Raw genomic sequence first — 144,179 nt, 5'->3', positions numbered from 1 at the left:
GATTTAACATACGCTGCTCAGACTTCTTCCTCACACTGGGTGCTGTGAGGGTGACTCAGGAGCTGCAGCTGTGCCTGAGCCCATGGGTCAAAATGGCCCAGGCTTGGGGGTAAGGTGGGGACAGAGGGGAATGATGCTCAGAGACCTTGTGGCAAAGGACCCATTTTTACTTTCTCCATCTCCATCGCTGGCACTGCTGCATCGACCATATCCCTCTGCAGGAGATGCAAGGGATGGAGAGGGGGTGGTGGCTTTAGCTCTCACAGTCTCTGGCAGCTTGAGATCTGCATCACCATCACCTTGAAAAGTAAAAGAGAGGGATCTTGGAGCTCGGTGACCAGGTGGACCTACTGACTAGTAAACGTGGGTTTGGCTTAATTGAGCATTTTGGTGTTTCTTCCATCTTTCAGAGTAAAACAGGAGCACTTGAAGGCCCAGAAGTGGATGGGTTTGTCAAAGACATGATGGAACTGGTCAAGGTAGCCCTTTCTGTTAATTAATACCCTATATTTCTGAGAGGAAGGTGCTTGTTTTGGTAAAGTTATGTAAATAGAGAAGTTAGTGAGAACACAGAATCAGATTTCACTTTGATCGGTGACAGAAATGAATGTCACAGTCTCAGCATTTCACCGTAGAGCATTTCATCATATCACAGAAATCCTGCCTGACGAATTAATAGAGCTTCACTCAGCAACGGTATTTAAGAAAGGTCTATTCTAGCTCATACTATGAATTAGGCAGATGTTACAGCATCACAAACTGCGTCAACAAGGAACCGTCATCAGAGGTTCTTTCTTCTGTTTTCACTGACAATATGCTCCTCACCAGCGTGACCTTGTGGTTCATTAGCTCATCACAGGGCTACACCTGAAAATGACTTGAGCTCTACCTCTAGTAAATAAATAACATCATGCCCAGTGTGTTACCAGCTTCTTACAGACAGCAGAGTCCATCTGCATTGGGTTACCTTGAGTTTCCAGATGCAGTCCGAGACCGAGCTTTTGATGCAAATATGGCCTTGTCTTTGGCTCGCTCTGAGCCTGAGCTGTTGTGTTTCCACACGATGTGACCTGACACAGGAATGCCTGTGCTCCCATGTCCATTTGACAGAGCAGAGACTGAAGCTGCGTGCTGGTGGCTGCGTGCGTGTGTTATGGTCATACGGTGTGCAGGGAAGGGTGTGAGGACAGGCAGGAGGTTGGCTCTGTGCTCTGTGCATGTGGGCATGCGAAGGAATGAAGGTTGTACTTTCCCTAAGGCCTTCATCAGCGTTGTCCTTGGGCACCACAAGGTATGTGTGTGAATTCGATCTCCTGGGCAACCGGGAAGCAGAGGAAGCAGTACAGCATTAAGAGCATACTGAGACAATGTAGCCTGTAAATAAGCCTTTAGCATTCATTCATCCACTAAAGGTATTTTTAAGTTGCTGAATAGCCTGTAAAACAGTAGCTTGCCAACAGCAATGCTACGTTTCTCCTCGTGTAGCAGGTTTGAGAGAGGAAGCCAGATGAAAGCGCAGGTCCAGTAGTGCAGTGATCTGTATTTCACACCTTTCTGCAGAGTTTTGTTTCATACGGATCAGGTACTGGTGGCCTTGATGATGCACAAAAACCATGTTACATTTCCTTACAGTTACTCGCAGTCTCATACACCTAACCATACCCCTTCTGGTTTTGCAGGACGCCCTTTCCCCGTTCTCTGTTTGCTTCCCCACTGTGTATGAACTGACGTGGAGTCAGCCCATTTGGGTCACTTCTGCTTGGGTGGATTTCCCTGCCACTGCATTGCCTGCTGCTTTACAGGGCTGGGGGAATCCAGACCCATTTTCTCTCTCAACACTGTTTTTCTCCTCTGCCTGCAGCCCAGCATTAGCGGGGTGGACCTGGACAAGTTCCGCCAGATCCTGCTCAACCACTGCGACGTGAACAAGGATGGGAAAATTCAGAAATCCGAACTGGCTTTGTGTCTCGGGCTTAAAATGAATCCGTAGCTGGGAGAGTGCTCGTGGTTGTGTTTCCCTTGTGAGATTCGCCTGCTGCTCCTCGTAGAAGTGTGTCCGTGCTGCTGGGCAAGCGGTGGGGAGCAGGGCCACCGCACTGCCGGGCTGGACCGCGGCTGCGTGAAGATGTGGCACAACTGGATTTGCACATGAGGGTCCCCCTGCTCCCTTTGCGGTTTTTGCTCCCTGCCACCACTTGTGGGTCCCCTTAGCAATGTCTCCGCCCATGAGCAGACCAGCTGCTCAGAAAAGGGCTTGCTGCTCTTCTCCTGCCCCCGTGAAATGCTGCCCTGCCCATTCCCTAGGATAGGGACAAGCATCTCCTTAAAAACGTCCCGCCAGTGCTCTCAGAAAGCAGCTACTAGGTGTTTTTGATGGTTGCCCTATGCGTGAAGTCATTACTTTGGTGAGCATTGTGCTTTGTTCGTGCATTTAAAATATTGGATGGCCAACAGTGTATTTGTGCAGAAATAAAAAAAAATGGCAGTTACGGAAACTCAGTAAGATTGGAGTTTATGTGTTATGTACGGAAAGCCATCAGCCACAGGCTGGCAGGCCATACGTAATAGCCAATTTATGTAAAATGCATAAAATGGCAAGAGTTTTTGTGGTATCTATCAGCTGTGGGGTTTATATCTGCCAGGAAATGAAACATGGTAGTTCTTTCTCATGAGGAAAACACACACCCCAGGAAATAATCTCACCTCCAGGATGAAGCCATGGACTAACATTACTGCTGGAAGAAACCTTTCTTCCAACCCAAACTGAGATAATATACAAATACAATGTTTACATAATTTGAAAAACTGGAAGGACAGAAGCCTAATAAGAGCAAAGCTCTTACACATGCTTATTTTTTTAAATGCATAAGACTTAGTAAATACTTGTAACCTTTATTGAACTTAAAGCTTCTCATCAGTCCCAGGCCATGATGTAATCCTGCAGTGTAATGGCAGCAGCGTCATTTGTGCCACATATTTCCCTATTCCAAAGGCTTTGACTGAACATTCAGAAAGTGCCACACCTATGCTATCATGCCCAAATAATCCTTTCTTCATTTCCAAAGAGAAAACTACAGAGGAAGGGTTGTTGGCAAAACTGCCACACATTTCAGCATTTCTGCCTCTACAGATGAGAAACCCAGATTTGACACTACAAGTGTCTTTCTGGTTATGTTCTTTGCACAAGGCAGTACAATGAAACAGTCTATACTTGGTTATATAAAAATTAATCAGAAATTAACTTCAGTTAACACGAATAGAGATGGAGATGTTATTCAATAAAATACTTAAGACCATATACAACTTTAGGGATATGCTCATTTTCTTTTTTCATTGATGACAGGCTCACAGACTGAACAAGTGCTAAGTGCGTGTTTAACCCCAGTACGGAACTGGGGCTTTAAACTCCAAAACGGTTTTTTATCACCCTGGCAGTGACACAAATCACAACCACAATAACAGAGCTTTGTAATGGTTCAGAAAAAAAGATAAGCAAGGAATCAAGCCTTAGCAGCAGCTGCCCAAGCCATCAGGGGTGCAGTTTTTCTCATGGATGCTCGCGTCTCTCTGAGGGAAGAGCTGTAGTCAGGAGTGCAGGACAACAGAAACCCCACACACCACTGTTTATCAGACATGCTTCATCATCATCCTGAACAACTTGTAACAAATTCAGCAGGGCATATCACCGACCATCATTTCATCATACCTCAAATGGGATGTGACTTACCAGCCTAGATAATTATACCATGAAGTGTATTCTTCTGTTTCTCTCTCCTCTTTCAGTCTTTGTATCATTCTCATTGTTATTATTATTTTCTTAAACTACAGTTTCTATCACTTTGGACATGGGAACAATTTCTGTACCATCCACTACAATACATTTGCACTCATAGATGTATGATCTTCATGCTATTTGCGTTTTTCAGTGATGGCAAGACCATTCTGTTTCACCTTTGCTTAATCATATTGATACGAGCAGAACTTTTTCTCATTTATTAAAGTATAAATTCAATAATATCTTGCCCTTCCTCTCCAAAAATACAGCAACTTTTAACCTAAAATGAAAATGATTTTTTAAAGACTCTACATAACCAGAACTCTCATTTCAAGAATTGTACACCACTTCCTCTTTATTGAAACCTTATGCTTTTTACATTCTCCACAGCCAATAGTTTTTATTCAACAGACACTGAGCAGTAATGAATTTGATACGTCGGTGTCACGGTGTATTTTGCTTCTTTTGTACAAATCTGGGAATTTTTTTTTAATACTGATTTTGCTGAAGCCTTCCTCTCTGCAAGTTCATGCAGCTAGTTTTATTAACTTTAAATAAGTGAGTGAATAGCCTTCAGTAACTGAGTGTACAAGAACATTTTACAAAGTATTAGCAAAAAGTAATTTGGGATGAGGGATTAAAAGGTTATATAGAGAACTGATTTTTTAAAAAAATTTATTTACTTTTGCATTCCCATGAGGATATTTTTCATGTCTAGAGCAGAGACTAGAGAGCAGGAAAACAGGGATATATGCTGCCTTGTTTAAAGGGACTGTAGGAGAGAGTCATACATACCCCAGCGGGACTACAACCTCAGTGAGCTGCAGATCCCCAATAAGCAAAACCAAATGTCAGGAGATGCAGTAGGATTTGAGCCCATGTTACAAAGTCAGCAAGGCAATTTTTAGTGAGCCATGGTCTTATAAACCTCTAGCCTCTAAAAGTCAATGTCATGGCAGGAGGCAGGCATATTGAGACTTCCCGTAGAGCAAACGTGTTCCTTGCTTGCAGAAATATTATTATTATTATTATTATTATTATTATTATTATTATTATTATTATTATTATTATTATTATTATTATTATTATCATTATTAGGGTTTGGGGTTTGGGGGTTTGGGTTTTGGGTTTTGGGTTTGTTTGTGTGGTGGTTTTTTTTTTTTCACTTCAATAGTGAATGATCTATAAGGCCTTTTGGTCGCAGGCTCTGGTGATTTCATCTCTTTAGTCTGCTAGAGGTATATAGCTAGATAATACATTTTGATAAAACATAGTAATTTGCCATTTTGCAAATTTGAAAGGTACTTTAACATGCAGTGTGGATTCTCTTACATACTAAAACATGAGATACTGTTTCACATTTGAATGGTTACATGAAAATAACTGTTTCACATTAATTATACAAAATCATCTTGCCTACAAAACCAAAAACATTTACATACTGTGATGCCTTCTGTGCTGTAAACATATTGATGATATGAAAGGAAGGTTTTGGGCTGTTTAATCAGTACATTTTCTGCCAACAAAATTCTGTAGATGTCACATTATTTAGGAGTCTGCATTTTGGTAACAAGAATTTGAAAACAGAAAGTGAATGAAAACATTTTTGAGATTATTTTCCCTTGGCTTTTTCATGTTTTTCTTTAGAAAACTGTGACTAAGGTATTCACAGTTTTCTGTTTCTTCATAGTTTACAAATTTACTGAAATCAATTTAACTGACTTACCATACTTAAGAGGTATATTTCCAAAAGGCAGTTATTTACCACAAACATAGTGGTCAATATGCACAGTGCTCCCAAATGCACCATTTTGTGATTGGTTTTCTTTCTTTGCTTGTTTAATTGACAAACTGCTGGATCTAGAAATCAATGTGTGAGTTTCCCCAGAGAAAAACTGTTCCTTTGCCTCCCTTTTTGCTGTGAGTTATACGAGGTCATGCCCTGCTGTCCCATCACGCTCCCTGCTCGTCTCAGCCCTTCTCATTTTTGGCACTTGACACAGTATTTTTCTGGATGACTTTCCATGACAACCTTGTTCAGGAGAAGCTGCCTCTGACAGCTTCTTCAGTTGACTGTGTAGAACTGATACCCATGAAAAATTCACGTTTATAGGGCTTTTAAACTCAAATCCATCCCTCGCTTAACATCATTGTTTTCACTGGAAAAACCATCAACACGAATATGTGCCACTGGAGAGCCCCAATTTCCTGAGCCAGCCTTACAATCCCAACTTGCCTACGTGTGAGTTGTCCTTGGTCTGTGCAATTTTTTCCCACAGAATAATGAACACACATACACGTGATCACATCATTCCCCAGTATGAACACACTCCAGCAATCTCACATCACTGACACCCAAATGGAACCAGATAAGATGTTTAGAAATCATAACATTTAAGTTTCTCTGGTGCTTTGTTTTTGAATTTTCAGTAAAATAATTCCTTCCCTTTATTCTGACAACATTGCTTTAAATATCAAGTGAAATTGCCTGCACAGCTTACAAAATCTGCTTTTTATTCCTATTGAAAACTAAGAATGAGCATCAACTCAAAAGAAGGGCTCAGAGCATAGGAAACCAGCACAATATTTTGATTAGTCTCCTTTTCTGTTTGTGTGGCAAAAGAATAGTGTCAATATTAATGAAAACAATTGTGACTAACACCGCCAACAAGACTATCAGAGAATCATCTGCCACACTATAATAGGAACCTATCATGAGAAACACCTTAATTACAGCTATTATCTCTTAAAATGGCTGGGTAACTCTTACATTAATCTGATTTCAAACAGAAAGTTGCTGTTACATAGTGAGATGCTAAATGGGGCTTTGCTGTGTAATTACATGGGGTAAAGTAACTATGAAAGTCATTTTTGTATGAGGTCTACACAGACTGCTAATGAAAAGCTCTCATTTGCGGGCACCTGTATTTTCAGTAATTCCATGGAGAATTGTGTCTCATTTTAAGGAACATTTGCACAAGGGAAGAGGGGGAGAAAAGAGTGCCTGCTATGACCATCATGAGAGAAAACAGGGGAATCATTTGCCTAATGCCAAGAGACATCTACAGCAAGCTCCCACTGGGTCCCAGAGGTAAAACCACTTCCCTACTCTCTCTCACTTAGCTGGGGACCACCAATTTACTATCCCTGGAGGTAGATAAACATGAGGTTCTTAGGGACACGGTTTAGTGCCAGAGTTAGGTTAATGGTTGGACTTGATGGCCTCGAGGGTTTCTTCCAACCAAAATGATTCTGATTTTCACAAACTCATCCCACGGCGACATGTCCTGCTGCCCACCTGCCATATGCTCAGCCTTTATGCTGGCTTCAGACGTTGCCCTTCCTCTTGGGTTTGTTCCTTCACGTTTGCTGTTGGCCATAAAAAATGTCCTGCTGCTGTGCTGGAAAATTTGCATGAGTGGTGGGGAAACCAGAGAGAATGTCTCTGCCCAGGAAAAATGGCTGGTGTGATGGCACGCATGGTGCAGGCAAATGCTCACGCTGCACCTCCAGCGTCATCTGGCATCTATTTAGATGAGCTGTTCCAGGAAAAAAAAATGAATTTGATTGGATTTAATGGAGACACTGCAGTCCACAAGAGCTATTACTTTTAGGCAATGTGGCTGGAGAACAGGCATCTGCCCCAGACTTGGAGATATTTGGTTTGGGGTCCCTGCCCTGCTCAGCATCACAGCTGTGAAGCTCAAATGATTTCAACCTGCTCAGTCTAACCAGGAGAAGGTTTCTGCTGTGGATGATGAGAGCACATAACCGCACATTGAAAGTTAGCCATCTTGGTTTGGAAATGTACTTTCAAGGGATATATTAGCAATAATGGCCATCATGTTCCCAAGTAAAGGAGAGATAAAGGTGCTGGTGCCCACATGCAGTGTGAGGAATAGCATGGGATGGTAAATCTGGTCATCCTCTTGAGGTTCTCCTGCACCAGACCCTGGTAACAAAGCTCAGGGAAAGATCTCTAGGTGTTATGGGGAAATACATGGAATTTAAGCTGTGAATTAATTTTAAATCCAGCTACAGCCCTCATCCCTATACAGTAAAGTTTGTACCAACTCTCTAAGGTTCTGCTCTGTAAAATAATGAACACCAGACCCTGTAAATGGGTCACCACTGATGGGGTCTGAAGAAATCATCCTTCCTGCATTTCTCTGTGAAGTGGGAGATGGATTTTAATGCTACTGCACAGACAGAAGCTGCACGAGGTTGAGTCCTCTGTGCCCAAGCTGCTGCCAGACAGCAGAGCCCTCTTGGCTCCAGTGGATCTGGGACAGCACAGAACAGCAGGACATGTGGCCATGGTTCCATTACCAGATATATTTTAAAGGTTTTGAAGCTGGGGGTTTCTAAATTAAGTAGTGCCAGTGATAGAAAGTGGCAGCATCAAGGCTTGCTGAAGTTGACACCACAGTCGAATACCTCTAGCTCTGAGAGATCCTGTTATTAGGACTGTGTCTGCTTTATATGAATAAAGAGCTATAACGTAGTTGTCAAGGGGTTTCTTGCAGCTGGTAGAGCTAAGGAGACCATGTTCTCATTTTTTGATTCTCTGCAAAGTCTCATGTAAGATATCACTCCCAGTGCCTCATAGAGAGGAGATGGAGAGATGCACTCAGAAATCCCTTTTGGGTGGCTGTTTGATCAGATTGCTGTCATCTGTCACTTTGCCTAACATGTCTCTGACTTTGATGCTGCAGGCAAACACAGTTTTTATTTACTATTGTTAATCCTTAGGAGACAGGTCCATTTCTTCAGTGGATAAAAACTGGGAGCCAGCAGACTGCCAGGGTTTTCGCTGCCAACAGAGGTGAGGATGTGTCTGGAGAAATCTTGTTTTCAGACGAGGATCTAGGCAAGGGCTGGGCAGCAGAGCCTGGAGGAACGCAGCACCTGTGTTTTAGGTGAGCTGTGCTCCAGCTGGCAGTCAGACTGACGGCAGCTGGTTGCTGCGGCTTTGAGAAAGAGCAGCAACTTCTTCAGACACGCTAACCGGATCATTGGGAAACCCACGGATGCACATGAAGTTCAGGCCAATCCATTTTTTTTTTATGTCTTCCTGCGAGCGGAGAGTATGCACGTGACGGTACAGATGACACGCAGTGCTTGCCAAGGCGCCACAATAACTTGATTGTTTGCCTAAGACCTAATTAATGAGATCGTCAAAGGCAACCGTTTCCTCCTTCCTGATGAGTAAATGTGCACATGAGCATGGACGTAAGTCCGGGACATTTCCTGGTCATCAAGCTGAGAGTGATCTGCTTGTGTTTGGGATATGTAGGAGATCATAAACAAACCAATAGATGCTTCTATTTTTATAAGGCATAAAATGCTAATAAGCATGGCATATTACAAGGACTTTAGGTGACTGATACAATGACAGGATGGCATTTAGAGACGCATTCTAGAATTTCTTTAACCATCTCTGTACAATGTAGAGATGGTACATTTTCAGCAAGGATTCCTTTTTACATCTAAAGAATGGAGGATCCTATGGGCTTACCATTAATGGCATTCACATAGTTATGTTTTAATTTTTAAGAGCTAGAAATTGCCTCATTTTAAAAGTGTCTTGTGTTATTTTTAGGTTCAAACAAATTGTAGTGCATTTCTGCTTCCTCCCTGCTTGCTGACCATGAAATTTAGCATGTGCTTTCCCTGGACATCTCTTCCACTCTCCTGCTGGTGGGATCCAGAGGTCCTACTGCCAACACCTGGCATGCAGTGGTTATGAATCAGGCCACACAAGATCAAGCAGCTGGCTTTAAAACCTACGAAATCTCAGTTTTTTCCCTCTCCTCTCCTCTCCCTATCTCCCACCATCTTTGCCTTGATTTCCTTTTTAAACAAACCTGTGGCATTCTTTATTTCATGCCTTCTGAGTCCAAAACCTCTAGGCTGCCACGTCTACAAGATTTGCTCTTCAATGCAAAGCACTACATCTGCTTGTTACTGTCATTATTTTTCCGAAAAGCTGAAACCCTCATTCAGTGTCCCTGTTACAGGCTGCAGGGCAATTCCCCACATTGTGAGCCTGATGAGAAATTGGGAAGAAGTAACAACAGAAGCCGTACTCGCCAGCTTGCTATCAGATGGCAGCGGTATATGCCACACCATCACCAAACACAGAATCACAGAATGGCTGGGGTTGGAAGGGACCTCTGGAGATCACCTAGTCCAACCCACCTGCTAAAGCAGGTTCACCCAGAGCAGATCACACAGGAATGTGTCCAGGCGGGTTTTGAATGCCTCCAGAGAAGGAGACTGCACAACCACTCTGGGCAGCCTGTTCCAGCGCTCTGGCACCCTCAAAGTAACGAAGTTTCTCCTCATATTCAGATGGAACCTTCTGTGCTTCAGTCTGTGCCCATCCTTGGGGAAAAACACATCCTTGACTAAATTCACACCTTTAGACACCTCTGTTGACTCTGCTGAAGGTGTAGCTCTCCTTCTCCTGCACTTGGGGGTTGCCTCTGGGGTGCTGGTTAAAATCTCACCAGGCTTCCATGAGAGCTCGAGCTCATCGAAGAGGAGAGTTGTACGGCTTTTCAGTTCACATGGAGAGAACCATGAGGGATGGCAAAGGGCACAGCCCTGAGGGATGCCTGAGGCTTTCCCCTCAACTTCTTATTTCCACTGCCTCTGAGGTTTCTGGTACTGGAGGTATCCTCTGCCATAACCTCAAATATAGATTTTGTTGGTCACACTCCTGGTTTTTAAGAGTCCTTGTGATCCTGCTGGGTTTTTGGAGACAGGAGGAGCCACTGCTTGGGCTTTAGCAGGGGAAATCATATAGTTGGCCACATGAAACCCCCAAAAGCTGTGTGTGAGGGGCTGCAGCAGACAAGCTGAGGAAATTCCTTGTACCTATGTCATTTCGAAGCAACCCAGGGAACGTGCCCCGAGAGTGGTAAGGACATTGGTTCTCAGCTGGAGGGAGTTTGGAAATGAAGCTGCAAAATGCCTTTTCTCCAAGGACAGAGCCCTCCAGGTCTGCCTGGAGAGATGCTGTGGCCATAGGAGGACCAGGTAGCTTAGGAGCCAAAAGTCCCTGGCATCCTCCACACGGCTTCACCCTAACCCATTTTCTGTCGAGTACCTCACAGAGGAGCACCAGCAGTGCACGACTGATGGCTCAGCACTGCACCCCTCCCAAGGGAGGTGGTGGCTCACACCAGTGGGGTAATTTTTACACTGTCTTGAACTTGAAGCTTTTTCCTGCAATTCATTTTTTTCCATTAAAAATGCAAGAAAAATTCATTCACAATGATGCTGATTTTTGCCACTTCATTAGCTTTTCACCAGAATAAAAGCAAAACCAAAAAATCTCCACAACCAACCAACTAACCAAATCCCCCACAAAATATTAAAATTCAGCTCTAATGCTGTAATAAACACACAGAAATGTATATCACTTCATAGGACACCTATCAATCTTCCTGAAGTGATAAATTTGGGAAGCAGGAAGCAAGAGATACAAAGTCCCATAATCTTATAGAGAAGTTTTAGTAGACTACAGGCAGCAGTGAGGCAGCACTGTGATAACATAGTCCTCCTCCCCAGATCATCCCACTGTGTTGGTGGGACATCTTGTGGTCAGGGCACCTGGTAGGGCTCACACCTTTGTGTCCAAGAGGCCACAAGCTCCAAAGTGTTTGCAGGTTCAGAGCTCCTTGTTCTTGGGGCTCGTTATCACTCCACTAGTTCTGTGCCTGTGTCTGGCAATGTCTCCAGTTACCTCTCAGCTGTTGCTCTTCCCATCCCAGCTATACAATGCCCTTCTTTAGCTTTGCAAATAGACTTTCCTCTGTTTTTCTGATCTCTTGCAGCTCTGCTTAAGGATTCTTAAATCACTAAGTGGCAACTACCATCTCCAGAGGATTTGGGGTTCAGCCATGGGTTATATGTGCTAACCGCTGCTCGTGCCCACCACACCTGGCCAGAAGAAACATCACAGAAAATACAATTTGTTTCAGGAAACAGCTTGGGAAGAGAACATCATGCCATTTTCAGAGATGCCAGGTCTGTAGAGGCTGTTTCACAAGGTGGGATATGCTGCGAATATCTGCTCCATACAAAATGCTGTGGACGATCCCTGCCAGGAACAGCAGCTGTCAAGCAGGGGCTGTTCCCAGATGTCACAGAAATATCTCAGGCTCATCTACGGCCAACAGTGTGAGCAAGCTGGCTGATTTACCCATACCTGCATTCACCCTTTCAAACTGCACAGTGGGATGTTTCCCGGGTCAAATTCTGTCCTCATGTCAACCCACGCAAGACCATTCATTAATGTTAACTGAGAAGAAATTCAATCTCAAATCTCTAAGGGGTACCACAAATGCAATAGCCTGGGCTATAAACTCCCCTGCTGAGCTGTTTAAAGACAGCCAGCGGCACAGGTGTTAGACCTGGCTTCGAGGAACCCAAAACCCAAGGTGAGACAGATGGGGCGTCTCCACTGGGTGGAGAAGCACCAAGGAGGGACGAGCTCCCTTCCCCTTAACCAGGTGGGCACTGCTTTTCCTCAGCAGTGATGAACAGTTCGACAAAAACACAGGAAAACAGAAGTCCCTCAAACCATGTCATGTGCGGGTAGAAATGGATGTGAAAAGAGTGATGGATTAGTCAGTGAAAAAGACATTTTGTACGCTGCTGGAAGAATAACAAAAAGAAATTGCTTGTGTTAGCACCCCCTGTGTGTGTTATCCTCTGCTGGATAATAACACAATAATATGTTAACGTACAGTACACAGTTTTCTTCTTCAGAAGATTGTCTGTTTTCCTTTTTTTTTTTTAAGGCCAGCTCAGTACAAAGTGGTTTCCTACCACATTGTTAATTTATTTTTAGTAGGAAGGGATCCACACAGTAGCCATTGGCTCCAAAATTCAGCAAGCTCCCCATCTCTGTATTTGAACCATCACCATAGCTAACTCGGTGTCCATAGAAATATAATAGGAAACTCAGCTTATTTGAACAGACACAGGTAGGCCTCTCAATCTCCTGGACATAAAAGACTTCTTTACAAATAATTGGTGGTGAATAATTGATGCAATTAAAATATCCACTTTTCCTATCCTTGGGAGCAGATTATTCATTCTGATTGCTTCAGCACTTTCTGGGGGATCTTTGATCAGCTTTGTAAAGCACACTGTACATTTCCATTTTCTGCTTCAGATAAGTCTTATCATTGGGCAAAGGGATTAAGGAATTAATTTAGCCCATCACTCTGTCAGGCTTAGATTTCAATCTAGGAAGAAATGGAATTTTTTTAAATGTCAAAACCTTCCCTTTAAGGGCTGCGTAAGCCTGCCATAGGAACCCTGCTTCGAAAAGCGAGTGTGCTATAAAGCGTAGTGCTCGGTTGCAGAGCTGACAAAGCCCATTTGGGTGCAACTGTACCATTTGTCTGTTCTTGGTCCTGTTTAATGGTCATGTTTGAGACTTTTAGGCCCAGCCACTAAATAAACAGGCATGTGTACACATGTTTTTAGGAAGTATTAGAACAGTAAAGGGAGTTCTTTAAAAGAGAGGGAAATCAGTGATTGGTTAGCTTAAATTGCTGCGCATTTCATCTGAGAGTTGTGTTAAGGGTACTTAGAGCATCCAGATCTCAATTCTGCTAACGTTCCCATAAGCTGCAATACTACATTCATATAAAACCATCACTATGCATAACATCAGCTTTGAAAAATCTAATCTGGCTATGAAAAATCATCTTCCTCTGGCTTATTTGAGCACCCAGTGCAATTTTCCAGTGTGGACTATTTCATAGTCTTAAAATTCACTTACTGCAAGCAAATGTGAAAAGCAGACTTCAGTCAGTCATAAGTATACAAGAAAAGAAAGAACAGAGACCAGTGGCCTAAGCTCTTTTAAATTTCAGCCAGTACTTGTGGAAGTATTTTCACATCTTCATTTCTACAGAAAATTGGGCATGAACCAATATTAAGATGAATTATAGCTCTGAGTAGGCTCTGTCTCATGTTGTGAGAGATGTTTCCTTCTTGTCAGTACAGAATCTATAGCTCTTACATTAAGCAATGCAACCAGTGTCCATCCTGCTTAGCCCATCTTCTCCCTGCTCCTTTCCCAAGGGAGCAATTAGATGTGTAGCATTACAGTGTGGTGGGATTTTGTAATTGATATAAAGGACTGCCAGGAAAAGCAGCCAAAGTTCACGGGTTAAATTGGTCCTGTGTACCTCTGCAACAGATGTGAGCTAATTAAAATTAACACTAAATGAAATTAACTTTAAATGAACTACATAATATTTGAGAATCAACTCAAATTAAATGATGCCCTGTTTCCTTCCCTTCATGTTTTCTATTGGTAATCCTTCCCCTTAAAGGTCATGCTATTTTTTGAAGCCTTTTCATGAGGTTTTTTATTTTGCTGATGCTCTTTAAATCCTGCAGCCCAGGTGTGTAACAGTCTCTGCTTGCACAGTTGAGCCCCCTTGCCCACAGACACGGCTCCTCATGAAACAAGCGTTTGAAACTACAAATTAGAAAAATCAGATGTGATTGCCTCATGGCACTCAAAGAAACAGTCATTTTGTGCACAAATTGGAGGCTTTGCAAAGGTGAACACATGGAGCAACATGGAGGGAGATGTGCTGAAAATGCCACCTGTAGAACACACACCTGCAGCTCTGCAGTGGGGACAGATTTTGGACATTTGCTCCTGGCTGGAGTATATTGCTGTGCCTGCAGTGGGCTGCACAGCCTTCTCTTTATGATCTGTAATTGTGGTTAAACGCAGTATATTTAAATCACTGTGTGCCAGAGTCAGTGTTCTACACTGGCCTGTGGGCCTGATGAAGCTTTTCATAATTTTGCAAGGACTTTTTCTGGGTTTCCCTCTGAATACTGAAAAGCAGCGTTATCGTGCTGCGTTCGGCCAGATAGAGCTACATTGATCAGCGTGCAGCTTTTTCCAAAGAAGATATGGCTAATAACACTTTAAAAGCACCAGCTTGAGTTTGTCTTAGCCTTTATTTCACAAGCTATGCACTTGTTTGCTTATAGCAGCCTATGAAGATTTCTATCCAACACAGCAGAGCCAGGGGTGATGTTCATGTGGTTTTGACAACACCACAAACTGCCTCTTGCACCTCCACCCCATGGCACGTAGCTGAGCATCTCCTGGCTGGACTCAGTGGTAGGACAAGGGTGGCATCTCACAGGGCCTTGCCTGTGCCAAGCTGGGCTCTTCCCTCATGTCAGCCCAACATGCCAGTCTCCCACTAGTGTGGGAATCCTCAGCTTCATTTTCCAGGAGGCAATCGGTCCCTTCACATCCTGCTCCTTTTTATTCTGTGCTTTGCTCCTTTAAGAACAGACAATTGGGTTCCTCTGTTTCCTATTTATAAATCATGCTGAAGGATAATAAAGCTGTATTTAGGGTAGCTATGCTGAGCAGCCATAATGAAGAGCTGCTTTTCTCATAACTGGAGACGAAGGAGCAGTAAAAGCCAGGAGACTAGTTCAGGTAATTACAATGGGCGAGGAACTGATTCTTAATCACAAGGCTTTCATTGCTCTCATCCCACCTTGTGTGAACACTGGGAGCTGGCATTAAACCAACAGAAGAGCTTGTGAAGAATTAGCAAGTTTTACTGTTTTCACCCAGCATTAGTGCTGCAGCCACAGCCCGGGTGCTGCTCAGATGCTGTTTGGCACAACAGAAGTAAAAAACTTTTTTATCTTGCTGGCCGCAGATCACAAGTTGGCATGACAAGCTTTAGGCTCTTTTCTGGACTGGGGCTGGACTGTTTAGTTAATGCTACAAATGCCATGTTAATTAATATTAATACCTTCCAGTTGCTCACAACTGATTGAACTTGTAGTAAATATTTTACAGAAGACATTTGAGCATCACTGTAAGCGAGCTCCTAATTTGTTATCTAGGAGCATATGTGGAAAAGTTTGGACAGAAATTTTTGAATGCTGATGGTTAGCAGTAATGAGATATGCCTTACTCCTACCCTGACGCCGAAATAAATCATGCATTCCAGAGTTTTTCCTTGTCTATCTTATTTAGCCTGTTTTGCTAAAACAGATTAATACTTCTGCTCAAATCTGTATGAGGACAGAGCCACAACCTGCACATTTGCCAGACTTTCCTGGCTCAGGAATACTTTCCACAGTGGGTGCAGTTTGGGCTGAGAGCGCCCGCCTCTGACTTTTGAAGCCTCATGTATCAAGCAAGCACTAGTGCCAGTAACGCCTGGGGTGTGTGACAGGGTTTCATGGGCAGAATTCCAAAATTCATTTGTAACTTGAACTAGACAACCCCAAATTTCTATGAGCAACTTATAACACATTGGTCACACCTTGCCACATATAGCAGCTGTGTATACACAAATATATTAACACATGTGCACGGATTAAATGCCAGAATTTCTGTATAGTATCTAAGCATGTGCGTATTTATTTTATTTTGAGATTGCATGTACTCTTCAATCAAACAAAACCCAGCAGAGATGTCTTATTGGGAGAACAATGATGGAAGCATGCACAGGATGCCAGAGACACAGTAAAATTACCCTCTAAGCAATTCAAGTCTCCTGGAGGTTTACTTTACACTGTAATTTGGCATTTCTGGGGCAAGCAACTCAGTCAGACCGACATTTAATTTTGATGGTTTGGAACTGCGGAGCCACAGTGGAGCTGGGAATAGCTGGCTGCCAGCGAGTCTGGCCCAGCCCGCTCCGGCAGCCAATTTCTGCTGTTGGCAGGGGATAGAATCATAGAATGTCCTGAGCTGGAAAGGAACCACAAGGACCATCAAGTCCAACTCCTGTCCCTGCATGTGACAACCCCACAGGTCACACCATGTGTCTGAGGGCCTTGTCCAGTCTCTTCTTGAACACTGTCAGGCTTGGGGCCGTGACACCTCCCTGGGGAGCCTGTTCCAGTGCTCCACCACCCTCTGGGGGAAGAACCTTTTCCTAATGCCAATGACGAAGGCTCTGACTTCCCTTCTCCCCAGCTGCAGGACTAGGCCGCACGCACCCACCGGCCACATGTCCAGGGAGCTCCGCAGCCCTAGCGGGTAGAGTCCTTGAATAAACAGGGTGCCCAGCATTAACTACACCTTTTGGACCAACCAATAGTTACAGCTATCCTACATGATTATGAGGGCACAGATGGTAATTATTAGTAGCAAGTAATTGTTAAATTAGGCTTGAAAACCTTGTTGTGCCAGCTCCTGAATCAATACACCCAAGGAAAGATGTCCCTGCCCCAAGTTCTTACAGCTTTGTTCAGTGACTGCTCCCAGAGTGTGGCCTCAAAACCACAAAATATGTTTCAAGCTTTATAGCTCAGGGGAAATTCTGTAATAAGCACCTGCAAATCACAGGTGCCCCTCAGCCACTGGGTAACATGGCTCACAAAGGTGAAGTGGTGGAGGGGGAGTTTGCAAAAAGCCTTGCAAACAAATTTTGGTAAAGCATCCCACCTTATAACAGACTTAAACAACCTTTCCAAAAGCAACCTGACACAAACAATTTCATCTCAGGTCTAGGCTCCTGCTTGCTCCCTGCAATCAGCAGATTGCTGAGCCAACCTCTATTGCTATCCCTGGATAGCGCATCCAGTGTTTTGAAAGAAAGTGTTTAAAGCATTAAATAACTGCAAAATATAGCAAGACTAGGTGATGACATATAGACAAAAAGCGTCCTTTCACTGCCTTCAGCCTGACTGGAATTTCTGTGCAGTCACAGGGTGGATTACATAGCATCATGGTCCCAGGGGACTACTTGTTAAAAGTTATCTTCATATAATCATTGCAGTGTACAGTGTAGAACAAGAAAAACATTTCAATGAATTTCTGTCTGGTTATATTTTCTCATCACAGAAACCACTACAAAAATTTTTAATTAAAAAAAAAAACCAAACAAAACACTGGGATAGCAGCTTTTTCTTGGGCTATCATTAAAGACTATTGACAGGCTAAGAGGGGCTAAACCATCTTGCATAACCGCTTAACATGGCGCATGTAAGGGCTCAGAAGGTCAGCCTGAGGAGGGTAACCCCAGCTAGGATTCATTTGGGGGGGCTGAAGTGGTCTGCATTCTACTTAGGCTCCTGCACTGCTGGCCCTTTGCAGAGCAGGTCAGGATCTCGTTCTTTTCTGAGTCCTTCATTTCATGTGAAGATGATAAAAAGGCAGATCATCCTGAGGTGCATATTGGTTTGCCAGTTGTGAAAATCCACCTGAGAAGAAGCAAATCAGACACATAGGTTCCCAGTATGAACCCTGGAAAGATGTTGCTGCCAGGTCATTTTGCAGGCCCGCTCAGTCAGAAAATCCATTTACCCTCTGCTCTAAGGAAACAGTCATGTCCAGCTTGTTCCCTTAAAACTTTACCTTGGTTTATGAAATCTACTATGCCATTTTGTCTGGGATCATTTGTCCATTAAACATCAACATCATTATTGTTGAAGTAATGGCATTTAAAAGGTATTGCCCCAAGGATGTCAAATTAGATCAGGGCCACTGCCATGCCAGGCACGGTATGTGTGCGGAGATAGCTGCTGGGATGGGAGGATTTCAGACTCTTTTTCTCCTACCCTCTTCCTACACGACCTTCCAACATTTGTTGAAGACTGATGATGGCTGTGGTAGGAACTGTCAGCATCTGGCTGACCACAGGGTGGGGAAAATCGCATGCAGCTGTGAGGAGGTAGAAACCCCCCTTGCAGCCATGCATGGCTCATCGCACACTGCTTTAAATATTCAACCTCAGCTGGACCAGAGCTACAGCCAGGAAGATCAACTAAACATGCTTCAAGGGCACAACTAAAGAGCATGTCTAGAGCACCACCGAGATCAGATTCCTGTCTGCTGGGATGAGAATACGGTCCCAGAGTGAAGTTCTCAAGCTGTGACAGCACCATGCAACAGCTTCAGCCACAGTGCCTGCAATTCCATCCGTTACAATGCAAGTGCTCTGTATAAAATGTAAATGGGAAATTTGCTTAGCTAGTGGAAGCATCCTCTGTCGCACTAACCACAGAGCACTTTTCTCCTCTGAGCAAATGCCTTTTTCTACTCTTATGCTGCTCTCCTTCATGCTAGCAAACGCATTAATGCACCAAGCCCCTTTTTCACAGTGTTACGAAAGTCTGTTATTCCTGAATTGGCACTGAGGATGTAGGCAGACATAACTTCTACAGCATCCATGGACTGATCTACTATCTGTTCCTGGTGACAGGGCTGGTGGAAACAAGTTGACCTGCTTCCTTCACTTTGCACTGTGATGATCTTTCTTTCATATAAAGGCGTACCCAACAGATGAAATCTCTCCCACTTCATCTGTGCCCTTAAGAGGTTTCCCAAGGCCACAGATTCACCACTGACTTTGAATGTCGTTTGGCTGCTGTTAATCCCTATAGGGTAACGGTGCAGGAGCTGCTTGCTGATCACACACACCTGTGAGGTTAATTCCCTGCAAAGAGGTGCCTGGAGAAGCAGCCACAACACACTATCTCCTGTAGAGACTGTATATGGGAAGGAGGGAGCTGGGCAGAAAGAACCGTTGTTCCTCAAAATGGCCCCCAAAAGGATGCCCCAAGTCAAAGTATTTTGTGGCAAGTGACTAAGTGGCCCTGAAGGGCCAAAATTTAATTGGCAAAATTTCTCAATCCCTTCAAAAAACTGCACTGAGCAGAAAGCTCAGAGGAGGAACATGTCAAGTGTTAATAAAAATTACTATTTTTCCAGTTAACAGTGCTCACCGGTCCTAAGCCAGTCTTTTAGATAGTATGAGCTAGTCTTTTTAAATATTTGATAATATTAGTACGCTATCTTAAATCCCAGGTTGTGGTGGTGGTGTGAAAGAATTTTATTCATTTCCATTCTTCAATTTGGGAATTCACAAATGTACCTTTTCCACTTTCTTAGAGAAGCTGGGGTGCTCTCGCTGCTGTGTGGTGCTAGCTGAGCAGCTAGGATCATCTCAGCTTTCAGTTACTCACATCTCCAAGTTAATTTACGCTGTAAAACTGCCCTGCCACCAGTAACTTCCTTAGATGTGCAAAAGTAGGAATGAAAGCATATGGGGAAATTCAGGCTTCTTAAAATCCTTGGCCATTGCTCTTCACAGGTATGGCTATATCCAGGACTTCTGCAAGAAGTGCCTCACACCAATGTCCCAGCTCTGGCACCTAAAGCTCAGCTGCTCAGACCATCTGCTCTCAAACTGCCAGACCAAAGCTACCTGCAGTGTTTGTAGCAAAGAGTTGGTGTCCCAATAAGAAGAAAACCTGTAATACAAAGTCTCCTTACTTCTCCATAGCTTCGCTCCCAGAGTGCATAGTTGCATGTGGACTTCGGTAGGGCAGGGCATTAATTCCCTGGGCCTTGTACATTCCTCTAGCTATGAATTCACAGAAAAGGCTACCCAAGCCAGCACTGCTTTTCTAACTATAAACTCCACTGCAGTTACCAGCTGTTCAGGATAAACATCGCTTAGCTGCAGTATCACAGACTTAACATCCCAGTTCAGTTACCTGAGTCCTCTCAAGGCAGAGCAACAAGAATGGCATTTAAAGGACAAAATTTGCCTTCAGAGCTATTTAGGTGCTTCTCTGCCAGGGAGCCATCAAGAACAGCATCCATATGGCAGAACTTACTTATCAAACCAGGAAAGCTCGTTGCAGCAAATGAGGCAGATGCATGTGAGGCCTTTGCTTTCCCAGGGCCGTTTGCCCTGGCACCTGAGCAGAAGCAAATGCACTCTTGCTGATAAGCGTGGGCTTGCTGTGTAACCCAGTTACGCAGGCTCGGTGTGGCTGCTAGACAACTCCTGTCTCTGGTCCATGTGAGCCCTTTCTGGCAGCATTTACACACCTTGTATGTAGGTGACTCCAATACATTCTTGAAAGCAATTATTTGCTCACTTTTAATGAGGCATACTGATAAATAAGCAGATGCTAATGTTGCTGTTAACATAACACTGATGTGAATGTTTAACTAACTCACTTCAGTGTAATTAACTGGTGACAACTGGGTGAAGAACCTTCCAGCATTCCTTTTAAAGACAAAGATTTTAAACCAGATATAAGCAGTAAAGGCAGTAACAACCTAGGCTTGTTTAACTGACTACTCACACTCATGGCCAGCACAGCTGCTTGGAAAGACAGCCTGGTCCCACGGTGTTCTTGGGAAAGACAGCAACCTGGAGCATCCCACTTCCCAAGGAGCCCCTTGCAAGGCTGCAACACCCTGTGGCGAGATCGATTGGACATTGCTGGCCTAGAATTCACTAAACCTATCCATTTGGTTTCTTGTCTGTAACCTAGAGATAAGGTTCCTGCTCTGAAAAATGCATAGGAGGCACATAATTTGGCTTCCAGTGGCACATGGAAAGTTTTGCTTAGTAAATGAGATTGAGGCTGACTGAACTCAGTCTTTGCCAACCAATATTTTAGCCTAGGGGTATCCCTTAATCATGCCTTGATTGCTGTAGTCTAACTGCTGACGATGTTATATTTGTGCTATTTGATTCTCACGTCCTGTACACTGAAAACAAGGCATTTGAAACCACAAAGCACACCTGATATAAACAAGAAAATATTTTTGCTACTAGGAAACAGCTGCACAATGTGCAGTGCAACAGGAGCATTTGGAGAGCAAAATAAACCCAGACTAGAATAAAGGCCTAGCAGGAACCATGCACAGGGGCCCCTGTGCTTGAGGGACAGGAAAATGATCCATAGAGAGAAAGAACAGTTACAGATAAGAGCTTTTTCTACAAAAGCAGGGCTTCTACTGGCCTACAAGGGAAGAAGTTCAAAATGGATTAACTGAAAAACATGAATTTCTCAAGGATTTAAGAGACTAGCCATCAGAACAGGTCTAGATGCTGACAATTAAAAGCTGATGGCCTCGAAGTAGCAGGAGGCCACCAGGTGTCCTCGGCTATATCACACAAAAAATTTGGGCAGTGATGGTGGTCATCATTGCTTGAAGGGCTGATTAGATGGCAAAGCTTGCAGGAATGCCCCCTCTGATTATTCTTTTCTACTCTTGATTTATAATTATCAGGAGAGCAACTATTCTCCTAGGTTAAAGCAAAAGTGACCCTGTTCTGCTGTCGTGTGAAAAAAACTTTTCTGTCTTTACGACTTTCTCAAGGTTTGGTGAAGTCACTGAACAGCTGGAACTCATGTTGTCTGCCTCCATGGGGGTTTTTTTGCAGAACTACTCTTTACTATCTGGTATCATCTCCTTAGTGTTACATGTGTTCATTGCAGAGCTGAGAAAAAGCATTTTTGCAGATCATTTCCCTTTCCTTGACTATATGTCTTCTTTGATAACTTATCTCTCTATCAGAAAACTAACTGTGACCATCTGATTGACTAAACAGTATTTGAAATAAAGGAGGTTTATATCACACATTGCATGCTTCTACATTTTCTTGTATTTACACTACACCATGTAATAAGGTGTTACATGGAAGCATTAGGCCACAGTTCTAGAGCAGAAAAGTCCCTGGGAAAAAAATCTTCTCAAAGGAGAAGGGTTATGGTAGTTTATAGCACTAGTTGCAGAAACTATGTTTTCACCAGAGTCTCTGCCAATCTGACAAACTCCAAAAAGTAGAAATATCCCTATGGGAAGTGAATATTTTTTTCCCCCATAAGTTTCCCCATGATACTTCTTTTAGGTTGTTTGTATTGGAAAAGCATTTTGATCAACCAGTGCTGGTGGGAATTCTTTCTACCCTCATATGCTGTATGTCCTATGGAGACTGGGAGAGAAGCAGGCAGTGGAAGAGGAGAATCTGGAGGGCAAAATAAACCCAGATTACAACAAAAGGACTAACAGGACCTATGCACAAGGCCTTCTGCACCTGAGAGAGAAAAAAGATCCAAAAGGGAAAGAGTGAATTCCCTTCCACTTCTTGGACGGCGAATGTCTTTGTTTTATCTATATTCTCTTGTTTGTGCAGATATCTTCATGGTAACTAACCTGTCAAAAGGCTTGCTGTGCAAAGTCATAGAAATGTAGTCAATCCTGAGTCTCGGAAATCACTGTGATCTTTATCACTCTCCCAGTTAATTCCGTGCTGATAATGGCTTGTGTCTCACTGCACAAAAATTTCATCTTGTATTGAACGATTGCTCAATTCTGCCTGCCTTCCCTGAAGTCTAACACAAATAATTCCTTCTAGGTGGAACAACCCATTGTTTTCTTAGGGTCTAAATCCTGCAAACATCTAAGCTTGTATTTAACTGTGCTCTAGCTCTCCATCCCATTAACGTCAGGAAAGCTGTCCAGACAGGGAAAACGAAGAATTTATGTGCACTGTAGTAATTCTAAGTTCTGCCCTTGCTTTTGCTATCAGTTCTGGCTTTCCAGAGTGCCTGTGAAGGCAGGAAACTGTCCAAGCATTGATGATCCATGAAATAAGCTCTAAACAATTAAAGGGAATTCCAGCTGTGCATCCACGGCCTCTGCTTTCAAATGCTGTTTTTAACAGCATAGCTAGAGCTGTTTGAAAAAAGAAAAAGAAAAAAAAAAAAGGGCAAAAGTTTTCTTTGCAAGAGGGAGGATTTGTGTCAGGAAGATTAAATCACTAAGCAAAGAGGCACAAGCAAGCTTGGTTATGGGAGGTTTTCATTCCTCCTTTCCTCCTAGTGTACGACTGCTGCAGAGACACAAATGCTTTAATGCCGGCTGCTGATGGGAGAAGGTCAAAGCCTTTGGCTCCGGAGGGAAGGCTCCCAGCCTCACCACCTGCAGCATAACTGGAGGCAAAGGCCACTAAAGTGGTTATTTCTGGCATGGTTTCTTTGATATAACAGAAACTTAGTTGGAAAACACTTGACACAGTCGCAGGCTGTGTTAATAGAAGAGAGGGGAAATAGAAAGACACAGAGGCTGTCAGCCTTCAAGGTGTCCCTGTGCGTGTCTGACAGTGGATCATGATGGAGCTGACTTTGCTTTGGTTAGTCTCAGGCATATTGACAGAAGGAAGGTGATGCTTAGGGACAGATCTGCAATTAGCCTTAATTCCTTTAGGGAGGCCTGTGTCACTTAATCTTTGGGGACCTCTTGTTTCTGTTTTATGTTGGCTGTTCTGCTAAATCAAGTAATGCAGTGGTCTCTGCTCACCTGGAGGTTTTACTCATTTGGTCAGCATAAGCCTCCCTGGAGCAGAAGTCTTTCTTCTTGGGACAAGGGGACTGAGTCGCTGCCCTTGTCCTCACAGCAAGTGGCCACAAAAGCTCAGGCCAAGTGAGCACATGCAATGCTTTGTGCCAGGGTGGGGAGGGGGCGTATAGGGTTGGGTGAGGAGCTGAGAGCCACCTGCGAATACACTCTGATGAGCATGTCTTGAATGTACCTTTACATGGCAGCTATAATGATCCTTTACAAAGTGATACAGATCTCAGCAACAAATTTAGTCCCCAACAAAACTTACCTTAATATTTCTGTAATCATTAAAAAAAGAAGCTGGTCCATGGTCTTAGCTTTTATTATAAACAAGTTATAGTAGCTTTGTCATAAAGACATTTACCAAAAAAAAATATTTTGCTTAAAATAATCTATAGAAATACAACTTACTTAAACACAGCTCACAACCACAAACAGTTTAGGAAGCTCTTTTTCTCCCTTCAGAGCAAAGGCTGAATTGGCAGGTTTGAGCAACAAGTTATTTTCTGAGTTTTTGGGACAATATTGCCTGACAGAACCAGGCTCTACTTTTAATTTCATCATTTATAATAGCTGGTCATTTGTGTCATTGCAAGAGAAGCAGCGTGCTACAAAACCAGACCTGGAATATCTTGTACTTAACCTGCATCAGTGGAAATGACCCTAAAGTGGGCAAAATGGTAGAGAGCTGGACCTGTGAGCACAAGAAAGAAGTGCTTGGTGCAGCCTCTCTATTCTGTTCATCCCTCTCCGCAGATCTGCTGTGCTGCTTCTTCCAGAGGTCCGGCTGCAACACGCCAACACATAAGTGCAGGACCAGGAAACAGCCCCATCCCAACCTCGGCATGACGCTGAAGGGGAAGAGTTCAGTGAAGATGAAGAACGTGGCCTTGGAGACATCGAGCACTGCCCATGCTCCCCTTCCCCTCGCTGGTGCATGAAGCACAGGCACACGTGCTCAGGGAGCTCCCACCACTATGGAAGGACCTGCTGCTGAGCTTCAAGGTGGGCGAGCGCCTGGTCCATCCTCAGAAACAATTACTCCTGCAGTTCAGCTCAGTTTAATCTCTTAAATCTTTTCCTCAGCTGCCTGTTGGAACCACAGAGAGCAAAGCACCTTTTATTTTTGCTAGGAGCTGATGAAGAATGGTGTCTTAATTCAAGCATCTGCCCTGCAGGGAGACAGATTGCCTCTCCAGCCCCACTTTGGCATGGAAGCACTAGCTGTGCTCCAACCACATTGATCCCCATAGAGGAACCACATTCAGCTGTGTTGCCTTTTGTTTTCTGCTTGTCTTTTAAGCTGATGAATACACAGATACAGATGTTCATTTAAAAACAAATTAAAACAAAACAAAACCACCACAATGCAAAACAGCAAAACTGATTGTGTAAATATTATTGAAAATCTATATTTGATGTTTTTCCCGTGACCATATCTTTTCTCTTTTCCTTCAGTACTCCATTCAATTATTTACATACTGCATGTAAGTCTATCAATCAGTATGGTACCTGCTGATATGGATACGGATTATGTTTTAAACTACTCATTCATAGTGGGTGCAGCTTGCTTGAAAAACAACCCTGTTAAATTGTTTTTGGACAGTGGACCTTAAGACAGTACTCTCCGGTACTCAGTTCAAGCTCAAATACGCCACAAGCAGAGGCATTGTCCCTCAAAAATAATATTTAGGAAGTTGAAAGCCTTCTAGGGTTTTTTATACATGTTGTTGGGCAATTCAGTTCTTTACACTGACTGTGTGACTCAAGGTATGGTGTAGCCCTGTGGAACGTGAACCTGGGATCTGCCCTGAAGGACAGGAGGTGGAGGAGGGCTCGCAGGTATCAGACCCAGGTCCCTGCAGTGATCTGTCTATAACATTTGGAAGTGCAATACAGATGTATTTTTTCGAGTTGTTTGGGTTTTTGTTTTTCTTTTTTTTAAATGCAGACCGATCTAATAAGAAAATCCTAATTTTGAAATAAAGTTAAATGAGCCCACATACTCCACATACTAAATCAGAAGAAAGAGAAATAAGGCTCTAAGTTTACCTTTCTGTTTATTAAAAGACCACATGCAAAGATGAGTGACAGGCAGCAGCCCCATGCTGTCAGGTCAATAAACCAAGGCTTTGTGCATCTTATCGCGTTTAATTAAGGTCTGAAAAACTTGTGGCCCACAACACTTGTCATGGCTGCGTTCATTTGTAATCAGCATGTCAATCCTTTCTGCTTAACCAGCTGCCAGTCTGAACGTCTATAACAAGCCACCATCCAAAACACAGATTTTTGGATACTGTTGGCTGTTAAGTCTTTTATGTCCCTGCTGAAAGAAGAGGTGCCGTTCCCGGCATTCTTCATAAATATTCCTCACTCTTCTTGGCTCTGCTATTGTGTCTTGCTCATTCAGAATTTGTTTATTCATTTCTGAAAGCAATTTTAAAACATCTGGAAGCAATTACCTTGCTTTCAGGGTTTTTCATACCTGACTTTTTTTTTTTGTACTTCAATCAATTTCACTCAGGCACTGGGGACTCTGAAGAACCCCTTGCTGCATATACCCCAGCACGCGTGAAATAAAACAACAGGATTTGCTTACAGTCATAGGACAAGTTTTATTTCAACTTAAACCTTGACCGATGTTCTCAAGCATAATCCTGCCCCACCTGTGGGCTCCTGTATGAGGAGAATTGGCCAGGGCAGGCTGTGAAAGCCTCGTGGGCCTCCATGCACTCATCCAACAAGACCCATGAGTCCTGAACCAAAACCGATTGTATTAATTCACTGTTTTCTTCAGACCTCCTCCCAAGGAGATGGCTCTGGGTCTTCTATGGGGACCTCTCCCACAGGTCTGCCAGGAACATCTCCATTATACAGCCTCCTGTCCCAGCATGAGATCTCACATTGAATCAATAAGAGGGTCTTTTCAGCCACATCTGTGCAGATTCATCCATAGCTTCTCTCCTGGTATGCATACATTTCAATACACTTCTAGATGCAAAACCACAGGGAAAATCCTCTCATCCCCTTGTCAGCTCTTTGTGTCTTTGACATATGTTTCTAATAACGCAGAGCTATGCAAAGGGTTAAATGCCAGTCCTGTTGGAGTCAGCGTAGCTTCTGCCATTAAGTTATTGTAAGGCCAGAACTGTACTCATATCTCTGCCCAGACCGAATTAACAGAAATATTAATGTCACAGACTTTGCACGTGGATTTGGATTCAGTGCTGACACCAAAAAATTCATGACCACCTCCACATCCCTTTCTGAACACTGTTAGCAGCTTGAAAGGATCATCTCTAGTGTTATGAGAAAAGGAGAAAACATTTGAGCTATTATAATAATGGAATTTGTCATTGCTCATGACTTTGTCTTGTATTTTCTTTTATTGCAATATATAAAAAAAGATATATTTCCTTATTTGCATTTTATGTCAGTTGAACACTTTTATGCAATGCAATAAATAGGACTCTCTAGCTTTATCTCTAGGAGACAGAGCAAGTATTCCCAGCTGAGGGTAACAGGACATTTTGCAAAGTGTCTGAATCCAGTAGTAATTTGGAAAAGCGCTGCTGTGTATCTGAGAGAGTAATTCCCTCTCTGCCTGCTTTTTGCTCCTCTCTTTCAATGGGGAAAGTTTAGGGGGTTTATTAGAGACTTTTCTGCTACTCATGCTAGTTTCTGATATGATTCTGTGTTAAATCTAAAGGGAGACAGGAGACGTTCCACTCCTCGTTTTTTTCAGAGCAGTCTCGGCATCGGTTTTGTCTGTGGAATGCAGGGGTACATCTGCTCCACATCAAAGCTCATTCCACATTTCTCTGCCCTCTGTCATCCCATATTTGCAGTACATTCCCCCGTCTTTCCTTAATTTTCCTTTCCTTTTTCCCATTCTTGGCAGGCTTCAAGGACACTGGAAACTTCACCATCGTGTATGTTACAAAAACAAAGAAGTATAAGTCTTTGTTATCTGAGGATCATCAGAACAATTTCTGATGAATTCTCAGCACCCTTGCATGTGACCTGGTTTACTAATGCTGTTATTGATATAATTTCCAATATAAACTCTCTCCATCCACTGTTTATTTCATTAGGTTTTGGTGAGCTTTGCTGCAGATCTCCAGATGGATTGTAGTTTATATTACAAAGGTACCTTTAACCTTGCAACAGCAAACTTTGCCCTGCAAAACACAAGTTTTTCTTTTGTTTACAGTGCAGAAGGTGCCAAAATCCACAAAAAAGTGTGACGAACCTCGATTAAGGTTGGCTCATCAGCATCGCATGCATTTACTCGAATGATATGCTGCTGACCTCTCTGCTAGCATAGTGTATTCCTCATAGAAGAAGTATATGGGCAGATCTCTGCAGTATTTTTCTTGCAAGGATGGAGCTAAAGGGTTATTTGACTCTAGCCTAACTGACCTATGAAGCAGCAAGTGGTCAGAGTACATTTAAAATGCCAGATAAATTTGTTGCCTGGGTTGCTCCTGGGTTTTAGTCCTCTGACCATCCTCACTGCATGGGAGATATTAAGGTTCCAGGGTCCCTTCTGGAACAAGCTCTCTGATTTCCCCTAGGACAATGTACTCATCTGCTAAAGGACTGACCCCCACGGGGAACAACACTGGGAGTGCACTAGGTTCCAATCCCACTCTCCACCACAGCACTTTGTGTGCTCAGGCTGCTCCTCATGTCACGTATTAGAGCGTGCAACACACAACTTCAGCATTCTGCTATTAAAACCACCACTCTGGCTGTAATACATCCGTTTCAGGTGTGCTGAACCAAAAAATCAAGGTATTTTTGGGCTGCAATGTTGGGCACAACAGAGCCAGCCATGTACTTTGCAGGGCAGGTGTCACCAGGCTGCACTGCAAGTGGCTACCATGAGTGACATGGATAAGCCCTTCTCTGTGCCACTTGGCCTGGGCACTGGGGATCACATCCTACTGTAGATGCTGTTGTAGCTGCAGAGATGTATCCAAAGACATGGAAAACTGCCCCACCTGTGACGCCAGGCAGCATTATTCCTTCCTGTTGCACAGTGAAATACGTAACAGCCCTGAGCATCAATTTTGCTGAGCTAGGAGTGAACTTGGCTTCTGTGGCAGGCACATAAGTAGTCAGAAAAGCTCTGAACTTCCTCCCTAACAGGCTACACCTGCTGAAGGCTGCAGTGTGGTGGGTTGATTTGTTCCCTGTGTTTCTATGTGAGCCTTTCAGTACCGGAACACAGCATTGATGGTCACAAGCAGGCCAATAATTAGGACTGCTAGTAAAATGCTTTGAGAACATAAGGTGTTTTTCTTCCCTTCACTCAAACCAGCTTGCTCATCCATAACTAATTCCCAAACGACTTCACTAGTTGTCCCCAGCTCCATTACCTTTTATACACATTTTGCATGCATAATTTGCATGAATTTGAGATGGGAGAGGAAGACACAATTTTAGTTTTACACAAGCTCTTAGATTAGCCTTTGGCACAGGAAGCTCAGGACCAAAGGCCCAGGAGGTTCAGCTGGGTCCTACTTCATCTTGCCCATCTTTTACCCTCTTCCAGCTTTTTAACAGCTCCCTCTCACAGAGAACAGACTTGAGCCCTGGTCCTTTTTCTTTCCATTCTGTTGCCTTTCTTGTCCAGGAAGACCACTGTCTGGTGTAACACTTGATCAACCTTCAACAGCTTAGCCGGTGTGACAAGAACCATTGCAGCGCTGAAGCCATGCAAAAGAGTCTGTGGTTCTTCCAAGATTCATTGGGGGTGTGCTTTTTTGTAATTCCCATCTGCATTACATTTTGTGCAACTTTTTCCAGTCTGCTTTTGTTTTCAAGAAAACATAAACACTTGATGCCATCACATTGCTTTTCTTGTCTATCATTAGACAAGGAGTAACTGGTGAGAATCCATTGTGGGCATTCACTGAGTCTCCTCTGAGTTCCTCACTTTTCTGCCTTTGAATTTTGGGAAATAAACCATCCCACTTCTTTGTGCCTATGAAGAAACATTTCCATTTTAATCTTGCCTTTTAGGTTATTTTGCTCTCCATCCCACTGCTGGTTTCACAGAACACAAATAGTGGGAATATGCCATCTATGGGCCTGAAGAAGGCTTGCAACCTTAAATAATTGGTCATAAAGGGCCGTTCTGCTATTTAAAGAGGGAGGCAAGCTGTATATCTCATTAAAGAAGTAATGGCAATGTTTGGAGGCAACTCCCAGCCCTCATCTTAAACCACTCCCATTCTAAATATAAACCTGCCCGACCACAAAAGTGCTTCCTGTTAAGAAGCAAATATTGATTGTGTCCTATTCGATAGCACTCTACACTGGGGATAGAAAGGAGGAAGAGAGGAAACAAAACTCCCCTGATGGTTTGAGGGGGTTTTTTTTGCTGAAGTATCAGTGTGTTATTCATATGGATTAACCGCTGACTTCACGCAGCTCCTACCAAAGTCCTACTGCTAAGCCAGCCTAAACTTGCCTGAGACTCAAGCTGGACTTTCTGTTACTCCTCTCAAAGTCAGGTTCAGGGATAAATAAGGCTCATTTGGCTGGCAGCACCTCTATAAGTGAAACAGCATTTTCTCCAATAAAAGGCTGCAAGGTGAAGACCTGAGATACAGCTACAAGGGGCCTGTGCCAAGAAAGCTTTTCCTGAAAGTGCGCAGCACGACAAAGAGTGAGAAATCTCAGTAACTGCATGTAACCAAACCTCAGTGGCAGTGAGAGGTATTTAGGAGGGTACAGACTAAGATTCTCATTCATGAGGCCGGATTCACTGCCTTTCACACCAAAGCTGCCCTAGGATCAGCAAAGCCAGAAGCCAGCCTCCATCCATGGTGTGCGCTTTGGCAACAGATGGAGGGGGACAGAGGATTTCAGGCACACAAAGTAGTCGGTGCTCCATGTGATTCATGGTAATTACCTGTGTGCATAGTTTTAGCACAAGGTAATTTGAGTTAGCCCTAAATGAGAGATTGTTAGCTGATCACCTTGAATCACTTGAAATTTGTCTTGAGCTTAGAGCATGAATAGGGACACTCATTATGTACAGGCATGATCTGTTGTGGTCAGCTTTTAATATCTCTGGGCCTGCACCTCCCCACACCACTCTGTGGCCCAAATTCTGCTCTTAGTTACACATGCCTATGAAAACAGGTGCAACATGGACTGAGATCAGCAGAAAGTGGTCCATGTACCAGCTTATGTCATGGCCACCAGGAACTGACCCATTGAGACAGCAACCATATCAGCCAGTGCTTTCACATTTGGAGTCCTCAGTGCAGGTCCTGAGATCTATACTTAACATCTTTTGACAAATGAAGGGACATTATCTGTGCAGCACCTCCCAAGAAAAAGCACCTTACTTTTTAAATATTCTAGGCATTCAAGTCAAGGAATACAGCTGTTACTGTCTCCTCAGCTGTTGCCTATCAACAGTATGTCAAACAAAGCCTTTCCCAGAATGAGCCTGCTGCTTTGCATTAGAGTTTGCCCTAAGCCTGTGCGGTTTGTTCACCGATGCCAGGAAGGTTGTTCCCAGAACAAAAACAAACATAAAAGTCACTAAATCCTCATGGGGAACAATAATGCTCGTAATCTATTTTCTAAAGAATTTTTTAAAAGGCGCACAGGAGAAAATGCAACCTAGTCAAGAGTTAGCCACTAGCAGACACTTTACAGTGGACACAAGCCACCAAGAATACGCAAAGGAAGGTGCCCCAGGCCAGAGACACTCAACCTGTTCATGCCACAGGCATCAGCAACCTCTGAATTAAATCTGCTACCACCTTCTTGACTAAGACTTACGTACACAGATGTGCTGGTGTGGCTCACTGGATGCTCCCTCAGAGCAGAGGTGGTACAAAGCCCAGATGTCCTCCTCAGCCAGCCTCCGTGTGGTTCTTGGTTATCCACCTCAGTGAGATGCTGTCTTGGGGTTAGCAGCCTTGAGAAATACTGACCAAGTCCGTTATACTCACCAAAGAGAAGAATAAGGCTGAAAGGAGAAGGTTTTAAAACTGTGTGAGAGATTTCTATAAATAGCAAGCTAATCTACAGGGACTAGCTTCTTTGCACTGTCATTTAATTGTTTCTGAATAAACATGTTCCTCAGCAGTGTGTGATATTGAATCTCCCAAAATCACCCTTGGTACCTGCTCCGTTGCTTGCCACAGTCACCATTGCCATTAGGCTCCTCTCATACACCTACAGTTTATCTATAATCTTTTACCTGCTCTCCCTCCATATCCTCAGATGCTGCCAGCATCTAAATCGTGCTGACTTTCTGCACAGCTTCTTACTCAGCTCTTATGAACATCCAAATATTCAGCTTTCTCTAATGTCAAAGACAGCTGAAACCTGTCCTCCCAGCTCATATTACTTTCTTTGCAGTACTACCATGGCTCCCACTTCTCAAGAGCATCAAACACACGCATTTTCAAAGCCCTTTCATAAGTGAATTAAGAGTCTGGTCTGCCTTTCTGGATACAGATAGGACTCCTGAAGATTATCAGTGATGGGCAGAGCCACTGGGAGGACTGTGGGTGTCCACTGCTTGTAAATTAAAAACCTAAAAGAATAAAATGATAGTTACTAGCTGTACTAAAATGAGTGCCAGCCCTTCTCCTCATCACACAGCTCCACAAGGAGCTCCAGGGATGACCACAGGGAGACTCCTCTGAGCAGTGCAAGCTGCATGTCTTCCCTCCCTCGTGTCTTTCCCCAATGAGTGTAACTCATAAAAGAAGAAAAGCGAGTGCAGGGGGGATGTCAGAATCCATCACAGCAGTTGCTAGTGACCATTTGGTGTCTCAGGAGCTGTACATTTGGCTTGAATCAACATGGACATACTACCACGGGCACAGCTGTGAGGGACGGATGTTGTGCCGTCGTGACATTGTGAGATTTGTGCTCCAGTGAAGCACCAGCCTGTGCTTCTGCAGAAGCCCAAAGTTAAGTGGGGAAAAGGGTTCCTCATGCATCAGGTCCAGTTTCCCCTTTGTTATTCACGATTTGTTAGATGGTAGTATACTGTGGAGCTCTGCTTTTCAAATCTGTGTAGCTGTTGGAAGCGATGGTTACATTATTATGCCAGCTGCAGAGGGGTAAATAGGAATACTTGGCTTTTTATCCACAAACAAACATTTTTCTGGCACGTGTCTTTGGAGTAGCCACCCCAGCATTCAGATTTCCTCATGCTTAATTCCACTGTTTTTCCTGTGGGTTGGCTTAGGAACACTGGGGAGAGAAGGTATGTAATTTTTTAGTTACAGTAACTTTTCCAGGGACAGAAATGAGGTATGATTGTATATGTGTGCCTTTAGGTTGGAGACTGGAAGACAAAAAAATGGAATGGAATGGAATATAGAATAGAATAGAATAGAATAGGATAGAATAGGATAGAATAGGATAGAATAGAGTAGAATAGAATAGAATAGAATAGAATAGAATAGAATAGAATAGAATAGAATAGAATAGAATAGAATAGAATAGAATAGAATAGAATAGAATAGAATAGAATAGAATAGAATAGAATAGAATAGGAGTAGAATAGAATGGAATGGAATAGAATAGGAGTAGAATAGAATGGAATGGAATGGAATGGAATGGAATAGAATAGAATGGAACAGAATAGAATAGAATAGAATAGAATAGAATAGAACAGAACAGAACAGAACAGAATCGAATCAAAGTGAAGTGAGGTGAAGCGAGGTGAAGTGAAGTGCACTGAAGTGAAGCTCAGGTTTGAGACACTGAAGATTTTTCCGTAATGGCCTACCTTTATCCACTGTAAATGCATTCTTCCAGATGCATGTCCTAAGTCTGATATGCGTAAAACATAAATCTAAACCATATGCTGTGAACTGCTGGGCCTGACAGTCTAAAATATCCAAGAGACCACAGGACAGAAATCTCATTACGGTTTGATGGCTGTTGTGCAAATGCTTTAAATTCATATTTCATTCTTACCCTAACGATTGTGGACGTAAGATGGAGAGCAGAATGCTAATGTTTCATTCACTTGGCAGAAGACAGCTGTATACCCCAGACTATTCAGCGCTTATGTGTTTTGCTGCTTGATTCGTGGCTGGCTCTCTTCTCCCACTGCATTGGTGCAAACACCAGTGAAACCTCGCGTTTCCAGCTGGAAGAGTGGATGAAGTAGCAGCTTATTAAAAGAGCAGCCCTTGGGTTTGCGAAGCAATTAACACCTTTGTGAGGGTGATAAAAGAAATAAGGGCAGTGGGGACACAAAGGCTTCCCAAGGTCACAGCAGGGTTGGGGTGATGCCGGCAGTGGCTCAGCCCCAGGCACCCCTGCCCAGCTCAGCGCTGCACCCACCGACCGGAGCATGGGGCAGGTGCTGCTCTCGGGTGACACAGCCCACCCCAGTTCAGAAACAAGCACTTTGGGGTTTAATTCTGTTTTCTTTGATGGGTTCAGGTTCATGGAGTGGTACCAACCCACCAATACTGTAAATAAAAGGAGTCTTTAGGGCACTACCGCAAATTATTATTTATTTTCCTTTATTTTGTGGTCTCACTGGCACACTGCGTGTCTCATTTTACAGTTAAGGAATGTGGACCTCCATCATATGGTGCTTGTCACCTAACTCCAGAGTAGCTCTGGCACCTCCTTTTGTTATTCCTAGAGCAATAAAACAGAAGAAACGGACAGTGTATATGGAAGAATTACACATATCTTGTGGTTTCAAAAGAACTACATCTTCATCTGGTCTTCATGGAGGAGAAGTTTTGCTGCTCCAGGAGTCCTTGGACATCTTCCATTTGAGGTTCATTGAACGCAGGCAATCCTAGTGTCTCCCTGCACCTCTGTGCTGGGCTCTCTGTCTGCTCAATAAGTTTTACCAGTGCCAGAAACTCAGATATTGTAATTTATACTTATTCATGAGAACGAGCAGCACCTGCAACAAAAGCACCCCCTCCTGAGTAAGAAACTTCCCACTTTGCAAGGTAATCAGTCTTGCCCATCCTTCCTTCCTACACCATAGTCCCTGATTTGGAGTTGCCCCAGAAAGCCTGGTTTAAAAGCCTGCACCACTCTTGGTGATGGGCCTCTCTGCTCCCTTCAATACATGGCTACAAGCCCAGCCACAGGGAAAGGATCAAGGCTTATGATTAAGGTGTGCAGTAACGCTCTGCTCAGCAGAGACTGTAAGTCCCAACAAAGTCAAGGAGAGATGTGATATAATTTAGTTAGGTGCTTCCATATGTTATGGAGAGAAACACCAGTCTTCACTGTTGTATAACAAAGTGCAGCAAGTGCTTCACAGACATAACTTGGGGGTTGGTGAGAATGTGGATTCAAAGTACTGGATTAGGAAAACCAGGGTAATATCAGTCTTGGAGAACAAGTCCTAAGGAAGAGGGAGTAGAATAACACTAGGTTGTTTTTAAATTGTTTTTTACCAGATAGGCCACATGTCTATTTGAAATGAACAGTAACATTGGTCAAAAAATCTCCTTAAATCTGCTGGACTCAACAGAAATGAGGTTCTGGCATTGAATATCTGAATAGGAAGGTTGATTTAGGATTTAAAAGGACAGTCCATATCAAAACAGGGTAGCCCAAAATGCCACGTTAAAATACAGAATTTTTTTTCCTCCCTGTTCCCACTTTCACAAAAAATTGGTAGGTGGGGTACATGGTGTATGACTCTTTCCTCCCTCGGATGCCTCAGCTGCTGGCTGGAGACAGCACAGCCATCCTCAGAGCTGGCAAAGGCAGGAGGAATTCCTTTCATAACATCTGTCTATGTGAAGGTCCTGGAATTTGCATCTTCCCCGAGCCTGCTTTAGCTCACCTCCCTGCCTTCTTGGCATTCCCCTCTTGTCCAGCAGATAAGAGCACATTTCCAGAACCAGTTTTGCAATTACCCATCTTCTCAGTTTTCTTTCCTGACCTTTAAAGGGGATGCACTGAATAAATGCCTTTGTAAAAGAGACAGACTTTCTGCTGGGTGGCTATTTCAAAGGAGCAAATATGATCTTTTCATAAATACCGTGTCAGGCCCATGTAATTCGCAACTTATTTATAACAGTCCTAATGCACACCGTGGAAGCCGGGGATAGTGTTGCACAAGAACATTCATCTAAAGCATTTCAAAACTGCAAAGCAAGGTAGAGAGATAAATTTTTGAGCAAGTTGCTTGGCATTTGTAGAGTTCAGCTTTTGCTTCAGTTTCATAAACCTTTTAAAACCATTCAGAGCTTAGAAGCGAATGATAAAATATCGTAGCCTGTGAATTATTTGTTAAGCATCTGGTCTTGGCATTCAAAACCCAAACTGGTCACCTAGGTACAAGGACAGAATACTTTTCTGTGACATCGAGTGTATCAGTTTGTCCCCGTTGACTAAATATTTTAAGGCTCCTTCAAAGCCTTTTGGTGTTCACAGGACTCATCTGAACTGGACAGAAAACAGCTTTAAAGAAAAGCTTACTCAGCTTTCCCATACTTTGCTGGCTGTCATGATATCCTCAAGAGTAAAAAAACGTCCCCTTTCCTTTCTTTGATGTGTATTGGCTTCAAGCCTGTGTCACCAAACCTGGGCAATCGGAGGCCAAAAGAAACCCCTTGTTTCACTGAGCAGCTCCGCAAGGATCTGGAATGCCCTTACCTAGGTGGCAGTCAAAAAGTAGTGTTTGTTGGGAAGCATGGCAGAGTCACAAGCATCGTCGCTTTGATTAACCCCTTCCTTCCACAAATATGGCAGCACATGGGAGAATTTCACACAGCGTGAAAGACCCCTGCACGCAGAGCATCACACCCTCTAGCTGGCTTCCCTGCTAAACACCCGTAGCAAAAATAGCTAAATCTTCCCCCACTTGTCTGTCTCCCTCTGGTGTACACACATGTGGTAGATTGTGAATCTTGAGGAGGTGGTGGGCTCCTGTGCTTCAGTGCAGTTCTATTCAATGGCTTTGCTCACAGTTTCTTCAATGAGAACTTAGCATGTAGCTCTAACAGATTAGGCCCAAATATTTTATACATATTACAAGCAAAGAACCCAGCTCAGCTTTTTTTTGCAGTCCCATTGAATGTCCATTGGCATTTTTATAGGGCTCGATTCTTCTCAAAAATGTGGTCCTAAGACCTTTGGTGGAAGCAACAGAGGTTCCTGCTATTTATCCTTAAGATACAAAAATTACCAAGGTCCTTTCTGTCTGCTGTCATCCAAAACTGATAGTGTTTGCTACAGCCTGGGACAAAGGCTGGCATGCTGATACCAAATGCATGAGGAAAAAATAGTTAATGAGCAAACTGCATAGCACTGTCTTTGCGCTTTATGGATAAACACGCATAGACAGATCTTAGTCTAAAAAGCTCTGATGTAACACGTACTGCATCTGATGGTGAAAATGCTTGTATACTCTTCATCTCACATGACCTGATTTTGTTTATTGAGACACAGTAGGTGCTGGTACTTGATGCTCAATTTTGACCTTTAAATCTGATCTTCATATCTAGCGGACAGACTCCCTCTGTAAAGGACACCAGTCCTTTTGGTGGTGGAAGTGTTTTAAAAGCAATGACTCCTCCAAGAGGTTTCAGGGGGCTGGAGAGCCAGCTTGCTTGAGAGCAAGTATAATAAATTGTGAATAATCGCTTTTTTTATGCAATTTTCAGAAGAGCAGAATAAATCAGAACCACAAAAGGGATGTTACAGAGTCAGCAGAGCCAAAGTAATTTAGACTTTAGCCTGCATTGAGCTATTCCTTCTTTTGTCTGGAAAGATAAAGTATTGTGTGGCTCTACATCGACCCTCTCATGAATAATCCAGAAAGCTGTACTATCTGCTGAGTCTGGAGGTAACTTCATTAGTACTCACCACATCTGATTTGAATTAGACATACAGTTGGGTGTTTAAATTACAGGAAGACTTTGTGTTTAAGAGTTTCCGCATCATGCTGAGGCTTGGAAAAAAAAGTGAGGTTTGACACATAATAGGGATTGATGTGCTACTTCAAATGCTGGTGTTACTGGAAAGGAAGGAACTTCCACAGGAAGAGCAAGGGAAATTATACAGGAATCAATAAAGGATGCTAAAAATAGTGTCTGACTTATCTTCCGCGTGGGTCAAAACACTCTACTCCAGGGATGCACATGCTATGTCTTGGCTGGCATATTCACACTCTTACTAGTGTACAAGCTGTCAGGATTTCCTCATAAGTCAATGGAGAGAGGCAAACATCTCCAGAGGACAGTTCATTCCACCTACTTAAGGAATTGCCAGCAAAAATAGAGAGTGCTCTAAAGCCTGCCCTTTTCCTAATTGCCATCAGCTTCACATGCTTTAAGTCAAACATGTGCCTAATTACTTTCCCGGAGAGTGCTTGGAGAGCTGAGTGCCTAGCAGGTCTGAACTGCTAGCTTGAAGGAAAACAAAGAAATTAGCAAATATTCTGGATGAACCTGACGAACCAAACTGGAAAATGGGGAGAGCTTGCCTGCAAGGATGACTAAGTTGCAGGCTTGGAAGTATCGTAGGTCCCAAGAGAGAGAATATGATTAGTCAGGTAATTTGCAGGTAATATGCTTTCATCATTTTCTACTTAGCATTAATTTTCTAAAATGCCAGGCGGGAGCCTGCTCAGAGGGGAGGAGGGAGGCAGCGGCAGGGGATGAGGCTGCGGTGGCGTGGCCCTGGGACTGCCATGCTGTGCGGGGCAGGGAACAGAGCCACAGTCCCTGAGCCCCACCACCTTGTGCTTGGCAGTGCTTTTGCTTAGAAAGAAGATGTCCCCCTCTTTTAATCTACGAGGCCCCTCTGTCTGCATCAGCACAGGGCAGTTGCACTTGTGACATTTGTGATTAGGGAAAGGGGAACCACCACAGGCGCAGCCATCTGCCCACAGGTTGGAAAAGACTTAATCCTTTGGGATCTGAAGCAGGACCTTCAGCTCAGAAGTTCATGGGCATTTTGGCTGAGCAAAGCAGAAGTGAAACTGAGTAACGTGAGCTTGGAGGTGCTGCTGTTAACCGAGGCACTGTCAAACAGTGGAGCATGTGGCAGGGAAAGTGGTGGGTGTATGGCTAATTTGCTGGGGCGGAGGGAAGGGTGTCACTCAGCTTTCTTCACATTCGGGAGTTTCTTAACATTTCTCCGCTACATCTGACTAGTCAACTGATCAGATCTATTAATTAGATTTTTTTCTAAGCCCATATTTACATGAGCACTCTCAAAGAACAACAGATTATATGATTGCAAAATACATTAGTACCAAAAGTCCTTCTGCAAAATGTGAGAAAAGACAGTTTGGGCACAATTAAGAAGGAAATTTTTGTTTCTTAGATGCGATTAAAGCCTATTATACAAACTCCTCAGGGCTTTCTGCGCTCCTTAATGGGGATTGTGTGACTAGATTGAGAGCAGTACAAGGCCCTAAATTTGAAGATTATAGCCTGTAATGTGTCACAGAAAGTTTTTAACATCGTCCCCGTTAATCAGCAGCAGGCAAACGTGCAAGAAATAATACCCTCCCTGCATGCCCCCAGCCTCCCCATCTTGCAAACAAAAAACTGCAAGAGCCAACAGATCTGTTCTGGCTTGTTTTATTTCACTTTGTGTTTATTAAAATGCTGTGTTTGCAGTTTATATTTCTTGCACACTGTTATTTCAACGACATTTAAACAAGAACAGCATAAGCAAAAGTCAGACTGAGAAAGCAGCTCATTTCATTTCATGTTTTGGAATAATCCTACATAGTCTTGTAATCATCAATTACATTATCTCTGCTGTTTATTTGCTTTTGATTTACTTACTTCGGAGGGTGAACACAAGCTCAGCTGTTTCCCTTTGTTTTTTACTTGCTTCCACTTTCATTTTCTCGAGTATCAGCACGACAAATAAAGCAACAACCTAGTTAATCTACCAGAAGCAAATGTTTACAACCCAAAAGAATTGTCTGTGTGGATGTTTTAACTCAACGGCAAAAAAATCTTTATTAAAAACAGAGTTTGTAATGTGTGATTTCACTTCCTTCTCCTCCAAGAAGAGCTGCTTGCTTATTCATGTGAGTTTTTGACAGGGCAGCAGTAGACTGCCTGCAGCCCTTCACGGTTTGGTACCATCCACAGCATTGCTGCAGGCATTTGTTTTTTGCTTGACAAAGCCCCTTTTTAAAACCATTGCTGGTTCTCAAATAGGTTGTTCAGGAGCTCTCAAACCAAGCTCTCTTTGTACAAGCTGTAGCTATGTCTGTACGAGTAAATTCACTGTGCCCAGACCCACTCCCTGGCACTAGGTGTGTTCCATGACTGTATACTTAACCTCTCCTACCCACCAAAGAGTGGTCCTATACCCAGGTTGCCTTCTGGAAATGGTCTCTGGGCCAGGAGCTCTTTGGAAGATACTCTTTGGCAGGAGCTATGCTAACAATCTAACGATACTTTGCAATTGTTCAACAATTTGAATAAAATTGTTTAAGAACAGAATTAGCAAGTTTTGTCTCCTGGGAACGGTCCCTGGCATTGTTAGTGGTGGGTGATGTGCCTGGGCTGGGAAACCAACATCTACATGTGACTCCTGCTGCTTGCTGAAGCTTGGCTTGTGAGTCCTACCACAAGTCCCAGCCTCATGCTCTTCACTCCCAGAGCTGGATGTTCATAGCCAGGCAGCACAAACTTGGTGTCGTCCGCAAACTGCATAAACTTCACCCTTTTGTTCTGTCTTTTGATCAACCAGCTCATCATGGGACTCTACTTTGAACGTCCTTAATAAATGAGCCCTTTTTATGAAGGACCGAGCATACACAATTCCCAGGCAATCCATAAAACTTTTTCCCGAACTCAGGAACCAAAGTTCAATTGGCTTCAACACATCTCACAGCCACAGCTCACACCGCAGCTCTGTGGATGCTCTCCTTCCCTGGATATGCAGCTGCCTTCATATGGTCAGGATTTGGCCTCCAGTTGGAAAACATCAGTTCTAAGATAAGCAAATTCATCTTCAGTGAGCTGTGCAAGGCAGCTTTAGCTCTGCCTATCTGCTGAAACCAAGCTGAGATGAGAAGGCAAAATGCTTCCTTGCCCATAGCCCAGCAATTATAACATTTTTAGTATCAGGTTCTTTTAGGAAAACTATACTAGGCCTGCATATTTTATTTGGGTGGGAAACAAGTTTTTCTGACTACTTCATCTCCATAATTTCTTCCCTGTCTCACCACCTTCTTTTTTTCCATAAGCTGTGAGAAATGAGGAGTTCTTCCCTCTTCATCACTGGAAATAAACAGCTGTTCCACGTGAGCTTGCGCTTCAGGAAGCAAAGCTGAATCTACTATTCCCCTACACACTGAATATTGAATGTTGCATCTCTTGGGTGTAAGGGTACTTTTTCTGTCCTGTCAAGGATGGAACCAATAATGAAACACCTGACAAAGATCAGTAAAAATTTTAATCTTGTTATATATGAAATCCAGCATAATTCCAGGGCAGGCTTCACTGTCTCTCCTGTTCTCCACTGGGCAATACAGACTAGCCATCTTCTAACATTTAGGGAAGCTGGAGTGACAGTTCATCACCTCATGGTGGACCAAATGTAGGTTAATGTAAAAGTGCTAAAACAAGGCAACACATTAACCACGGAAGAGCTTTGCCTTCCTCTTAAAAACAGAACTGGGAACGCTTTATACCGGGCTGCCCATAATAGGTAGGGAAATGGGAAAAACAGTCAGAAATTATGAGGACTTGGTGAAATGAACAGAAGGCATTTGGAGAGTAAGTGGTCTGTGGCCTGAAGGAAGGAAAATCTTGTATCAGGCAATGACAAGATGATATATAAATGTAGATGGAGAAGGGATGATGAAGTTCGGGGTGGTGTGTTCTTAAAGGCCAGAGGAAAATCTTATCATGGTGTGGGGCCTGGTATCAAAAGCTCAGTCTGAAATCTGAGTCCAGTCTGATGTCCTACCACTGATGCTGAGGAAGACATGAAAGAGCTGAACGACAGGTTGCAGTCAGTCGTGAATAAAATGCCAACACAGACATGCTACTAGTAACAGAAAAGCTCAGTCCTAAACCGGAAGGTGCTGTGAATCTATATTGTCAGTGAAAAGGGAAAAAAAATCCGTATGACTTTCTTTTCTAGGAGCAAGCATACTTGTATCACAAAGTCCCCAGCTGGGGAAACAAGGAAGTGGATTGAAATTGCCCAGGCCGCCATGCAGAGAACGGCTGCGGGGAACACTGAGGTAAAAGCGAGGAGCTGTGCCCAGCCGTGGGGATCACTTCAGTGTCATCGCAACCTCACAATGAAGCAGTGGTGGGCAGCAGAGGAGGCAGAACATGGGGGATCTGAAAAACGCAGTTGTCTAAAGCTACCCATTTCCATCGGCAACAAATTTGAGCTCCTTTATTTGAAGGTGGCATGGTGCTGGATGAAACCTGAAGGCCTCAGACAGCAGTGTGCTGAGCGGCTTCCAATTCCTACAGGAAGAAATAAACAAATGAGGAGGACTCTTGGCCTGAATTTGATGTTCTTTCATTCATACAGGTTCATTAGTAGCCAAAATTGTCCTGCAGGCACCACAAGCTCTTCTTCCTCGCACCGCTTTTCCAGCTTCTCTGTCAGGAGATAATGACTTGCCAATTGTCTCAGGTTCATTAGTGGCATAATTTCACATGTTTTAACTTTCCTGCTACTATGTCTGAGGCCCAAGTCCTGGCTTTCCAGTCCCTGTGAACTAACTCTTCCTGTTGGCAGTGTATTAAAAGGAAAAAGATACCTTTGGAGATTTTTTTTCTCTCTTTTATTTTCCAGGAACATTCTTAACTCATCCACCTTGAAGCTGATTTAAACTGGGAGACCTGCTCCTGCAATCTGGCAGCTGGCTTAAAAACTAATAGATCGCAAGCTCAGTGAAATAGAGTTCCCAACTCTTGTTTTATATTTATTCCTGTCACCTACCCCTTCACTTAATCTTTTTCCAAAACACTTAAAACTGGTAGCACATTTTCTGAAAATAATTTGAAATAGCAAACTAGACATTTCCCACGAGAATCCCCAGGAAGAAAAATGTGGACTTTATCAGTATTAATTCTTAGCTGGCACTTTTCCCAAAGAATTATTGTTTGTCTAAAAAGTGGTTTTGAGGCAACTTTATAACATAACTTTAAACATGCTGCATATTACTCCAAATTTCATACTTTTTATGAAAAGAGAAGACTAGCATCCAGCAAAAGCACACTTTGTACTTGTCATTCTTATGGCTATTTTATAGACTGTAACCTTTCTAAGAAAGCACAATCCACCAAACCTAGCTGGAAAGGACTAGTGTTCCAAGCGGTTATTTGCTGTTGAAAATGAACAGTAAAAATTGATCCCTGATGTAGCTCTGTTGGTGCTGTGTTCATGAACTTCCAGCCCAAAGAACCTCATCTTGGCCACATTGCTTTCCCAGTTGCCTCAAATGATAGATGGTGCATTTCCACAGTTGCTGCACTGTTAGTAGAAGAACAACCACATATGTAATGTCACTCAGCCTTTAGTCTCTGAGAAAGGTTAGGAGTTAACAGAAAAGCAACAAACAAACAGAAAAAAATCAAAGACTAGACCGAACATATGGTATTGTTTCTCCTGGTGTGCTCTTCTGGCTTCTAGCAGCTGGTAGCACAGAGGTTTCTAGTCAAAGAATGTATCTGCAGCTCTGTGTTTATTAGCCTTGATAGCCTTTCTTCCATGAGTTTAGTTGCTTTTGAACTAATTCAATCTTTTAGCCTTCACAGCATCCTACGGCATCCCACTGTTTAATGATATGCTATGGGAGAAGAATACTTTCTCTTCTGGGCTTTAAACCTGCTATCTGATAACTCTACCTGAAGCTTTCTAATCCTTGTGTTATGATAAAGTGTTATTAATTACTCCTTATTTACCTTTTTCATTCACTTAACAATTTTATAACCTCTCCAGTTTCTCCTCTCAGTCCTCTTTTCTTCCAGACCGTGGAGCTTTAGCTCATCTTCTGCAGTAGAGAAGCTGTATCACACCTCCAGCCAGATTTGTTGCCCTTTCTGCACCTTTTCAAATTCTGCTATGCCATCTTTGAGAGATGGGACTAGAACCACACACCACATATTCAAGAGAGATGCTCACCGTGGGTTTCTATAATAGCATTGCTGAAGCTTTAGCCTTCGTTTCCTAATAAACCCGAGAGTCAATTTATCTTTTCAACTAGCAGTGAATCAATGTCCCAGGAGACTGTTGTTTTAGAAAGCGGGTACTACGTCTCTGCACAATGATTACCCAAGCGGCCTCACGTAGTCCTTTCTGCTTCACATACTTCATACTGCTTTGCATTAAAAAAGAAGTTGCTGGAGCTGCTTTTCAGGTGCGAGCTTGCCAGCAGGAATTCCTAAGAGAGACTACCTGCCCCACGCAGCCAACGCAGCCGAGATGGGGTGCTGAGTGTCCAGGCCAGCCGCAGCAGGCAAGACGGGCAGCCGGCCTTGCGTTCAAGTTGCTTGGTGTTTCCTGGCACAAGATCCTGCCTTCTCTTTCTTACGGCACTGCCAAAAGTGAGTGAGCTGAAATCTTCCCTGAGTGCCTACTTCAGGCTAGTTTAGTCTTGTCAGGAGTTGATTTTGGTTCGGGATTTTTGTGGTTTGGAGGGGGTTGTCTGGGATTATTTTGTATTGTTTGTCTCAGGCAAAACAGCTCCACCACTGCCAAGGAACAGGCTAGGGAATGTACCTCTTATCCGTACTTAAAAGAAGTAAATTGTGTGATCTTTCATTTGGAAATTACTAATGTTAGCAGGATTTGAGAAAAAGATTGTATTCGCATAGATGATATTTGCACAGTGTTTTGTTGAGTAGGAGACTTCTGGCATCACCACTGACATGCATCTAATTTTTTCCAAACCCTTAGCCTGTGAAAACCCTCCCCAAGTTAGGCACACTTACCTCCTGCAGGTCATGCTGGGTCCAGACACCCAAATGGGGTAAGAGGCCCATCGCTCCTGTGAACAGCAGGAACCTCAGGCTTGATGGGAAACAGCTCCAAGTTGCACCAGAAGAAACGAGTGTCAGGCTGAGAGGGAAGAATGAGATGAAACAAAGGAACCTGAGGAACTTTAGGGAAGCAGCAGGGGAAGAGCAGGAGAACCAAGATTCGCCTTAATGCAAAGAACTGACCTGCTTTGGAGAGGAAAGAGATTGATGAGGGAAGTCATTATTTATAGGATCCTGCTTTATTTCCATCTTTTAGCGTGTCCTGAGCTCATCAGTACCTGACTCCAGTCCAGTGAGCTTCCAACCCTTGCCTGGAGTACCCGAGTCTGGCTTCCTCCTGTCCGTGTGTCTCGACCTCCAGCACCTCCAATAGCAACAAGCTGGATCCCTGCTCTGTAGGTAGGCATTTTCCTAACAAATTACAAGTTTGAAATACAGAGCAGGACAAAACCAAATGCCATCACTCCCCATAACACACAAAAAAACTAACCAGGGCCTGTCAGCGTTTTGCTGACTCCTCTTGATCGCCCACTCCTCAGAGACTGCTTTCTCCTGGCACCCAGCATCACCAGTAACGTCAGATCCCAGGCAGTCGTGTGGCGCCAGCGCAACGGGAACAGAAGCCAAGGCAGTTGTGGGAAAAAGGCCATTGTTCAAAAAAATTCAAATGATGTCACTCTGCTCCTTAACAGCATCAATAAAACACCCTTTCCAATGGCAAGTGCCTCTCTCTGCAGTTGCCTGCAGTGAGGGTAGAAGGCATGGAATGGATTAGGCTGCTTTTAGAGGCTAGATGCTTATTACAAAAACCACATTTCAGTATAGACTCCCTTTCCCCCTGGACATGGAGCCAAGCGGCACCAAGGTGCAGGGTCAGGTCCCTCAAAGGGACCTCACCTAACATGAAGGTGTGCAGACAGCAGCGATGACTTGAGTGTGCATGTTCTCAGAGGGAGGAGTGACGCTTGTGCTCCTCGTTACTGTACTCCCACTTACTAGTCGTCACCATTTGCATTGTGACATCTGCTAGAAATCTTAATCGCAGGTTGTGGCCCTACCGGAGTAGGCCTGAACAGATGTAAGAATGAACTTTCTAATTATCTTAACACCTTTCTGGCAGGGTGTCATAAACACAAGTTAATTAAGCCTCATGCTCACCCTGTGATGCAGAGATACATCTATTTTTTTTTTCATTCTGATTTACAAATGAAGAAGCTGAGGGACCAGTTTATACGTGCTACTTGGTCCTGAAGCCCAAGCCCTCCCCTGGCCTCTCCTCTTCAGCTGCTATGTACCTTTCCACCTGCCAGAAGATCAACACATTTTGACCTGTTGCTGATAAAATTAATGAGTCGCGTACCATGCCCCTGCAAAACCCTAAGTTTTCTTACAGTGAAGAAAATCATGAAAAGCTTCAACGTTCTTTACTTCTCCCTACCTTGGTGCTCTGGAAGCACCTCCAGCCTGGGCTGCCCTCTTTCAAAAACCAGAGAGCCAGCCATGGCCTTGCCATAGATGGACTCCCAAAGGCACCCATACGCGTACGAGTCATTAATCAGGCGAGGGATGACTCTTAATTGCCCAGGAGTTGTATCTCTCTGTCATTGCCCATCACTTGCCCCTCGTGATGCTTGCAGCTATGGATGAACCCAAGGAAAGTCAGACCCGTCTCCCTTGTGCCCTACAGGCCACCCATTGTGGTAGATCCCAGACATCCTGGGACATCAGGGAAGCTGCTGACAACATTCAGTGAGACATCCTAGAGCTATGTGTATAGAAGAACTGCAGGAAAGAGCTGGCATGGCTGCAGAGCTGTGCTGGGACACCTGAGGTGCCCAGGTGGACTTTGGGCAGGAAAGGGTAGAATGAGGCTCTCTAGATAACCTGCCCTGCCTCTGAACCTTCATAGGAAAGGAGAAAACAACTTCAGGCCCTGTCTCAGGAGACATCTCCCTTCCAGCCCTCTTGCCACTACCCAGAAGCTGGGTCCTTGGAGAGCCACACAAATATTCCCTTGCTCCTCTAGCCACAGGGAAAGGGCTGGACACAAGGCAGCTGGGGCAAATCCGGCTTGGTGGGCAGGCAAACCATGTGCACTGGCAAGACTGACTTCCCAGTCAGACAGTGATATCTTTCCACAGGCAAGCAACCCCTGAATTGGTGTTTTATTTTTTCAGATCAGTTTTTGAAAGGAAGAGCACAAGAATGAAACTCTAGGCTTTCCAGAGCTGTTAGGGGAGTCTCAAACAGTCAAATGGAGAGATCATTAAAAGAATTTTAAGGTGACTCAAAGCAGACCCTTAGAAATTGAGATCTGCAGAATTAAGCAACTGTAAAACCTTTGCCTAGAGTTTCCAGAAGGCCTTCATTGTACTTGCCAAGCAAAACTTGCTGATGTTCATGGTGATGATAAAAATCCCAGGCACTAGCCCATAGTTAGACAACTCTCATAAGTTAAATTATCTCTCTTTTATTTAATAATCATTTTATCGCAGAATCACTGTGATAAACTGGCCTAAACCTAGAATGCTGCATTCAAGCCCTCTTTGTACAAAACTCTTCAAGCTGTCAGAGGAAAAAATAAGGAAGTCTATTTCAGCCCAATTTTAATCCATCAGTTAATGTTTTTATTATTTATTCATTATTGCAGATTTAGAGGAACTGGCAAAACTGATCTCAGAGAAGGCTTAATTTAGGACTGCTGTAGCACTATACTACTCTGCAGCGGCCTTACCACTGAAGAGAGTATTTAAGAAAATACACCTTGACAAATGTGCAAATTATTATGAAGCCCTTTTTCCTGGTGTCTTGTATTTTGAAGACAACCTTGTCATTGAAAACTGAGGCTCCTTTGTTAAACTGCTTATGCTGGTGAGCTACAGGCAGAATCACACTTAGCAGCAATGCTGTTGAACAGATGGATCCCTGTTTTACACATGATCCTGGAATGCAATAAAATTGTTTGGTTCTGGGAAACAGTTTTTCCTCCCATGACACTATCAAAATGGCCAAAAGGCCTGATTCTGAAATCCATACTCCCACGAGTAATCCTCGTTCATGCTTCAGGAAGGCGCAAGTTATGAAGGAACGAAAAAAAGCACAGGAACGTCATCCTTGCACAGAAATATTCTCATTTCCTGAACTTAAGAGGGTGCAAAAGGGAACTTGCTTTGGAAAGAAACAGAGATAAAGAACCTACGTGCATTGCTAGCAGCAGAAACACGGGCAGGAAAATATGTAAATGCACCACAACTAAAAACCTGTGATCACTTCAGCAAACTGGCTTGGAGAGGGAGTGCCGGGAATCTTCTGAGAGATTCCCCTTTTCAGCACCTTGAGCCAGCAATCCTGAACACTTCTCATCCCTTCACACCTCATGGAGGATGTCAGTGTGGGATGGAGATTAGACCAGAGATCACAAAACTGGGCCCTTCAGCCGCAGAGGTCAGGAGAAGTCACTCGGCTGTAACTCTTAAGGTCTGATTCTTGGCTGATATAAACCACCATGGCCCCAAAAAAAAGTCACACTGAGGCTCTGCTGCTTTACACCCACTGAACATCTGGCCCTCAGCCTGTGGGAAGAGGATATAATGTGCCTCATGCTTCACGCATTTCTGAACAGCTGCTTTGAAGGACTCCTTCGAGCCTCACATGAGACTGTTTGCCCTCACTGGAAGGTCTGGAAAGGGCTGATTGTGCACAAATGATTTAAAACTTTGGTGTCTGCAGGGCACAAACGCATGCTGAAAGACATCCCTAATGTAGTAAGCCGCTTCTTGGCAAATCTCTCTGCAAATCAGGTGGGCAAGGAAGAGATTATTTCCAGTCTCAGACAATTAAGAGCTTCACAGTGTCTTTCCATACAGGAGTTTTCTTCAGTAATCCTGACAGGATCAGGTGATTTCAGCCTGGCACAACTATGTGCAGGGGTTTGGCAAACATTGGATGGATTTTGCTATGTGAATATATGTGACCTTTCCCTTTAATCTTTTTAAAAATTATTACTATTAATCGGGAATTACATCTTTGAATCTATCTTTATCTTAACACTGCTACTGGTCCAGCAGGTCTGCCAAAAAAAACCCCAGCCTTGCAAAGAGCAGACTTAGAAAGTCATCTGACATTTTTTTTTCCAACTAAGAAGCTTTCAGCTGCAGTGTGTTACATTTTTTAGGGATTCAAGTCAGTAAGCGAACAGTCAAAATCGTATGTCATACAACTCACATAGCTAGGACAGTTTCTTATTATTTTCCCTTATTAGCAGGTGACACCACTAACCACTACTTCTGAGAGGGCTTGACGTAATAGCTAGACACAATACCTTACAAATTGATTAAAGCTGAAATTCAGGAATATTTAGTTAATTTATTTAAAGTGACCTTTAGTCACCTCCAAAATGGAAGTTCTTAACAAATTGTACTTTCATTAAGATTCTAGTTGCTTCTTCCAGTTAATTGCATTCCATGCCAGCCTAAAAACCTCTCTGTGCTTTTGGCAAGGGACTGAGGCTAGGCAAAAGTCATATTCTACTCTGTTACTGAACCCCATGCTTCAGTTGCCAGGGCTAACAAAGGTGGTCAATGGCATTCATATGAGTTAAATGGTTACCCGAAAGAGATTAAACCCACTTTGTGATTGAGAAGAATTGCAGAGGGGTGCCACAGGAAGGTTTCTCTGTTCACTAAGCTAGTTGGATAAGCAGTTGGGCCATAAGCAGAAGGAAGGCACGATTGTATCTTCATGATAGCAGCTTTCTTGTATAGACATTAACTCTGAAAATTAACAGTACTACTTTTCTTTTAATTTATTAATTTAAGGAAGATGTGGTCAGCTTAATTCCAGTAGAAAATTTGGTAACTACTGCACAAGAATTACTGCAGTGTCATAGTGTGTGTTTCAATAGTTTAACACACAAAAGGGAAGATAAAGATGATGCCAACTGCATAAATTATTTGATAGTACTGGACTATTTAGAACATGTATCCTGCACTTGCCAAATTACAATTACACTTCAATTTATTGCAGAAGTAGGACCAACAATTAAAGGGACAAAGTGAAGCACAGCTTTCTCTCCAGGCAAGAGAACTGGACAGACATTCCCAGGCCTGTGATCAGCACTGCTGCCTTTAAATCAATTATATTCTAAAAGTATTTCCATTCATCATTCTAACATCATAAGTAGCTGCTATCTGCACAGCAGCTTTCATCTAGAGACTTAAAGAGCTTTCTAAAAATTAACTCAGTGCCTCTTGAACAGCCATTGAATGTCCCAAACCCATACTACCAACCAGTGAAATCACCTTCTTTGCCAAAACCTCTGCTTTCTCTCTTTCTCTTCTATTTTTTTTTTTTAATTAGTTTTTGTTACACCTACTATCAAGCTATAAAAGCACGCAGCGGATGCTGAAACCTTGCTGAGCTATGTGATTTTTATGAGCTACCACACATAAAATTTGTGTTGATTCCAATGTTCCATGGCAAGAAATCACATTGTAAACAACAATTTTACCCCACATGGAAGGAGAAGGGTTTGATTCTGGACAACTTGTGGAGGATAAGATCTATTCTTCTGCCGAAATTAATGACATCTGGGAGTCAGTATTGCTTTTTCATACTTTTTTCCTTAGTTAAGAAAGAAAAACCAAGAATCAAAGCAATTGAAAGGGAGAAAAAAATCATAAAATTCAGCAAATACATGGGCAGAACAAATATAGTTTGAATATAACTTATATAACTTATCCTGGCGATTGATACTGCCAGAGTATACTTCGAAGGCAGAACAAGGACCACAATCCTCTCTCCTCGCTCCTCCCACCCCCAAACTCACCTCTGCCAAGTGAACTCACCTTTGCCATCCTTGTAAAGCACTGTCGCTTTTAACTCCAATTCAGGTGTAATTTGGAAAGAGTTATCAGTCTGATAACCCACTTGCTGGTGACGCTCAGAGTTTGGCTGCTGGGATTGTGGCATCCCAGCAGCTTTGGTTCCCAAATTATTTGCACACTGACATGTGTCAATATGTCACCGGATATACAATATCCACCAGGTAAGCCAAAGGGGCAACTTTTCAGCAAGAAAACAAGAGCACGTTGATTTGATCTGCTGAAGCCAGAGCACCTGTCTGCGGACAGTCTGGGGAGCTCCACCTGCTCCCCGCAGCACATCAGCAGCACTCACGCTGCTCCCTTCCCGGTGTTGTTTCAAAACAGAAGAAAATTGAGCTCTAAAGGGTGCTCCTGGCACCCTTTTGAGGCCAAGTTCCCGGCCCCAGTGCTACATCTGGCCTTTTTGAGCATATATGCCTGTTTGAAGTGGGAAGGCGAGCGCGACTTTTCCACCCGCTTTTGGGCAGAGCGGTCACAAACACCATCCTGAGACCTCTCGGGGCACGGCCAGCCACCAAGCAGTGGTGGCAAAGCCCAGCGATGGGGTGTGGAGTAGAATTCTGGAGAAACAAAAAAGAGAAAGGGTGTCAGTAGCACGGAGTAGTTCTCTGGAGAAATTCTGGGAGCCGCAAGAGCAAACGCCTGTATCCTTGCTTGCTCGTGAGCTCTGCAGTGCAGCTCAGCAGGTCCTGTTGCCTCAGCTACAGCTTTGGTCTCTCCTCTTGGAGTATTTTGTAGTAAAGTCATGCAAGAGGTTTCCTCGATACTTCACCATCTGGTAGAAAAGAAGCATCAGATTTCCCCACCCCTTGAGAAAAAACACCCGTCCCTCTTCGCTCTTTTTGCTATTAAATGCACATGCATCTGTTGAAGGCCTGAAGGCAAAAGCTCTTAAAAGGAAAGAAAAAGAAGTCATTTCACCACCACGAGGGATGGGACAATGGAAAACCACTGAAGCAGCTGGTCTCCTGTCCTGGAGCATCCATTACTGCTGTGGCTGGTGGCATTATTCTTCCAGCTGCCCTCTAGGTAGGCTCCTGCACTGGGGCAGCCAATGTTCCCTGGCATTGCCCTCCACAGCTGATGAAGTAGAAACCATCCTCACTGTGGCAGGAACGCTGCTCGCTACACGCAAAACAATAGTTTTCGTCCCCCCTCTTCTCTCCCTTGTGCTATGCTTCACTTTGGTTTACATTTCGAGAAATCAAAACCAGCCTGCCATTGCAGCAGCTCCCCTAAGCCCTTAGGACTTGCTATTTGTAACTCTTGCAAATTCAGCACGGGGGGGGAAGGGAGAAAAATAAATCCTTGGATATGAATCTGGGGTATTTTTTCACCTCTCAGAGTACGCCGACGACTTGTTAATACTAATGAGGCATGCAGCCAGTCGGAGGGAAGCCCCCTGCATGCTGAAAAACAGCATTGCAGGAGTGTGAGTCAGTCACACATTGCAGCACTTTTCAGTGATCTGGTAAATGAAAGGTTTTGAAAGCAGGAGTATCTGAATGTTTTTTTTAATGGCCTGTCAGGATCCCAGGGCTGTGGCATCCCTGCCCGGTTTAGGGCAAGAAATGAGGGTATTTGGTGCAGTGCTGCATGCAGGAAGGGGCTACATGGCTGGGTGAGAGCAAATGCGCCCCTGTGCTCTGGATGCTTCTGGGGACAAGGCTGCAAGCAAGGGCTGAGATATGGGCACACGGGAAGAAGCGGTGATTTAAAAGCTCTGCAGGTCAGAAACAGGGTAAACTAACTACGGATTACTAAAACAGATGAAGATTTATAGAAATTGTCAACGGAATGCGGTGCCCTTGGCAAGCAATGAGAAAAAAAAAAATCCTTGAAAGGTGCCTGAGCAAAAGCAGCTAAATTAAAACCATCTTTGCGACTGAGTTTGAGGAGGAAAACAGCTGGTAGGAGCTGCAGTGCCTGGTGCAGCCTGGGGCCGGGACAGCCTGGGAGCACACACGGTGTTTTGGTTCCTGCTGGTACGTGGAGCTGAAGCCGCTGCTCATTATAGCACAGCACAGGCATGGGGAGGGGAGGCAAGAGAAGAAGGAGTTTTCTCGGGTTGTCTTAATTGTGCCTCAGCTCTTCTCTGGAGGAAAAGGGTTAAACCTGCAAGTAATTTGGAAATGGGAAAAAAAAACCCCAAACCCTGTGAATTTAAAAAACGGACTGAACTGGATTGCAGTAAAGCTTGACTGCGAACCATTCGCTTTTAATAAATTATTAAACAATATTATTAAATAATATTAATAAGTAATATAATATATTATTTCATAAATACTTATATAATATTATTGTATTTACCTGAAAGGAGGTTGTAGCATGGAGGGTGCTGGTCTCTTCTCCCAAGTAGCAAGTGATAGGACGAGAGGAAATGGCCTCAAGTTGTACCAGGGAAGGTTCACATTGGATATGAGGAAAAAATTCTTCATGGAAAGCGTTGTCAGGCATTGGAACAGGCTGCCCAGGGAAGTGGTGGAGTCACCATCCCTGGAGGTGTTTAAAAGGCATTTAAACGAGGTTCTTAGGGACATGGTTTAGTGCTAGTTAGGTTAGGTTATGGTTGGACTCGATGATCCTGAGGGTCTCTTCCAACTGAAATGATTCTATGATTCTATGATTCTATTTCTACTAATTTAAGCATACAGCTAGTTTTGCATACTGTGACCCTCTATCCATGCAAGCACCGGTTTTAGCCTAATCAATGATGTCCAGAAACTGGTCATTCCCCAGATCAGGGTGGGTAAAAATTGTTTATATTAATTTACAAAAGAATGTATATTTAACTCGAATTGGATTTAAGTAAAACACTTTTATTTTAAAAGTGTGTTCATCATTATGTTTGAAATCATGGCAACATATATTAAAACCTGAACAAAAATAATTGAAATTCAAACATCTTTTTCAGGTTTACCAATGGAATTTTTTAAAGAGGCAAACAGATCAACTGAGAAAAGGCAGCAGAAACCAAATTTTGGTAACGTTGTTTGAAAAGAACATTTGATAGCAATAGCCTCTTCAGAGGCATAAAGAGCATATTTATTCATATTACTGCATTCACCTTGTTTACTGCAATAAGTGTTTAATGCAAGGTTGAAAAAGTGGCCAGGAATGGAACACCAGAAAAGCAGTTCTTATGACAAATAAAAAAAAAATAAATAAAGGAGAGGAAGTGATCTACCACTTCTAAATTCTTGTAGGACAGAAGAAATGGAAACAAAATTAGCTCCATTCCCCAAATACAGTAATTTGTGTCCTCAGTGCACCTGTTAGCTTCAAAGACAGGGTAGATGAGAAGAAGAGGATTGTGTATTCATGTGGTGGCAGAAATATGAACAGGATCTTCAATGGCTGCTGCCGATAGGGAAGGGAGCATGGAAGTCCCCTTAACCCTGCTGGCAAATAAACTCCTGTCTTATGCTTTGAAAAATGTACATTTATTCTTAATAATCCAGCATGGTTTACCAGCATTTATCTCACCCAAAAATACATATTTTTCGTTCATTTTCATTGAATTCCCATTCCAGTTACGCATAGCTTGGTAGGCATTATTAGTTTGAAGAGTCTTTATTAATATAAAAGAGTCTTTATTAATATAAAAGAGATGGTCACAAAGTATATGCACTCCCTGAAGGAAGCATAACATTAAAAAAAAAGACAAATGAGTTCAATCTGTACTTCTCAAATGAACATCACAAATACAAGGAGTACCAAATTTAAAGTTAAGGCTAAAATTAAATTGCTTATTAGTTGCAAACTGTTGAGAACCTACTTCTTCTTAGAAAAAAAATAAAGTAAAAATTTTAAACAAAAATCAGTACAGACCTTTCCTTCTCTGTGGCTGTGATTCTGAATTCAACCATGTCACCACGCGCCTGCAATGTGTAAGAGCACTCCTGTGGCTCTTTCATGACCCAGGAGGTAAAGCAAACAGCAGGGTCCCTTTCCAAGGGTCAGCTGGAGGACAGGTGGGCTGGAATAACATCCCACCTGAAGTCCCTGCCAATGCTCCCAGTGACACAAGTAATACCAGTATTTCCCCCGTTGGGGATTACATGACCAGACCGGTCCTTTAGCTACTGATTAACTTCAATCCAGTGAACTGGCCTTGTTGCTCCAGACATTGAACCACTAAACCGTATGGATCCAGCTGTTGGACTTCAAGGTCTATCTTTAAATGGAAACATCCCAAAAGAGGTGTTCAGCCCCTGAGCACCCCAGGGATGCTCTATCTCCACAGCTCAGCCTTGGCCCATCACAGCAGGGAAGCGAAGCTGCTGCGTCGCTCATGCTAAGACGAAAAGAGGGAAAGATCAAGTTCATACAAGCATTTCCTTTCTCAGCTCTCTATACTTTATTTTTCCAGTTTAACTTACAGCAAGCCTCCCAAATGCAGTGCAAGCCCTGAACATGACGCCAAGGTTCATTTCAGGTCCATTTTCCAATAAGCTGGAGTTGGTTTGTAGCTGGGGCATATGCTTTGATCCTCCCACTTGGAGTCACATAAAAAGTCAACTCAGATCTTTTTTTGCCCCTAAATTCATGTGTATTCCCCGTCACTGCCATCGACACCTGCTCAGCGGGTCTGGAGAAGGGGAAATGGGTGATCTGTCATGTCTGCCAGGACTTTATGCTCCTTCCTTAGACAGGCAGACAATTCTAGGAGATGTCGGGCAGTAGAAAACTGGTTTCACAGGTCTACGCTTTGTCCTCAGCTTCTTCACTCACGACTGATGTTTTGGGAAGGACCATGTAAGAAAAAATACCACTGTCAAAGACTCTCGCTGACTAAAAGAAACTGACTGAAGGGAAAAAGTCTGTTAGAACTATAAAGGTCCTTGGTAGAAGATGGAAAGAAATGGGTTCCTTCGAGATTTTCAAATTAATAACCTACCTAATTATTAAGAGCTGCTAGCAGAGGGAAGCAGCCCATTGATTTATTCCAGGGAGGGAGTGGTGCAAATTCTCCTCCCAAAGCTGATGGTCTGTGGTCTCAAATTAGTGACTTGCAGCACTTTCCGGATCCCAGTGCTCTTTATGAATAATCAGAGCTGTCTGGAAAGTTCACGCGGGGCTCTGTGGCACATAGCAGGCACCTCTGAGCACCCCTGGTCTTGGGGACACTTGGTGCATCATGATCTGGCAGCTACTTTGAGACCCCACCTGGAGTACTGCATCCATCTCTGGAGCTCTCAACACAGGAAAGACAGGAACCTGTTGGAGAGGGTCCAGAGGAGGGTCGCCAAGAGGAACACCTCTCCTGTGAGGACAGGGCTGAGAGAGTTGGGACTGTTCATCCTGGAGAAGAGAAAGCTCTGGAGGAGCTTATTGTGGCTTTTCAGTACTTAAAAGATGAAGATAGACCTTTTAGCAGGGCCTGTTGTGATAGGACAAGGGGTAATGGCTTTAAACTGAAGGAGGGTAAATTCAGGATAGATGTGGGGAAGAAATTTTTTACAGTGAGGGTGGTGAAACACTGGTACAGGTTGCCCAGAGAGGTGGTCGATGCCCCATCCCTGGAGACGTTCCAGGCCAGGCTGGACGGGGCTCTGAGCAACCTGATCTAGTTGCAGATGTCCCTGCTCATGGCAGGGGGTTGGACTAGATGACCTTTGAAGGTCCTTTCCAATCCAAACTACTCTATGATTCTACTTTGGGTGTACTTTCTGTATCCTAAACGACTTTGGCAGCGGGACCACTGTAAAACTGGGCAGGTGCACACACCTGCCAAGAAGCACCGGAGGCCTAACACCCCCCCAGAATAAAGAGATTTTGTTTTGCAGCTGCACCACAGCCAGCCTTCCGGGGGGATGGTTTAAAGCAGCGCCCGAGCAGCCCCTCCAGCGTCCTCGGCAGGCCGGTCCCGCACCGACCGGACTGGATTGCAGCAGGGGCAATTCCGCCAGTAACTTCTGCGGCACGGCAGCTCGGCCGGGCCGGCTCTGAGCCTCCCCCGCACCGCGCACACGCGTGGGACCCGGAGCTCCGCGGCCGCCGAGGGGCGGGGCTCCGGCGGGCGGGGGCGGGACCAAGGGGCGAGGGTGGGCGTGGCCGTGGGCGTGGCCTGCCGGCCCAGGCGCCCGCCCGCCGGGAGCCGCGGGCGCGCGGCTGCTGGGAGCTGGAGCGCGAGCCTCGGCGGAGCGGCCGCTCTCATTGGCGCGCCCGGGACAAAGTGCCCGTGAGCGGCGGAGCGGTTAGCGGGGCGCCGCGTGCCGCCTGCCGCGCGCGGGGCGATCGGCTCGCGGGGGCGTCCCGGGGGCGCGCGGCCCGCGGCGGGCGGGAGGCGGCGGCGGCTGAGCGGGGGAAGGCAGCGGGGCCGGGAAGATGAACCGGAGTTTCAACAAATCTCAGAGTCTGCGGTATCTGGAGTGCAGCGCGGTGGAAGTGAAGAGTAAGGTGAGGACAGCGCGGCGCGGCCTCGACCGGCGGCGGCCCGGTGCGCCCCTGCCCGACCCGCTCCCCGCGGCTCTCCCGAAAATGAATGGAGCCCCCCCCGGCACCCCTCAGTGTCCCCCGCCGCCTTCGCGCCCGGTGGTGCCGGAGCCGTGCCTGAGCCGCAGCCCGGAGAGCGGTGACGGGTTGGCGGCAGCCTGCGGGAGGCGGGGATCCCCGCTCCGGGCGCAGCTCCCGGCCTCGCCCCCGGCGAGCCGCCCCTGCCCGGCGTGTGGCGGCGGCGGCGGCGCGACCCTTCCCCGCCCGCCCCCGGGGCGGCGACGGGGCCGGGGCGGGCGGGCGCCGGGAGCCTCGCGCTCGATCTTTTGTTTCGCCGCGGGGACTTCGGCGCTAACTTTTCTGGGGCAGCTCGGAAAGCGCCGGTCGCCTCGCCTGGCGGGAGGCCCGGGGCTCGGGCCGGGGACGCCGGTGGGAGCGCTGAGGGAGGCGGTGCCGCCGCCGGGGTGCTCTTCCCCCCCGCAGCCGCGGGAGCACGCCGTACCGGTGCTACGGCCACCTCCCGGGTGGCGGGTCGGCTCCCCTGGCGTGGTGTGGCAAGAGGAGCGGAGGGCTGGGAGGGAGAACTGCCCGGTCCCCCTGGCCGGTGCTGGTAGCGCCGAAATCCTGGTGTAGATCCAAGTGGGAAAAGCCGGAGCGAGGCCTGTGGGAAGCTTCACCCACCCGTGGCTGTTTTACCAGGTGTTACCTGGGGGTGCCGGCACCCGCCATAAGCCAGCCAGGTTTTGCACGCTTGTATTGTTAGGAAAGGAGTTGTGCAGGAACAGCTGTATGCTGGAGCTTGGCTTCTTAACATGATATTGGCTGGCTGTGTCTATGGTTGGTCTTGCTGAGCTCTCTTAAAGAGGTTCTGGTCGCTCTTGGTTGAACCAGCACATCTAAATCTCACCTGCCACCTCTGTGTGCAGAAATAAAGAGCATTTTAAGCAAAACCGAGAATGAGAAATCTCCCTAAATCTCCCATGTTTTATATACATGTAACAGAAAAGGTGTAGGCAACGCATAGGTTGAGAAGAGTAGAGTAACACTAGCATGTCCTGGAATTGCGCACAGCCCTCATCTCCTGTTTAGATGGTATTGGAGACAATGTTTTGGGGGCTTTGTACTTGATGCTCTCCATTTTTGCTCCTTGTTGCATTCAGATCAAACAGCCTTGAGCAGCACATAGACCTGAGGATGGTGGGATGCCTTCTGTGGGAGAACTACCTCATGTCCAAGGGACTGGACTCTCCAATCATTTCTACATGTGGCACCTGAGATATAGGTTGAGGCCCTTATTTCCTAATCTCCTGTTGCCACTTGAAGGGGCTCAGCTGGCCTGGAAAGTTCCACTCTGTTCCCATAGCTGGCAAGTTTTGGTTCAGTTTGCACTGGTTCTAAGTTGTAACCCATGCACGACACTAATTGTGGCCCCTAAATGCTCCATCCTGATCCTGTTTTCTAGTTACTGAGTTGTACACTGTGCACTGTATGAGCTTCAAACTAAAACCTTGACTACAGAGAAGATTTTTTTAAAGTTCATCCTCTCTATTCTAATTCAATTTGCCATAGCTTGAGTTTGTTCTGTTAACAATTAAAAAACAACCTTGTGAAGAACACCTCATAGCTTCCTTTACAGCTGCAGAAATCCTGTAAGTGAATCCTACATAGTTGTATAGGCACAGGGTGGTGTACGGAGGTTGTAAGTGTACAAATGACTGTGGGCTTCTGGAGAGAATGAAAAATAAACTTCTGTGGGTGGGAAGGGTTTACTGGAAGTCTTCTGGACCTCAGGTTTGTCACTGCTGATGTCCCAGAAGTTATTGTAGAGAACAGTACTGCATTGGAAGGAACCTTAAAACAAAGGCTAAATAGAAAATATCCTGCTGAGGGCCTACACCCAGTGATGATCCATTAACATGCAGCGTGGGTCGGTGGAGGCTGCGCTGTTGAATTTCCTGGTGTTGGTGGGGTTATACTGTTAGCGTGACTTGTGCACAATAACATCTAGAGTGTTTATGTAGCAGGCTGTTGCAGATTGTTGGTGAACAGGGGGTGGTACTGACACTGTGAGATGGTTTTCTTTTGTTTGTAAAGCTTGTAGGTTCCCTCTCACAGGATTACTATTCAATGGTTAGAAATAGATCCAGTCAAAAGCTCTGGCCAGTGGTACCTGGCAAGGTACCTTATACCTCTTGTTAAAATGTGGTAATCTTGTAGGGTTGATTATGATGCTGTTTGTCTTGTCCTTGTGGATCGCTGGGTTGTCCTGCTGCAATCATCTAAAAATACTTTTTTTTTTTTTTTTTTGATTGGGTGACCTATCTAAGGCTGGGGAAACAAAAAGATTCAATAATGCTGCTTTTGGTAGCCGTATGCAGTCAGTCTTTTAAACATTTAGTTGCCTGTGTTTTGTAAGTAGGAGGCCTGCCTGGACCTGCCTGGGAACTCGAAAGTTGAGTCTGAGAACTCATGATTTTGCAGCTATCGCCTGAGAGCGCAGGCTGCCAGGTGAGCGGAGGTGGGTGCAGCTCAGCCTCTGCGCCGGGGCATGCTGCTGGCCGGGGATCAAGGGATTCTCAGGTGGCTTTTCAAAGGCTGGGGAAGTGGCAGGCCGTGGGCAGGTGGAATCCCTTTTAGTGGAGGAGCTGGGTGTGACAGAGCGCTGCTTTTACACAACGAAGTGAAATGGCTTTTCTCCTTCTCTGCAGATTGGTTTGGGCATGAAGGAGCTCTGGAAAAAAATAGCTGTGGGGAGTCTGATGGGCGATAGGCTGCAGCCATTGGGTTTTTGATAGCCCTGCCTCTGTTATGATAACCAGGTGGTTCCTTCCTTAGGGATAAACCACCATCCAGCTGGTGTGTTGCATTAGTCATGATTCAGACGTGGCTCTTGTGAAAACTGACCAACATTTTCCTGCATTTCCTGAGTTTCTTTTGTTTTCTTCAAAATAAAGTTATTGGAAATTGGTTTGTGCCCTTGATTATTGGAATGGTAGAGTTTGTCAAATCCTTAGTACCACACTGGGTAAGACACTTTTCTGGCGATCCCCAAGTATCCTTAAGTTTTAAGATTCCTGATGTGGGCCAGAGGATTATTTTAAAAAAAAAAAGGGTGGGGTGGGAGAAGGAGGGAGTCTTGGTGGAGTCCTTCTTGGTGGCTGAACTCACTCCAGCTTTTCAGCATCCTCCTTGTGCTGAAGGGTCAAAACCTGCACATGGTATTCTTCTTTCCTTGTTCGGTAGATGTGTGAGCTTTGGGGATGATCGGATTTCAGCTGGTCTAGACCAGCCTGGACCTTCCCTGGACCTAGCCTGACCCATCACCCCCACTAGGAACGTGGACCAGCAGCATGCTTCAGCCTCCAGTGCTTGTGTCCGTGGATATTTTGGTGCCTTGTGACTACCTGGGGGGAACATTCGCAGTGATGTGTTCTTTGGCTACATGTCTTTGCAGGAGGATGAGCTTTGTGGCACTGTGTAACACCTCTTAGCGTGCATCAGCTCGGTTTTTCTCTGGGCGACTGTAAGGTGCTGGAGAAGCCTCTCACTGTGCTGCGGCAAATACAGAACGAGAAAACAGAGCACCAGCACACCTCTGTTTTGAGACGCGGCAGTGATGGGAATCGCTGTAGTCATCTCCTTTAAGAAGTCCTCTTCCTTTGGGCTCAGTGCTTCCTCCCTTCCTCTGTGTCCTCCCCTGGGAGCTGGCCTTATAATCAAAATACTTAAAAGCTTATTGCTAGATAGAAAGGTGGCAGGATAAAGAGAAACCTGCTTAAAAATTGGCACGTATCGTAGGAAAATATGAATAGAATTGTAATTATACCTTATCCCTCTTCTGCAATCTTTCATGATAGAATACATTAGAAGCTCGGTTCTTATCTAGGTGTTGTCTGCGTAGCTCAGGATTAATATTTCAGCCCTTTTAGACAGTATCTGAAAACACATTATCTTGCTGGCCAAAAACAACTGTGTATTCTCATGTGTCTAGTACTCACTGGCTCTTTTCCCCTGTCGGGTGACAAGTGAAGTATCTGTCCCCTATGAAGAAATTGCCTCTAATCTCTGCAAAAGGTTTCCAGATGACCCTTTCTCTCCCTCTTCTCCCTTTTACCAACAGCCACAGTGCATGCGATGTGTGGGGCTTTTTTTTTGTTTGTTTGTTTTGTTAAGAATTCTGCCTGTGACCATGAGATCCCAAACCTATTTTTCATTTTCTCTCCTTAGTTTTACAGAGAAGTTTCAGGCCTCTTTCCCCATGAGTGTAAGTGTACAGAAGAAGAAATACTTTTAAAATAGAAATTCCTCTATTAATGGTGATACTTCTCTTTAATTATAGCTCCATGTAGCCAATCTTCTGTCATCCTGCTCTGAGTGAAAAGAGATTTTTTTTTAATTTCTTTTTTTTTCTTGAATTGTACATATAGCTTTTCAAAGAGGAGGGCAGCTATCAGGTCAAGTGTATATTTCTTTTACAGTCACTTGGATATTCTGGAATAGTAGAGGTATAAGATTGCCTCAGGCATTTAAATGGTAGCCCTTTGAATTGTTTGTGAAAGTGTGTTTTTTTTGCACTTTGAAACAGGCAGTTTTATGTTTTCGGGTTAAAAGCAGCAGCAAAGTATTTCTCTACTACTCCTATGTTATTTCCTGCAAGCTAGATGTACCCGTAAGAATTCATTTTCATGTTTTCAAAAGTAGGTAAATGCACTTGTGGTTCCTTGAAAAATAGTCCTTAAAAAAAACCAACACCAAAACCCAACAAACAAAACAACAACAACAAAAACCCCCAAACAAACAAAAACATACACAAAAAACCCAACCCTTTTGTTGTTTTTTGTTGTTGGAACTTTCGATGGTGGCTGAGGGTTATAGAAACACAGCTACCTGACTCAGGTGCTGACTGTGTCATTGTGACATTTCTGCCTTATTAATAGTGTCATATTTCCTTACATTAAAACTGATTTACAAATTAACAATAACGTGACTAACATCCTGCTGCTATAAACAAACCCATTAAGATAAATATATCTATTTGACTACAACCATATTTTTTTCCTCTTCTCCCATCCCCTTTTGAATTTGTTCCAGTAAATGCTGGTGTTCAGATGGATGCCGCAAATGGATTTTTTAATACATTTTAAATCATATTTTGATGTATCCAGAGTATATACGGGATACTGTTATGGTCTTCAAAGATCAGCTGTGCTCTTATGAAGTAACTAGCAGATAAAATGATGCGTTTTGGTCCTGGGCAAGTGTAGAAGTCCGGGCTTCAGCAAGCCTGCCCAGCTGCTAGATTGATGTGATATCTGAACAGCTTGTGGGTGGTTTGTCCTGCTCATGTGTCATCTTCTCAGGAGGAGTGTACTTGTGCTTGTTACATTAAGATAGCTGTTTTAAACCTTTCACATGCTCTATTCCACCCCCCACCCCTCCTTCCCCCTCCCAAAGTTGCTGATACTGCTCAGACACCTTAGCAGTATTTTAAGTCCACGTGACCGTTTAGGTATTATGGTATATGTATGCACATTATGTATTAGAAAGGTACAAGGTTTAACATCAAGCAGTGTTGTAGCTGTAGCAACTAGCGGTAAGAGCAAACTTGCTTTTACCAGTCTCCTGTAAAGAGATTTTAAAGGTCTGGTTCTTCTCTGTCTGCTGTTAACTAAATGAGAGAGGTGTACAAATTGTGTTTTCCAGCATTTTGTACTTTGATTTTGCTCTAAGCCTGAAGCCTTACAGGCCTTGTGAAGTTTTAAGAAATGTTTTCCATGTGTAGCACACTTCAAAATTGATCAAAAAGCATCAGTTTTTTTAAACCTACAGGACGTTAAACCAGACTTTGTCTGCTTTAAGTTTTTAAGTAGTACTTTAGATTCTTCCAAGTTAAGGTCACGCTTGTCATACCTAGAATAAAACTAAGTGCAGTGAAAAGCCTTGTAACCAGCTGATTTAACTGCTGGTTTTGAGCTTCAAAACATATTTGATTATATGCAAACCAAATGTGGCACAGACTCAGAAAACCGCAGTGCTTCCCCCTCTCAAATGAAGACAGTATGCCACAGAAATAGCAACTTGAGATGGTCTGGATTGTTGCAAAACGTGTCAAGAAAAAGAGACTGCAAACATTAACCTCTTAAGAAATCTTGCCTCTGTTCCTTTCTGTTTTCATTTTGCTGAGGTTCTGGCAACAGGTATTTATTTTGATGTGCTAAATAGCATCTACTAAACTCCTAGTTTCTCTGTTATTAGAAATCTGTTCTTAGTAGGATGAATTCTGAAGTGGTCATGCCTAGTAAATCTAAGTCTGTCTTCAAACAGTTGGGTGACTTGAGAGAAAGTGACCACAGCAAGTTACCATGCAGCAGCTGAGCTACTACAGTTGATCCTGTGAAAACTTACTGCCCTTCACAGATGAGAGGCCAAACTTTTCAGCCAAAAAGGTGTTGCACAGACAAGTCATTTTTGTGATAGTTCTGTTCAAGTGACAGCTACAATAAGCACCAGCACAGTGTAACTTATCTTCTCTGACCTGTGCTCTGGCACTGTGTGAGCAGTAGTGCTTGTAGGAGTTATAGGGAAGGCTGGGAAATGTGCTTTGTGCTGCCTGGCTTCACAGAGCGTGGGATGGAGGGGAGGATATGCTCTGGTGCTGGGGTTATAGCCTTGGGTCCTGTGTAATAACAAAAAAACCCCCAACCAACCAAAAAAATGTGATTACTGAAAGATGGTAGTTCCTCTGACTATGTTCCTGAAATTATTATACTGCTGTTACAGGCTTGGGTGCTTGCTGTGCTAACTGGATGGCTATCAATATTCCTACGCTGCATTGACCAGAAGGCTCGGGCTGCTACTTTCAGCACCTCCCATACTCTCCTATTCTTGATCGTGCCTTGATTATTTGCACCTTTGCTCTTGTAATGGTTTTTAGCCTAGCAATTTGGGAATTCCAGATCTGCTTAAAACTTCAGCCAGCCAGTCTATTTTATGTGAGTAATCTTGTAAATTTTAGTCTCGCCACATTGAAACAGTCCTAAAGGACACTGAACAATGAACCTTTAATTTGCTGAGGTGTTCTTTAAAGTTGGAAAGTTGTTTACAGCCAAGTCAGAAAGGAATGTCTCCCTTGTGAGGTTAAAATACCTGTGGAGGCTCTGGCAGGCTGCAGGACTAGCCACCTCTGAGGAGTTCTTCAGGGATGCAATTAATAATGCTTTCCTTGGTAGTGCTTTATCATTCCCTTTGTGAGAGACTTTGCACGCACTTAATCTGAGCTTTTAGCAACCAAGAAATGCTCTTCCAAGGATTGATTGCCTGGCCCTAATTACCTTTACAATTCAGGCCAGAAGTTAAAGATGAAATGTAGCTTTGGAGACATTCCCTCCCTCTAAGTGAAGGCAAAATGTCCCAGTACAGAGGTAGTCCTGTTCCCATTGGAAATTCCTGGAGTTAATCGAGGCAGAAATGTCTGGGGCAGGGTGTGGTGCACCAGCCCCAGGGCCACCCAGCCTGGAGCCATCCCTCCTGCTTCTGCCCTGCACAGCTGTTCCCAGGCCCCTGTCAGGTCTGGCGAGGTGTGTGCATGTGTGTGCGCACATCAAATTATTACTTCTCTGCAGCTGTTGTTGGCCCCGAGCTCATGCGGAAACCTCTAGTAGAAACTAAAAGGGTCTTAAGTTTGCAACCAGCCAGAGTCCTTACTGGATACAGGTGTCTGGTAACCCTGCAGATGTCTCTCATAGCAAATGTTCAAAAAGTGGTTTGCTCTTGCTACAGACCTGTACTAGTGCAGGGCTTCCTATCTGCAGGAATCTGGGCTCATGGATTTGTCTGCTCTTGGCAGTGTTGCCCAGACCTCCTGATCCAGTGCTCCTTTGTCCTGCTGGGGGGCAGGGTGCCAAATGTTCCTTTTGCCCTCATGCTGATGGTGACGTGCCATGGATGTATACATCCTGTCCTGTATTTGTGCTAAAGCAGTGGAAGGCAGTGTAATGGTCTTGTGCCCAAGAATCATGAAAGAAGGTAGGTAAAGCAGGGAGAATGGTAAGCTTAGCTTTAAGTTGCCATTGAGCTGGCAGCTGAGCATCTGAAGAGATCAGTAAAAGATTGCATGGGAGGCATGTCTCATGAACAGAAGTTGATCTGAGGGTGATGGGGACAGAGAAAGAAGCTGAATTTGTCTTCTGAGTAGATGAAGAAGAGAGAGAAGTGTTGCCATGAACAGCCCCATTGGCTGCTGGAAAGGGTTGGAGGGGTTGCGAAGGACAGTTCTTCAAATGAAAAGCAGAGACATGAAGCATTTTGTCCAAGAAGCACGAAAAGCAGGGGAACAGCTGGGTTTCTTTGGGGGGAAAACTGTTCTAAGAATTGAAGATATTAAAGCATGGCTGTATTTTTACGGGGGGAATGAATGGGGAGAATACAAGGGTGAGGGGTAGGAGTATGGTATGATGCCAATCAGGAAGAAGTTTTGGGGAGAAGATAGTGAAATTGTCTGTGGTGAAGTTCCTATAAAGGGCAAATAGAAAAGAGGCTGTCTTGCTCTTGTGACTTTCTTTTGGAAGAAACAGCAAGAGGTGAGTAGGGGACTAGGCAGAATACAAAATCCCACATTTCCCATCAGCTTGATCGTCGGGATGAAGCCAAGGTGCTTTGGGGCAGGCGGTTGAAGGGGAGAAGAGGGAACTTGTTGCAGAGAACATCTGCTTGGTTGGTGGCATCTTGTCACTAGTGACAACCGCTATGAGACTGGGAGCACAGCAAGAGAGTGCTGAGTGAACTGGGGGAGGAAGAGGGAGCAGAGAAACACAAACATGAATGTGACAGCAGAGCTCTGAAGTCCCAGATATGAAGTCAGCCAGCACAAAACCATTTACTTTCAGCCCTCCCTCCTCCTCTTTCTTGGCCTCTGCTTCCTCTCACTGATAAGGCCACCCTGATCAGATCTTCCCTGTTTTTAAAATCTCGCAGGTAAGCAGAAACTGGAATCTATAGAAGGATGAGAGTGTTTGTTTTTCTTTCTGTTCCTGATACTGGCTTCATGGGAGAAGTAGGTGGCTAACATAATTCATGTTTATTGCTGAATGCTGCTCTTTGATGTTTTCTTATTACAATAGCCTGAACTCAAAGCCAGCAATAAACTAGAGGGATGGCACCTCATAAACACAGGGCTTCATTTTTGACCCTGTAAACTTTTTGAAACTTAAAATTTAAAGAAAAAAAAGTTGGTCTCTTTTGCTTGCAATAACTCTTCCGTTTAATTTCACAAAATAGCAGCCCTCCAAGTAAACAAGCCTCAAAATACTGTTCTCTCCTCTGACCTCTCTTCCCCTCTAGACAGAAAAAAAAAAAAAAAAAGGACGAGATTGCTCTTTGTCAGTCTGCCTAAGTTTTGGTCAGCTAGCTGTGATTTTTTTAATTCTTTAGCACAACTTTTATCAGAAAACTTTTTTTTTTGCCAATTTTTCTTGGCATCTGTTTTTGCTTTTAAGGTTCCTGCTTGATGTATAGCGTTTTGTAGGGTGCTTTTTGTCATCTAGCTGCAGACAGCAAGTATGGCTGATACTTCAGAGGATCTTGGGACAGAGCTAGTTCTTTGTGAAACAAACTGTACAGTTTTTTCTAGTGTCTGTCAGACTAAATTTTTTAATTCCCTTGGATCATCCTGTCCTCGGACTTCTGCAGTAGTAGATGCTGTATTTGCATTAGATAAATAGGTCAAAATCATTTACTTCATTATGACAAACTAATCTGCTTGTTAAAACTGTTATTTTATCAAACAGCGTATCCCAGTATCGTTCTGGCAGAGACTGCTGGCAGACACCAGTCGTTGTGTCTCGTTCTGTGGAGGGATATACTAAAGATGAACCTTGTAGCTTAGAAAAGCAGATAGTCATCTTGGCTATCTGTGCGAAGCCCTTGGAATTTGTAGTTTCTGGAGGATACGTGGTGGATGTTATCTTGAAATCCTGGCTGAATACAATGCAGAGCACCCAGTCTCCAAGCTGTGTGGTACTGCAAAACCTATTATTACTGCGATACTCCCTATCAGCCTAATTAGGGATGATGAATGAACGGTCACTGCTGAAGCATTTTTTTCCCCTCTTCTGAAAAGACCTGCTGACAATGGTTGCTGCCTGTGTATGTGCATAGGGTGAGTTAATCAGCTAAACTACTACTACAGTAATACTAATCTTTAAACAACAAAATATTATCTGCATTATCTGCTTAAATTTCTCTTGAGGAGACTGTTTTTTTTCCCTTCTCTGCAGAATCGCCTTCCAGCTCTCTTGCCTTCAAGTGTTGCGCCATGCAAAAAGTATAAATGAAATTACTGGCCTTTGTTTACCATTGTCCCGTTCCTGGGCGAGGGAAATTGTCTCTTGGGCTTTCCTGAGGCTGAACGTGTGAATGAGTTCATTTGACTACACAGCGTTCGCATCAGACCTCGGTGCCCCAAGTCTGCAGTTTCATCCCCGTAGGTGGGTTGTTACCCACCTGTCACACTCGGCTGATACAGCCCGTGGGGGTTCAGCTGGGATGCCTGGCCCTTTCACTTGTCCTCCTCTCATGTGGCAGCTTAAGCTGATCTGTGGGTCACACCAAAGTGTAAATAACCATCCTTGCTTCTTTCCTCCCTCCTTTCCCATGTCACTTTCCCACTGACCTCGGTGCCCCAGCACAGGAGCATTTGTGCCTGGACACCTCTGTTGGGCCAAGCAGAAGCGATGGGCTCCCCCAGCAGATGTCTGGGTGGTTGTGTAGGATGGTTGTCATACTGACTGGGCTGAGACCACACAGTGTCTGCTTTCTTGAAGTACCCTGTGTGCTAATGGTCCTGAACGAGTTGTCTGCCCAGTAAACCAGTGGTTACTGGGATTGGCACCGAAGTGCCCTGGCCTGGTGCGGTGCTGTTTCGGCTGAAGGAAATCTATGTTCCTGTTCAGGTGTGCAGAGCAGGAGATGCAGCCCTAAACAAAGCCTACAAAGATCTTGTTCCTGCCTGGTTAGTTTATCACGTAGATGTTAAACTTTTCACTTGAAGATGGTTGCTTCTTGTTTGAATCTAGGAAAAATAAAACTTCAAGATACTTTTCAAATAAAAAGACTTAATGTTTTTTTCAGTTCGAAATGTGTCAACAGGAGTAAGTTGCCACTTGGATTTTTCTGGAGAGGATCAGGGGATGGAGGACAAAGGAGGACTGTTTTCCCTCCATTGGAACCAGCTGTGGTTTGTTCGGCTCTTGTGCATTTGGATGGGCACTCTGAATTGAAATCCAAACAGGAACTAGCAGTTAATATTACAAACAAGCAGCATAATTTCACCAAACAAGCTTACAGATGATCACAACTAGACTTAGATGCTGAACAGTGGGATTTTCATAACTGCGGAAGTAATTTGTGAACATCATTGCACCCAAAGCCAGTAGGTTGGTTGATTGGTTTCTTTTTTTTTGTTTCTTTTTTTTTTTTCTTGAAGATGATTATGGTGATGATTCATACTTTTGCTAGTCTCAGCAAAAGAGTGGCTTGCATGTATAAGTTGATTTAACATCTGAGAACTTCTAAGCATGTCATTCTCCATTTTGAGGAAGAATTTGTCTACGAAAAATTCTCAAGCTGTTCTGTTGTTGTGGTTTTTGGTGGTTTTTTTGTTTGTTTTTTTTCTCCCTTTGTTTGCTTACTAGTTTGTGGGGGTTTTTTTGTCTTTGGTTTCTTGCCCTGGTATTGACTGACTTTGCAAATGAGAACTTCCATGGGATCCTAGTCAGAGCCTTCTTTGTTCTTGGATTTATGGGTGTGGTTCCGTGCTTTCAGGAGCGAGTTTCCATGATTTAGAGGTTCAGTTTATGAACAGCAGTTTACTAGTCCTACACAATCTGAGTTATGAAGTTAAATATACCAGAAAGATCACTTAATCTACTTAACTAGAAGCCTAGTTTTTGACTCTCTTAATTTCCCTGATTAGAGAATCTATTTTTTTTCCTCTGGTTCTTAATAGCACATTTGGTTTCTAATATTGCAAATAAGGTCCATTGAAATCTTTTCCTCAATCACTTTCTGGCTTACTTAAAATAACTTAATGGATTTATAACATTTTCAATTGTCTTGTACTAAATCACACCCTTTTTTTTTTTTTTATTTAAACAGCCACTTACTGGGCTGTAAAACTCAAAAAGTAAAAACCAGTAGAGTGACAGAAAAATTAAACCCATGAAAACTAACTTAGAATTAGAATTTTCCTCCTCCTGTATGTATACCAGGAAATTCAGGGGGCATGTAGAGTGAATGTATTTCCTAATGACAAGCTGTGCGCTTACATACCACACTTCTTTACAGGTCTTGTGGTTGGAATCCCAGTGGTATTGATGGGAAACATGCAAAGAATTTTTATAAGGTTATTTGAATAGCTGAGTAACTTCTTTTTAAAGCAGTAGAGTGAACGCTTCTGCTTTGGAGAAGAATGGTTCTGTAGATGCTTGAGATGATTATAATGAATGATGCAGCTTTGAAGTTAAATCCTACAAATGCATTTATCCTCTGGAGGATTTAATGAAAACTTAAAGTCTATTTTTTTAATGTTAAGGTGGCACACTTAGAATCATCATAGAATGGTTTGGGTTGGAAGGGACCTTAAGGGGCAACCCCCCTGCCGTGGGCAGGGACATCTTCTACTAGACCAGGCTGCTCAAAGCTTCATCCAGCCTGTCCTTGAATGCTTCCAAGGATGGGGCATCCACAGCTTCTCTGGGAAGCCTGTTCCAGTGCCCCACCACCCTCATGGTGAATGATTTCTTCCTTATATCTAATGTAAATCTACCGTCTTTCAGTTTAAAGCCATTACCCTTCTTCTATCACTACATGTCCTTGTAAAAAGTCCCTCTCCACCTTTCTTGTAGGTCTCCTTTAGGTACTGGAAGGCTGGTACAAGGTTTCTCCATAGCCTTCTCTTCCTCAGGCTGAACAACCCCAACTCTTCCAGCCTGTCTTAATGAGAGATGTTCTCCAGCCCTCTGATCATCTTTGTGGCCTCCTCTGGAATTGCTCCAGCAGGTCCATGTCCTTCTTATGTCTGGTGCCCCAGAGCTGAACACAGTACTCCAGGTGGGGCCTCACCGGAGCAGGGTGAAGGGGGAGACTCACCTCCCTCAACTTGCTGGTCATGCTTCTTTTGATGCAGCCCAGGACACGGTTGGCTTTCTGGGCTGCAGGCACACATTGCTGGGTCGTGTTGAGCTTCTCGTCAACCAACGCCACCAAGTCCTTCTCCTCAGGGCTGTTCTTAATCCATTCTCCACCCAGCCTGTATCCATGCTTGGGTTCGCCCTGACCCAGATGCAGGACCTTGCACTTGGCCTTGTTGAACTTCATGAGGTTTGCATGGGCCCACCTCTTAAGCCTGTCAAGGTCCCTCTGGATGGCATCCCTTCCCCCATGAGGACCAGGGCTTGTGGACATGAGGCTACTCCTGTCTGTCTATAGAGGGCCTTATCTGCTTGGTCTTCCTTGTTGGGTTGTCTGTAGCAGACCCCCACTATAATGCCACCTGTCTCTGCCCTCCCTTTAATCCTGACCCATAGCTCTTGGTCAGCTCCTCATCCATGCACTCCAGTCGGTCATTGATGTAAAGGGTGACCCCCCTCAACTTCATTTTCCCTACCCGTCCCTCCTAAAGAGCCTGTATCCTTCCATTCCAACACTTCAGTCACAGGAGCCATCCTGCCACATCTCTGTGATGCCAATAACAGCCATGCAGGCATGTGGACATCTCTAACTCTTCTTGTTTACTCCTCATGCTACATGTGTTTGCACAGAGGCGTTTAAGTTGGGCTCCTGATGAAGCTGGCTTCCTGGATGGAATTTCTTTGTGCTGCTCTTCAGGTGCTTTCCTGCTGACCTGTGATGCATCTCCAGGCTCTGGGCATCTGTTGCTGGCACTGGCAATGAACTGGTAGGAGTGGGATAGACTGAGGTTCCCTTCCTTCCCCCCGCTCCCCGGCAACTTTAGTTTAAAGCCCTCTTCACCAGCTTGGCAAGCCTATGACTGAAGATGATCTTCTCCTTCTCTGACAGATGGACCCCATCAGCCCTCAGTAGACCAGGTTTTTCATGGTCTATGCAGCCAAACCCCTGGCTGTGGCACCAGTCCCGTAACCGTTTGTTGATACTCCAGATATGACTGGCCCTTTCAAACCCCTTCCCTTTGACCGGGTTGTTTGATGACAAAACTGCCTGTGTTCCAGACTCCCTCACGGCTGCTCCCAGAGCTCTGTAATCCCTCTTGATACTCCTCAGACTGCTCCTGGCTGTATCACTGGTGCCCGTGTGGAACAACAGCAATGGATAACAGTCAGTGGACTGTATGAGGCTTGGTAGTCTCTCAGTGACATCCCTGACGCGAGCCCACAATAAGCAGCACACCTCTCTAGAGAAGTGCGTCAGGTCAGCAAATGGGTGCCTCTGGACCTCTGGGAACAAAGTCACCTACAACTGTCACCTGTCGCCTTTTCTCAGTTGCACTGGTTGTTACACGGGGAGCAGATTGGGCCGCTTTACTCAGCTCCTGCATCTCTCCTGGTGTGATGGGTCTTTCCTCTTCAGCCTATCTGTTGTCAAGCAGGGTGGTGTCTTGGTAGCCGTGGTTATATTCTAATGTGAAGACCTAAAAAGTCATTTGTAGACTTGAAAGCACCTATATGTGACTATATTGATCATAGAAGGAGAGAGGTGATGCACACTATGTTCAAATGCTGAGCTGGAGCATTGGGCTGTGGTGATGTTTGACAGCAGATGCTCTATTTGTTTTCTCTTGCAGTTTGGGGCAGAGTTCAGAAGGTTCTCCCTGGATCGCTACAAGCCAGGAAAGTTTGAAGACTTCTACAAACTAATTCTTCACATTCATCATATAGCCAACCTGGAGGTGATGATTGGATATGCTGACATGCATGGAGACCTTCTCCCTATTAACAACGATGACAACTTCTTCAAGGCTGTTTCAAGTGCTCATCCACTGCTCAGGGTTTTTATACAAAGACAAGGTAAGATACAATTTCATTTCGGTGCCTTCAAGTGTGCTGGGGCAAGATGAAGAGTGGATTTGTGGCCCCCATTTAAAGGCCGAAATGCTGTAAGAGGGACCTAGGAGCCCTCTTGTTCCTCCTCTTGGGCACTTCCTTACAACTTGCAGGAATGTCATGACTTCAGGGCAGGCAGAGGGCCTGCATCGCTGCCTGTGAAGTGTTTGAAGGATAACATCCTGAGACTCACCATGAGCCACTTCTTTCCCCAGGGGAAAGTACCTTGTGCTGCTTGTACTGTGTCATCACTTGAGCATGTCAACTGCATCACTCCGTTTTTTTGGGGAACCGTGAGGAGGGAGAGGATCCTAGTGTTGTACTACTACTTCACATTTAGAAATCTTATCTATCCGTCTTGATAGTCAGTGTCATACCCAAATGATTCATGCCTGTATAGTGTGCGAATGTGCACAGATACATAGTTAAAAAAAAAAAAGCCTCTGTCACAAATTAGGTCTTATTTGACTATGTTGACCTGGCAGACAGACAAATGATGATTCTACTCTCTGTCCTTACTCTAAGGAGTGTTGAATTTTCCCATTTTGAATCATCAAGCAAATGTAAGGCAGAATTTCCCAAATGTCAAGATGACATCAGCTTTAAATGGCTGTCAAGCTCTTATTGCAGATACCTGAAACCACCTTCTTAAAGACCATATTTGGCAGTTGCCTCAGATGAGGAATGTTTTTTGTAACAAGGTGTCTGCCACAGGGCTCCTTAAATCCCAGGGGAACCTAACACTGTGTTAACACACTTCCACAGTTCTTTTGGTCATGTAGGGATTTATAGCACAGGGCTTTTGGAATTAACATCTTGTCAGTAACAGAGTCAGAAATGAGACTTGATCTGAAACTTTGAGCAGTCATGTAGCTTTTTTGGTCTGGACTCTGTGTGGGGCCATTTGCACTGATAAGGATTTAGCAGGAGGCTTCAACCTGTGCGTTGTTACGAGCTGGTACAGTGTGTGGTTGAATTTGGTGTTGTCAGATACATCCAGGGCTGTGTGGCCCTCCCCATTCAGAGAACATTGTCTGCCACCTTCTTTTACATGGAACTAAGTGCTCAAGGAGGCAATGGAGAAAAGGGTCTAGAGCAGTTTATTTTCTTTGTGTGTCTGTCAGATGAGTGGAAGTATCTGTGGGAGAGGGCTTTGGTTGCTAGCTTTCCCTTCTTATGCAGAAAAGGTGAAGGTGGATGACAAGTCCTTTTAAGTCTCCTCCTATTAAGTCACCTTCCTGTAATGCTTGTTGGGGCTTGTGAATGTTGATGATGGGTCAGGTCATAAGAAATCGCTTTCATGACTTCGTCATGCCTGCATCAGTTTGAGTTTATTCGTGTCTCTGGATCAATCTTGTTCCAAATGCAGCTGTCCTGGCTCTGCTTGGGCAGACTACTGAAGTCACAGAGTACCCCTAACTCTGCATTGGGATGAGGGGTTGCCACTGAAATGCTGACCACAGAAGCAGGCAAATGAAAGAAAACTGTTGACTGTGTGTGGAAAAAAAAATGCTCCCTCTTCTTCAGTAGGACAAGTATGCTAGTTGTGGAGGTTAATAATTTGTAACCTTAATGGAAAAATGCAGTATTTTAAAATGCTTTTCTTTTACCCGTTGCACAGTGGGAATAATCCTGCTGACAAGTAAGGAAGCTCATACAAGAGGGAAGACAGGCCCATGCCTCCTCATATGTGGCAAAGCCTGAAAGCTTTCCCAACACACATTCTTGTGCACTCCTTCTATAAAGCTGAAAGGAACAGTAAATCCTGGCCTGTCCCTTTGATTAATGACACCTTTAATAACGGACTCCTGGGGTTAATGTTTGAGATTCATACTTGTGGATGCTCCTAAACAATCATGTCCATTTCCTTTTGTGAGAAGAACCCTTTGGAAATCGTTCCTCTCAACTGTAAAGAGGAGTTCTTGAAATCTTTTTTGTCTCTCCTTCCTTTGCTTCATCATACCTCTGCTGTTTTCCCTGTCTTCAGACTGGTGTGATGGAGCAATGCTGATCCTTCTGCTGGAGACCTGCACCAGAGAACATGGTGACTAGCACGAAGAAATCATTGTGCCATCCAGGAGAATCTGGTGTGCCTGCAGTGCTTCAGCTCATACACTAAACTCTGACTTCAGAGGCAGGAAATTATGCTGACAGGGATACAAGTAAAATATGAGGTCAGTCCTCTTCTGTGACTTTGAAGGAGACTGCAGAGCGTGGGCTCTTTAGCCTGTTGGGTCAGGGATCACTGGCCTTCAGTGGGAGAAGTCCTGGGAGGTCGCTGCCAAAGGTTGTTCTCTGAGTGTTGTAGAGTAGGGAGGGTTTGAGAGACCTGAGCAGAAGTGTGCAGGCATGGAAGGACTGGATAGTTGAAGTTCAGGTCTCTTTCTCTCAGAACAAACTGTTTATCAACTGCATGATTAGTCATCTGTTCTCCCAGTTTATATCCGAGTTATCCTTTCTCTTGTCAAGTGAATGATACAATCATGTTAACAGCTTAAATATTTGTTCCCAGAGTGGCAAAACAGGTAACTTACTCTTTGCACAATAATCAGGCAACGATTTGCTAGTTAATTTGTTTGTTTGTTTGTTTGCCTAGTTGTTGTTTATCTGAACTTAGTCTTGCACTTTCTCAGTTTGAAAGCACATCCCTTGCTTGTCCCCAGAGGTAAGCCTTGTGCATGCTGCTTGGACTCTCACATGCCAGGTTGGTGTCCAGGTATTGGATGGATGCCTTATTCTGTTTCCTCCTTTTTGTCTCTAGAGCCCTAGGTTTTTCAGGATTGCAGTTAGCTGTTCTCTGCTCAGGCAGGAGATGTCAATGCTTGTTAGCCAGGCTTTTTACTAAGGACCTGAATTGCCATTCCCAGTGTGCTTGCAACAATTACCATTCATGCTTTTTGGGGTCTTGAAGGCTCTGGGACGTTTTCAGGTTATGTTTGAGTAAACTCAGCTATGACAAATTGTTATAGCTCATAGTTATCCATCTGCTGAAAGTATGTGGTATTTTGTTTTGTTTTTTTTTCAATGCCAAATTACAGTGCAAACAAAAATCCTAATTGGAGAACTAGGCTAGAAAAAGAAACGGCAGTTTGCTTTGACTTGTTTTCCCAAAGTGCAAGTATAGGTCGTGTCCTGTGTCGTAAACTGATGTGGCTCTTTTGACTTCATTAGCGCAGTAGTGATTTATATCAGCTGATGCTTTGAGCCCAAGAATTTACTCACTTGGCTGTAACTGATATCAGACATATCCAGAACTCTCTATGGAAGGTGCCTGCTGCTGGGGAAGGAACAGGTGTCCCAGAAACCTTAGAACAATGCAAGGAATTATGGATGTGTTTGAGTTGCTCCATAATAACTGAACTCTTGTAGTGCAGCCAAGACCTGCATGGAGGAGGCGCTTAGCCGATGATGCAGTTGGTCATTGTTTTTTCAAGACTTCATTTATTCTGTGTCTGATTTAAACTACAGCGCTTAAGACAGTCTTTTGAATACTGCAAAAATATTTAAGTGTAAGCTATGAATTCAGGCAGAAACAAAGAATAGAAAAACTGAAATGAGTTGGTATTACATACTGTGAATGCATTACATTTTTCCTTGTACGATTAAATGAAATGATGTTATCAAATCTTGTTTTAACTTTAATGCCTGTCTTGCGGAGGCAGAGTCTGTGTTCAAGCCAGGGCGTATTGGAGACTCTTAAACAGAATGGAATAAATAACAGAATTATAATGACTTTTGCATTGTAAACCTGCCTGAAATGACTCCTTGAACTTTGTGACTGGGGCATAAGGATGTAAGTGGAGGTCTACCGGGTAACAGGTATTTCAAGATCTGTCCTCTTTTGCTTGGATTACGTGCTAAAGTGTGCTTAACCTGGGAAGTTCAGAAACTCGGAAGTGTTGCAAAATGAACATGCTGACCACCCTGTAAGTACTCTGTGCAGCACTTCTTTTTCTAAGGAAAAGAGGTACATCCAGGACCAAGATGCTGAAGTACAGCAAGCATAGGGAGTGGAGTGATATTTGGCTCTAATGCTAACTGAGCACACCACTGTAAATCCAGAGTAATGATTCTGATTCTGGGAGAAGTGATGGAAGCTGCTGATGACCTGAGCTTCACTTCCTACCATTCTTTAGGGTTTATAGAGTAATGGACAGTAACAGAAAATCTGCTGCAGCTCAAGAAGTAAAGGAGATGAGAGACATGGTGAGCAGCCTGTCAGGCCTCATCTTGACCTCAGACTGCGGTCAAATGAACTATACTTCTGGGAAGCCTTTTTGTTTTGTCCCCATTGCAACTGGAGGTGTGTCCTGATGGTGGTTTGAGGTTTTCGGCCTCTGCTTGTTTTGCCTGAGTTTCAGCAAGTGGCTTTGTTCCTGTAAATCTGTTGTGTTGATGAAAATGTGTCCCTCAGCAGAATGATTCTCAAGGAGAACCTGAAGGAGCTGGGGTTTGGAGAAATAACAAACTTACTTAAATATTCAGGCAGTCTTGACAAGACATAGAGTGTCAGCAGGGACTGTGATTGTGCTTGTTGCTGTTGTGTGAGTATAGCTGCTGCCTCTGTGAATCAGCAGCTGTATTACTATTGCTCCTAAGCAACTTTCATAAAATAAATTAATGAATGTGGGGCCACTTTGTCAATCCTAAAGCAGATTCTAGATAAAATTCACAATCTTTCCCTCAATAAAATTAATTTTAAAGCTTTCTAAAGGTTTAAATAGTTTCATGGTAAGTGCAGGAGACAGGTGAAATGCTGGAGTGCCAGATGCTGAATCTGTATTTCAACATATCCTTGTCAAATATCACGCTTCTTGCAGGAACGTAAAAGGCAAAAAAACTGAAGGAGCTGAAAAGCATTCTAACAGCAAATAACCCTAAACCACTCTCTACAGCTGACTGGAATGTGGCCTTCCATAATTCAGTAAATGCCACGAATGAACTGTAGCTGTTAATTGAGGTGGCCTAAGTTGGAAAAGGCTGATGTCTTGTGATACCTGTATTGTCTTGCATTTTTGGGGTCTGGAAAACTGATAGTACTTAATGGCTTTTTACTCACTGTCTTCAGAAACTTGTTATAAGCGTGTAATCTTTTGTAGTTGGATTTTAATAGTCCATTACTGTAACAGTAAACCAGTACTGAACACCAGTTGTTGCTTTTCTCCTTGAGTGCTTAGAGCTGCTGTCTACCATCACTTCTCACTTAAAGTTGATCCAAAATCAACAGGGGAAAAATGTGCATTTACCTGGTTGGGTTTTGGATTTGGCTTGTTTTAATTTACATTAAATTAAAGATTGGAAAATGCTGGTTTTTCTCAACTGCATGCGGCAGCTAATGTATTTAAACTGCTGTGCCATGCAACATTTCTGTATGTTAAGAAGCAATTCATAACTCTGCAATTTGTTATTTACCTGGCAAAGTTCTGTTCTGCTCGAAGTACCAATATCTGTGCTTAGCCTTCTTGTGTTATAAAATCATAGCAACCACGCAGAGTTTTAAAATAAAAATGTGCTAATGGGAATCATGCCCAAGTCCGGCAGAAAAACTGATGGTGGGTTGTTTTATTGTCTTTCATACTTCAAGCAGATAATCCCCAGGAGTGCTGGTTGGCTGTGTAACCATGTGTGTTAAACACAAAAACTGGCTTTGAGGCAGCAACTAAAATGAAACCCATTTCCAGCTACATAAAACCTTTAACTGTCTGCTCAGCCTTCTAGAGTGGGTACAGTTGGAAAAGTTTGAATTGAAGTCTTTCATGTTTTCTTTTTGGTTCTTCAGTAACCATCCTGTTTGTTTTACAGCACAGACATTGACTTCACATTCTCAAAATGTTGTATTTCCAAACAAGAACGATGTGATTTTTTTTTTTTTTTTTTTTTTTACTGTTCTTGTTAAAGACATCTGATACATTAAATAATAAAGCAGGTTGCAGCACATGTTGAGGGAGAATACTGGGCTGCTTCTGGTCTTAGTCTTGGTTGAGATGTGCAGATTTTCACAATGGTCTTATATGAGAGTCTGAGGGAATAAAATAAAGGGTGCAGAGAAGGTAACTTGAGGTTGTCAGTTTATCTGCTCATGTATGAGTGGCTGATCTCTGAGCCAGCTCTTTGGCAGAAAACTAGTTATTTGAGTGAGGAGCTGGCACAGGATGGGCAGGAGCACAGCAGATTTAAAGTGTCTTAACACTGCCATGAAGTCTCTGCTTCTTAGGAGGAAGAACTTGTCTGCTTGTGACCTTTGCAAATGTCCAACACCTCTGTATTTGGAAAGGTGGCAAAGCATCTTGTCTTAGCTTTGACAAGATTAGGGGATGGCGGTAGAATTCATGCCAGTGTAATAGGAATTGCTGCTAGGCTTAAATTTAATCCTTTCATGATTTTCCTCAGAAACATCTGGTTTTGAGCTGGAGGGGTCTTTGAATGCTTGTCAAGCCAAGTAATCTTTGTCCCACTCAAGTCCTTTGATATCTGAAGATAAGTAAAATGCAGCTGTTTGTTCCACTGAAGTCTGGCAACAAATTACTGTAACTTCTCTGCTCCACCTTTCATGTGCAAATGATGAGACTGGGTAATCGTTATCTTTCAACTACTTTATTAAACATCTTTAAAAACATTATGTTTTATCTGTCTTGTCAGACATAAACACAAAACAGCCTTGGATTTTGTTGCTGGCACCATTAGTGATACCTGGTGGCTGAGCAGAGCCAACACGAGGCTGCTTCTCTCCTTCTCCTTGGAAACTCCATTTGTAGAGCATGCGTCTATTTGATTTTCATCACCAGTACTTGGAGCCAGAACACCTGGTAAGCAAGAATTTTCAGTGAAAAGGAGAGGAGAGTGTGTGGAAACAGCATAGCCTATGGATGGGCTTTGTAGAGTCGGTCAATATATGGCAGTGAGAACTGTTGCAGAAATATGCACTGCATAAATATTAATAGTTGCAGTATACAGTAAACATGGAACAGAAGCCTGGCAAAAATGCTGCCGCTGCTGTTCTGTCATTGGCAGCAAATGCTTGTTGCACTTCTGTGTTAAACCTGCATGGAATTTGGTTTCAGTTTCAAAGTTTCATAACTTAATAATAAAAGCAAATAATCAAATATATTAATTAAAAAAACCAGACTTCAACAGTTGATGCTGCTTAAAAATTGCATCGAGCTGGTACCAGCACCACATGTTCTGCTGAAGAGACTTGTTTACAGTGACACTCTTGTAGCCTTTAATAGGAACCTCAGCTCAACTCTGTGCTTTGCTTTAGCTGGTAACCCACATAAAAACAAGCAAATAACCACTCTCTTCTGTCCCTCCAAACTCCTGTTTGTTGTCTTACAGTTGCAGATTGCTGCTCTGATGGTACTTAGAAAAGCAAAGAACCCCCCCAATTAAGTCTGCTTAAATATAGTCTCAAGTAAAACTATCTCTTGTTTTCCTCCTTGATCTGACTCTTTGTTTAAGATAGCAAAGCTACTCTAACAGGTGGCTTGACTGTATAAAAACAGTGATGGGGAAGACTTGTTGAATTATCCACATCTGTTAAGGTCCCTATGAGGGAATTTTCCACTATTTATCTTTCCTTACCTTAGTAGTCAAAACAAGAGATTCTGTTTCCTGCTCATGGCTCAGGTTTTTTCCTGTTGTGCTTAGCTGTCATTTCCCTTCTGTAAGTGATGGAAACAAGTACAATGTGCAGATAATAATGAAATGCACTTGACAGTCTCTTCTTTGACACTGGATTTTACCTGAAGAGACCTCACAAAGCTCAAAATAAGCTTCCATGTAGTGAGGGAGGGTAGACAGCACAATGCAAATACAAACATTAACTCAAGATTCAGGCCTTCAGGAATAGGCTTTCTGCTAAATTTCTGAAGTATTCTAAACTACTTAAGTACAGTAAAGGGTTTATGACAACTAAATCAGACTCTTACACTGAAGGCAAGCATGCAGTAAAGGATGTTTCTGCTAGTTGTTTGTAGTAGGCATTGAAAAATTAAGTCAAAATATAACTCGACAAATATAACTCAACTCAAACCATGTTTTTTTAAGTGACTGAAAGCTCCTCTTTTGTTTTCAGACTCCCTGTGTTGTTGGGATTGCACACTCCAAATTTAAATGTGAGTGCCAGCATTAATACTGTGTAAGAACTCTGGATATTTTTCAACTCTAAGAGAGAAAGTGGTTTGAGGGAGGCTGAAAGAACTCATTCTTGAACCTGCCCCTGATGATGATCTACTTGGATCTTATTTTTTCCTCTATGCTATGTTTAGATTAGTGAAGAATCCTGTGGGAATATTAAGGAAATTATTAACCTAGAACACTGCTGTTCATGGTTTTCAGTCCCCTGCCATATGCTGACATTAAGTGACCTCTTAAAAACTTCATATGAACAACTTCTACACCACTCATATCCTCCCCCCCCTTAATTTTCTTGTATTTTTCCTGTTCTGTGTCTTTCTTTTATTGCTCTATCTGGTTTTCAGCTTTTACTCTTTGCCTTAGTTTTTTAATTGCCTTGCAAGGCTGTTGCTCGTGGGGCAGGAGAGTGTGTGCTGGGTAGAAGCACGCAGGTGCTGGTGCCCATTTTACTGCAAGGGCTAGAAGAAGGCTTAGAAGAACATTGGCACCTGTGGGGTGGAGCAGCAGTGACACAGCAGGTATGGAAGCAGCAATTAGTGAGGAAAACTAGCCTGTTACTGTGGGTCTTAAACCAATTTGTTTTCACCTCTGGTTATACCTTTGCATTAGAAATAATGGAGAAGTTGAGAATTTAAAAAAAATAAACGAACATTGTGAAATTTTGAAAGAGAATATTTATTTAATTTGTATTTACATATGAATAAGGAATCATGTACTTCCTGGTGTCTGTGGAAGCTGGGGAGCTGGAATCCAGCAGAGTTGGTGGAGGGCACTCCGAGGATACCCAGCTGCTGGCAGCGGCGAGCTCCGACATGGCATTTCTGCCTCTGCAGCCACTGTAGGTGAACACGACTGTTCCTTTAGTGCTGAGCTACCACCTGAGGATTTGAAAAGGCCTAAAGCTGCTTTCCTCATCCATGAATACCACTGAGGTGTGATAAGAGGTCTGTCAGTTATGACCTCAGCTTGGACACTGATGGCAACCGGTTTGTTCACTCTATTAGCCTGCTTTACTGCTGCTTAGTTTTCATTCTGCCAAGCAATTTGGCAATTTTAGTACTATGTATGCAGCAGATGCAGTGATCTTGTTTACAAAATAATGTAATCTTTACATTTTTGCTTTTGTGTATTTACTAAGGTCCAGTTTTAAATGCAGCTGGCATGAGTAAAGGGCAGGAAGAAACACAGTATTAACCAGAAAACCATAATGTTTCAGAAAGAATTCCCCCCAAACTGCAAAAAATCTGAATGAATAAATGAATGCTTTGTAATAGAGCCCATAAGTAAGTCCAGGAGTAGTGGTTTTGTGGCTAGCAACAAGAAAAAATAGAGTTCCCTAAGCTTGCATTCCTTGAAGCTGCATAATTCTAGCATGCCTAATCCTTTGTAGAGGGGAAAAATAAAAGTATAGCACATTTGGATTACAGTATGCAACAAGATGTTTCAAGAATTTTGTTTCAGAGCAGTTCTTGGCTGAGACAAAAAGTATCAATAGCAGGAGTGACAATGTCTGCTGTGCCTACATTACTCCCCAGTCACTTAAAAGTGCCCTGGACACTTGTGCAATCTGCTTCTTACTTTTAAAACTTCTGCCTGAGTATTAGAGAGGGGAGTGGGTAGCTTACGGGGAGCCAACTTAACATTAATGCACCAAGCCCAGATACAGGATCGCTCCTCAAGCCTGAATTGCATCTAAAGCTTCAGATGACCTCTTCATGGTGGGTTTTACCTGTACCTCTCACAAAATGTGAGATTCTTGTTTCCAGTGTTAAACTGAACGTGGATCCTGTGCTATGGTTGAAAAGCTGCTTCTTCATCCATTAGGTTGCTTCACGAAGGAGTTTTCCATGTGGGTAACTACATGATGTCTCCATTTACCAGGTTGTAGTACTCGAAACGTTGTATCCCGAGGGCTTCCCCTGGACAGACAACAATTGAGGGACAGACAGTGCTGCTGTTGTATTTGCTAGTGAGCTTTACTTTTGCAATGGTGACTGAAAATGCTAGTTCTGGTCATGATTTTCACTAGATGTGGCTAACACATCATCTTGTGTAAATAGGCCAAGCCCAGAGGCAGATCAGATTAGTTTTTTTGGGGTTTTTTGTTTTTGTTTTTTTTTTTTTTAGTTGATTTCAGTAATTGTTTGGCTAGTGCCTTTCTGACCTCTACAAGGTATCTGTGCCTGCACTGGGCCATGACAATGAAAAACAGGAAACTTTTTTGTTTAACTTCAGTTTCTGTTTGGGTCTCTTGCATGTTGCTTGTGGATGCAAAGGTGCTGGTGAAAGTATTGTGCAATTTCCCCTTCCCTGTTTATTTTGGCTGACTTCAAAGGCTGTGTGACAGCATTACCTGGCAGCTCTTGTCACAATCTAGAGTTTGGTGTGTTAACGTTTCTTGCACTGAAAGAGAGGGATTGAATAGCAGCAGGCTGCCCTGAGGGGTCCCATCCTGCACCCAGGAAGAGCACTGGCCTGTAATGTATTTTGCTTTAAGCAGTGTTTAATTTCTCCTTCTGTGATGTATTTGGCTACCATAGCATAGCACACCTTCACCTGCCACATGCACAATTTTTCAGTCCCCTTACAGGGGACATACGGCTTAATGAAGAAGTGTGGTACCTGTGGGTTTGTAATACAGGCTCTGTGCTGGAGATCATTCATTGCTATATGCCAGTCTCTGTTGTACGAGCACTACAGGGCACCTTGGAGTAAGGGGAGGCATTTAAGCTCATCTCAGGCATGCCATGTTGTCTAGAAGGGATGGGGACAAGAGAGGGAGCACTGGGAGAAGCTGCAGAGTGGATATCTGCTGTGATTTAACATGTGCTGCTGTGGGTGAAGTGGCTTGGCAGTACCTCAAAACCCATCTCCCCTCCCTGAAACGTTCCCAGAAACAGCTGGCCACAGGAGCCGGCCCATGGGTTGCAGATCACAGGAAACAGCTTGCCGCAACAAGCTTGGCTTCCTCTGCTCAGATGACCCTCAGCGAGGGTACGTGTCATCTGCATCAGGTCTGGGAAGTACACAGCGGTGGCGAGCAAGAGGGTAGGGTGTTGTTGGAGATACACACAAAGGCCTGTCTTACAGTGAGCTTCACCAGTGTTGGACCCAAGACCATATAGAGAGCATCCCTGGAACTAACTTGTCCTACCTCTGGATGCCTGGCGTAGATCTGGACAGGAGTATTTCCCTGAGCATTTGTTGTATTTTTGTTTTTGTTTTTTCCTAGCACTGTACCTCAGTTGGTTCCAGTTAATTTGGTAAGTGGTGGCTGTGTCCCACACCCTTCCTTTCACCAGCTGCATCCTGGGTTCCCAGAGCCATATTGCATCACGAGGAAGTATTGAGCTTGCAGTGTGCTGCAGGTGCCTTTCTACCCTGATGAGTGTCATACAGTGTGTGGGTAGCATGCTCTTGAGTCTTGTTGCTCTGGTTTATGGGTGTGTTGTGCTTATCTTGGAAAATCAGAGCCACTAGTTCCATCTGTCTTCAGAAATGTTATTGTCTCTGTCTCAGAACACTTCGGTTCCATGTGGATGCCCCAGGAGAGCTGAAAGAGAGAGGTATGAAGAAGATAACTTCTGTATGGGCATCAGCAGCAACGATGAGAGGAAATGGTTTTCCTGCTAGTGTAAGCTGGTTAGCTAGGTTGCTCGCTAGCACTTGCTGAATGGTACCCTTCCATGGTGACTCTTTTGCAACTGGCATGGACCGAGCAATTCCAGCAAACCAACTCTCTGTGCCTTAAAGACCTCCTGACGCTACAAGGCATGTCAGTGTCAGCAACATGTATGGCTGGAGAGTTGCTTGCTTGTAGAAATAACAAGGAGAAGTTGCATCCCTGCTGAGGAGGGAACACTGCTAGAGGTATTTCTGGGGTTGTGCTGAAGTCCAAAGGTTTGTAAAGGCAGCTTGCTACGGTCCTGTGCCTGTGAGGTGCACAAAGGCTCTGGCACAGCCTTGCATCCCTCTTGAGTGATGGGGCTGTGTGAGCTCATATGGACTGGCATGGCTTACAGAGCAGGGCATGTTCACACTCCATGCCATGCAGCCATGGAATCCCTTGCTCAGGTTTGGTTCCTGCTGTCTTGCTGAGACATGGTTCCTGACTCCTAGTGTTCGTACTGTTTCAAAGAAAACATAAGGTTTGCTTATGTTATTAGCTTTCATGCAGCCTAAAATAAATCAGGAATGCTTGTTATTCAATGCAGTGGATGAATCCCTCTCCTCTTGAATGTGGTGTATGGCTACAGTGCATGCAGGTGGGATTTGCAAGCTGATCCAATGCGCGAATACCCAGACTGGTGTGCTTTGGTGCAGAGCGCTAGCACAGATGCCAGGATCGAAGGGGAAGTCTTGTCCCTGTGCAGGTGCAGTCTGGGCCTCTTTGGGCTCACATGGCACATAACTTGCAACTGTGCGCTTGGCTGCTTCACTAGCTTGCAAGAGGGGCGTCTAATGGTTCTCAGATTGCCGTCTTCATATTGATGATGTTTCTTCCAGAACCTACCAACTCACAAACAGAAAGTTTTTGTACAATTCAAAAAGCAGAGGAAGAGAGAACACACAGGAAACCATAAACATCTATAGGAAAGATGGGGAAAGAAATGGGGGGGGGGGGGGGAAGGGAGAGTGCAAAATCTCACTGATTTTAAAAAGGAATCCAGTAATAACGACTTAAGTTCCAAATTCACGCACTCTGTCTGCAAAACATCACTTCCTAGATCTTGTGCCTCAAGACTCTTTTAATGTCGTTAAAACATCATTCTAAAACAAATAATCAATTTAACTATTTATTTATAGCACTTAGTGTTTGCAGCCAGCTGGCCTGAAAACACTTATGCAAAAACAGTAGCTGTTCTGAATAGCAGTTTGAGAGGCCTAATGAGCTGATATCTCGCTATCTGGCTAAAATGGCTTCTGGAAACACCCTACCAGAGAGAATATCACAGGGAGACTGGATATTGGGCTAGGAAAGTACAGAATTTGGTTCAAGCTTTTTATCTGTGTCAATGGCACTGAGAATATTGGCTCTTGGAAGAAAGAGGGTGGCTACATGTAATACTTATCTATACTTGATATGTTCATCTAAATCTCAACATCAATTCTTGGCAGCTTGGATGTCAGTACAATAAGACAACTTCTGCTGTAAGGTGTGGAAGAACTGAGCTACTGAAATACAGCCCCTGAATTTTTTTGCATTGTACTGCTTCTGTGGGGAGCTTTTCACTGTTCTGAATGGTGTTTCTTTCAGAACCAGAGCAGGACGTTGATGATTACCAAGCTACTAGTTCACACAAGTGTGCCTCTGCCAGTGTGGTGGCACAGTCACTGCCACTAGCCTCTCGTGAATAATGTAGTTGTTCCCATGATAAAGCCATGTGAGCTTTTGCAATAATTCTGCTTTCTCAACAGCCGAAGGTGGGTAAGCTTTAATTTTTTTACTGTTGTGATGGTCAAGTTATATGTATAACTCTTTATGATCCCACTAAGAGCTAGGTGAACAGCTTTTGCACTGGCCTGATAAGCTTTTCTTCATTGAAAAAAAATCATCAAGTGTTTTTAAGACAATTAGATCCCATGCCACTTATTTTTAATGATAAAATGAGGGAGAAAAGAACTAAAGAATTTGTGTGTGTTGTCTAGTGCACCTTCAACTGGACATCTAAATCAGCTGGGAAATAGTTGCCAGCTATTGGCTTTAAATTAGTTATGATGAGCAGTCTGCTCAGAACACATGTATACATTTCTGAGTGGTTTACTTTGATTAAAGAAAAACTGTCAAATGCACGGTTCCACCATTTCTTTTAAAGTTCTTTCCTGTCTGTCATTTTCTCTCCTTATCTGTCCATACACCAGCACGATACAGCTGTTATGCTCTGCTGCTTATTATTTGTACCATGATTTCCTAGCCCTCCCAAGGGGGCAATGACCAGTAACAGCAGCCCAGGACCTTTGGAGGATCATGAGATTCAAAGCTGAGGTGTCAGGTTCAATTCAAACCCTATAAAGACTCCAAGGAGCAGAATTGTACCTCCAAATGGGTTTAGAAGATTCTGAGTCCTCATATATGAAGGTGGTTGTGTTTGACACTCAGAGGATCTGACACAAGCAGTGTAGGACACAAACTCTCATGTCTGTGGGAGCTCACTTGCCCAATGGATGTGTAAATGGGGAGCTGGTAAACAACTTCTTCAGGCATAGTGTGCTTTTCTGTTTTCAAAACAAAAGAAGGTATTTAAAGGGAATTCTGCAACCACAGCCATCTTCTTCCTTGTGGAAGCTTTTCTTTTTTACATTCACTAGCCTCTGCAACTCCTGACAGATGTTGTACATCCAGCTTTATTATCTCAGCAGAAGTTGGGTAAACAATTCCTTCACTAGCGTGACACATGTGACACAGTCAAGGAAAAGCTGCTTCAGAACACATCACTTCTGTAGGTGAAGAGAGGAGCTGTGTTCTGGGTGTGTTGTCTCAGGCACCTGCATTATCTTTGTGAGGCAGGTGAGATACTGGCTTCTTAAATAATAACACTGGTCTTAAGCAAGTGTTTCATAACAAAGTTATTTGACTCATTGACTGCTGGGAATAACAGCCCAGGTCTATTTTGCTTTGGGGAAAGGGGTCCCTTGGAGAGGTTTTGTAAAGGCTTAGCAAAATTCTCTGTCTGCAGCTGCATTAGTCTGTATTTTCCCTTGTGGTTGGGATGCAGTGTGGTGGTAAACTCATAAAGCTTTTGGGGCATGAGGTCCTCTCCTAGACTGCTCTGTGTAGTTCCATGGTCCCTTTGCAGAACATGGAGAAAGAGACCTTATTTTGGAGTGTTGCCACTGTGTCTGCTAAATCGTGACCATGAAAACTGCTGAAGGGGGTCTGTGCTAAATAACAAGTGTCGTATGCCAATGGTTATTTTTGGTGGTTTCAATTACAACCATCCTTTCTCCGAGAACCGCACTGGTGTTTGTGTAAGCGGATGCCAAATCGCAACGGCAAAGCCACCGGGTACTGAAGCCAAATGAGAAGAGTGGACACATTTGCAGCAATGTGCCTGTTCTCTGCTGTTCCAGCCCATGACCCTCAGCCTCTTCCTTGTGTAAACCTGGATGGAAGGAGTCAGGGACATTTTTGTTTAGGAGCAATATCAGGAGGTTTGACTGTGAAGAGGCAGCACAGAGGATGGAGCGGTGGTTAGGCTTTTCAGGCTTTGCCTCAGTGGGAAAGTATGAATGCATTTAATACTGTATTTGCACTCTTGGCTGGCTGGGACCCAGCCCTGACCACAGGGCCTGCTGGTGCTGCAGGGATTGCTTTGGCTTCTAGCACATGAACGAAGGAAAAGAACTTTTGGGAGCTGATTCATAGGTTAAGAAGAGCAACCTTCTTTGCCTCCTTTCACTTTTCTCTTTTTAAATTTTTTTTCTCTATTCTTTCAGCAGGACTCATTGTTTAGACATCTTGTGAATGAATGGCAGAAAGTCTTTGACTTCTGTTTTGAGGGGAAGCCAGGAGTGACTAACATTCCTTAATCTGATTTTATTGCACATTCTTGTCTTGGATATGTTTTCTTTTATCCCAAACCAGAAGAAGAAAACAATCCCTGATGCTAGTGGCTTCTAAGCTTTGTCTTCCTGTAGCTCCACATGTTGCTCTCTGTATCCATTTGGGAACTGACTTTGTGTATTGTTTTGTTTTCATGCAAAAGATCTTTCTGCAAAATGTGACTTGAATAAAAGCAGGAGGGAGTTCAGATGCTGGGAGTCCCTGGTGTCAGCTGAGGCGGGCAGCAGATAATCCCTGCTCTTTTCTATACGTTCGTTAGCATTCTAGAAATACCTGATGTGTCTGTTTCCTGATTAGGAGACTTCTAGTCAAATGTTCATTTCTCACAGGAAACAAAATATTCAGAATTTCTCTGGAAAAGTTTAGGAATGCCTTTCCATATACATAATTGTGGCTTTTTTTCATTTGCCCGTGTTGCTGTCCCCTGTTTGCTTGGGACCCCTCTGCATTCTGGTAAAGCTTTTGGCACAGAAACAAAGCAGACTAGCCTCCCTCCCTGCACCCTCACTAATTGCAATTTCTGCTTCTTACTTTAATTTGCAGATGGGGGAGATGGGTTTGACAGGAGTTAAGAGAGTTGAAAATGGTTTGAAGGGGAGGGTAGTCTGAAGAAATGTGATCAAAGCTGGCTATTATCACTGAAATATGAGTGTTGCTATTGATGCTTGTTTATAGCTTGTTAAGTCTTAGATGTGTGTACAGTTTCATTTTACAGGCAGATGGCTTTTAAGTAAAATAACTGCTTCTCAGTGTGCTCTTCTAAAGTGAAACACTGCTTCCTTCCTTCCCCCCAGCCCCCCCCAAGTAAAGTTTAAAGTCTACAGCTACCAGGAGTGCTCGATTCTACCAAAGGCAAAATGTATCCTGTTTGTTTAATAAATAATCAGCTGGCTTTGATTTTTGCCTTAATTTAGTCCAAGTGCTTGGGGGTGGATAGATGGGAATGCAGCATTTGGGGTGGAGACTTTCAAGGAAAAACTCAAGAAGTAGAAAATTAAAGTAGCAGAGGATAAATCCTTCATCCAGGCTAGGGAGATAGCACTGTGGTGCACGCTGTTGCTTGTAGCTTCAAAGAACAAAACAGTGATTCCTGAGAAAGTATGTTATAGTTAACATACTCCTGGTTAGGTAAACTTCAGATGCTTTATTTAGCTTTGGCAATGCCGGGCATTTTTATTTTCAAAGCCCTTGTTTCTAGACCCTCTGGTCAACTTCTGAGGTGCTCCTGCAAGTTGTCTAGTTTTCGTAGTTACCAAGGAAAAAAACTTCAACCTGAAAACACAGGCAGACTGAGTATCTAAGGGCCGACTTGCACGGACACTGGTACAGGCAGTTGCGTTTTGGCTGTCTCTGTGCTCTGTTGGCAGAACATGAACTGGTTTTGCTCCAGAAGACACATAGTTGGGTTAGCATGGTGCCAAGCTTGGATTCCTATGCCCAGTGTCCAGAGCAGGCTGGAAGAGCAGCTGTCCACCGTGGACAGGAGAGCAGTGCCCTTGGCCTTGGTGCACTGGGCTAAACTAACAGAACTACGTGTGTGTTTTGTTTTGTTTTTTCTTCCCCTTTGCTATTCCCTCTTTCAGGGGGAGGAAGTGGAGGATGGGAATTACAGTGTGTGGCTAGCACCAGGTATTCACTATACTATAAACAAGTATTTGCTCTACTGCACCTCAGTTTTTCTAGGATATGTGGTGTGAACAGTTTTTTAGTAGTGTTAATACAGGTATCTCTGCACCAAAAAGGATTGCTAGGAGACAGCCAACAAATGCATGCCCTCCGGGGTCAGATTTTTCTTTGAAACTTTCTATGTGCTCTATCACCAAGCATTACAGGAAGGAAGAAAATTGGTGGTTTCCAGAGGCTAACCTCAGTCCTTCAGTGGTGACTCACAGCTATGGGGACTAAAAGGAAAGGTGGCCTCACTGAAATCTGAGTGGCTTTGTGAGGAGCAGGACTGAAGAAGGCTGCAGTTTGAGGGCAGACAAGCAAACCCTCCTGAAAGCACAGGGGTCTGGCTTTGTTATTCACAGTGTTTTCCTAGCTTGATTTTAATCCCCCTTTGCATGTACCAGGTTACCCTGGCCATGGCTTCCTGAAGCAGCTGGGGAGAATGGTACAGGCAATTGCCATCAGCCTTCAGAGCGTCAGTGACTGGGGTGATGGAGGAAATGAAATGTCAGTGTGTTGAGGTAAAACTCCTTCTGAAGAGGAGGAAAACTTATTTGTTTTTCCACTTATACCCAGTTTTCTGCAGTACAGCAGTTCTTTGCTTGGCAATGTCATTCACATTGCTATTGCACTGAGGCTCGTAAGACTTTGAATTATAGTATACATGCTAATAAGAATTTATTGGTTTTTGCCCTTGAAATGAACAAAAACACTCCCACTCGGTATGTTCAATGTGGAGGAAAGCACACTGTTCCCCTTGTGCCTTCCTCTCCCCTTTCCCAAGCGTTCTTTTGTGCTGCGAGGAGTTGCTGCAGATCCGCTGTGCAGTTTGTGCAATCTTTTCCCCCAGTTGCCAGAAGCGTAACCCATGCTTGTCTTCATGCTGGCAAAGGTGGATCTTTGGAAAACTGAGGAGGACATGCATGTGGGAGGGGAAAAAAGTATATGGTCCTGTATTAAGCTGAGACAGCAACTGAAAGTCTTGGGAGTGTTTTGACTATTGCTTGAAGCTTTTAGAGGCATGTAAAAGGGGGGGGAGGAATTTATATTCTCTGCCAAAGCTTCCCACAAGTTACAATCTCTTTTTAAAAGAGAGTTTATTGTATGGGGCCAAATCGTGCTTTCAGACTCCGCAGCCTAGCAAAGCATGCAGCTTTTCTTGTCCTACAGCTCTGCACAGCAGCATCTCAGAAGCCTGGTGCAAGCTGGTGGTAATGCTCATTTTTGGGGGGAGGTTCATCAGCTGGGGAGCTCTGAGTTGGCAGACTAAGGGGTCTCAGCTGGACCCTCTGTGCCAGTGTCCTTGCCCTGGCTGCTGCTTCCCAGCCACTGATTCCTTCCTGTTCCAGCAGCACCTAGCCTGAGTCATGGATGTCTCTCTGCAGCATCTTCCTCCTCCCTCACCACTCCCAGCACTGAGCCACTTCATAAGCAATGCTGCAAGTGGAGGAGGCCACTTCAAATGTAGCTATAAGAGCTGCTCTTTAAGTCACTAGTTTTGTCCCATGTGGTCAATGGCAAACTAGAAAACACCTCAGAAAAACATGCTGCAATGACAAATGTAGCAAGGTGTATTCATCAATAAAACTAGCACAACTAGCATCTGAGAAGCAATTTGGCCCTGGTGGAGCTTCGGTTTAATGTGCTGTGTCCTTTTTTGGCCATTAACCCTTCATCTCAGTAAAGAAAGGTCCAGAGGTGTGAGCAGTGGGAAGGTGAAGAGGCTTAGGAAACTTCCATTTTTTTTTTTTTTCTTCCACAAATTAAACAAATTAATTGAGGGAGGATAAAATAGGCTTGACACTGGTGTAGGTTAAAGGCATTGGAAGAAAGCTATGTCTGCTTTTCATGTTTTGATTTGGATCGGGGGGGACTTCTGAAGTAAACCTCCTAATTTCCCCCCACTTCCTGCCCTGTGTGCTGGCTGGCATTGCAGAGCAGCATCAAGGTGTGCAAGCTGGGTTCCTTCTACCTAAAACAAAACCAGAGGCTGCATTACCAAAGCCTGCCCTGCTTATGATGTTCTAGGTGTTTGGTCTGTGGCAGGACACCTGGTCTGAAGTAAAAGCCTTGTAAACCTTTAGTCTGGGACCTTCTATATCATTGTCTTATGTATTGCTTCAAGTGGGCCAAACTACTTGGTCATGCAGAGCTAGCTTTAGTGTGGTGATGTAGCAGGACACACTGAATCTCATCCTTTTGTGGCTGCAGACCCCCACATGGCAGTGGAGATGTGTGGTGGTGCTTTTATGTTTCATTCCAGTGGATTTAGTGGAGTTTTTATTGATTTTTTTTTTTATAACAGCCTTTCATACTGTCATTGAAAGTTGCCAGGAGCCCTTTTCTCATCATCTTGCTGGCTCTCCCTTCCTGGAAGACAATTGATTTTTGTCTCGCTGTAGAGAATCGCATTAAGTGGTCTCTTGAGGTGCTTCCCCAGCCCCTGCATATCAAACTCCTGTACAAGTGGTACGTGGTAGGAGTTTTCCTCTGCTGCTGTGTGCTCCCACAGAGCTATTTAGGAATGTACGTGTAACTTTTGCCATAAGTGTATGCTTTTTTTTTTTTCAGTTTTTAGAGTATTTTGCCCAGATTCAAATGGTTAGGAAGATGAACAAGAGAAATTCAAACACAAAGTGGAGGAAGAAGAGGTGTGCTTTTCTCTAGAACAGGGTATAAAAGGGTAGGGTGAGAAAGATTTGGCCCACTAGAAGTGAAGTGCTCGCTTTCCTCATGGGTACTGCTTGTGTTAAGTTGGCAAGGTGCAGGAGGAATTGGTGCTGTATGTCCTGTGTGTGCTACAGTTCACTTGCAGCCAGTTTCTGGCTGAGCAAATTTCTTACTTGTGTGTGAGCGGACGGAGAAAGGAACAAGTCAGCTTCTCTGTCATCTCCTAAATCCCACTGGTAATTTTTGTTCCAAAACACAGTTTAAACATATGGTATAACAGAGATCCAATGGTGCAGTCTGCTGTATTCTTGGAGGTGGATCTCCTCACCCTTTGCCCTCCACGTGTCTGAGTGACTGTTTTCAAACATGCTTGATCTAAAGAGGTGTGCTATTCTGACCCTCTGAAGTCCAAGCCTACTATTTGCCTCAAGTAACAAATGCCTGGCAGATTGGAAAATGTGAATAAACTTGTGCAATGCTGTTGTCCTTGGATTACGATCTCATCGCTGCAATTCCTGACACCATCCATATGACTACTGCTTACTGTTAAAACTGAAACCTCAAAGCTGCAAGTCAATTTTTTTTTTTTTTAGGAGAGTGGAAGAAAGAAGAGCATATTGTTTCCTCTTTCCCCCAACATTTGAAATTGCCTAAGATGGGAGAGGATGGAGCATTATTGACTGATGTGAATAGTCAATAAGTAGAACCTAATCTGAACTAAGAATGCCATGTCCTCGATGGCACACACCTTGTGTAAACTCTTCGTGCTATACGTTTGGTTTTGGCCAGCTTGGGAAGCAATTCTGACCATTAACCAGCCATTAATTGCCGTGCGTCTGTGTGGCTGGGATGCACTTCTGACACAGGAGAGAGCGATGTGTTACAGGCTTGCTAGTTGTCCTGTTTTGAAGCTGCGAGGCGGACGTGTGTTAGTGTTCCTTAAACCCTTGGGGGTGTTGGTGACGTGATGCAGTTACACAGCTCAGCGACTCAGTCTTTCGCAGGGCTCTCCGTTACTGTGTTTGTAGTTTGTGCTCCTTATCTCACCTATTCTTGAGGAGCCTGCTGCTTGGAGTGGTGGTTGGATATGCTCTCCTCTGTTCAGGGACATCAGATGTTTGCTGTGAAGTAGCTGAGTGGGAGAAAAGCCTCCGTCTTTGGTGGCTAGACTGGTTTTTGCCCTGATGATGACTTCATCTTTTGACTATGCAATGTGTCTGAGACTAGGTCTGCTAGAGACACACCTGAGTAACTTTAGTTGTGCAGATTATTAAAGAAAAATGCTCCCCCTCTAGTTATAATAAAACTTCTGACATCCATTTCCTGAGTCTTCGCGTAAAGCTAGCCTTGAAGTGAGCTATTATGGTACTTTTTTTCTTTTAATTTCTCCCTTGTTATTTGACCAGCACTCAATGCCAGCGTAGCTTGGTCAAGTTAAGTTCAGAAGACCTACTTCTGCTGCCTTTATTTGAGGGAAGGAAATAGTATGCTACTCTGTCCTAGAAAAGGAAATCCTCCTTGGATCGAGGCATAAAAACTTGATTCCATTTAAATGTGGCGTGTTATAGCAGGAAAGGGCTGGAGTGCCTTGAACCTGCTTGGGTTTAGACTTTCTGTTGTCCAGCCGAGTTTGTTAACTTCTTAAAATGCTCTCTGCTGGAGTTCACTTATGTTGGAACCTGCTGTTCACCTCCTTGATCTTCATATCTAAGTCAGCAGTCATAAGGTATAAGGAATTCACAGCAGGCTCTTGACTACTTAGTGCTTCTCACTTACAGAATCATAGAATGTTCTGGGTTGGAAGGGACCCACAAGGACCATCGAGTCCAACTCCTGTCCCTGCATGTGACAACCCCACAGGTCACACCATGTGTCTGAGGGCCTTGTCCAGTCTCTGCTTGAACACTGTCAGGCTTGGGGCCGTGACACCTCCCTGGGGAGCCTGTTCCAGTGCTCCACCACCCTCTGGGGGAAGAACCTTTTCCTCATGTCCAACCTGAACCTCCCCTGGCACATCTTCCTGCCATTCCCTCGGGTTCTGTCACTGGTCACCAGAGAGAAGAGCTCAGCTCTGCCCCTCCTTCTCCCCTGGTGAGGAAGCTGGAGCCCCATGAGGTCTCCCCTCAGTCTCCTCTTCTCCAGGCTGAACAAACCAAGTGATTTTTAGCTGCTCCTCGTGCGGCTTCCTCTCCAAACCCTGCACCAACTTTGTGGCCCTCTTCTGGACACTCTCCAGTAGCTTTATATCCTTTTTATCCCATGGCGCCCAGAGCTGCACACAGTGCTCCAGGTGAGGCCGCCCCAGTGCAGAGCAGAGTGGGACAATCCCCTCCCTGCCTGGCTGGCAACGCTGTGCTGGATGCACCCAGGACGCAGTTGTCTCTTTTACTTAGTAAGCAGAAGAGAGCTCAGCAATATACTATGGATCTCTGGGTTTGGAATTAATCCAATCTGAAATTAAGGTTGCTTTGCCTTACCACCTTGTGGCCACCTGCACTGGGCTGTACCTAATTTATAGCAAATGCTCCTACCTCCACTTACAAAGAAGCGTTTCCTGGCTGTCACCTCCATCTCAGGGCCTGTGGGATCTGGCATCGAACATTGTTTGTGCTCATTTGTGGGGACAGAAGGGAAAGGTGTGGAGCTCGTTTTGCTCAACAGCATCTCTTTTTCTGCTTCTGAGCCAGATGCTTTTGCATGTAGCCTTGGGTGCAAAATCATGTTTCAGCAGGTTCAATGGAAGGATTAGTAGGAGCCAGCTGTTGGCAGGAAGGCGTATGACTGTCTGTGTCATGGTGTGAAATCAATTGGATAAGTACAGCTCTTGCATCTGACTAGGGAACTTTTTTTAACCGTGTTAATCACTGTGGGAAATCTGGAGTCAAATACTTAAACTTTTTTTTTTTCTAGACTGAGAGTAAAATCCAGGGGATTCTTGGTTTTGCTTTTACTGACTGCTGTATGGGATAAATAAGGATCCTGCCTTAAAAAGTGCAGTGGGCTTCTGTCCTGGTGTGTCTTGACTGGGACTGCCTAAAATTTTCTACTTCTAACTCTGAAATAAAGTTGTAGTCTTGCTGCATCAAAATCAAGCACCTCGTGGACAGCAAGATTTTCAGGAATCTGAGAAGTCCTCAGGGAACTGTTGACGGTTAGAAAATTCATCTTCCTTGTTTATTCACTTGGTATATGCCAGTTTTCACTGCAAGTGTTGTGGCGTGGCTTCTGGCACATGTGAGGAATTCTGCATTTCTCATGCCCGATAAAATCATTCAGCGATGTGTTGCAGAACTCTTGACCTTTGCTAGCAGGCAACATGACTGCAATTCATTTGGTACTGGCAAGTTTGTTCAAGATAAGAGATTAAAACACTTTGAAGATGGCTCTTGAAACGCCATTTCAGTAGAGTAGGTAATGGTCGTTTGTCCTGGTGTTTTTAGACTATAAATCTGGCAGCATGCTTTCCAGGGTAACTTGTTCTTAGTCTGTGTGTGCTCCCTAAGCCAAATATTTTTATATGCTCCATAGGAGTAAAATGAGCTTGGATAGGCTGATTACCAAGATAGGACTATGGTAGAGGCAGTGACTGAGGTGGAGAAGCAATGGGTCATTAGAGTGTCGGCTCTCTTTAAAAAAGAGCATATTGTTTTGCAAAGTTCTGCCGTTGTGAATGTAGGGGTGTTTATCTTGGTTTGCAGTCATCAGTGATTTTCTCCTTAGATAACTGACCAGCAGCTGAACTGTCGGGCAAATGATTTCATGCCTGCACAGCCGGGGCTGGGCACCTAAAAGAGAACCAAAACCACAAACCTAGGGCTGCATATTGTGTGATTGCTGAATTTCATAACTGCTGTAAAACAATCACAGTGGGGCTTTTCCTTTCCAAAATGTCAAGACAATAGAAACATTTCTTCTAAAGAAAGAACAAATGGAGGAGGAAGGCTCTAATTGCCCTTTAAAAACAAAATCCCTATCTTGCTGTGCTGCTTCTGGTCTAAAATTAAAATGTTAGATTAATCTTTGAATCAATGCAAGAATCTCCTCTCTATACCCAGCATGTGCCTGGGTTTCCCACTCTCTTTAGGAGCAAACCTCTCTTAGGGATGAGCTGAATTTTGTTTGTTGTTGCTAGGAGCAATGAGATGGAGTCAAAATTGGGGAGGCAAGGAGAGCAGCACACTTATCTCCCTTCTCCTCCAAAATAAATAAGGGTTGGATTTTTATTAAAACCATGACTAAGTTTTGTTTCTTAAATGAAAACACAACGCTTTATTGACTTTTTAAATCAGGTCTAGCCTTCAAGTCATGTTCTGTTATTAAGTGTGCCCTTCTCCCAGTCTCTCTGAAATCACTTACAAGTGGAGTTTAATAAAGAGTATGTTTTTATAGTAAAGAGGGAGGAGATTAGGGTTCAGTTGCTCTGCTAATGAGACTCTTCGAGGAAATCTATCCCCAGTGTTCACCTCTGTTTCAATTACTTGTAGGACATCTCACCTTGCCCTATGCCTTGGCAGAAGGGCAGCTGCTTCGCCAGCAGGCAGGGGATGAGATGCTGAAGCTGTTCTGAAGTTTGTGTTGCTGATTTTGACAATACTGCTCCTTCTGCCTCAGAAAACCCTCTGCCTTCCTTCAGCAGCTGCCTCTGCTAAGATAGGAAAGCAACTTTCCCCTGTCCTATGTATGAAGAGGGAAGAATTCATTGCTTTTATCTTATTTCTGGCTTTACTAGAAACTCCTTTGCTGTCTGGTGGAGGAGAAATGAACAGGTTTTTGTGCTGGAAACATCCAAAATGAATGGTTTCCTTTCCTTGCCGTAGGACTTGGTTAAATCCTGTATGTGTCTTTGAAAAGCTGTTCACTGCAGCCTCATTCACTTGCAGCTTGGACTTGAAGCAGCAGGTGTTAACCACTGGTTCCCCTCTGACACTTATACCACTTTGGTTTGCTGGTTTTGGCCACTGTTCCTGCTTGCCAGCATTTACGTAGGTTTCCTCGGCACATCCAGCCAAGCCGTGATTTCCACAGACGCGTAGGTGGCCACGCAGTGGGTTTCTCAAGCTGTTTTAATTTTTTCACAAATACGTCTGTGCTGGCAAGATTCAAGCTGACCATTGCAGGGGTCTCATGGGACCACAACTGCGTGGGACTGCTGAATTCTTGTCCCTTTGCTCCTGTGAAGTAAGGGGCTTCCTGAGGTTAGAAAGGCTGTGATTGTTGGGATGTGGAGGAGGCCAGTGGGAGATGTTGTGAAATGTCTTCTCCCTGCTACCTGCAGCAGAAGCAGCAGCGTGTCCTGCTGATGTGAAGTCTGTGACTTATTTGTGTGTGTGGTTGGTTTGTGTGTTTGTTTCGTGGGTTCGTTTGCTTGTTTGGTGGGGGATTTTTTTGTTGGGTGTTTGGTTTTTGGTGTTTTTTTTGTTTGTTTTTGTTTTCTTTTTTTCTTTTTTTCCTTCTCATGCCTGCAGTCTCAGCAGACGATCCTTGCTGGAGATCCACAGGAAAGTGAATGGCTGGAGGTGTCTTATGAAAAGTGTCAGTTGTGTGAGCTCTACTTTTTTCAGCAGGTGGTGCTTATAAAAATGAATAGCTTTATTTAGTATGTGGGAGGGCAAACTGGGTGATGCTTATTTGACATACTTTAAACTGCTCAAGCAGCTTGTTGGAATCTTTCATGACCAGGTCCCGTGTGCCAAGAAATATTGGGGGACCTAGGAGGGGAGGAACAGATGCCAAAGCCTGTTTTTTTTTCTTTTTTTTTTTTTTCCTCCCTCCAAGAAAAGGGCAACATAAGCAAATGCAATAAACAAAGGACTTGATTGTCTTCTGCTAACTCCTGTGAAAGTGAAGCATGAAGTTTTAAATATAGCTAGAAAACATGAATGTTTTTTAGGAGAGTGGAAGAAAGAAGAGCATATTGCTTCCTCTTCCCCCCAACATTTGAAATTGCCTAAGATAGGAGAGGATGGAGCTGGTAAAAATCAGAGAATTGCGCTTTTTTTAGTTGCCATTGCACTCCACTTACATTTTCAAGCCCCAACTTGTCAAAACAAGTATGCCATTCTTATTCTGTTCCTGTAAACTCCTGCCTTTGTCGTAGGTGAAATAATGGAGCGGCAGCTCTGAAATGCATCTCTTTGCAGTCCAAGCCCTTGCAGGCAGATGCCTTGAAGTCAACTGTTCTTTAGGGTGTTCTCACCCAGACACTGAAAGATAGAAACTGGGTGCTTGTTAGATGGCAGAGGCCTGGCTGTCCCAGTCCAAAGGTGACTGCTCCTGGTGAGAGAGTCATGTAAAAAGGAGCTGTGCAGATGACAATATATGAAGCACTAATGGGTAAGACTGTGGAAGGGAAAGGAGGTGAGCAAGCTGAAGGCTTGTTTTGGCATAAGAATTAATTCCTATGAACTAACCAGAACTACACCCATGTTGCTGTTCAGATGGTTGCTGTCAATGGAGTGTTGATGCCTCCTAGGATGCAAAATAGAGAAAGGGATCTAACTGGCTTCAGGAGACCACCCTGTGATATTGGGTGTGGTAGTGGGAGATTGGACGCATGTACTCAGTGAAATTCCTTCCAAACCTGAAAGCTTAAAAGTATCACGCTGTACTTGTGCTGCTGCTTCTGAGTTGAGGAGGAGCTGTATGAGAGAGGCTACTTCTGGATGTGCTGTGCTTGTCTCGAGAGCTGTTAGAGAATTATATATGCAAACAGGAATTGACTATAGCAAGGACTAAATCAGTTTAGTAGCTTGTATACTTTTTTAACTTCCTGCAGCACTGAATACCGACATACAGTTATAGCTACATTTTTAAGTATATGTTCTTCTGTGCCATGGTGTTGAAGTTATAACACATGAGAAATCCTCCTCTGGTGAGGACAGAGCAGTTTTACCAGATGGAAGAGTTGGAGTGTGTATTCTTGGAGTAACATGGGTGGGCTTGGGCAGACACTCACTGCAGCAGGTGTATTGGTCTTGTGGTGCTGACTTGGGAAAGGTCTGTTGGGAATCTTAAGTCATGACCATATTTATCATGTGACAAAATTTTATATATTGAGTGACTTTTATAGTGAAGGCTTTCAGCCCCTGGCTATAAGAACAGTGGGAGAGGAGTGAAATGGCTGATTAATGCTAATCAACCAGCTGTTAATGAACTATATGCTCAGTTTTTCAAATTATGCAGAAGAATTTTTAAGTGGGTTGAATCCAGTATCCAAACTTGAATGGGCATGTTTTGAGGCTAAGTGTCGGGTACAGTTGTACTGGAATACCTTATAGCAAAGGTAGGGTGGAAGATGATCTGTCTTAATTACCTAAACAAGCTTAGGCTAGAATATGTTTTTGCAAGGCGGTGTCATTTTTCACAGGATTAAGTCTGTAACCTGGTGTTAGCTGGCTTACTTTCTTCCCTAGGACGTTGGCCACCTCTTCTGAATTGCTGGAGTTGTGGACAAAGCAGACCAAACATGTATAGTAAACTAATGGCAATAGTTCAGCATCTCATTCTCGTTCTGTTGGTCCACAGAATGGCCCTGTGAATTATTCTCTTTTGACTGAGTTGCATGACTTGTAAGTCAACCGAAGATTCAGTGCATCCTTCCTTCAGCAGCAGCTTGGTTCATAGGTTGTAGCTTAGCACTTGCCGCTCCTGAAGAAGAAAGGATGGTTGGGAGAGTCCGATGTCAGTGGGAATATGAAGCGAGTCAGCAACGTGGCATTGGTTATTTAAACGAAAGTGAGATAAGAATCATTCCAGGCAGTGGTATGGCATATGGGCATTTTGTACATCCTGGCTTTTCCCAACCATAGTGTTCACACCTCTCCCTAAGCTGTGCCCTGTGCCCATATCTGCTCTCCTCTTCCTATCTGTTAGAGTCATCCTTTGATTTCTGTCTTTTAAATCACTTCCTTCAGGAGTTCAGTAAAGCACACACACAAGTGATTGATAAGCCTTTAGTTGCAGAACTGCTTTTACTTCCACTGCTCCCAAGACTGCAGTGTGGTTTTGGGCCAGCCCTGTTCTTGTTCAGACATATCTTAACATGTCTGTCAGGTGCGCTTTCTTTCCTCTCCCTCCTGTTTTTCTTGATAGCTGCGTGAGATCATCTTTTACCACCACCCCCACCACCCTCCTTCCCACACCTAACATTACTGTGCAACCTTAGAGATTTTTTTCCCTGTGGTCTCATCTTTGCAGGAAATAAGCATCCTCTGCTGGGTGCAGCATGACTGCCAGTCCAACCCTCTGTCTCCTCTGCCTTTAATACTAGTTTTGTACTCTGCTGTAGCAGTGGAGCCGTACAACTCTAACTGAAGTGAGTGAGAAGAGAAGCATGGGCAAAAGACATGAAATGGCTTTCGTGTAGGATCAAAGATTATTTTGCGTAATGGGTTGCTGGGTTGGAGATGACATGTCTTTTCCTGGTTTTAAGCAATGCTCCCATCTTTCAGCAGCACTGACCTTGGTGTACCTCCTGCCCCCTTGTAAGTTATGCTTAGACTTCATAGAAAAGTCACCCAGACATGATGCGATAGATCTGTCCCTGTAGGCTAAAGAGCTGACAAAGCACTGTTCCCTCCCTGGACACCAGGGAGTTGCCAGGAGTAAGTCTTCATTGTGGGGACTGCTGCCAAGCTAACGCTGGAGATTGGTCAGAGAGGACATCTCAGCACTTGCTTCTGCGAAGGGTAAAACACTGTAAGGTTGCAAGGGGTGGGTGGCGCTAAATTCTGAGCAGTTGAGATGGGTGCTACCTTTGAAGGCTTCCAGATCGGCTGGAAGCAGCAGCATTGTGATGCTCTGAGGTACTTTTCTGAAAGGTGTCTTGAGCAGGAAGTATTTGGGGCCATCCTTGTTACCTCAAGCAAACTATCTTTGTGGAGTGGGGAAGCTTGAAGAAACTGCTACTTGGAAGTAATTGTCTCTGCTGTTTAGGAAGCTGATGGCTTGGGATTGTGAAGTCCATTGAGCTTCAAGACATGGGCCCAAATGAGGGGATTTTCGTGGTGAATCCAAGTGCTGTATTTGAAACTTGGTTTAGTGAAAGACCTACAGCTCCCTTGATGCATGACAATTCAGGAAAAGGATTATAAAAGGCTGGGCTCAGATACTGAAGACTCAGCAACAAACAAAAGTCAGGGTATGCTGTCTTGATAGACAATAGATAAATCTCTGAGAGAGAATTTTTTCTGCAACTTGACGGCACATTGGACTGTGATGTTTAAGCCATTAAGCTTATAAAGCTGATCCAGCTGCAGCTCCACTGGCTTCAGTGGAGTGGCAACAATATGTGGCAGCTGATGTTGTGATCCTGTAACTCTAGTCACAGCAGACAGATAGATGCCTTGCAAACTAGCGTTCTTGACAAATCATTTGAAGATAAAAGCTACATCTTCCTTTTTCTAGGGGAGAAAGTAAAAGGTTTTGTTGTCAAATAGGTTTGAACGGGGCTCTCTGTCTAAATATTGTCTTTGGGAGAAAGAGAGTAGGATAAAAATACATGAGCAATTTGTGTCTAGACTAGGGGTGTCAAACTCATTTTCACCGGGGGCCACATCAGCCTCGTGGTTGCCTTCAAAGGGCCAAATGTAATTTTAGGATTGTATAAATGTAGGAGTAGTTAAATTTATACAGTCCTAAAATTTAACTACTCCTACATTTATACAATCCTAAAATTACATTTGGCCCTTTGAAGGCAACCACGAGGCTGATGTGGCCCCCGGTGAAAATGAGTTTGACACCCCTGATCTAAATGGTGTGAACTGTGATCTTTTTTTATTCATCTACATCTTGGAATCTGCATCAAGAAAAGCATATCTCAGACAGAAGTGAGCTGACTGAGGAAACTTACTTAGGTCTATTTACAGAGGTCTTCTCAGTTTTTAGCAATGGTTTTAGCTCCTTCCTCTACCAAATAATGAATTTCAGCTCTCCTTTAGTGCTGGCCACAGTGTTCTTTCTAACTCATAATCTGAAGCCTGACTCTCTTGTTTTCTTCTCTTCCCCTGTGGCCAACCTTCTAGGACCATACAGATTTTGATTCTTCTGCAATGCTTCTTTTCGGTAGTCAGTGCTCCTTATAACGTAGTCATCAGCTAGCTCAGCAGTAGCCCTTTTTTTTTTTCTCTCCTATTCCTGCTTATTTTGATTCTCTTCTTTCACTTTATACTGCTTTAAATATCTCTGTGCCTGAGCCTTTGGCTCTCTGTGTGTACACTGGACTACTGCCTTGTACGCCACTGCTGTGAAATCCAGATTCTTTGAGTGGATATCTGTTAGCTTGACAGTCTGAAGAACAAGCTGTTCTTGCCTCTGGTTTTTTGGAACACTTCTTTTACTCAAGTAGCTGCTGTTTTAGTGAGGTCAGCAGATGCTCAGATGCTTTCTGCTCCCTCCACAGTAGCACTTAACACTGCTTTCATCTGCTGGCACATCACCGTGGCTCTGCTGGCCGCCATCAGTGACGCTGGCCAGAACATAATAAGCATTGCTTCAAGCTCCTCTCAGAACCTCCTAGGACAAACAACCCTGTCTTTTGTCTGGTCCCACTCCAGATCTCACTCGATGTCAGATGCAAACCTTTCCTGTCTTTAGAAGATGTCACTTAAAAATTTGACCAGATTGTCAGAGTAAGCTGTGGCACTGTCCCCTCTCCAGGCCCTTCTGCTCTTACTGAAGTAACTTGCTGTCAGTTCTCTGCATATTGGACTGGGAGTATCTCCCCCATTTAGTGCAGTATCTGGTAATCAGGTACTTGGGAATGACATCCACAAGCCATAAATCCATAGGCTGGCATCCCTTTCATGCTAGGAGTCTCTGAGCAGCCATACAAACAGCAGTCATCCTTTTGGAGCAAGTTGCTGGCCAGTAGCAGTAGGAGCGGCGCATGTCATGTGGTCAGGAATTTTACTTTAAAGGCCTTTTTGTGTGCAGATATATTCACGCAGGGTTTACCATCCCTCTGATGTTAGCCACATGGCCTGGCTTCAGGGAGTGCTCTGCAGAGCTTTTCATTATCTGTGCCCCAGCGTGTGTGTGTGTGCACGTACAGTTCTTTTCCCAGGAGGAGCTTGATGAGGGCAGAGTTTCTTCACTGTCCTTTTGATCTGAGACTCCTTGGGTATTGGTAGAGAAGTTTCAAAGATGTATTCTGAAGTCAGGACAGACAGACAGCCAATTACTAGCTCAGTATCATTGGGATTTTTGTTAATGATCCTTCAAGTGTTTATCCTTAAGTCTCTTATCTCCAAAGCAAAAAACATGACTTTGTTTCCTGCCTGCTTTCCTCAGTAGCTGCTTTAGAGGTGGCGTCTGTATAGTCAGGCGATAACATCCATAATATTGCTGATTACTGTAAAGGCATACAGAAATACTTGATATAGAGCTATTGTACATATTTGACTTTATTTAACAGGCCCCTCTTGATTTGAAAAGAATCCTTTCCAAAGCAAAGTTGGCAAAATCAGACTTGGAGCAGGCTTTTGAGTTAGGACTATATAGGAAATATTTACCTCTAAGGACCAATATTTTCAACGTGTGCTATGACTTGTTGATGCTGAATTGGTAGCCTTCTGCTATAAACTTTCATATAAACTGCATGAAATAATCCTGTACTCCTGGAATATTTATCTGATTTTTTTTTTTTCATCATCTTAGGAAGGGAGCAGGAGGACAATGAGGTGGGGACTTTATGGTAATAATTTTGAGAGAGGGCTGGCTGAATTGACTTGGCCTGGAAACTTCTCCTTGTTTAGCGAGGAGAACTGAAAAGAAGAACCAGTTCATGCATTTGATATCCCAAAGTCAAGAAAAGGTTGAGATGAAAAAAATTTGGTTAATATTGGTCTGTGGAACTGTGGGGCAGCATTACTGCTGTTTCACTAACCTGATGAATCTCAGACCTCTAGACTCCCACAGGAAGAGGCTAGAAGCCGTGGTCAGTGACCTGCAGGAACCAGCAGTGACTTTCTCCCAATTGCTCAGAGGCTGTCAAGAAGGAAGTGCTTTTACCTGGTGACAAAACCCACTGTCTTAACTGGAGAAAGATACTGCAGTGAGTTTGGCTTGCTGTAGCGATCCTGAGATCAAGCTAGGGTCATGCCATGGCACGGCCTGTTGCAGCCTGGGAAGGTAGAGTCAGGGACTGATTGAGGTGGCCACAAAATCTGGATGGAAGGGTGGACAAGAAGTCTGCCCAAATTCAAGCTTGGGTACAGCAGATGGGAGAAGTTTTCAGTCTGAGATCTGAATTTGTAGCACAAGGCATGGAGATGGATGCTGGAATTCCCATGGGTATAATCTGTCCTTCTGGGGAAACTACCAACAGGCTGGATGTGGTCCTTGTAATTCACATGTCTGGTTTTAGCCATTCTTCAAAACTTAACATTACCAATACTACTTTCCTACTGCCTCTCGAGTGTGTTTTCCATACTGCTTTTCTGTGCTTGGTGGTGGAAAGGGAGCAAAGCTTTCATGCTGAAAGTTTCTCTGCAGCCAGAGTGGAACATAAAGCTGAGGTGGGCCTTCCCTTCTCTTAGGTTGCCTCTTTGCAAGCAGAATCACCAATAAAGCTCAGTTGAGGCAAAGTCGCTTTTTGAATTAAATCCAGATTGTCTTTAGGCATGTTCTGCCTAGATTTGGAAACTATGAAATGTTCAATATAGTGTGGCTGTCTTCCAGACAGCAGTGAGCCAAAGCAGATGAAAAGGCGTGATCGAAAATTGTGAAATGCATGTTCATATGTATATATGAACATGAAAATATGTATATATAATATATATATATGAAAAATATTGCATTCTTTTACAGGAACATTTGGAAGATTGTTTACAAACCAGTGCTTTCTTTGCAAGTATTCTCTCTTCCGCAAGCTTAAACGATCTCTGTTGTGTTCAGAATATGAAGACTCAATGTACCAAAAATGTAGATGGAGACTATGAAAGTCTCTGTCAGGAGAGACTAGATGGAAAGGGTTGCTGCATGAGCAGAGTGAATTAGGCCAATAGGTGGCAAATTATGTGCTTTTCCAAGGTGGTTCACCTGTCAATGGTTGTGTTTTTTATTGGTGCATTATTTATTTTTTTTCCTCAACTTTCTGTGTTGTGTGGAGCCAGCTGCTGAAGTACTGCTTGGATTAATAAAATCAGCAGTAATCAAAAGGAGCTTGCTTATCAGCCTGGAACATCCTGGACAACCTAGTCTCTGGTTGCAAGAGCGGAGGGTGGAGTTTAGTTACCAAAGATCAGGTATGTCCCTGGGAAGCTGGCAGCATTGGAGGGTTCAAACGGAGCCTGTTAGGTGGGTTTGGCAGAGCTGCGCTATCAGTATGAGCCTACCCTCCGTGAATAACCAGAATCAAAATCTGTATGTGTGTTACAGCTCTGTCATGAGCCAGTTACTGTTCCAAGAGTCTCATTTCCCTTGCTTGTGAGAGGTGTGGTGATGGTCTGAGCAGGTGTGTTCATCTCTCCCAACACTGGGTAGGAATCTGGCTTTTATTTGGGGGCAGGAGTGCTCATGAGAAGACCTACAGTGTGTCTGCTTCCCCTCTCCCCATTCCGCAGTGATTAATTGACTGAGAGTAGGACCGAGCTGTGCTCAGCCCTGGCTGGAGCATGTGGAAGCCACTCGTGCATACTGCAGGATGTGAGGTATGTTCTCCTCACAGTGGCAGTCCCAGCTTTGCCAACGTTATTTGACTCTCGCACTTGGAAACTGTGGTGACTCATTGCCTACATTTGTATATGGTCAGGTTTGCGTTGCAAGTCCAAGGTACCTCTGAGCGAGCCAACATCCAGCTAACAGCTCATGATTTAACTGGAAGGACAGGGGACCTGTGAGACTAATACAGCACTACTAAAACATAGAACATCACAAAATCAAGCATGCCCTAAAATAAAATGACAGCTCATGGCTTTTGTAAGCTGAAGTCTGTGTGCTTCTGGCAGCTCGGTATCAGAATCCGTTTAGAAGTTTGAGCCCTGACAGTGGCATTTGGGAGTGCGATAGCATGACATAGCATACACCTTTCTGCAGAGGTGTCCTCTGAGAGGACAGGACCATGTCTCTCCTCTGCTATCACTTCCTACCCCAGACAAGCATTGAGCAATGTTTTCCTGCATGTTCCATTCGTCTGACATTAGTCGCTACTCACCTTCTGCAATGATTCTTCATGAACAAACTTTAGGTTGGTCTTCTGGATAAACATATGTGTTAATGACACACAAATTTGTGTGATATTTCAGGTGCTAGCTTTTAACTGAAAGACCCCTCCCAAGTAAGTTTTCAAGCCTAATAGTAAACAGGAATTCCCTCGTTTTCTCCACCCCACTGACAGCATGACTTCCTCTGATGGAAATTATTTTGAAGAGTACAATCCAGCATATTTTTTACATCAGAGGTGCTGACAGGTTATAACACAGTCTGTAAATTTTAGAGCTAGAATCTCTTGGCTGTGCTGCTGCTGGCACAGAAAGTGATAGTGGATAGGACAGGGCAACAGCTTTCAGGCTCCATTAGATACATGAAAAGGGGAAAATAAAAATGTTGGAGGAGGAAAGAAGCCTGATACAGTTTTACAGTGTTCTTCTTTTTTTTTTTTTTTTTTAACATGGCCTTCCCTGCTACAACAGATGAGAGAAATTATCTGCATTGATCTGGTGTAAATTAATGGAAAGAAAAGAACATCTCCTCCTTCATCCTGCATCATTGTGCTCCACTGTGCAAGAAATGTGAACTTTCTTGCTGTTTGGCTGCTTTACTTTGCCCTTAAACTGTGAGGTTTGATACAGATGTTGAATTCGGAAGTGGTTCATCAGGTGGTGGTGGCTGCTGCTGAGTTGGTGAAAATGGGCAGTAGGCAGCAGAGCTGGCAAAGCCCCTGTGAGAGGAATTGTGGTTCAGACTTTCAGCCCGTTTCAGTGGCAGCTTAGTCATCTAAAGAGAACTCGCTGTGCAAACATTTTGCCTGCACCAAGTTCTCAAACTTTACAAGTTACTTCTAGTGTAAATGCTTGAGTAAGATGGTCACTTAACTCCATTTATCTCCATTGTAATGCAAGTGATATCTTGAAATGGGTATAGCGAGAACACTATTGTACGAGGGCATGCTTTTTTGAAGAGTCTGCAAATAATTGTGGTTGTTGATACGTGTGTGCTGACAGCTGTAATATCTGCATGAGCAACTAGTACAATCTGCAATAACTGCAAATGCCAGTTAGGGACGTTTTCTGTGTGCTGCCCTATGCACTGACACCTCAAAAATTGGAATTTTAAAGCAAATTTCAGAAAGCTGTTTCCTCATGAGAATAAATGAACACAAGTCTCTTATTTGTGGTTTTGGGGTTGCAGTGTTGAAAACACACCGCCTTTGCTTCTGCCTCTTAACCACTGAAAGCTGATAGGGCACAGACTCTACCATGTGAAGGAGATAAAACCTAATGATTGAAGCATCTTAGTCAAACTGTTCTACCTTATTTTGTTGCCTACTTAAGGCATCTATAAATTCCAGAGGCAAAAAGGGAAGAGTATGTGCTCACAGATACTTTCTTCCATTTGAGGCCTCAGTGAAAGCACCCTAAAGACTTGCAATAATATGCACAAATAAAAAGGCTTGAAGGGATATTTGTGTAGTGTAAAAACTATCTGATGGACTTCTTGAGATGGGAAGAAGGTGACAAGATATGTTTCCTGCTTTCTGAATCAATATAGTAGAAGAGATTTGTGTCCTCATTTTTTGCAAGTCACTTGTTTAAAAACATGCAGTTGTGTGTGATCCTTGCAAATGCCAAGCTCTTACTGTTTATACAGTAAATTCTGGTAATGAAGGCAGCTGGCATACTCTGGAAACAATAAATCCTCTGAAGATAATAGAGCTGTTAGAAGTAGACAGAGGAAAACCAGCTTAAGGAACCTGCTCAATTAATATACTTTATCTCAAGTGACTGCTTAGTGGTATTCTTACAGCGGCCTTAGGTCTGACATTTGTCTTAGCTCTACCATGCTATAAGCCTGGCTCTGTGCTGGTCTCCTTACTATCTGTTTCAAAGGTGAAGCTGATGCATTTCCATTAACCCTTCTCAAAAGTAAACTTTTAGCTCAAAATGTGAGTAAGCCACATGGAGTTTCTTTGCAGTGAAGTAAGGAAGAGTTCTTTAATGGCAGTGTTGTGCACTTTTAGCACTGCTCATCAGACAGGTAACAAATATGTAAATTGTTAGAGGTTATGTAGTAAACAGATGTATTGAGGGCCCTTAATTCCTCCATTTATTCTCAGATTTAGATAGTGAGTAATTGTCATCTTGTACAGTATCAAGCATTTAACTTGACACATAAGCAATCCTCTTAATTATTCAGTGTCTCATTTATTGGTATCTCCCTCAAAACTTAGTTTGACCAGTACAGAATGGGTTTGGGTGAGGTTTCTGTTCATTGGGTTTTGTTTTGGTTTGAGTTTTTTTGTTCTTTGTTTTTATTATTATTTTATTTATTTTTTACTATTATTATTTTGTGCGTGTTTGTTTGTTTTCCTTCTAACTAGCTTTAGCTTGTTCACATCTTGCAGTTTCTTGACGACAGTCAGCTTTAGCTTCAGCCAGCTAAATCTTCCTCAGGCTGTCGAAGTGCCTCAGGCTGGCGGCTCCCTGCCCTGTTCCTGTCTATGCTGAGTGTCTCTGGTTACTGTCCCCATGGGTGCCCTATGCCACCACACCTGGCTCCCGTTTGCAAAGGCTCCCTTTGGCCAACTCTTCCCCACATTCCTCTTGCTGCCCCAAGGGTATGTAGAGTGGCAGCTGCTCTGGCCTCACCACCAAATGCATCTCCAGTGTCCAAACCTCCTGCTCTGCTAGACACCTTGCAGAGATCAGGCAAGGGCAATAAAGGTGTGCAAAATAACTCAGAACTTTGCGTGATCCTAATATCTAGTGGTTTTCTTCAGCAATTGGGATAACTTTTAGAGATCTCTAATTTTCAGGGATATTAAATTGTAAATTACTTCTGATTTGCAAGTTTTACAAATTGTGAATTGGAGATTCCCTTTTGGCCATGTTTAACTAGAGGTACTGAGAGACAAACTTGTTTAAGCTGGTAAACATAGCTGCTGCCTCACCAGTTGGTGACATTATTTCCTTCTGGATATTCCCTGTTGGCTTGCAAATTACTGCCAAGGTATATAGAGTGACTCACTTCTTGTAGTGCTTCCAAGATGGAAATTCTAAAGTCTAAGCTTGGAGGTGACAGTAGTAATATTTTTTACTTACTTGTTAGGTTAGGGTTTGGGTGAACTGAAAGATGATGCATCCTATATCCAGTAACTTGCCAGCTAGCAACTGCATTTTGTTTATTGAGTGGATTTTTATGGGGCTGGCTCTCTGTTTGGGAAGTTTGCTCAGATGGCCCTGTAGTTTTAGGGAGGCTTTTCAGTTGTGTTTCTGCAGAAAGCTCCCATTGTGAAGGCGCCCGGGCTGACTCTGCACAACGTGACGAGTCTCCCACGCAGCATCCTCCCACAGCCTGTCACACCGACAGCGCAGCACTGGCTCTGCGCGTAGCGGTGGTGAGAGCGCTGGGAGCTATTGACCAACGTGATTATGAAGCTGGGAATCTCCTCCTCACTTCCTGTGGGCTGCGTAACACAAGAGCAAGACTTCTTAATTAGCACAACAATCTGAAGTGAGCAAAAGAGCAGAGCTCAGCTAAAACGGTTTCCCCAGCTGTTTGGGCAAGCAGGTGATGCGAAATCTGGCATGTTAACTTTATATTGGCCTTTGACTGATCTGACACGAGAGGCATAAACCCAAACAGGACGGTGGTGCTTTTCCGGGAGAAATGTGTGTTACAGATGCGACTCTCCCCTCCACTGACTGGCTCTTTGATATCTGTGAAGCCCACTTGGTGTTCAATGCCTCACTACTCTTTTGGTATACTTCAGGTACTCTTAGGATCAGGGTTTTCCAGATTTCTCTCTTGTCCAGATAAGCAGGTGATTCATAGCCACAGCCTTTTTCTTTTTACCCATTTTCTTTCTTCAACTTTCAGTACTGTATGTGTGTATTAAAAGGTGGAGACTAAGGGTTTGAGGTGATACCTTTCAACTAACCAATCATTTGACTAGTCGTGGCCAAAGGCTTGACTTGTGTGAAATTAATTGATACAGACAAGTGCAATATGAGCTGTCTTGTGTAGAGTTTTAGTGTAGTGATCTGGATGTTAAGTTGCATCCACCCAGAGGAAGAACTGGAGCTGAGCAGATAGACACCATCTGGATGGGAAAAGGAGAACAGAAAAATATGTTGTACCTCTCTATTTTATCTTTTTTTCTCACGGCATCTCCCTGGATTAATGTGGTGTTAACTGCTAAGCCAAGGGCAGGTGTCATTAACTTTGAAACCTGTATAACCTGTCTCCTTGCTGCTCTATCTGTCCCTCAGCATGGGAGGAAGCGCTTGGATCTTTTCAGTTTCTGCAGGAGGTGGCCTGTATTGATGCCATGCCTCCAAGTGCTGTACCCAACAGAAAGGCTCTGTGCTTCTGTTCTTGGCCACCTTTAGACGTGCCTGCACAATGTAAACTTCTTTTTTAACCCTGTGACTTGTTGGTTCTCAATGTGGATCTTCACATAGCAGCCACAAAACTTTGTGGAGTTAGTAGACTTGAAATAAGCTGTTTCATTAGCTATTGTGTTAATGAGTACATGTTAAAATACAGCACAACTTTGTGCTGAGTGTCTGTATCTCCCGGAAGGGCATCTTAGCAGGAAGACACATTGATTACATTGACCTGTGAAACTCTTTTTCTTGTATGTAACTACTAGTCTTCACTTTTCATGTCCTGGAAACAGTGTTTTTCTGAAGATAGAATGCATCATCAAATAAAAATTCTTGTCTTGGTCATCATTTGGCTCCTGTTGTGGGAATTTAGTACAGATTTAGTAATACTGCCTGATCTTATAATTAAAGATCTCGTCAATTCCTGATGCTGTCTAGCAATTAAAGAGGTGAGGAAAGACATGGAAAAGGAACACTGGGCTTTTGTGTAAAGAAAGCAGAGGGTTTTTTTAATTCATTCTTGTTCCATATGGGAATGAAGACATGAACTGGCTGCTCATAGCAGTAGCCCAGGAGGGACTGACCGAAGGTGGAGGAAGGTCTCACAAATAGAGGCAAAAAGTAAGTGGTAAGCTGAGGTTACTGGTAGCAGTTCACTGTCTCTGGGCTGGGATGCAGCTTGTACCAAAGCTTGTCGGAGTCAGCTTAGCAAGTGCTTGCCTTTTGTATTGAGGAGATGCCTCTTTTATGCTGTGTAATGAAAGTAAGTCCTAACATACTGCATCTGTTCTTTCCTGCCTTTGAACCGCGCAAATCCCTCCTCCTTCCTTTAAAGCTGCTGGGCTTTGCATAACCTCTGATGTATTCTCCAGGTTTTTAGCTTAACCATTCTAAGGGGAGCTTAGTCCCTCATGAATAGTAAGTTTTTATTTTTAGCAGTTTGGGATCCACAGATGAAAAGTGCTTTATGTAATTAGCCCTCTTGTGTGGGATGCCTTTCTTTAAGGTGACTTTCCTGGAACTTACAATGGTAGTAAATCAGTAAGCGCACACTAAGGAGTTGCACAGCTGTAGCTCGGCCACAGCTTGATTTTCCCAGGCACAGGAAAAGCCACATCCCAGCATAGTCCATGAGCTTCCCTCAGAGCAGGGATCAGGCTGTGAATACTCTGTTCTTTTGGGTACATGTCTGCCCATACCCTGCAACAATGTCATTTAACAAGCAAGTGTGGTGATGACTCAGTGTTATCTCCCATGTAACAGGAAAACTGAGATCATGAAGGGAATTCCCAGTGGCAGGAATACCAGACGTGCCTGAGCATGGCGCTGGGAACCTCCCCTCTGTTCCTAGTGGCACGAGATTGCTGATAGTGGAGATGAGGGCTGAGTTTGAGCGGTGTCCGCATTTAGACTGGCTGCTGCTACTGGCAGAGCTATGCTTTCATTCAAAACTCTTGTTTGGGTAGAAGCTGGAGGTCTCTACTGCAATGTTCGCTATCATTTTGCTGGTGAAATACATGGAGTAACTTGTGCTCCCCAGGAGGGATATTGATGCTGGCAGCTGCCAACACCGATGTCCATTAAGGAGACAGAATGCTTATATGAGCCCTGAATTATGTTTAGTAAATAGTTTTCTTAACATTTGAGCCAGTAAATGTCAGCTTCACTTGCCATGTGTCATGTTTTGTTCTGATATGGTGGAACCTGATCTAACTCATTAATTTCTGAATAATCACTTCCTGTCTGCCACTCCCTTGTTTATATCATGTGGTCATAGGAAGAAACTTTTTTTTAAAGAAAAAGTACACCAGCGACTAGTTTACTACACTTAAATAATGATGCAGTGTGTCAAAAATTGTTTGAAGAAAGAAGCAAGGGGTTTTTTTAAGTGGTGTGAACATTGGTGGTGTATTTTGGGGTGTTGTTCATTTGTTCATTTTTCTTGGTTTTTTTCAGTCTTGCAGATCAGTGCTTGATATTCTAGGAAAAGAGAAGCTTCACAGTCGTGTTAGTGGTCATCTGAGGGCTGGACCTCTCAAGTACACAGGTTCTGCTAATGTCCGCAGCTCTTGGAGAGTCCTCGCAGATGCAAAGTTTGCCCAGGCTGCAGCTTTTAATTAGTTTGGCTACTCAGTTGGGCATGGAGCCCTAACCAGTGATGGAGAAAGAAATACAACATTATAAAAATAATTTCAGGGAAGTCACTTAGCCAATAACTCTAACAGTTGATCCTTCTGCCAGAATCGCAATAATACTTTAAGCTGCTTTTAAGTAAAACATGCAGTTTTTACTGACTAAGGAGGGATGAGAGTTAAGTGCTTCTTGCTTTCTAATGATGGCCAAGAAAGGGTATTCCTAGTCTAACATTAAAAGTAACAAATTTATTTTGCTCTCAGCTGGATAAGCTGTGGTAGTTGTATATTAGGCAAGGCTTCGTTTCTGTTTTGAGGAAAAGGGATGAGGACATTGCTTTGACCCTCTTACTTCATGCTTTTATGGCTGCTAAGGAAACAAGGTGGTAACATGCCACCGTGGCCCAGATAAATGCTGCTATCACAGCAGAGATCATGGGTACCACGTGGTAATGTGCCACACAGCGGGGGTGAAGACCACAGGGACAATGATAAACTTCACGTTGAGAACTTGTGCAATACAGTTTTACTCTCTAAATGTCCGGTTATGCTGGGAATAAAAAAAAGGAAAAAGGTATATTATGGAGCTTCTCCCTACATGGAGATGACCAGCATGTGCTTGGCTCTGCAGGGAGGATGTGCGTGGGGCAAATCCCAGACAGGCGTCCCCTCTTGGAGTGACTTTTTTCCAGCCATTCCTTAGCCTGGGGCCAGGGGCTGGGGATACACCAGTAGCAGGGTTCAGCTGGGGGTACCCAGCACTAGGGATGGGGTTGGCGTTTTGTTCCCTACGCGGGGAGTTCTTCCCAGCCCCTCTCTGGAGAGTAGATCTGCTCTGCACTGCCTGGCACAGGGCCGGGCTTCCACAGGAGCAATTGACCTCTCAAGAAAAGTAGCATTTGCTTGTGCCATTTTGTTTAATCAGGAATAATTCTATTTTGCCCTCTGCAGACAACTTCATCAATAAAGAGGGCTGCTTGGCTGGCGCCTTTTTTTTTTTTTTTTAATCTAGGGAAAGCACCGACTTCCATTCGTGAGAGGAGCAGCCTTGCCCTCTGAAGGGGGAAGGGTGCCGGAGGGGCAATTTGAGGAAGTCGCTCTTTGAATTGTAATAGTTAGACTGGGATCTTGACCTTGCTTCTCCTCCACATTAAAAACCAGACCATTAAATAGATTTATATAAAATGTGTTTGCAACTCTTCTGCAGCACTTTGAAGTTGGTCCTTCCTTGTCCCCTGCCACCCGAGGGGCCCTCGTTTTTGCTTTACTTCTCAGCGCTCCTTTTCCATCCTGTCATTCCCAGGCCTGAAGTACAGGGCTGCACTGGCCATGCTCCCTTTGTTGTGGAGGATGACCAGCTCCATCTCCCTTCTTCCATGGTTGGGTGCTGCTCCTTCTCCTCCCTGCTGCGGGCTTGCTCCTGCCTGCCCTGGCCTGCTCCAGCCTGGGGATCAGGGGACTGGAGAATGTGTCTGCGCTGGGGCAGTGCCACCTGTGTCTGTCCCACCAGGATGCAGGGTGGGATTCTACCCGAAGGGAGGTTGTAGTGAGGTGGGTGTCAGTCTCTTCACCCAAGTAACAAGCGATAGGACAAGAGGAAGTGGCCTCAAGTTGCAACAGGGGAGGTTCACATTGGATATTAGGAAAAAATTCTTCACAGAAAGGGTTGTCAGGCATTGGAACAGGCTGCCCAGGGAAGTGGTTGAGTCACCATCCCTGGAGGTGTTTAAAAGACAGATAGATGAGGTTCCTAGGGACATGCTTTAGTACCAGTGTTAGGTTAACAGTTAGACTTGGTGATCTTGAGGGTCTTTTCCAACCAGAATGATTCTATGATCCTATGATTCCTGCAGCTCCCTTGTCCCGCCAGCCAGGAGGGCATCCCGGTGCACCCAGGAGGATGCAGGTGGAGTGGAGAGCCCGCCAGTCCCATAAGGTGTCCGTGGCAGCGACTGCGTGGGGCTGGGGAGAGAAGGTGCAGCCATGGGGAGCCCTGCACCCGGCTGGCCCAGGAGAGGCGTTTGTCTTGTGGTGACTCATCTGACTCCAGCCAGCAACATTTGGGAGACTCCCAGAGATCACGACTTGAAAGACAAGTGTTGTAATTAGTTTCTTATGCCATACTTGTTTTGAAACTTTTTAAATTCCGTGATAAGAGGCAGAATCTGGACTTTGTTTACAATCTGCTGGCTTGGAGGCAGGAACCAGAAAAGTGCTTTGTAAAGTGCTCTAAATGTTTTTCTCTCCCTCCCCGCCCCCCCTGATTCCAGGATGTATGTGGTATTATCACACCACGACAGTGAAGCTATAAAAACATGATTGCGTCCTCTTTTTTTGAAGAGAGAAAATGCATCCTAGAAGCATTTTAACTTCATAAAACACAATTTTCTCTGAGAAGCTGTGGTAGCAACTTTTTAGAACAATCCAGAGTAAAGAGTGTGGAAGAGACTACCATTTATTTCTTTGAGATGTAAATCTTCATTAACTATGAACTTCACAATTTGGGGATTTCTCTTTTTTTAGTTATTTTTACTGGGAATTTAGAAATGTAAGTGAAAAGGTGCTTCCTAGTTTGCCTGTCTGAACTAGCTTGGGATGAATAAGGTGTTACTCAGCAAAAGAATGCATGGGAGAATTACTTAAGAACAGAAAACAGTCTGTCTTGGTAGTACCCTTGTATCTCACATATTTAATGCTTGCAACATTCAAATGTGGCCACTGCTGTGGTTGTGAGATAATCTCAGTCTTTTAATGTGCATGTCCTGGCAGCACTGCATTTTTCTTGAAAGCAGGAAAGAATTGTAAGGAGAGGCAGGGGATAAAGCCAACTGAATTTGGTAGCCCAGCCACAGTCACCAAGGAGGTCTGCAGATGTGCCGCATCCAAAGTTCCTGGTGCTCCCAGCTCTGGGATATCTTTTCCAAGCAGAAAAACTACTTGCCTGCTACAGAAATGTGATTAGCAGTTACCTGAACATGAGACAACAGACAATTCTTGATTATTATCAGTTTTGCTTTTGGCTGGGGAGGGAGGGTCACTCTGGACTTGAGAGAAGGAGAGCAGCCAGCAGAGGTTATGCAGCAGAAAGCACCAGGAGGGAGCGTGAAATACAAGGTTAGATTCAGTTTCCCTTGGTAAGCTACAGGCTGTGTTAGCTGGGTGATACGTGTCTTGCCTTCCTGGCATGGCTCACCTCTGCTGGCTGTTGAACAGAGCCCTGGAATGGCCTTTGATGCTGGGGAAGTTACTTCTGAAAGGAGGAAAAGCCTTCATTTTAAAATCAGGATCTACAGGATAATGGTTCTGATCAGGTTCAGTACTGCAGTGCTTTAAAACCTTCTCCTTTGACATACGGCCGTGTGAATAGTCTAGTACAGATAAGTTACCCTTACTTCGTGCTGCCTTTCCAAGCTTTCTTTGCAGCTTCTTCTGAGACTACTATGAGTTAAAAAAATTTGTTTCTTAGTATAAAATTTGTATACTGAATGAAAATGAGCCTAAGGTGGATCTGGGTTTTTTTCATTATTTGTCGAGATTTTTCCAAATATTGCAGCTGTGAAAAACAGAATGGTATTTTCCCATAATTGCTCTTTGGTTCAATCTGTCAACTATGTTTATCTTTCTTACCTTCCAAACTTTAGACTTGTGCAAAAAGTAACTATTTTTCTACTACCAGCTGGGAAAGAGTTGCATTCAGTACTTACAGAATACCCGATAAAATCCACCATCTTTTTGTCATTTTTAACATTTTTACTGTATCTGCAGTGCGTAGTAGGGGTTTTTATAGTTAAGTCTCTCATTTTGCTTTGTTTTGTTTCGCTTTGCATTACACGTACACATATTCTTTTGGAAAGAAGAGAACTCCCTTTGTGCCAATATGGGGAGCAGAAGGTGCTCCCATCAATTGCCTGATCTTCTGAGTGAATAGAAGAGGTACTGTGTGTTGCAGGTCAAAAACGGAGTGGGTGAAATAAAATAATTACAGGGTTGCTTTTTAATAACTTTAAACTGTGAAGTTTATAATGATAACTTGCTGAAGAGATTGCAGGTAATTATAGGTTGGAGAGTGGTGGTTATTGGGATTGGGGTGGGAAGAGAGTGTTTTTTGGGGTTTTTTTTTTTTCCTTCCTAAGTATCTTTACGATTGATAGCCCCCCCCCCCCCCCCATTTTGATACCATCAGCTGAGTTAATACAATTTTTAATGGCTGCTAGGAATTGTTGGGGGCATGGTGATAGGAGGTTTCATTTCTCAGGCTCTGGCCAGCAATAAAGCTGCTTACAGGTGATGCCAGTACTATCTGTATGCGTCACCCACCCATTACTGCTGCTGGGTGTCCGTTCCTGAGCACTGGTTAGCCTGGGAAACCATCTCGCCAATAAAACCTCCATAGCAGTACCTGAAACCTTAGGATGAATGTGATAATTGATGGCTGAGATATGCAAGAGAAACATGACTTCCCCAACTCCCTGCAGGAAAAGGGAAATATTAACCAATTAAAAAAAAAAATCACCCAATGAAGCCAAAGCTCAAAACCGACAATTTCTAATGCTGTGATAACATAACCTTGGCATAATGTGGTTTGTGGAAGGAAACAAAGGGAGAAGGGCTGTTTGAGTCATGTTTTAGAGTACAAGTCACACATTAAACTTACAGGAAGACAATCCAATGTAGTCCTAGTAAACACCATCCACGACTTCACCTGTAAAATTTGGAATGCTATAGCTGGCTTTTGGGCTCGTTTGGGCAGCTGGGTTTGGATGTTTCTGAGAGTGAGGATAGCTTTGAGAGGTACAGGCCTAGGTGCTCGCTTACATTTGGTAGCACCTCTGTCCTCCAAAGGCCTCACTTGTTTCTTGGGGCAAACTTGCAGGCTGAGCAACAGCTTCATGCAGCAAGTCAAAAGTAAAGGGCCTTCTGCTGAGAAGGGAAGAGGTTCAGTAAGGGAACAGTGGCCTCTGATGACAAGCAGCAAGAAGTGCAGGAGGCCACACCAGCAGCACAGGCTGAATTCCTCAAGAGGTTCTCCCCATCCTCAAGGCAAGCGGCCCGAAAATGTTTCCTGTGCATGTCTGACACCATAAAGAGAGCTTGAGCCTAGAGCAGTTACAGTTTTGCTGGCTGTAACATGCTAGACCAAGGAACAAAATAATGTTCACTTTCTTGAAAGAGGGTAGAATATTTTAAGCTTATAAACATGTTGGGAGTAGGGAGACATATTTCTGTTCCCTGGGTTTTAATCCTAGCCTACTAATGAATGCTTCCTAAGTAGGAAGGCAAGTTTATCTTTTTAATACTGAATCACTATAGAAGGAATGTTGCCTTTTGCAAAACTGCAGTTTGAGGTTTAGTAGGGACTAGACTAGAGTAGGATGGTGCTCTTAATTTTCTTTCTGGTGCAGTTATTTGGTGATTTTTTTAAAATTTTTTTTTTCCCCAAAATACATTATTGACTTTACAGTCTACAAACAAGTGTTTGGAAAGATTTGTTTTAGAAACTAAAGGATTGAGATTAAGGATATCAAGGATAATGTGCTCTTTTGTTAATTTGAATTTGTCCTTTTTGATCTTGTTTGTGCTTCAAAAGCCCTGTTGAAGGTCACAGATAAACTATAACATTTAGGTAGTCTTCTAAATGTAAATTATATTGTGTCCAGTTCCTTTTGACACAGTGATATGAAGGGAGAGAGGAGTGAGTGTGTCGGTGCATGTGTGGGATACATTACTTGACTTCGATGGAGTAACAGCTACATCTACTTTACCTACTGTGTGTTTTTCAGATTGGTTCACCCAGAGGTTGCTGGCAGCAGCAATAGCTGCATTTTTTTTTAATTATTCCAGTAACATGCAGAACGCAATGTTAGCATTCCGATAACCTTATTTTTCCCCCCATTAAATACTCCTTGATGAGTGATACTGGCACTGGATCTCCCCCCAGCCATAGTTCACTTAGTATCTGTTTCCTCTTAAATCCCTTTGCATGTCGTCAGCCTTACAGGTCACGAATGAGAGACTGCCAGCTTATTTGCTGTCTGATTGCTTTCACAAATGCTTCTGGTTTTGATCTTTCTGAGGAAATGGACACTGAATGCAACTTGTGTCAAACACAGGCGGTGTTTTGTAACTGAGACGCAGAAAGGTAGAAGGGTTCAACACGACACGTTCCCTTGAAACGTTTTTATGACTGCTGATAATTTGAATGCTCAGTAATGGAGATCTATTGGATGGAGGGGTTACCCTTCGCTATTAATGACTCATTGGCCTCCTTCCCAAGCTGCCTGAAGTGCTGCTCTCCCTAGTGGAAGTAATTTTGTCTTTGAAGTACTTTCCAGAGCTGTCAACTAATGTTCCACAGTTCCCAGAGGAAATAATAAGCCATGAGCGCATGTACGCTGAAAATGCAGAGTCTGAAGTGAACTGTTCCTATAGGAGCCTGGCAGTCTGCTTCTCTGTGGAATTCAGCTTGTTTATACAATCTTATCTGGCTAAGCTTTGGTATTTCATCTGGCAGGCAGTTCCTATGAAAAGCAGCTGTCCAAGCAGTGGGAGTGGTGCTCCTGGTGTTTTTTTTCAGAAGGTCTATAATTTCTTGTTTCATGTAAATTAAAGAAATGCAATACTCTTTTGGCTACAGCCAGATGCTCTAAGTCATTTTCTTTCCCTTGTAAATAGTCCTTTAAGTATGCTCTGCTGTTATATACTGTGAGACTTAATGATAGGATTCATGATGCCCACCAGGAAGGTATAATGCATTTTGTAAAGTCACAGACTGACTACAGAGTTGCTAGAAGAGTACCTCAAAGATGTTACAATCTGTAGCTTTCTAGATATGTGGGTTTGTGGGTTTTTTTAAATGATAGTAAAATATCCATGCTTGGAAGCGAAAACCTCCTTTAATAGATTTTACTGTTGCTGGACAAGTGGAGGTTAGTTCCAACAGTTTAAAAGAAGAAAATCACCAGCAGCACTGTTGTCAAGAAAGCGAGCACACGTATATCACTGCGTGAACAGATCTGTAGCATATATCTTCTCTAACAGAAAGGTCCTCATGAGTAAGTAGGTAGTGACAACTGTTAAAAAAAAAAAAAGAAAAAACCCCACATATTAACAGAAAGGATGCAGCCAAATACTTAAGGCTTTATGTGATGCATTTCCAGATAACAAAATGTTTCTTAAAATGTATTGAAAGCTGAAGCTTTTGGGGAGAAGAGTTTCAATAATATTCAGTGCCTACAGAGGAGTTTGAGGTGTGTTTTTTCTTTTTGTAGCTTTGGGTTGTGGTAAATGTTATTGGTCACCTCTTTTAACAGGAACAGTCTTTTCAGTAGAAAGCAAATTATGGGCACAAGTAAAATTCAGGTCCAAGTCTTCCAAAGTTTAGTGGTTATCCAGGATTATCTGTCCAGCTCGTAGTACATGTTTGTCCGAAAGCACTAAATCTCGTACCAGAAAATGTTCCATATATTCTACCCCATTCTAAGAAATGGGGAGTCGTTCAGCATCTAAAAGAGACTAATTCTCCCTGTCACCTGCATGTAACATTTCACTTCAGCCTCATTCAAGACACAAAAAAGCGTGACACCCTGTAAAATATGAGGCTTTAAGCACTGTTTAGATGTGTCACCTGATGGCACTTCTGACAATATGCACGCAGGGTTCTGTAGACGTTTTGTTCTGCAAAAGGAGAATTTGATATTGCAAAAAATGAAACATGAAAAACGAGCTCTTTCTGGTTCCATGTGGTATATACTGGTTTTTACTGAGACCTGGAATCAAGCGGGGTCTGTTCCATTAGCTAAAGTGGCATTCCTGCTTGCAATCCTATATGGTGAAGAAACTCAAAACCTAAGAACAAGTTACTGACCTTCATGAAAAGTGTATCATTGTAAATTATGCAATGATACAGTTTTCATTTCAGTCCTGACATGTGCCACTGAACAGTATATTACTGGAAATAGGTAATACACCACTATGGGGTTTGGCCACCCCATAGTTGATAAAAGGGGGTGATGTTGACTGACTACTGCCAGTTCCCTTGTGAGGAAGGAAATTTTTTTTTTTTCTCATTATGCTGGGGATTGACTTTCTGTTGCTACAGCAACAGCTGATGTTAAACTTCAGTAGAGATACTTTGCTTTATTCCTGCAGCAGGAGTAGCAGCTCTGAATAGCGGGGGCGGGGCGGGGGGGGTGTCTTTTTTATTCTGGGCTTGTTTTTATTTTTTTTTTTTTTTAAGGTGAAGTCCCAAGCAAGTGTAACTGCTAGTGAGCAGGTCATCTTGAATACAAGTTATGTAATAATCCTTGTATTGTCAAGGAGCATGTATTCTGTACGTCAACGATTTCTAGAAAATAAAGTTGATTTTTTTGTAGAAGCTCTCCAAATTAGCCCTCATTTCTCCAACCTATAATAGGTTTTAACAGTTTTACCTGTTGAAATTTGGATTCACCTTTCTCATATGTAATCTTGTTTAGGGTCAGGGTTGGAAACTAATGCCCGACACTGTTTTAAAAACAAAAAAAATCCAGTCATCATCAGGACATGGACTTCATTTTTAACCTGCTCCAGCCCTGAAATACTAAATCCAGAAATGGTCAGTGGTCCAACACTGAAAGTAGCCTATGTAACTTGTAATCCCTGTGTGTGTCTGGTACGTGTTTGGAGGAAAAAGATAGCATTTTTGTGGTAAGCTGGGCTTTCTGTTATTGAAGGAGGTGGTTGTTTTGAAGCTGCTCAGAGGTTAGGAATGCTGGCAATCATCTGGGGAGAGAGATTAGTGAGCTGAGTGCAGGTGAGGAGGTCACAGGCACAAAACAACCACTTCTTTTGTGCCATTGCCTTGGTGATGGTTCAGCCAAAGGAAGATGCTTCAGAAATGCCCCACCTATGTGTGCCAGGAGGATCATTGTACTTCTCTTGCTCACCGGTGAAATTATTGCTCAATCACCACAAACTTGCATGTTGTGAGAAATCACTCTCTGGGTGGTTGTTAAATTAACAGGAACAAAATAGTGTTGTCAACAAATCTTCTCATGTGAACTATTTGGTAAAGCTTTTGCAAGTCTGCCACAAAGGCATTCAGTATTAATATTCTAGCACACAGAGAGAGAGTGCAGTTACCTGGGTGCTGTCAAGGAATAGATGGGTAATTAGGGCATGTGGTTCACTTTACATGCAGTGCAATAAACTGCACTCACCAGTCTCATTTTCTGAGTCTTAAAGGGATGCAGCTTTTGTTCTGAGTTTGGTTTGCCAGTACTAAAAGACAGTTTTAAACACACAAACCCACATTTAATTTTAATTTCCATCTTAATCTGAAATTTTGGGCTAGAGGTAGCCTTGGACTTTAAGTTACAGTGCTACTATTCTACAGTGCTTATGTTTCAAGTGAGAAAGAATGTCTGTTCTGAATCTGAATCCCCAAGTTGTTTTCATAGCACTGTCACAAATTTATCAGTGGATTTTGAGAGTAAGGTGCAGTGTTTGAGACTGTGGTGATGAAAGACATCTCTTGTCTTTACAAGGAAAAAGTATTCATTGCCAGCCTTCAGAATCATCTGTCAAAACTAGGTGAACTGTCAAAACTATAGGTGAATGTAGATGCAGGTGGTCCTGTTCATGAAAGAAAAGGAGTAGCACCTGGCTTTGGCTGCTGCAGATGGTTTGTGCATTCAAGAGTAGACCCTGCACTGACTCTGTTCACCAGGTGGACTTGAGAAGGTGCCATCTCCACACAGACACTGTCTTGGCTGTGGATACGCTTCCAGGAACCAGCTGGGAGCTTCTCGGTTTTGGGTGATTTTTAAGGACTTCCAGTCTTGTGCCTCACCAGTCTAAGTAACACAGTAGGGCCTTGCAGTTGGTACAGCTCTGAGCAGTTTGGGAGGAGAGACAAGAAGAGAGTGTGAAGTTAAACACAACCCGCTTGTCCAAGAAGTATCTTCATTTCACAGAAGCTTTTCCTTCAGGATGGCCTTCTTCTAGATGCCTTGCGATATCCCAAGTGTTATTATAGCCAGTGTACTTAAGTTACAGGAGAATGCAAAAATAGTCTTTCTGAAGTCTTCAAACTATTTTTTCCAGCCCAACAGACTATGTAGGATCACAGAATAATTTAGGCTGGAAGGGACCTCTGGAGGCCAGATAATCCAACACCCTGCTTGGTTAGATCAGGTCGCTACTTAGCACTTTTTTTAGCATCCATTGAGTTGGGTAACTTAATGTCACTTAATTGAAGTCTGCCAATAATATGCCTTGAAAGCTGACTTGAAAACGAGACCTTGCAAGAAATAAAAATGTAATTATAAGCTTGTTTTCACTAACGCCTCTTTTTTTTTTTTTTTAATTTCCCAGCCTTTATCAGGTAGAGGTATTGTCTTACTTTCTCAAACATTGCTATGCAGGCTTAATTTGCCGGAGTGAAAAGTTTCTTAGTGGCAGTTCTATAATTGTACTTTTGTATTCTACAGTAGAATAAACTGAAACTCTGTTAGTTTATCTAAAAAGTGTGAGCGTGCTTAAACTCCCTGTGAAATAATTTTCCAGCTAGGGCCATAAGTTGCTTATATGGAATAACATGTCATATTACTTGGCTGATTTAAAATTGATCACTTTGCACATGCCCTTGAAATACCACTACAGAGACAGAAATATTTGAACAATTCCTTAAACAGTAGACCCTACAAAGGCTGATTTCCTATAGATCTTCCCCTCAAGGGCAGGAGTTGTGTATGTTGAATCCGTGTCTGTTCTGTGATCCTTAGCACATGGACTCCGGCAGCAGAGCTGTTTCTTTCTCCTGGCTTCTCTTTCTACCAGGCTGCGTGCTTACACAGAACTTATTTGGTACTTCGTGTTTTAGCACTTTCTATTGCTGTCCAATCCAGCTGAAATGAAGTAAAATATTCCAAAGAGAAAAGTGCTGTAGTGAGAGATGCATATTAACGTAGATTCCCTACTGAAAAAGGCTAGGCTGAAAACATATCCAACTAGTCTCTCACACCCTGCTTTCATGTTTGTACCTAAGGTCTGCTATCAGTTAAGGCTGTGTATTGGATATTAAAATAGTTCCCGATTCAGACTTTTGGGTTAGGAACGTGTATATACTCCCTGCCCGCTTGAGATGTGTAAAATTACAATCCAACTCTGAAAATATTGTTTCTAAGATCGCATATCAGGCCTGCAGCTTCAAGTAATTGCATTCTGCACAGATGACAACAGGAGCTGAGAATCAGAAGTCTTTTTCCCTCAAAATATGAAAGAAATATGGGTGATTATTGAAAACAACTCATTTATTCTGAATGTGGTGCTGACGGACATAAAATGGAACAATGGTTACAGTAAGCAGAAGAATTTATTTTATTTTTTCCATATTTTTAGGAGTGTGGCTTCACTGAATCAGATTTAAGAGGAAAATAACCTGTAGATTGAATTATTCTTTGATTGATTGATACACTGGTACTGTTTTTCTTTCAGATGAAGTGGACTACAGTAATTTTGGGACCAACACGCTCTCCAGGAAGAAGAAGGCCCTGGTGACACTCCGCAATGACAACCTCCGCCGGCGTCCTCACATAAACATCAGCATGCCTCATGATTTTAGGCCGGTGTCTTCCATAATTGATGTAGACATTCTTCCTGAAACACACAGGAGAGTGAGGCTGTATCGACATGGGTGTGAGAAACCCTTAGGATTTTACATTCGCGACGGCACCAGCGTAAGGGTTACTCCTCATGGACTAGAGAAAGTACCTGGTATCTTCATCTCTCGTATGGTTCCTGGAGGCTTAGCGGAGAGCACAGGGTTGCTGGCTGTGAACGATGAAGTTCTGGAAGTTAATGGCATTGAAGTAGCAGGAAAGACACTTGACCAAGTCACAGACATGATGATTGCCAACAGCCATAACCTTATTATCACGGTGAAGCCAGCAAACCAGAGGAACAATATTATTCGAAGCAGTAGGATGTCTGGTAGCTCTGGCCAGTCGACAGACAGCACTGCTAGTCACCATAGCTTGCCTACTTCTCATGTGCTGCAGAACTTCCACCCTGATGAAATGGAGAGTGACGAAGAGGCTGACATTGTCATCGAGGGCGGTCTGGAGCCACAGCACATTCCTAAACTGCACAGCCTTACTTCCAGTAGCCTCTCTCGAATCAATGGCAGCAGCCTCAGCCACAGACTGCAAAGGGACCTGGTGCTCAACAACAACTCTGGCCGAGAAAGCAACGGCAACATCCACAAATTACTCAGTTCCTTAAAAACTGATCCCCGACACAGTCTGGTTATCCCCAGAGGAGGTATTGAGGAGGATGGGACAGTCATTACACTTTAGTAGCGATTCCGGCAACTCTTCTTTCAGTCTTAAGTGCCAATTGGGACAGTTGACTCTTGCAACTTGTTATGCACAGAACTGAGAGCTGATATTCTCATAGACCTCACGGGTGCAGAAAATCCTGGCTTTCTAGGAAACATGGCATCTGGAGTTAGACATAAAACTGTCATGCACTGCAGAATTTGTCAGGAGAAAGCCAGAGTGTACAGCCTGGTTTATGTCCCAGCCCTAAAGTGAGAACACAGATTTGTTTTAGTTGGTATAAATCTAAGCAGTCTTATAGGCTACCAATGGCAGTGCTTCATACTAGGGTTTGAATGCATGGGTGGATGTATTTATACATGCACATATATGAATTACGTTTTAATAGTAACAGACATGTCTATTTGAAGTGGAATCTGGCTTTCTTCTAATACCAGTTTAAAGAGAGAGAGCGCTCTTTAATAGCCACCTGATCTTCCGCTCTTACATACAGACCTTCCACTAACTTGTTTACACCATATTTGCAACCTTATGTCTAATCCAGACAAGCTCTATAAATGTAGCGGTTTCCTACTCCGGTGGTAACAATGTCAGGGAGATGCTGCCAATACATATTCTAAATTATGTGTATATCTATTTTTAAAAGCCCAAGGGGGTGCTGTTTGAGGCTGTTGCTGTTATTGCTGTGAGATGAGCACCACCTCCTGGTCAGAGGCAGGCCTGCCTGCAGCGGGGAACAGAAAACGTGACAATAAGGGCTTAAAACTGCATTCAGCACCGATACGTGTAACTGTATTCTTTTTCAATATTTATTAGATGATACCTCTCTTTCAAATTGTCTTTTCCTATCATCTCTTTTTTTTTTTTTTTCTCAATATCATGGATCATGTGAATTTTAGGGATGCAAGCAGGAAGGCAACCAAAGTGGAAGAGGGTTCTAGGACTGTCCCCTTCACCTCAGAGCTGACACAAGTCCATGCTGTACCTTTGGGGCAACCTAAATCCGCAAGGTCTTTCCTCACAAAAGATCGGCTCATCGCCGTACAGAGGAGGGATGCTGACTGTCAAACCTAGCTTAGAATAGTTCTGTTATTTTTCGACTCTTCTAGTAATAAAGCTTAATGTCTACACAGGATTTCTAGAAACCTTAAAGTAAACTGGATGTTTGCGATGGTCAGACGTTTTTACTGGATGCTGGCTAGTGGGTAACCAGTGACTGTTAAGTTGATAACTGTCTATAACTGTCTGCTTCTGAAAATGCCATGAATATATGAAAGCAGTCTAATCTAAAGTATTTTGTTACATCTTGATCAGTGTAAGGAACAAAACATAAATGTTTTACAATGTATTTTTCTACTTTTAGCTTGTGTCATTTTGTTTTTAACTTTGTAGTACATTAAAGCTTTTTTATATGGTGGAATAGACATTTCTTAAATATTGTATAGATATGAAAATTCAGAAGTCTTGGTTTGAAAAACATTCCATTTTGGAATCTGTAATGGCTGGACAAAGGATGCGCGGACTAATTCATTGTCACTAATTTAGAATACCTGTGGAACAACCAGTCTTCTGCTCATTGTTAAATATATTTGGGACATTGAACTTAGTTTCTTTCTTTTAGATTTGCTTTAAAGGTTTTATTTTAAAATTCTCTCACTTTAATTAAACTTCTTCTAGGTATCACAGCAGTTAGAGCTGTACTTATTTTTCTCAGCACAGTAAGAATAGAACATTGATCCTGTTCATCTTAAAACTGTGTTTATACTTTGCCAAAGGTTTTCTTTTTTTAAAAAAAAACAAAACCAAAACTGATGCAGTAAAAAAATGAATAGCTGGAGGTGCTTCGAGCGATCAGACCATCTTATCAGGAAAACTTTGTTACACCTTGAATGAGACTACTTTTATGAACAATTGATTTGTCTGTCTGAAGTTACTTATTTTACCATATTTAACTGTTGAAAATGTGACCTGTCTGCAATAAAAAGTGCACTGTCTTACTTCTACCGCTATATATCCTTTCCCCTGTCCTCAAGCACATCTTTCTGTGGAAGTATCACCCCTCCTTGTGGAAACAAGATACCCGGTTTTGATGATTCTTCAAATATATAACCATTTCAGTATTCCAGTAATTGCTTTTCTCTGTACCAGTGCAGACCTTGATACCTCTGGTGGTTGTTAGTGATACCAAATTTCTTTCCGTGTTGTTTTTTCCCAGTGCTGCTTTTGCTGGAGGGTGCTGTTACACTGATACCCACGCGAACCGAGAACTTTGCTGCGTTCCTCATGGCATGGCTTGTTGCAAACCTCATGGCTTTGAGGCGCTGGGGTAGTTCTGTTCTCTGGCTTGGTGCACACCTGTGTGCGGAGACTGCTCCGTGTGACTGTCCCAGTAAAGGGTGCTAGTACAAAATACTCAAACTCTTCCAGCTACTGCATCCCATAAGGCAGGAAACACAAGCTGCATCTCACTGATGTGAAAGTATGAGTTAGCCAAGTATTGATGTACCAGCTTTAGAGCTAACACTTTGGGAAATTATTTTAAGGCTTGCAAACATTTTGCGCTCATTTGCATCAACTAGGAAAAACAAAACACAATAACTTCTATTTTCGCGTGCACCGTATTGATAACTGAAGTCATCTTATCCTAGTTGTCTTTTAAGATGAGCTCCTTTCCCAATCCAGACCATTACCGGCCCAAACCTCTGTGTGGAAAGGAGCCTGAGCCCTTTGGGGTCTGAGATTTAAGTTGTCGAACGGGGCTTTAAACGCGGGTGGCTGAGGGAGCCCATTAGCCCCCTGTAGACAGCAAATCCTCCGCGCACGTTCCCGCGGGAGCCGCGTTTCTGTCCATGCGCGGCGGGGGCAGCTCGGGGGCCGGCGAGAGGCAGCGGCCCCCGCCGGTCCCGCGGAGCCTGAGGCTCGAACAGACAGCGCCGCTTCGTGCTCCCGCTCCGGCCCCGGCGGCCGCTCCCCCGCTCCCGCTGCGAGCCGGCCCGGCCGGGCCGCTCCCCGGCCCGCTGTGCAGCCTGCGCCTGCGCCGGCCCCGCCCCGCCGCCGTGAGCCTGCGCGGCCAGGCGGCGGCAGCATGGCGGCGGCCGCGGGTCAGGGGCCCGGAGCCGACCTGCCGGGCGGCTGCCCCGGCGCGGACAGCGGGAACGTGTCCCAGAGCCACAGCAGCGCCTCCGGACTCGGGGAGCCGGAGGACGAGGACGCCTTGGAGGCGTCGCTCAGCGCCACCGCCGCGGCCTATTCCGCCTGCCTGCTCGCCGACCGCAGCCTGTTCAGCGAGGAGGTGAGGGGACGGGGCGGGGCGGGCGGTGTGCGTGGCAGGGGGCGAGGCTGCGCCGGGGCGGGCGGTGGCGGGCCGGGCGGCGCTGCGGGTTTGCGCCGGGTACACCCGAGTGCCTGATCGCGCCTGCACTGAGCGCAGCCAAGAGGTGGGAAAGCTGTGGGATTCCTGCTGAGCTGGCTTGAGTCTGGCTGATGTCTGTGCTCAGGTTTTGTCTGGAAGGGTCTGGGTTTTTCGTTGGTTTTGTTGGGTTTTTGCTTGTTTGGTTTTTGGGTTTCTTGTTTGTTTGTTTTGGGGTTTTTTGTGTGTGTTCAAGGCACCTTTGCAGTGTTGATTGACAGCCGGCTGAACATGAGCCAGCGGTGTGCCCAGGTGGCCAAAAAGGCCAACAGCATCCTGGCTTGTATCAGGAATAGTGTGGCCAGCAGGATTAGGGAAGTGATCGTCCCCCTGTACTCAGCACTGGTGAGGCCGCACCTCGAATCCTGTGTTCAGTTTTGGGCCCCTCACTACAAGAAAGACACTGAGGTGCTGGGGAGAGTGCAGAGAAGGGCAACGAAGCTGGTGAGGGGCCTGGAGCACAAGTCTGATGAGGAGCGGCTGAGGGAACTGGGGCTGTTTGGCCTGGAGAAAAGGAGGCTGAGGGGAGACCTGATCGCTGTCTGCAACTGCCTGAAAGGAGGGTGTAGCATGGAGGGGGTTGGTCTCTTCTCCCAAGTAGCAAGTGATAGGACGAGAGAAATGGCCTCAAGTTGTGCCAGGGGAGGTTTAGATTGGATATGAGGAAAAAATTTGTTCATGGCAAGGGTTGTCAGGCATTGGAACAGGCTGCCCAGGGAAGTGGTGGAGTCACCATCCCTGGGGCAGTTTAAAAGGCGTTTAGATGAGGTTCTTAGGGACATGGTTTAGTGCTAATTAGGTTAGGTTATGGTTGGACTCGATGATCCTGAGGGTCTCTTCCAACTGAAATGATGCTGTGATTCTATGATTCTATTTCTGTTTTGCAGATAGAAAGCTTAGACAAGAGCCTAGAAGATTTGCTAACCAGAGTGGATGAATTCATGGGCATGCTGGACATTGTATGTATAACTTGCACGTAGGTGTGGGTTTTTTTGAAGTCGGAGTGCTGTTTAATACATTCTCTGTCTCATTTAAAAACATGAGATGGGAAGTGGATTTTGGTGTAGGCAGACAAGTTCCGACATGAAAATTGATAATTAGAAACACTTGATAATTAGACAACTCATGGATGAAAACTACTAAACTCTCATGGTGGAACAAAATATGACCGTATAGCTACATAACTGTAGATTTACGTGATCCTGTTTGTACATTTATCCTTTACATACATGAAATCCCATTGTGAAGGGCATAATGGCAGATACTTGAAAGGACAATACAATATTTTGCTTCTGCTTTAATAAAATCCAACCTCTCTGGGGTTTATAATCGAAGTATCTAATCAGAGTTGCCAAAACTCCAAAGCTAGCTTTGTCTTTAGGGGACCGCTTGTCACCATTTCATCAGAAAGGCAACTTTGTTTTCACTTTCACATGGGAAGAGACATGGGAACTGAATGGAAAGTTTCTAAAAGCTTCTAAAAGTATATATATGTGTAGTGTCTTTGAAAGCATAACACATGTGGTTCTCCTGCACTACTCTAAGGGGAGCTTTACTGTATGTTTTTTAATGGATTACAAAAAAATAATGTGGCCTGGCTTTTTTTTTTTTTGGTAAAGTTGAGGTAATGTACAGGTAGTAAAATTTAAGTAAAAGTTTTAGTTTGAGTATATTCAGTTCTTTACCATGTCTTGGGAAATGTTCCATCTCTTAGTTCTGATAAGGCTGAGGCAGCCTGTTTTTAATATAACTGCAAAGGTAAGTATTTGTCTATGCAAAATAAGTTTTGCTGAGATCACTAAGCTGTACAAAAAAGCTAGCTTATTGGTTTTAATCTAGTATTTTTATACTAATACTAATTTAGTAAATAAGTTTTGATGTGTTAATTGGAGCACAGTTCTTGTTTCCAGAGTAGAATCTACTACTTAACATTTTGTTTTATTCCTTGACTTCTGTATCATTTCTTTGAATCATTTTAGATTCGGAGTGATTCCTCCCAAGTTGTCAATGAAAGTCTACCTCAAATTTACACAAAAGCTACAGAAATGAGACATATATACAGGAAGATTGACAAACTAGAGGTATGTATTTGATATCTTCTAGATATATTCTGTTTCTCAATAAGGGGAAGAAGCAGTGATGTGCTATAATTGCATGTCTTGTGCACGTGCATGCACGTGGATTGGATTCAGGTCTGTTTACTTAGAGTTATAGTATAGTTTGGGTTGGAAGGGACCTTTAAAGGTCATCTAGTGCAATCCCTCATTTTTTGCTCTCCGTGTCCAATCTGGGTTCAATACTTAAGGGTTAATGAAGGGAACACAATTTATTAAGAATTTCTGGAGACTGTAGGCATTCTAAACCAAATATATTAATTTTTTAAAATTTTGTTTTAAATTTACTGCTTAAAACAAGGCAGCTGTCTTTTTGGGGAAAGCAATAGTCCACTTTTTTTTTTTTTGTAGTATCTTTCAAATTTATTGTCTTGGGAGCTATTCAGAGACTAGTAGAATGAGAGGTGCATTGATCCCTGGTAAAGCTTCAAAACTGTGATTCAGATCCTCAGTCCCACTTTTAGTAGAAAGACAGAAGTCTGAATTCTAAGAAATCTACATTAGTTATTTGGAAGGCAAATAGGAAAAGGAAGATTGATTGCTTTATTAGATTTAACCTGGGTTTTTTTCAGCCTTTTAGGTATCTCAAGTAATTTTTAGCAATAAAATGGACTTGTAGGAGGAAGGGAAATAAAGCATGGAGTTTTTGACTCCTTCTCATGTAGGAACTTTCACCACTGATGTGCAATACACAATCCTGTTTTAATTTGTCAGTGAAAAAGTTGATTTTTTTTTTTTTTTCTTTTTTTCTTCCACACTAGGCTTTTGTGAAGATGATTGGAAGTAGCGTAGCTGGACTGGAAGAACGGGTCATAAAGGCAGAAACAGACCTTGGAGCTTTTCCAAACGCATTCAAGAAAATCTTGCACACCATCAGCATACCGTCCTTCCTTAATGTAAGTAAGCTGCTGTTATCATGTGACCAGCTCAGTTGCTCTGCTTACCAGAGAGGATGGTGTAAAACAGTAATAAGTGTGTTAAACGATCATACTGCATTGAGAATATCACAGCAGAAATGCTACCAAAAAAAGGAAATTAAAGCAACGCTGCACAACCTTTTTAGAATAAAGGTTCTATTTATACACAGTCCACACAGTTCAGTAATCTTGTAAGCACCTTGTTAAACTTTCTAAAGGTGTGGTTTTCTCTGCCTTTCCTCTTTCCCGCATGTGGACCGTTTCGTTACAGAGGACTTGAAGTGCTCCCTCCAGTATGTTTTGCAGAGATGCCATACCTAGCCTTAAATACTGGCACTATGCCCCAGTTTTAAAAATAACCTTCTGCTTAAAAAAGGAAAAGTCTTCTGAACCACCTGAAGCTTCTTGGCATCTCCTGCCAATTCACCATTTACAAGTACTCATCCTTCATCTTGTCTGCTCGCAGATTCATTTCTTTATCTTTTCCTTTATTCATCCTGTACTACCTCAGGTTTCTGTATCACATACTGGTGAGAATGCTAAAGTAAAGTAGGTTTGCAGAGAGAGAGAGGAAGGTGGTTGTGACTGTTGAAGTATTCATGCTTCTACATATTGAAAACACATGGGGCAGCAGAGAAAAATAGTTGTAAAAAAGAATATTTATTGTCTTGGTAAGACTCAGTTCAGGCAACCTGTTCTGTGCTGCTATCATATTTCCTGTGTAGTCTTTAAGTTAGTTAACTTCTCATTCTGTCATTCTTTTTGGTGTTGAAGTTCAGAGTGATGCCATTTTTTGTTTAAAAAAAACCCCACAAAGCTGCTGTTGATGGGCCAATTGCAAAAACAAACAACTGCAGCAGTTGTCTTGAATATTCAACAGTATTTTCCATTTCATTGCTAAAAACATTTGTCAACCACAGAATTATATCCTTCAATTGAAAAGATTGAAAGTTCTAATAATGTGCATGGCAACACTTTGTCAGGTTAGGAGTTTTTCCACAATTAATAAGATGGGAAGTCTTGGAAAGTGTCAGCAAGCTGAACCCGGCACGTCCAGTAGCTTCTTGGTTTGAGTATGGATAGCAATAAAATCAACCCTCAGAATTTACTGGTATTAATTGATTACTGGGTATTGCATAGTAAAATATCTATTTTCACTACTAAACACAAGCATTTCCAAATGAAAACACCTGCAGAAACTTCTCCTCATGCTTAACACTTAATTATCTCCCTTGATACATCAACCCTTTAGAAAAGAAGGCTATATCACTATCATGATTTTCGCTATAGTTGTAGTTCACATTTTCCTGCTACAATTTTACTTTGGTCAAGTCCCCTCATGTTCTTCCAATATAAATGTACCTGTTTCTTTACACAAATGATATATTTCATATTTCTTAAGCTGTGTATTTGTAATCTCACTTTTAGATTTTGCCCCAAGTTCTTCCCTTGCGAATACCAGGCAGTGTAAAGTACAGTACTGTAGGACTTCTATTATCACTAAGGATGTAGACTCTCTCAAAAGGTAAAAATGTCTGCTAAGCAGCTGCAAAAATAACTAGTTGTAAATGTGTACTTAGGCAACCGTAGGTACTATGTCTGCCTACAGATTTCTTTACTGGATTGAAATTATCCCCTTCTTGCGCATAGGCAAATATAGTGCCTCTTAAATCAGTGTCATGAGTTGCAGGATACCTGTGACCTTAGTTTCCCTTGCTCGCAAGATGTTTTCTCATAGGGCAATGCAGGGTAGGAAATAATTTTTAAAATCAGAACTTCCATTTCAAAGATTGGTTTTGCATCTGGCAAAATTTCGGATATAAAGAACATTCATAATATCCGCTATTTATAGATCTAATCTTTGTTCATGTATTTTTTTATTTAATTACAACGTGAATGGCAAAACAAACTTATTTCAGGTAAATTAATAGTACTGTAAAGACAAATATGTTTTAAATATCATAAATCAGCACTTTTGTATATAACAGGAGAATATGTACTTATTTCATGTGGATTACAAGTATACAGCTCAACTGAATATTGGAAAAACTCCACTTAGCTTTTTTGTAGGTATGCTTAATCATAGCCTCATTTTGGTACTGCAGAAGCATTTCGGACTCCAAGTATAGTAATGATATTTGGTATGCTTTTAACTTCATCATTGATGAAGACTTAATTTCCTCATCCCAGACAGGCAAAAAAATACCTAAAGAACTCTGCAGACAAACTGACTGAGAGCTCTGCAAAATAGTTCATCAAAATCATTTCATGAGTCCAAAAGAATTTTGAATGAATGAAACCTTATGTTCAAGCCTTCTGTTTAAGACCATCTATTGAAAACAAACACTGAGCATGTGTTGCAGTGCATCGTTATTTACATGCAGGAAGGCTGACACAATAGTTGTGGTCCTTGTTGCTGTCTCTTTAAATGAGCCATTTGGTACAGCAAAACAATGCACAGTTAATATTGAAAAGAAGTGTGTACACTTTTCCTGAAAAACACCGTAACAGCTCTTTTCCAGCCCGCTACCATATTATTTTTAACAGCATGTCATGGTACGTATATTCTGGCATATCCTTGATTAGGAAGCTCCTTGTCAAAATAAATGTTGCTGGGTGCGTTTCCATATGAAGACTTTTTAAACTAAGCAAATGAGAACACGGACTGAGATTAACTCAAAGGAAGCAGCTGAGGAGACTTCAGGCTGGAGCAGGAAAGGTAAAAGTACATGGCTTTGGAAGGATGAAGGTTGCAATGACGGTACCATCAGCTGGAGAAGATGACCCGTGTGACTCCTGCAAAGCTGGCATCTCGTACACCTGCCAGGACTGTGTCCGTTCAGGTGCTGGAATGGCAAAAGTCAAAGGCTACTTTTCTTCACTAACATTAAGAACATGCCAGACCCATCCAAGCTATGATTAAAAGTTTGCCTGAGTAAGGAGACAGGCCTTTAAAACTTCTGTTTTGCATTTTAGCTCTGTAGGCTTTGTTTTAAAACTTGCTTTTTTAAGAAGGTGAAAAATAAATTTATCTAATTTGCAGAAATCGTCTTCCTCACGACAACAACAGACCCTCTATGAACCTCCAGTCCTCTTCAAGACTGAAGACTATTTTCCGTGTGTTGATGAAGCACCTTATTGATGATTTTTGCTTTGGGATTGATATGAATCAGCCAGAATAGAGACAGCCAAGTGAACAAAAGAAATGCTAACCTCAGAATAGCTGCATTTCTGAGCATTATTGATGGCATATTGCCGTTCTGATTCTCATTGTCTTCCTTCAGGCAGTATTTTCAGGTAATGTTTTTTTTGTGTACATTATTTCAAAGGTCTTCCTAAAACACAGTATACGTTTTCAGATTATATTGGGGAAGGAACTTAAGAATACTTCTGCATTTAGATTTTTTTTTTAATAGGGCAATAATAGGAAACGTACTTTTATATGTAAACCTTTTAACACATGAATATCAATGTAAATAGCCATACCACAAAGATGGTGTCTTGGTTTTTTATTTGTTTGTTTTCCTAATGTACTGATTGAGGTGAAAGAAGAACTATGCATAAAATCATCTGCTCCGAGTTTTGGAACCCGCTCACTGCAGTTTGTACAGAGAAATGTACCACGTTGGATGTACAAGTTGTGAGGGGAGGACTTGGAAGATTGTCACGGAGCCAAGGACATGGCTCGGGCACATCATCTGGTCCCGGTTCACAATGATGATCATCATGTCACAGTGACCTGAGCTTCTAATTATTGCAATATTGTATTGTGTACCCAAGTGGCATGACATATATATAACCTGCTGTCAAAAAGAAAAAGTGTCTAAGTTGAGGCAGGGACGTCCCTGGACTGAGCCTCGGTCGGCTGCCTGACTAAACTCCACTTTTCCCTCACAAGCCTCTGTGCGGTTACTGGGGCTCCTTATGCTGATTGCGGCGTTAGTATATTATCAATAAACTAATGGCTATCCAACCCCAGTTGTGGTCTTGCTTTTCACCTGACAGTGTTGAGCTGTACTGTTGTTTCTGAGAACCTTTTTTCATACAGCCTCATATAATACCTAGTGGGCATTAATCAAATTTGTTGCATTGCTCTGAACAACACTTTTACCACTGCTGTTTTACTGCTAATACAACTTACTATGAATATCTAAAATTCAGATTTCAGAGGAACGCATTAGGGAAACAACAGCATGTGATTTCATGTTGCAAGCACAGAAAATGGTATGCAGTTATAGAGCAAGAATCACAGAATCATAGAACAGTTTGGGTTGGAAGGACCTTCAAAGCTCATCTAGTCCAACCCCCTGCCATGAGCAGGGACATCTGCAACTAGATCAGGTTGCTCAGAGCCCCGTCCAGCCTGGCCTGGAATGTCTCCAGGGATGGGGCATCTACCACCTCTCTGAGCAACCTGTGCCAATAATAGATAAAGCTTTGAAAACCATATGGTCTTGTCTCCCAACAATAGCAGGGCAGCTTCTGAACAGTATCTGAAGCAACATTTACTAAAAATTAAAATGAAGACTGTAGGCTCCAGAAGCAGTTCTAATGCAAAACTTACCTGACTTTTAAATAAAGATTCTAGAAAAATAATTGCATGCAAACATGCAGAAAGGAACAGACGTTCACCTTTGAAGAAGGGCTCCCCCTCACCCACTCCTTGTCTTCATCAGTATCTAAATGTTTCACTATTAGATGTTCCTCAGCAGCAACAGTTGCATTTGCAAAATGTAAAACGTGTGGTACCTTTCACTTTCTGCATAAATATTCCTTGAAGGCTTTTCACTCCTCAGTGAAATCTAGTGAAGTAACATACCTGTAATTTAGCGTAACAACACAAGTCTACAGCCAAATAGTCTTAAACACAGAAATACTGACATTACAAAAAAAAAAAATGAAAGTAACTTCAGAACAGCTCTCTAATTAAATGAAACAACTGCTCAAATAGCAACTTTGCCTTCTGTTGAATGGGACTAAAATGCAGTTATTTTTAAACAGATTATATAATTTAAAATATTAAAATAATAATAATCTCAGCAAGCTTACATAGTTGACTATTCTTCATATTAATAAGAGAAAAAAAAAATGTATTCTGAAGTATGGGCATTTATGTTGAATAGCTGCCTGGAAAATTTAAGTTATATGTTCAAAGCACATCACAAACAAAAATAATAGAATTCCTATAACTAATATAGTTCTATGTTGTAAATGCTTCAAAACATTTTTATTACTGAAAATGATGGACAGTACACGGAAGATTTATTAATGAAATGCTATAGAAGTACAGACAATAAATTGTGGCTTGTAAAAATACATGATACAGAATAACAATGTCACAGTTTATCTGTGAACTATACTCTAGAAAAGTTACAAAAATAAGGCATTCTCGTAATACTGACAAGATCCACAGGCACTCTCTTGGTGAATTTGTGCGGCCTCAGCTGTCTCCTTGTCCATGGTGAGTCTCATCAAGCAGGAACAGCATTAAAAAAAAAAGTGTTCATACTCAGTAAAGACTCATAGAATATTCCTTTATTCTGCTGTTGTTACCTTATGTTAGTGTAAAACCAGTAATACTATGAATTAGGCTCAATATTTATGATTATTTTTGCCAGCTGCAAATAAAATCTAAATGTTAAAATCCACCGATACTGATATTCATCTACCCAGAAAGCTGTACTTTTATTTTTCTCTGTACAATGTTTCTCTTTCTCCTCTTGCTCGGGTTCCAAGATATGAAACCAGTGACAATAGCACTAAGTTACCTGCTTTTAACATGCAGAGATCTTCAGATAGGACTGATGTAAAGCAAGACATGTTTATTTATGTTTATTTATGTTATGTTTATTTATGTTTATATTTATTTATGTTTATTGAGCTGAGCTACTAAAGGTTGATTATCACGTGTGTTAAACAAGCCAATGTTTAATATCAACAAAAGAATCTACATACAAATCTGACTTTTCTTCTATGACACGAAGCAAAAATCTTAAAATTTTCCTAGCAGAGCTAATTCTAAAAGTTTTTGTATTGTTATGGTATACTTTAGGCAAGTATGTAATTGAAACTAATGCTGCAGCTTACTAAAAGATACCTGTTTACTGTAAAATGTATGTATATACATATAACAAAAGCTCTATTCACAAAATATGCAGGGTGGTCTGAACATTAGAGGTCCACATTCTTCATAGCTCCTGGACAAAAATCCATGCGATCTGTCTTACCTAAATATTTAGTTATATGGTAAACTATGCCTGAAGTGGGCACGTAAAGATTGATGTTTGCATTTAGTTATTTTTGGACCTACACATTTTGTTCCACTCTTGAGCAATACTACTGCAAGTGCTATAAAGCCTGAAGAAATTACAGAAGGATGTGCATTACTGGCATGAAAAGAAACAGATGAAATGATTTATCTGGCAAAATAAAATAATAAGTTGTGTTTAAAGATTTAAAGATGCATTAGATTAACTGACATTTTCAAAATCCACAGCAGTTCATTATTTCTAGAGACAATAACCTTCAAGGTTAAGTAGTTTTACCTGCAATACTAAGAAATTAGTAGCAAGTTTGATCTGGATTCTGTCCTGCACAGGAACTGTTTCCAAATACCAAGTTCCTGAGCTGTAGAGAGAGATCCTGAGTGATTCCAGAATTAGAAGGAAGAGGAAGATAGCTTGCATCTACATCTACGAAGAGAACTTTAAATTTGAAAATGGTAAATATTTTCAGATTCCCTTACCAAAAAAAAAAAAAAAAAAGAGATTTTTCAGTGATGACACTTTAAAACTCTCTCAGTTTTCATAGAAAAAATATTTTAGTCCCACTAGCAAGAAAATCCCATATACCCAGGCAGAAGCCCTGCCTTGAAAAGCCAAAGTCCCTGTCAGGTTTAGCTATGGTCAGAGAGGACACTGTCTCCATAACGGGGGTTGGCAATATCTGTATCTCTCTGGCCACTGCAGCTAAATCCGTCAGGAATGAGGAGTGTTCAGCTGTTGGGATCCACAGCCTTGCAGGAGGTGGGTGACTGTGTCAGGCTTTGTCCTGTCCACCCCTTCTGTTGGTTCTACTTTAAGCCAATGGGTGGTAGTACAGCCTAAAGTGGCCGCACAGACTCCGGCTCATCTTGGAGACTTAGGGAATTTTCTTTCTTGCTTGAAGTTATCTACTCACAAACTTTACTGCTGGTAAATTTTATGATTTTGCAACATGGTGTAAGTAATATTCAAGTTATGTGCGATGATACCCATACTATTCAATATATTAATCAACGACTTGGATGAGGGACTAGAGTGCACTGTCAGCAAGTTTGCTGATGACACCAAACTGGGAGGAGTGGCTGACACGCCAAAAGGCTGTGCTGCCATCCAGTGAGACCTGGACAGGCTGGAGAGTTGGGAGGGGAAAAATTTAATGAAATATAACAAGAGAAAATGTAGAGTCTTTCATCTGGGCAGGAACAACCCCAGGTTCCAGTACAGGTTGGGGAATGACCTGTTAGAGAGCAGTGTAGGGGAAAGGGACCTGGGGGTCCTGGTGGACAGCAGGATGACCATGAGCCAGCACTGTGCCCTTGTGGCCAAGAAGGCCAATGGCATCCTGGGCTGTATTAGAAGGGGGGTGGTTAGTAGGTCAAGAGAGGTTCTCCTCCCCCTCTACTGTCCCCTGGTGAGACCTCATCTGGAATATTGTGTCCAGTTCTGGGCCCCTCAGTTCAAGAAGGACAGGGAACTGCTGGAGAGAGTCCAGTGCAGGGCAACAAAGATGATTAAGGGAGTGGAGCATCTCCCTTATGAGGAAAGGCTGAGGGAGCTGGGTCTCTTTAGCTTGGAGAAGAGGAGACTGAGGGGTGACCTCATTAATGTTTATAAATATATAAAGGGTGGGTGTTACGAGGATGGAGCCAGGCTCTTCTTGGTGATAACAAATTATAAGACAAAGGGCAATGGGTATAAACTGGAACACAGGAGGTTCCACTTAAATATGAGAAGAAACTTCTTCCCAGTGAGGGTGCCAGAGCACTGGAACAGGCTGCCCAGGGAGGTTGTGGAGTCTCCTTCTCTGGAGACATTCAAAACTCGCCTGGACGCCTTCCTGTGTAACCTCACCTAGGTGTTCCTGCTCTGGCAGGGGGATTGGACTAGATGATCTTTCGAGGTCCCTTCCAATCCCTAACATTCTGTGATTCTGTGATGAACAATGTCTTAGAAGTGCTAAGTAACCTGGAAAGAATAAAAAATGGAAACAAGGTACTGCTGCTCATGGGCAGTACTGAACAACGCTGGTGAGACAGAATGCAGTCACCTGTAGACACATAGTTTGAAAAAGAAAAATTGAAATAATGCCTCCGTAATTATATCAGACAGAAGGCAAAGAGAGGAAAACCAAAGTATCCTGTCTAAAATCCACATGAAAGACTCAAAACATCATTTCGTTTTTGTCAACTTTAATATAGGCTGTACCTTATTTGATGGACTATTATTTCAAGTAATAGAAGAAAGACATTAAAATCAGATAAATAGTCATAAAATATAATGTTTTCAGTCAAATACGCTATCTATACAGGATCTTGAATAGTCTTTTTAAAAAGTATATTGAAAATACATATATAAATGAGCTGACAGAGCTAAGAAAATGAACTGAATGTTAGCAAGGATTCTGTTAGAGGGTTCTGAGGGAAAAGTCAAAGTGACAGAATTCATAGAGGAAAAAAACAATAATAATAATAATAAACAAACAAACAAACAAAGCCACTGAGCATCAATGAAGAAAAAAAAGTTTCCACTCTGAGTTATCATCTCCCACTGTTCAGAAACTGTAGGTTTCTTTAGAATAGATTGATGCCTACGTTGCCATCTGTTTCTCACAGGTGACACTGTCAGGATTTTCTTTACCAGCAAGAGGTCTAGAAAGCAACCTTTAAAAAACAAACAAACAAAACCAATAGCTGAAATTCCCACAATCCTAAGGCTTAAAAACTGAGAACTGGCAATAAGTATGCCAGGAGCATCTGAAATGTTTCTCTGAACATGGGTCAGTAAAAGAGGTTTGCAGAGAACTACAAACTGCCAGAAAAATTGGTTCAGATTGATTCATTAAAAAAAAAAAAAAAGGGAATGGCAAGAGCCTTGTGCAGGAATGGAAGAGGCAGAAAATAGCATAGCCAGGAGATAAGCCAGGGCAAATGCTAAGGCGTAAACTTGTGGTGACAAGAGCTTTGAGCAGCCTGAACAGATGAGGGCAAGATTCCTGAACTGGGAGGTATGAATGAAGATCCACAACAGACCTGATAAACACATACAATTTTGTTATTTGTTCACTTTTTTTTTTTTTCTTTTTGCCTCAGGGTGCACGACTTCCAAGCATACAGTTTTAGGAGGGGCTTTAACCGTACTAGAAGAATGGTGAAAGGACAGTCTGGACCAGGTCACCGTTACTGCTTCTTTCACAAAAGCAGTAGGACTTGCAGGTGGAGTCAGCCAGACCATTAAACTGCCCTGGCTAAAATTCAGATCTGCCAAGCCAAACAGCCCAGCCCCAGCGTTGATGTCCAGATACAGGGGCAAGGGATGAGACCTCTCTGCTCCCAGGAGTCCCCCTGAGAAGGCAAGCAAAGGTGCGCACTGGCAGGACCTGTTTCTCCTGGTGGTGTCACCAAGGAGATGTTCAGCCAGGGAAATGCTGTAGCCTGTCACCTCACTGAGCTCAGTAGTGGACTCTTCCACGAGTTGTCCTACAGAATTAGCGCCTTGTTTTGCCCCACTTCTTTGATTAGCTCTCTCCTCTGTAGGGAGGGCTTTGCAGTTTGTTTGGAAGTGTAGAGAGAAAGAAGAACAAAACATTAGGTGTTGGGAATAGCCTTTTCATTGTCATTGCAGAGATGTCTGTGGGCTGTGTGTCCTGCTCAGATGCCTACTTCCAGCAACGTTTTATCAACTCCAACACAATGGTTCAACTGCTAAGGATAAGCAGTGGCCTCGTTCTTGGTTTCAGTGATTGCTGGAAATTTTTTCAGCAGTGGCGCATCTAAAATCTACTGTAGTGGAAGACTGTTAAAGGAAAAAATATTTAGTGAGGAAAAATACTAAACAATATCATTGAACAAAAATAATGTTTTCTGGATTTATTAGCTTGACTTTTCCTTGTTTCTGTAGTCAAAGGAAGGAATACACAAAGCAGTAATGCCAGACAAATCTTGCCTAAGGAAAATCTTATGATGCTGTTAGCTAGCAAGGTAGATGAGCAGTGCTCTTACAAACTGACTGCATGAACCAGTGAGATAAGCCAAGACTCTGCCACGTGAGTTGGGTGAAATTATGAGAAGGACACAGAATCAACAACAGAAAGAGATCAGCAAAAGCAGGGCTAGATGATATCCCAGTGCCCATCTCAGCTAGCATTCTGGCACTCATTAGTTTGCACTGTGGAACTGTGTCTGAGTGTGAAATTGATATTTTTTTACCTACTTTAGCCAGAGACTTGCACTGGGAGTTCATCTGACATGCTACAGCTGCTGTTGGGTATTCATTCCATGCTGCTGGCCTTGAGCTAGACTTAGGTTAAAATGAAACTCAATGAAACATTTAGTATGAACATCAGGTTTCTCCTTACAAGCCTGCCCCTGCTGTGCTGAACTACTTGCTAAGACAGGCATAGCCCCAGGATGGTGAACAGCACTCTTCAGGAGTATGAAGACCAAACCAAAGCTGTGTAATGAACACGGATGTGATGATGTTGGAGTTTATATTTGAGGAATCGAAGGAGTCACTAATATGGAAATGAAATTCATTCAGGGGAATTTTGCAGGGAAAAGCCTGATGTAAAGGTCAGGTAGGAAAGCTACTGGAGAGGAGATGATGGAGGAGTGACATTGAGGAACAGACATGGATCTTCTAACTGAGCTCAGACATAATAAAGAAGTGTAGAGGAGGTGGAAGCAGGGGCTGTTGATCCAGCAGGACAATAGAGCTGCTGCTTGATCTTGCAGGGATAGAGTTAGAAAAGCCAAGGCTGACCTGGACTTGAATCTGGTGAGGGATGTGAAAGGCAACAGGAAAGGCTTCTACAAGTATCTGAACAGCACAAGGAAGATCAGGGAAAATGTGGCCCATGGGTGAATGCACCGGGGACCTGGTGATGCAGGACACAGAAAAGGCTGAGGTACTCGATGCTTTTTTGCGCCTCACTTTACTGGTAGGTCTTTACTGGCCAGTACAAGAAAGATAGGAACATACTGGAGTGAGCCCAGTGCAGAGCCAAAAAGGATGATTACAGAATCGGAGCACCCGTCCACTGAGGAAAGGCTGAGAGAGCTGGGACTGTTCAGCCTGGAGAAGAGCAGGCTCAGGGGGGATCTCATCCATGTGTGTAATAGCTACCTGAAGGGACAGAGTGAAGGAGAGGGAGAGAGATGTTTCTCAGCAATACCTGCTGGTAGGACAAGAGGCAATGTGCACAAAAATAAAATCTTGCCAAAGCACCTTCTCTGCTGCATCCCACATCCATTTTTTTAACCTTGTTCCCACAAGCTTCCTTTGCTATCCTCTAGTTTTTGTACTGGAGGGCACAATCAACAGCCATTAGCCATCTGTGTTGCTCATCATCTTGTAGTAATGTCTCTAATTTCTCTTTCCATGATCTCTTCCCTTGGCTGAAGAATCACAGAGTCATAGAGTGGTTTGGCTTGGAAGGCATCTTAAAGATCATCCACTTCCAACCCCCCTGCCATGGGCAGGGACACCTTTCACTAGATCAGGTTGCTCAAAGCCTTGTTGTCTTGTGTACAAAGCTTCCACACCCTTGTTGCCTTTCTCTGATCTTTTTCCTCTTCTGCTATATCCTTTTTGAGATCGAGAAACCAGAACTACCTGTCTAATTCAAGGCACAAGCAAAACTGAGGTTTAAACAGTACCAGAGTCACATTATCTGCTGCCTTCTTTGTTTCTTCTCTAGTTATTCCCAATATCAGAGGTGCTTTCATGTCTTCTTCTGAATATTTAAACTGATGTTTTCAGGACTTATCATAATTGTGTGATCTCATTCATGAGTAACTGCTCAAATTTACTTTCTGACTCATAAAGTGGTTCATATACAAGGATATTTTAATGTAATGGCTAAATTTGTGGCTGTTAAGCAGGAGGTGCTCCCAGTTAGTAGGATGATGAGTTTGCTAAAACAAAAGTTACTGCGTATGTGGAACTGATATAAAAAAATAGCAGATTGCGGATGCACAAAACCACAGATGCTGCGGAGTCCGTGTGTTTATGTACGGATATAACCCCAGGTCAGCAGCTGGCCTGATCGTCTGACTCCTCTGTGTATTTGCGCTCACCTGGGCTGTCATTGGACTTTTCTCATCATTGCCAC

The 144,179-nt window shown here is 43.4% G+C and overlaps 3 protein-coding genes across 4 annotated transcripts in view; all 3 read left to right on the top strand.

Annotated features, from left to right (window-relative positions):
• The window catches only part of SCGN (secretagogin, EF-hand calcium binding protein), a 26,643-nt gene extending 24,653 nt beyond the window's left edge, over positions 1-1,990 (top strand). The window contains exons 10-11 of the mRNA XM_065629655.1: positions 411-479; positions 1,862-1,990. Coding sequence (XP_065485727.1) covers positions 411-479; positions 1,862-1,990 — 198 coding nt within the window. The remainder of the gene's footprint in view (positions 1-410; positions 480-1,861) is intronic.
• Positions 1,991-57,150: 55,160 nt separating this feature from the next.
• Positions 57,151-126,688, top strand: PARD6G (par-6 family cell polarity regulator gamma). Of its 2 annotated transcripts, XM_065628974.1 has the most exons (4): positions 57,151-57,222; positions 72,077-72,299; positions 124,526-125,350; positions 126,267-126,688. In XM_065628974.1, the coding sequence occupies exons 1-4, from the start codon at positions 57,151-57,153 to the stop codon at positions 126,332-126,334; spliced, it is 1,188 nt and encodes a 395-aa protein (XP_065485046.1). In that variant the 3' UTR covers positions 126,335-126,688. The 2 variants fall into 2 exon arrangements, with proteins under 2 accessions (XP_065485046.1, XP_065485047.1); XM_065628975.1 differs by having other exon boundaries at positions 124,526-126,350.
• Positions 126,689-128,427: 1,739 nt separating this feature from the next.
• BLOC1S4 (biogenesis of lysosomal organelles complex 1 subunit 4) lies at positions 128,428-136,768 on the top strand. Its single transcript, XM_065629166.1, has 5 exons — positions 128,428-128,659; positions 129,664-129,735; positions 130,756-130,857; positions 131,652-131,786; positions 134,851-136,768. The coding sequence occupies exons 1-5, from the start codon at positions 128,453-128,455 to the stop codon at positions 134,947-134,949; spliced, it is 615 nt and encodes a 204-aa protein (XP_065485238.1). The 5' UTR covers positions 128,428-128,452; the 3' UTR covers positions 134,950-136,768.
• Positions 136,769-144,179: the final 7,411 nt, after the last annotated feature.

Source organism: Caloenas nicobarica, chromosome 2 (genome assembly GCF_036013445.1).
Source record: "Caloenas nicobarica isolate bCalNic1 chromosome 2, bCalNic1.hap1, whole genome shotgun sequence".
Classification (NCBI taxonomy): domain Eukaryota; kingdom Metazoa; phylum Chordata; class Aves; order Columbiformes; family Columbidae; genus Caloenas; species Caloenas nicobarica.
This window is presented reverse-complemented; position numbering and strand designations above follow the sequence as displayed.

Bases quoted from the DNA above. Each gene is read 5' to 3' on its own strand.
- PARD6G (XM_065628974.1), top strand. From the start codon at position 57,151: ATGAACCGGAGTTTCAACAAATCTCAGAGTCTGCGGTATCTGGAGTGC. The intron at 57,223-72,076 runs GTGAGGACAGCG...TTTCTCTTGCAG, and splicing joins CGGTGGAAGTGAAGAGTAAG to TTTGGGGCAGAGTTCAGAAG. The intron at 72,300-124,525 runs GTAAGATACAAT...TTTTTCTTTCAG, and splicing joins GGTTTTTATACAAAGACAAG to ATGAAGTGGACTACAGTAAT.
- BLOC1S4 (XM_065629166.1), top strand. From the start codon at position 128,453: ATGGCGGCGGCCGCGGGTCAGGGGCCCGGAGCCGACCTGCCGGGCGGC. The intron at 129,736-130,755 runs GTATGTATAACT...GAATCATTTTAG, and splicing joins TCATGGGCATGCTGGACATT to ATTCGGAGTGATTCCTCCCA. The intron at 131,787-134,850 runs GTAAGTAAGCTG...TCTAATTTGCAG, and splicing joins GCATACCGTCCTTCCTTAAT to AAATCGTCTTCCTCACGACA.